Here is a 130,016-nt window from a genome sequence, read left to right as displayed (position 1 = left end):
TGGCGGTGTTGGAGCCCAGGGATTACAGGAGAAACAGAGTGTAGCCAGAGGCTTAATTGGAGAAAGCTTAATATTTGTAGTAGTGTGGGTATGGTCGGAGCAGGAGAAATTGCCGGACACACAGCAGGGGATCAGCTGACGTTACTGAACCCCAATAACACAGGAGCAAGTGCTGACTGTGCAGACGGCACTTCTGAGCAGCAACTGGCGGTGTTGGACCCCAGGGATTACAGTTCAGGTGGTAGAAACATGAACACAACAGGAGACCTGGATACTGTTGCCAACCAATTATTTAATCTGGAAGAGGACTGGCAAATTCCTGCGAGATCCAGGCCTTGTTCATTTTCAGAAAAGTAAGTCGGTCAACGTTATCGGAGGATAGTCGCATGCGACGGTCTGTTAGTACACCACCTGCGGCACTAAAGACGCGTTCCGATAATACACTAGCAGCAGGGCAAGCCAGCACCTCCAATGCATACTGGCTAAGCTATGGCCATGTATCCAGTTTAGAGACCCAAAATTTGAAGGGGGAAGAGCCGTGTGGGAGAACACTGAGAGAGCAAGACATGTAGTCTGTCACCATCTGACGGAAACGTTGCCTCCTGCTGACTGGAGCCATCTGTGATGGTGTAGACATTTGTGGCGGGGACACAAAACTTTGCCACATTTGGGCCATACTGGTCTTGCCTTGTGCTGAGGCGCTGCTTCTGCTCCCTCTTTGTGCAGAACTTCCTCCACTGCCTCGACGCACTGAGCTGCTTTGTAAAGCACTAGCAGCACTGCTCTCGGGTGGAATGGAGAACATGATGGAATGCACCAGTGTGTCTTGGTACTCCCGCATTTTACGCTTCTGGTTCAACGGTGTTATGAGGCTTTGTAAGTTGTTCCGGTAGCGAGGATCTAGGAGGGTGTACACCCAATAATCAGCCGTGTTGAGAATGTGGGCGATGCGGTGGTCGTTTCTCAGGCACTGCAGCATGAAATCAACCATTTGCTGCAGACTGCCAACTGGCCAAGAAACGCTGTCCCCTGCTTGAGGCGTCATCTCTGCCTGCTCTGCATCATCCCACCCTCGCTCTACATACTGACTACTAGAGCATTGTGTACCTCCCTCCTCTGGAGAGATGTCTTCCATCTCCATTGACTCCTCCTCATCCTCCTCACAAAGTGTCCCCTGCCTAGGCCTTTGTGAGGAACCACGTTGCGCAGACTGTCCAGAAGCAGATGGCATTTGTGACTCCTCATCCTCCACCTCTTCCACAACCTCCTCCCTTAGTGTTTGCAGTGTTTTTTCAAGCAGGCAGATAAGGGGGATAGTCATGCTGACTAGTACATCATCTGCACTCGCCATCCACGTGGAATCATCGAAGGCACACCAAACGTGGCAGATGTCCTTCATAGAGGCCCACTCAGTGGTGGTGAAGTGTGAACGGCGCGCAGTGTGACTTGTTTGCGCCTGATGCAGCTGGTACTCCATTACTGCTGCCTGCTGCTCACACAACCTCTCCAACATATGTAACGTTGAATTCCACCTGGTGGGTAGGTCACATATGATGTGATGTTCCGGAAAGCAGAATCGGCGCTGCAGAGCTGCAATGCGCAATCTTGCCATGCTGGAACGCCGCAAGTGAGCGCACTTTATGCAGACCTTGTGCAGCAGTGCATCAAGATCCGGATAGTCCCTCAAAAATTCTGCACGACTAAGTTGAGCACATGTGGAGCGCCCTCACACGCCAGGGCAGTGGGGTACTCGGTACCGGGCCGGTTGATCTTCTCAACGGGAGCTTCACGGCAGTGGTGACCCGGTCCGTGGCCCTGGGGCTCCATTGTAAAAGGGGTTGTTTCAGTGTGCTTATGGTAATGAAAGTTTATAAGTGATTCGTGACGCCACCTGTTATGATGAGTCACCGAAGGAGGAAAAAACAAAACACCAGCTAAGTCCAGAAAAACCAGAGAGGTTGGCAGCTATCGGACCCCTGAACCTGTCCACAACAACTAGCAGTAGCCGTGGGGGGTTCCTACGGTGCCCTAGACCCCTCGATCACAGCCGGAGAACTATATAGCCTAAAGACAGAAAGAGGAAAAACTAAACTGCCCCAGAGCAGACCCCAAAGCAATAGGCAGCCCCCAACATATAATGACGGTGAAGCAAGATGAAAACACTAACACAGATAGAAAGATAGGTTGAGCAAATGATGGGGCCCAAGCTAACTACATAGGACAGGACAGGAAAGCTGCTGTCTGCCATCCGCAAAAATCCTATCAAAATGAGCCAACCGACTGATAGGAAAAACTGGCCCTGAAGTCGCTAGGCTTCAAAAGACTATATCAGCACTCAGGTATATTCTGAAGACAGAGCAAATTATCAACAGATCAGAGACAAAAATGGAGTTCAGCTCACCCCCGGCCGGGGAAGGCAGAACTCCCAAAAAACAAGGCAAAACAAAAACAAAACTGAAGAGTACAAAGCAGAGCAGAAAAACTTAGCTTTGAGATGCAGGAATCAGACTGGTCTCCAAGAATCCATCAGGAAAATCACCAGCCAGGAAGAAGGGCGTCGGCAGCCTTATATCCAGTCCTCAATTCCAGCCACCCAGTTATCATCTAGCTGCCCATGTGTTTGGTAATCAGCCTCACTACCTTCCTTCACCAGAGGAGGGAGTCCATCAGACCTCAATGCTGAAGGGAAAAATGAACTCACAACGGCCACCTGTGGTGTTCGGCAATGAAGATGTTAAGCCGACGCTGCAGACAGATCCTCTGGGACAGATGGTGGGGTGCAGCAGTGATGTTATAGCCCTCCACAAGCAGGGCTGTAGTCCCAGGGCAGTCTAGGTGAAGTGACACGTAGATGGTGCAGTGTCAGGCGCACTGGATGTAGTAGTGCTGAGTAGGTTGACGCAGGAACAAGTGGAGGACACCAGGGCATGTAGTTCCAAAGCTTTACTCACAGTCTGTTGTGGTATAGGTGCCCGCATCCGTGCCATGTCCTCCAAGTCAGGAGCTCAGTCAACCTCCAGGCAAGATGAAGTACTCCCTTCCAACACTCCGCCAACATGTGCCTTTTCTGAACGTCTCCTCTTATAGCGCCTTTAAAATGAAGTACTCCAGCACTGAGTTACACTGGGGTTCCTCCTGTCCGATGTTCTTATGAACTCTACTTGTATGGCAGACAGCTGTAGCCTGCTTCGGGGACTCCTTCCTACTAAGTCCCGGCTCACTATCGTTGTTGTTGTGCCCCCAAGTCTTGTGTGGGAATATAGTGGTGACTACTTCTATTCCTCCGGTGTCTGCTGCAGGACCATTAGTATCCATACAACCTTGGGGACCAGACCCCGGCCTTGCACTGTGAACTTGGGAAGGGTTCTCCTCTAACCCTAATCCTTAGTCCTCCTTTTCTCCTTACGTCTGGTACAATCCTTTCTTTCATATGGAGAATCAGGCTTTCGTTCTAATGTCTCTTCCCTGTGCCAGCAGACCCAGATCACTGAGTTCGGCTGCAGCACTTCCTTCATCCATCGCTCTCAGGGGATCTCCTCTCACAGACTGACCTAGTCAGACTGACTAAACCCTAAACTCTTCCCGCTCTTTTGAGTGCAAACTAAACTCCACCCGCCTCCCAGCACGCTTCGTGTTCCAAGCAGGGAGCCACCAAAGGGTGCTTTGCTACACTACTATGTTGTATGGTATACAGGTGTTGGAGCGTGGTCAGGTGTCTCCACCTTACCTGGATGGTGGGATACCACACCTCAGGAGGAGGTGCAGTACCTCTGTGGCGACTGAACCCTCAGGGGTGCCACACATGTGCCAGACATGGGATGTGAGTGAGGTTGCCTAGGCCCAGAGCTGCCACCAGATTTTGGCCATTGTCACACACTACCATGCCTGGCTGGAGATTCGCTGGCACAAACCACACGTCGCTCTCCTGAATGATGGCATTCCAGAGCTCCTGCACTGTGTGGCTTCGTTTCCCCAAAGAAATTAATTTCAATATGGCCTGTTGACATTTGGCGACGGCTGTGCTCATATCGGTCGTAACAGGTAAGCGTTCACGGGTCCATGTGGAGGTAGACTGTGACAGCTCCTGCAGCGCTGATTCAGAGGAACTGGAGTATGAGGAGGAGTCAATGTGTACAGACTGGATTCCTGCAATCCTTGGAGTTGGCAGAACAAGTACAGCGCCACTCTCAAGATCTGTACCCGGCTCCACAACATTTACCCAATGGGTAGTGAGGGAAAGATATCATCCCTGTCCATGGTTACTGGTCCACACAACGGTGGTCAGGTGGACCTTGCTACTGATGGCGTTTAGTAGCGCATGTTTAATTTTTCCCTCCACATTCTTTTGCAGGGCAGGGACGGCTTGCCTGCTGAAATAAAAGCGGCTGGGCACATTGTATTGTAGGACTGCCAATGCCATGAAGTTACGGAAGGTGTCAGTCTCCACCAGCCTGAATGAGAGCATTTCAAGGGACAGTAGTTTCGCAATGCCAGCATTCAGAGCCTGTGCTCGGGGGTGGTTTGCCGAGTATGGGTGCCTTTTCTCCCATGCCTGTGCTACCGATGGCTGTAGACTGGCCTGGGAGTGTGAGGATGACAGGGAACGTGGTGCTGTGGGTGGAATGACACTGTGTCTCTGTACAACAGTGCCAGAGGTTCTTCCATGGCGATCCTGTGAGGAAGCCGAACCAGCTGTGTGTGAGCTGGAGGAAGAGGCTACAACACGAGCTGAAGAAGTGGTAGGTGGCGCTGTAGGTTGGCTAAGGTCTTCAGTGTGTCTTTATAACTCCACCACGTGCTTGGTCCGCACATGTTTCCACATATTTGTGGTATTGAGGTTGCTGACACTTTTCCCTCTTTTCACTTTCTGAATACACAGCTTGAATTTGACAAAGCAAATATCATCTGCAACTGTGTGAAAAAAGGACCAGGCACTGCAAGTCTTGGGAGCGCTCGTTTTGGGTTTTGGAAGAGGCATGCTCCTAATGGGTGCCGAAGTGGAGGCTACAGGCAACCGAGTCTGCCCCCTCCCTCTCCCTCCTTTTTTGGCCGTTCGGGGAATCCCTTCCTCAGAGCTGCTCCCACCACCTTCCTGTACCTCACACCATGATGGGTCAAGAACCTCATCATCTACACTACCCTCTTCAAACGACTGCTTCTCCTGGGTAGTCTCGACAGCACAGTACACACCAGAAAGTGGCACCTGAGTCTCATCATCAGATACGTACTGAGGTGTGCTGACTATAGGCACTGGCCCACCCGCCTCTTCAGATTCAGAGAGACAAAGCTGTTGCGTATCACTGCATACTACCTCTTCTTCAAATCCTCGAATGCTGCTTGGCTGGTCCCCTCTTTCAAAGACAACAGATTCAGAGAACAGAAGTAGAGATGGCTCCTGTCCAGGGCTCTCTGACTGCCTGGGCAATTTGGCAGGTGGTGAAGAGACAGATGGGTGCTCTTCAGTGCTCTGGACAAGAGAGGATCTGGAACTAATTGAAGTCGATGCATTAGCTGCCATCCATCCGACAACGGCTTCAATTTGTTCGTCCCGCAGCAGTGGGGTACGGTGAACTCCTACAAAGCTGCGCATAAAGGACTGTTCCCTGGTAAAACTGGGGGATGCTGAGTCACTGGTGCCCGCAGCAGGCATAGAATCCCCACGTCCTTTCCCTGCAGAAACTCACGTGCCTTACTCCCTGCCTTCTTCATCTTGGTAGACTGATAAAGATCGGCAGAAAAGTACTAGGGGCTTAGTGTGCTTATTCCTGAACAGCTGCTAACAGGTATAAGAAACACTAATTTATAGTGTGGACTAGACTTTAATATGAGCTAATGTGGCCTACACAACTGTAAAGTGGAGTATTTGGTGAACTTTATTAACTTTTTTTTTTCACAAAAAGACACTGGATGTGCCCAAAGATGTAAAACCGATAGTATCACCAACTTTTTGTAGCTATTACAATGCAGGAAGGTAACCTACAATGCAATAGATGAGGCTCCAAAAAATAGGCTAATACTGATCTGGCTGGGGCTGCAGGGCACAAGCCAGCAGAAAGGCTCTTCTATCTACTCCTATATAGTGTTTGCAAATATTCTAGCTGGATACGGATGGAACCACACTAATAGGAGAAATCGAGAAATCTGGAAAAATGAGCAGCACTAATGCAAAAAAGGACAATGTATGAGGCAGTGACGCACGCTGAGCGGACTACAACCGGAGGTGGCTGCAGAACACACTACAGCGTGAGCTGCACTCACACACAGAGACCTCGCAGACAGCCATGAACAGCTTTGCAAGGCTGCAGAAAAGCTCCTCTATCTACTCCTATATAGTGTTTTCAAGCAATCTAGGTAGATACGGATGGAACCACACTAATAGGAGAAATCTGGAAAAATGAGCAGCACTAATGCAAAAAAGGACAATATATGAGGCAGTGACGCATACTGAGTGGACTACAACCAGAGGTGGCTGCAGAACAGACTACAGCGTGAGCTGCACTCACACACACAGACCTTGCAGACAGCGCTGCAATGCAAAAGAAAGCTTCTCTCATAGCGGTTGATAAAGTAGCCTGGGTAAAGCACAATAAAGCAAATCGCTAGCTCAAACTGTCCCTCAGAGTCAGAACAGCAGTGTCCTGTCCCTAAGTAAATTCACAGCAGAGTGAACCCAAAATGGCGGCGGCGGCGGCTTTTATAGTGCATCATGACATCATTTCAGCAGCCAATCACAGCCAGGCCATTAGTTAACATGCCTACATGCCTAACAGGATGTGCCCACACTTCTTAGGATTCCTCATTGGCTGAATAAAATCAAACTGGCTCATTGCATTATGGGAACTTCCGATTCCGGTATTCAATATTCTAAATGTATAGGAACTCAGTATCGGAACTCTGATACTGCGAATATCGGCCGATACCCGATATTGCAGTATCGGAATGCTCAATACTAGGCACCACTAATCAAAAGGGTTTTCTCTTCATAGGTTTTCATGGTATATATTCTCCTCAACATTGCAATTACAACACCAACAAAAAAAAGTCATGAAATTATGTAAATCGTCTAATTGATAAACATGGTAATTATCAGGATCCTGACAGCGTCGGCGTACAGCCTCCGCTGAGCAGGGACTCACCCGCACTGTAGGGACCCCTGGGGACCAGAATAGCCAAAAAGTATAGGTGCACAGGACCTTAGTGATGCAGTTTAGCAAGCCGGCACGGGACCTACGGTCATGTGACTGTAAGGGGGCGGGGCTTAGCGTCCTGCTTTCAAAGAAGACAGCAAACACAGACTCAGGCAAAACGGAGGTCGTTCACAGTACGGACAGTGAGGTACAGATGGGGTAAACAGACGGGAGGTCAGACAAAGCCAAAGGTCATACACAAGAGGGCGACGCAGTACCAAGGGGATGAGCAGACAGAAGTCGGGTCACAAGCAGAGAGTCGTACACAAGAGGTAGCGCAGTACAAGAGGGACAGGCAGAACTCATAACAGGGACAAAACCGAATCAAAACCGAACAAGCAAGCAAGATATCAGGCACAAGGCTCACGTACGCACAAGGTCAACTAACTCAGCCGAGGGCAGGAGTATAACTGACACCGGACCTAGGTCCAGTGAGCATTAAATAGCCGCCCTCTGCCAGGGAGAGGCGGAATAATTAACCCCCAATCAGACCAGGACGGGCCAAAGCGAAACCCCATCCTGGATCATGACAGTAATGATCTGCAAATGATGAGAAAATGAAATTTTTGATAATTTTAATTCATGTAGTATCTCTAGACTTGTCTTTGACTTTACTCATGTTACTAATCATTGAAAAGGATAAACCCCAGTTCCAGGCTTCATTGCTGCTTTGCTCTGCACCATGATAGTCTTTGAGATCGGTGGCATGAGGTCAATGGACACCTGTAGCCAGACGTATGGCTTATGTTCCAATGTTGTGCAAACACCTTATTATGGTTTGTGTAGTCACAGTTTGACACATCCGGCTTAGTTGTGATGTCCAATTTCACTTGTAGTACAGAATAATTTGGTTATGGAACCAGTGGTGCAGCCTGCCGACGCCAGCAGAAACTTCATCTGGATGTACATTCTTGGATGCACATCTAGTTGAAGTGTATTGCGGAGCACAGAGCCATTGGGTCTGTGCGTGGCAATACACCCTGCTGGCCAATCAGAGTTACACAGTATTTACGTGCCCAGGTCTCAGTGCTAATGAACTGTCAGCATATTATATCTCAATTTCTGCCACAAATTTGTGCAGACATAACAAAGGCAAATAGGCAAAAATTAGATGAATCAATAAAACCAATCATTTATTAATACATTTCATAAAATTCTTTTTTACAAGGAAATTTCTAAAAAAAGGGAGTACAAATGTAATGATAGATGCTCACAGAATTAAGCTTTATGCAACATAATCACAGAATGTTTTTTTTTCTTTTTTAATTTTTTTACATACAAATTATCTCCAAATAGTGTTTATTTCTTAAGCATAAATTCATAAGCTATATTTATATAAACTTCTGTCTAAATATTTTTAGGAAAAAGCCCAATAGTTCTAAAAGCAGAAGAAACACATCTCTGATTAAATAGTGTGAAATACACACTGCTGAAGGTAAATAACAATTGGGTTTAACTCCCTATACTATGTGTCTACCACGATAATCGAAGACAAGGCTAACTAATCCTTAATGGAGTAATCACAATGCATAAATGCTCAGATAGTAGCGACTTTTGTTCTCAATGTTTCTCTGATTAATTACAAATACTTATAAACAAAAATGCATAAGCTTACTTGATTGTGTAAATATGTATCTAATTGATACGCCCCCTATTGAGGAAGCCAGTATGGCGTAACGGCGCTGTCGGGGTAACCAGACACGTGTATGAGAGAGCCGCAGAAGTTTTATACATGTAAGTTGTTGTATAATTGCAAACAGGATTGCCTTGTTACATCATGCAGGAATAGCTTACTTCAAATTGAATCAGTATAGCTGGCATATTAAGCAGGACACATGATTAACCTGTAGTTCTCTGCACTAGGCATTGGATATATTCACATTAAGGAGAAATTTTCTTGGCTGCACACACAGTTATGTTGTTCCTTTGTTACAACAATTGGATACATATTTACACAATCAAGTAAGCTTATGCATTTTTGTTTATAAGTATTTGTAATTAATCAGAGAAACATTGAGAACAAAAGTCCCTACTATCTGAGCATTTATGCATTGTGATTACTCCATTAAGGATTAGTTAGCCTTGTCTTTGATTATCATGGTAGACACATAGTATAGGGAGCTAAACCCAATTGTTATTTACCTTCAGCAGTGTGTATTTCACACTATTTAATCAGAGATGTGTTTCTTCTGCTTTTAGAACTATCGGGCTTTTTCCTAAAAATATTTAGACAGAAGTTTATATAAATATAGCTTATGAATTTATGCTTAAGAAATAAACACTATTTGGAGATAATTTGTATGTAAAAAAATTAAAAAAGAAAAGAGGAAAAAAAAAACCAATCTGTGATTATGTTGCATAAAGCTTAATTCTGTGAGCATCTATCATTACATTTGTACTCCCTTTTTTTAGAAATTTCCTTGTAACAAAGAATTTTATGAAATTTATTAATAAATGATTGGTTTTATTGATTCATCTATTTTTGCCTATTTGCCTTTGTTATGTCTGCACAAATTTGTGGCAGAAATTGAGATATAATATGCTGAATTGAGGAGGCTATTAGTTTTGGACTATTTTGTTATGTAATGAACTGTCAGGATGTAGCAAATCCATATAATAAAGATGGAGAAAACACAGGTGCAAAGTACTGATGAGACAACCACTCACAACCTACCAATACATAGAGTGGGTGATTGCTTGGTATTAAAATTGCACACAAAAAAGCCTTGTATAGGTCACACACAGGTAGTGCACAGGGTGTGGCTTACAGCCTATTATTGACGCCCATACTATTAGATTAGATGGGCTGCCAAGCACTATCTAATTGCGCCCCATGAGGACAGACACCACAGATTATAATGCCAACACTAAATATAAACTAAGTGCAAAATATATATAATATATGAGGTATCGGTCGATATCTTGGCCAAAATACACAAGGTCACAACCCGCATCAAGGGTCCTTATACTTACAAGTCCTAATACTAAATTAAAAGCAAAGCCACAATAAGAGGAACAATCATTCCCCCAAAATTCAAGAATAAATACAGCACGCTATACAAATCTTTTTTGTGAGTGCAATTTTCATACTAAGCAATTTCCCCCTCCATGAATTGGTAGGTTGTGAGTGGTTGTCTCGTCAGTGTTTTGCACCTGTGTCTCCTCCATGTTTATTATATGGGTTTGCTCCATACTGGTTTTTCATTAGTTCTGAGATCTGGGCAGGTAAATAATGTTGGCCTTTTTTGCTAGGTTCATTCTTGAGTACTGGGGGAATTTTAATTCCTCTTATTATGGCTTTGCTTTAATTAGGTCAATCAGAGGTTAGGTGTACACATGACTGGGGGTGCATGGAAGTGACATCATGCGCTCCCGTCACTTGCATGCTGAAGTCGACTGCTGGCTTCAGAAGAGGATGCCACTGTTTGGAGGAGTGGAGTGATGGTGAGTCCATCTCTGCTTTACTGCGCCTTCTTAGGGTCAGATTCTGCAGCTCCTGGTCAGGCATGGAGTAGCACCTGGGATCCATCTGGGGCTCAAGTCTAATCACACCATCCGTGGCTCTAGTGAAGAACCAGGTGGTCGCTTAGTTATGCCCCTACAGGCTCTTCCTGGTCCACGGCACAGTGGTTCCACAACCACAAGTCATGTTAACATGTCTATCCATCCCGTGATTTTGATAATTCCATGACTTTTCTTACTTGTCGTTGCAGGTTCCATATTGAGGACTGTATATTTACAATCATTATCTGAATAATCTTACCACTTGGAACCCCTAATATTTTATATTAAAGTGGGCACCAACCTAATTACACCACTCAAATGTTCACAGAAAGTGGAAATCTCCACTCGATAAGTGTCATTCATAGTGGAATATATCCTAGTGATAACATCACTTACTCTTCATAGGAAAACCTTTTTGACTAATCTGTCAGGTAATGAATAAAAATGGACGCTACAATAGATAACCCCAACAGATGCAGGTAGTTCTGGATTCTGGATTAGATGTGGATTAGATGCAATGTAATGTTTCTCATTATAAATGTCTCCCAACCAACAACATGGTGGACCACAAACATCTGGTTGTGGACTCCAGAAGGAATAAAGCCTGATCCATAGTTTTTCACTCTACCTATTGAAAACTAATTTTTACTCAGCCAAACTGTGCATGGGCAAAGGGGAATCTGTTGAAATGCTGTTAACGGAAAAAACTACACAGAGAATATAGATAGCTTTGGACTTTTTTTCAAACTTTATGGGTGACTGCTACATTGAAACTTTGTTCACTACCTAGGTCCGACCTTTATTTTTTCCAACAGTAAGATGATCTCTTGAGTTCTTGTCAGGTCTAAACAGTATGATATAACATTTTGGTAGAATCATACAGATGACAAGAGACCAACTGGAGGTCTAGATGGCAAAGATCTCCATAGCTACTTTATACTTCCCACGAGCACTTAGAGAAGCTGGGATGAAGGATATCCAAACACTGAGAAAGGCCAACATGCTGAATGTAATGAATTTAGCTTCATTGAAACTATCAGGAAGACGCCGAGCAATAAATGCTACAATGAAGCTGATGGTGGCCAAGAAACCAAGATATCCCAGGATACACCAGAAGGCCATTGGAGAGTTCTCATTGCATTCAATTATAATAACTCCAGGTTGAGTATTTATATTATTTTCTGGAAATGAAGGAGCAAAACATATCCAAAAAACACATAAGATAAACTGAACGAGAGAGCAAGTGAGTACGATGATGTAGGACACTTGAGGTTTTGTCCATCTCTTCAGGCTGCTGCCAGGCTTGGTGGCCATAAAAGCAAAGACGACCATAATGGTTTTAGCCAACATGCAAGAAACACAAAGGGCAAAAGCCATACCAAAGACAGCCTGTCTCATTAGACATGTCCCAGGCTTTGGGTAACCTATAAACACTAGAGAGCAAAGAAAGCATAATGAAAGAGACCCAAGAAGGAAACAACTTAAGGTATAGTTGTTGGCTCTATGGGAGTACTCTTTTTATGTACAAAGAGAGCCAAAATGGAGGATGGAATGATGCCAGAGATTGCACTGACGGCAGCCAAGGTAGATCCCAAGACATCTTCATATGCCAGGTATTCGGTGGTCTTCGGTACACATTGGTCTTTCCCAGGATTTGGCCACAAATTCCAAGGACACTTCAGACAATCAATCGAATCTAAGCAGAAAGTAACAAAACTTTACTCCAAGGCCATTTTCTGTCCCCTAACTCCCTCTATAAGTTTTTCATAGATAAGCTTTTTGGCTGTTCCAATAATGATGAAAAGAATAGTGAGTGCAGCTCTGGAGTATAACACAGGCGAATACTTTTGGAACACTACAGGATAAGTTACATTTATATTTATAATATAAATCACGCTTAAAGGTAGACAAACCCATTAAATCACATTCTAATTAATCAAGTGATCTGCTTACCAAAGTTATCGACTTTTTTAAAGTTTTTATTATATTTTAATTGTAGGTATCAATATCAGATATGATGATGAATTGTTCTAATGATTTGCCAAATCGGAGCCTTAACTAGGACATCATCTTTACGTGGTCCTTGTAAATGATCACAACACATGGCCATAATGTTGGCTCCATTTTATGGGTTTTCCTGCATAGTAGTTTTGGTCCTTTTTGACTCTTCTATTTGACTTCTATACTGTAAACTTGATCACCGTAGCTAAACCCTGATTTCCTGACTATGCTACAGCCCTCAGTTTATACTGCATTTGTCACTGCTTTAATTCCTTTTTCTTGCAATGAGTATCAGACCTTTACACTATGAATGAACTGGACTTATATTAATTATATTGTGCTCCCCTTCAAACATGCCACCATCACACCCATCCTCAAAAAGTCAAACCTTTACCCAACTGCTATGCCCAGCTATCGCCCCATATCACTGCTCCTGTTTGCTTCCAAACTCCTTGAACAGCATGTCCATGGCTCAACTTTCCTCCCATCTCTCTTCTATCTCCCTCCTTGACATCCTGCAATCTGGCTTCCGCCCCCACCTCTCCACTGAAACTGCCCTGACCAAAATTACTATTGACTTACTCACAGCCAAAGCTAACAGACAGTTCTCCATCCTCCTCTTTCTCGACCTGTCCTCTGCCTGCCTTTGACACAAACGACCACTGCCTACTGTTACAGATTCTTTCTTCCCTTGGCATCAAAGACCTTGCCCTGTCCTGGATTAATATATACTTTTGTGACCACACATTCAGCGTTTCCCACTCCCACACTACCTCCTCATCCCGCCCTCTCTCTGTTGGAGTCCCCTAAGGCTCTGTCCTGGGCCCCTACTTATTTCCATCTATACTCTTGGCCTAGGACAGCTCATAAAGTCCCATGGCTTCCAGTACCACCTGTATGTGGACGACATTCAGATCTACCACTCTGGCCAAGATGTCACCTCTCTGCTGTCCAGAATCCCGGAGTGTCTATCAGCCATATCCTCCTTTTTCACCTCTCGCTTCCTAAAACTCAATGTAGACAAAACTGAACTCATTATCTTTCCTCCATTTCACGTATCTTCCCTACCCGATCTATCTATTATGGTAAATGGCATCACGCTCTCTCCCGCACCTGAAATCCGCTCCCTCGGAGTAACTCTCGACTCTGCCCTGTCCTTCAAACCACACGTCCAAACTCTTGCCACCTCTTGTTTTCCCCAACTCAAAAATATTTCCAGAATCCATCCCTTCCTCAGCCCTCAATCTACTAAAACTCTTGTACATGCCCTCATCATCTCCCGCCTTGACTACTGCAGCATTCTCCTCTGTGGCCTCCCTGCTAACTCTCTTTCATCACTCCAGTCTGTCCTCATTTCTGCTGCCCGACTAATCCACCTCTCTCCTCGCTACTCCCCTGTCTCTCCCCTCTGCAAATCCCTCCACTGGCTCCCAATTCACCAACGAATCCAGTTCAAACTACTAACACTGACCTACAAAGCCATCCACAACCTGTCCCCTCCTTATATCTCTGAACTAATCTCCCAATATCTTCCCTCACATAATCTTCGATCCTCCCAAGACCTCCTACTCTCCTCTACACTTATTCGTTCCTCACACAACCGCCTCCAAGATTTCTCCCGAATATCCCCTATCCTCTGGAATTTCATGCCTCAACACGTCTGATTATCGACCACCCTCGGATCCTTCAAATGGAACCTGAAAACCCATCTTTTCAGGAAAGCTTACTGCCTGCAATAACCATTCTGCCACCACACCACAGCCCGAGCTGCCACATCAAGACCACCAGAGCTGCTGCACCCCCGACCTTCTGTCTCTTCCCCACCATCCCGTAGAATGTAAGTCCGCAAGGACAGGGTCCTCTCCCCTCTATACCAGTCTGTCATTGAAAATTTGTTTACTGTTAACGATATCTATAACTTTGTATGCAACCCCCCTTCTCATGTACAGCACCATGGAATTAATGGCACTATATAAATAATACTACTACTACTAATAATAATAATAATAGCATGGTCTGGCAAGAATATACTGGTCATAGATAATTACAGGATTATATTTGCATGTTTATTGCTGCCTTGACTTTTTATGAGCTATTTTTTCATACTTCCAATTTTCCCATATTGTTGATCTGATTCTTGATACTTGGTTGATCTTGATCCATGATACTCAGTACGTAAAGTTTTGATAGACTTACTTGTTTGGTTTGAGATTTCTCCTTGAGGACATGGGACGCACTGGAAACAACAGGATGGTTTTCCTTCTATGATCACTTTTCTGGAACCTGAAGGACAACTCTGACTGCAGACAGATGTCGGGACCTTTGTATGAAGGATTAATATAACCAGTGAGAGCCTGACATTCTGAAAAATCTTAAGCCTACATATATTTTACGTACTGTAATTTACTTGGTGATTTCCTGAAGGCCAGACAATTCCACTAGCATCAATATTGAAGACTTTCCCATCAGAGGCTGCAGTATCGTAGCTTCCTACTCTGACATGTTTCATGACCCCATCACTTCCAAGCTGCCAGTTAACAATATCATACATAGCTGGGACATCTCCATTTCTATCGAAGAAGACCTCTCTTCCATTGCTTAATTTCACATGGACATTTTGTATGTAACGTGTCAGCTGTGAAAATAAACATGGAAGCTTTATTGGACTTGTGTTTAGAAGAATTATGACAGAATATCATTGTCTTTGTACAATAAAATAATTTGGCATGGAACAAATAATCTGTGCACATATTCTCCAATCCTATGGGGCAGTATCACGATCCTGTGACTGCTGCCCCATTCTAGAGGGAGATACGGGACTCCCATTCTCAAAACCGGCTTGGTCCAACGGGTGAACATTTGAACAGTGCCTATAAGTCCTACCTAACCTCGTTTACTTATTTCAAGGCATTATAATTATAATGGCTATCAATTTTTGTATATCATATCCATGCAAGCTCTTCTCCAGGTAAAATGGTCATGTTCCATCACTTGTTCGCCAAGGAATGTGTGTTAACATTGTAATCTTCCCTCTACTTGTCATCACTATGGACCTTGCACTTTCAAGTTACATGAGGTCATAATTCAGCATGAATGAAGTGCCCATTACTGTACCTGCAGTTCCTGCACCCTGCTTCTCCTTTTCATTGCTATTAAGTCCATTGCATCATTGCCACAGAGAGAGATTAAATATTCTCATATCCTAACTTTACAGAGAAGAAGTAGAGGGAGAATATGTCAGTGAGGGGAGTCTGAGCATGATGAATTTCAGATTTAGGCACCAGCAGATAAAAAAATGACTTCCCGCTAGGATCTCCCAGTAGGAAGAGTCATAGAAAGCTGCTGATCAAGCAAAGACATTTTTTAATTCTCCTCACACCCTACTTGAAGTCTCCACCCTCGTCTTTTTTCACATATGTAGCATCAGATAACCCAAATTCAGCGTAATTGAATTGTATATTAGCACATCTTCAGATGTTGTATCCTGCATTCTGTTGTTGTCTCTTTATTTGCCTATAAAAGGTTAATAATCCTCCTTTTTAATGCTGCTCAACAGAGGAAGAAACTGACAGTTTGTGAGGATGAAGAGACTTTATATTAGGGGAGTCTTAAATTACAGCTTGTACAAGGTTTCATTCATCACCCGTCCTTCCCGTTAGCATCCTCATCTCATAAAAAAGAGTAAAACTTTAGACAAATGCTGAGCGGGAAAATAAACATGGAAATATATTCATTATTTGAACCATATGATAACTGCACACGTGGTCAAAATTGTTGGTACCCCTCGTTAAAGACAGAAAAACCCACAATGGTCACAGAAATAACTTGAATCTGACAAAAATAATAATAAATAAAAAAAATCTTTGAAAATGAACAAATGAAAGTCAGACGTTGCCTTTCAGCCATGCTTCCACAGAATTTAAAAAAATAAAACTCATGAAATAGGCCTGGACAGAAATGATGGTTCCCCTGAAAATAATGTGACAAAAGGGACATGATAAATCGCGGTGTGTCCACTAACTAGCATCACAGGTGTCTACAATCTTGGAATCAGTGAGTGGCCTGTATAGAGGTTGCAGATGCTCACTGTGCTGTGTGGTGACATGGTGTGTATCACACTCAACATGGACCAGAGGAAGCGAAGGAAAGAGTTGTCTCAGAAGATTAGAAAGACAATTATAGACAAACATGTTAAAAGTAAAAGTTATAAGACCATCTCCAAGCAGCTCGATGTTCCAGAGGTTATAGTTGCACTGGATGTGGCCGCAGGAGGAAAATTGATGACAAATCAAAGAGACTGATAATACCAATGGTAACAAAAGATCCCAGAAAAACTTCAGATTACAGATTAAAGGTGAATTTCAAGCTCAAGGAACATCAGTGTCAGATCGCACCATCCGTCATTTTATGAGCCAAAGTGGACTTCATGTGAGAAGACAAAGGAGGACACCATTGTTGAAAAAAAATCATAAAAAAGCCAGACTCGAATTTGCCAAACTACATGTTGACAAGCCACAAAGCTTCTGGGAGAATGTCCTATGGACAAATGAGACAAAAATGGAACATTTTGGCAAGGCACATCAGCTTTATGTTCACAGATGGAAAAATGAAGCATATCAAGAAAAGAACACTGTCCCTACTGTGAAACATGGAGGAGGTTCTGTTATGTTCTGGGGCTGCTTTGCTGCATCTGGCACAGGGTGTCTAGAATCTGTGCAGGCTATAATGAAATCTCAAGACTATCAAGGGATTCTAGAGAGAAATGTGCTGCCCAGTGTCAGAAAGCTTGGTCTCAGTCGCAAGTCATGGGTCCTGCAACAGAATAATGACCCAAAAGACAAAGCTAAAAACACCCAGGAAAGGCTAAGAGGAAAACATTGGACTATTCTGAAGTGGCCTTCTATGAGCTCTGACCTAAATCCTATTGAGCATCTTTGGAAAGAGCTGAAACATGCCGTCTGGAAAAGGCAACCTTCAAAGATGAGACAAATGGAGCAGTTTGTTCTTGAGGAGTGGCCAAAATACCTGTTGAGAGGTGCAGAAGTCTCATTGACAGTTACAGGAATTGTTTGATTGCAGTGATTGCCTCAAAAGGTTGTGCAAAAAAATATTATGTTAATGGTACCATCATTTCTGTCCAGTCCAATTTCATGAGTTTTATTGTTTTTTTACATTCTGTGGAAGCATGGCTAAAAAGCAATGTCTGACTGTCATTTGTTCATTTTCATAGATTTTTCATTTATTATTACTTTTGTCAGATTCAAGTTATTTCTGTGACCATTGTGGGGTTTTCTGTCATTAAATGAGGGGCAGCAACAATCTTGACCACGTGTGTATATCTGGACGAACCTATTAGGGTTTAAATTTGAAAATTTGCACCAAAAGGGGAGAGAACCGAATTTATATTGGTATGGGGCCCTTCTTCCTCAATGTACATCACTATCACACACAGTGACTAATTTGGAGTTTATAGTGCACAATTTGTCTTCATGGTCTTTAAGATTCCTACCTGCCAAGGTTTGAAATTGAGGATATCAGCACATTGGCCACTCTGAAATGGACCTTTCCCATGCTGACACATCTGAAGTTCATGTAAAGACTGAGCTATCACATAAATTGAAGTATAAATATTAAAGGAACTTCTTAAATTCGAGGCATCTGTGTAGGCATTGTCAACAGCAAGCAGGCTTTCATTTCCGGTACATAATTTGGTGTCCATGGTATAGTCCGAACTTGCAATAAACTTGCATCCAAATACGTTTTCCCAAAATATTTTGGCTACAATTCCAGTGGGACTATTCAGTGGATCAACTTTTCCGAGGTAATCATTAAATCCAGGAATTGTTGAACTGTGGAAGGCAAATCCAATGGAACCTGAAAGTAGAGTGGAATATTTGTTGTCCAGCAGAATTGTTGAGATACACCATGCTTCGCTGGCCACAAACACCTTGCCGGTGACTTTTTGCTTGACCATCTCATCCATGAGTGGATTGAGGTAGATATCTGTAGAGAAGAGTACCACGGCTGTAGCAGTTGACTCTTTGATAACCCTAGTGATGTATGGTGCGTAGTGTTGAGCATTCCGATACCGCAAGTATTGGGTATCGGCCGATACTTGCTGTATCGGAATTCCGATACCGACTTCCGATATTTTTTCAATATCGGAAGTCGGCATCGGAATCGGAAGTTCAAAGTTGATTGACAGCCTGACGTCATCATGATGCGTGGTGTGTGCGCATCATGATGCGCCGTCATTTCGGGCCTTCCGGGGGTCTCTGCCGGCCTGCCGGGGGGCTGTGCTGGCCTGCCGGGGGGCTGTGTGGACTGCCCGGGGTCTGTACCGGCCTGCCGGGGGGCTGTGCCGGCCTGCCGGTGGTCTGTGCACCCTGTGGGGGTCTGTACCGGCCTGCCGGGGGGCTGTGCCGGCCTGCCGGTGGTCTGTGCACCCTGTGGGGGTCTGTACCGGCCTGCCGGGGGGCTGTGCCGGCCTGCCGGGGGGCTGTGCTGATGTCCGGGGGTCTGTGCAAGCATCGTCCGATGGGACTACAAGTCCCATCTGGCGATGCCTGCTACCATGACAGTGATTGACACATTAGCCAATGATGGGACAGTAGTAGTCCCATCATCCGGCTAATGTGTTAAATGTTAAAAAAAAAAAAAAAAAAATACTACATACATACTACATGCATGCTACATACATACTACATGCTACATACATACTACATACATACTACATACATACTACATACATACCACATATATACTACATACATACTACATACATAACACATATATACTACATACATACTACATACATACTACATACATACTACATATATACTACATGCATGCTACATGCATACTACATGCTACATACATACTACATACATACTACATGCATGCTACATACATACTACATGCTACATACATACTACATATATACTACATGCATGCTACATACATACTACATGCTACATACATACTACATATATACTACATACATACTACATGCATGCTACATACATACTACATGCTACATACATACTACATATATACTACATGCATGCTACATACATACTACATGCTACATACATACTACATATATACTACATACATGCTACATACATACTACATGCATGCTACATACATACTACATATATACTACATGCATGCTACATACATACTACATGCTACATACATACTACATATATACTACATACATACTACATACATACTACATGCATGCTACATACATACTACATATATACTACATGCATGCTACATACATACTACATGCTACATACATACTACATATATACTACATGCATGCTACATACATACTGCATGCTACATGCATGCTACATACATACTACATACATACTACATGCTACATACATACCACATATATACTACATACATACTACATACAATACATTCATACAATACATACATAGACATACAGTACATATAACATAGAGTAACATACTTACCAATACTTGTCACATTGTTCCCCGAAGCCATTGTCTTTTACGGAATAAATATTAACATAACAAACCACAAAAATACTCACCCACGATCCGAAGCAGTCCACGAGTGTGTCCCACGACGATCTTGGGTAGAGAACTGCAGCATCAGCTGTTGCTGCCGTTCTCTACGGGCTGCAGGAATCCAATGACGGAAGGTAGGTATCCTTCCGCACTGTATTCCTCCGCCACTTAAAAAAAAAAAAAGTCCCTAGTCTCACTTTATGCCATTGCTGCGTGGGAATTTCCCACACAGCAATGGCATAAAGTGAGACTAGGGACTTTTTTTTTTTTAAGTGGCGGAGGAATACAGTGCGGAAGGATACCTACCTTCCGTCATTGGATTCCTGCAGCCCGTAGAGAACGGCAGCAACAGCTGATGCTGCAGTTCTCTACCCAAGATCGTCGTGGGACACACTCGTGGACTGCTTCGGATCGTGGGTGAGTATTTTTGTGGTTTGTTATGTTAATATTTATTCCGTAAAAGACAATGGCTTCGGGGAACAATGTGACAAGTATTGGTAAGTATGTTACTCTATGTTATATGTACTGTATGTCTATGTATGTATTGTATGAATGTATTGTATGTAGTATGTACACTCACTGGCCACTTTATTAGGTACACCTGTCCAACTGTGTGTTAAGACTTAATTTCTAATCAGCCAATCACATGGCGGCAACTCAGTGTATTTAGGCATGTAGACATGGTCAAGACAATCTCCTGCAGTTCAAACCGAGCATCAGTATGGTGAAGAAAGGTGATTTGAGTGCCTTTGAACGTGGCATGATTGTTGGTGCCAGAAGGGCTGGTCTGAGTATTTCAGAAACTGCTGATCTACTGGGATTTTCACGCACAACCATCTCTAGGGTTTACAGAGAATGGTCCGAAAAAGAAAAAAAATCCAGTGAGCGGCAGTTCTGTGGCCGGAAATGCCTTGTTGATGCCAGAGGTCAGAGGAGAATGGGCATACTGGTTCGAGCTGATAGAAAGGCAACAGTGACTCAAATTGCCACCCGTTACAACCAAGGTAGGCAGAAGAGCATCTCTGAACGCACAGTGCGTCGAACTTTGAGGCAGATGGGCTACAGCAGCAGAAGACCACACTGGGTACCACTCCTCTCAGTTAAGAACAGGCATCTGATGGCTACTTTCAGCAGGATAATGCGCCATGTCATAAAGCTCGAATCATCTCAGATTGGTTTCTTGAACATGACAATGAGTTCACTGTACTCAAATGGCCTCCTCAGTCACCAGATCTCAATCCAATAGAGCATCTTTGGGATGTGGTGGAACGGGAGATTCGCATCAGGGATGTGCAGCCGACAAATCTGCGCCAACTGTGTGATGCCATCATGTCAATATGGTCCAAAATCTCTGAGGAATGCTTCCAGCACCTTGTTGAATCTCTGCCACGAAGAATTGAGGCAGTTCTGAAGGCAAAAGGGGGTCCAACCCGTTACTAGCATGGTGTACCTAATAAAGTGGCCAGTGAGTGTATGTAGTATATATGTGGTATGTATGTAGTATGTATGTAGCATGCATGTAGCATGCAGTATGTATGTAGCATGCATGTAGTATATATGTAGTATGTATGTAGCATGTAGTATGTATGTAGCATGCATGTAGTATGTATGTAGCATGCATGTAGTATATATGTAGTATGTATGTAGCATGCATGTAGTATGTATGTAGTATATATGTAGTATGTATGTAGCATGTAGTATGTATGTAGCATGCATGTAGTATATATGTAGTATGTATGTAGCATGTAGTATGTATGTAGTATGTATGTGGTATGTATGTAGTATATATGTAGTATGTATGTAGCATGTAGTATGTATGTAGCATGCATGTAGTATATATGTAGTATGTATGTAGCATGTAGTATGTATGTAGCATATATGTAGTATGTATGTAGCATGCATGTAGTATATATGTAGCATGCATGTAGTATATATGTAGTATGAATGTAGCATATATGTAGTATGTATGTAGCATGTAGTATATATGTAGTATGCATGTTGCATGCATGTAGTATATATGTAGTATGTATGTTGCATGTAGTATGTATGTAGTATATATGTAGTATGAATGTAGCATGTATGTAGTATGCATGTTGTATGTATGTAGCATGTAATTTTTTTTTTTTTTTTTTTACATTCAACACATTAGCCGGATGATGGGACTACTACTGTCCCATCATTGGCTAATGTGTCAATCACTGTCATGGTAGCAGGCATCGCCCGATGGGACTTGTAGTCCCATCGGACGATGCCTGCACAGACCCCCGAAGCCTGCACAGCCCCCCGGCAGGCCGGCACAGCCCCCCGGCAGGCCGGCACAGCCCACCGGAGCCTGCACAGCCCCCCTGGCAGGCCGGCACAGCCCCCCGGCAGGCCGGCACAGACCACCGGAGCCTGCACAGACCCCCTGGCAGGCCGACACAGCCCCCCGAAAGGCCCGTACAGACCCCAGAGAGGCTGTACAAGGGAAAAACAGGATTTTTCTTATTCCGATACCGGAAGTCCCATAGACTTGAATGGGACTTCCGGTATCGGAATCGGCGATACCGATACTTTTTTTTAAGATCGGCCGATCCATTCCGATCCGATACTTTGAAGTATCGGACGGTATCGCTCAACTCTAATGGTGCGTAATCATCATCTTGATCAAAAGGGAGGAATTCTGTGAAGGCAACACAAGCTCCAGATCTGACGATTTCTTGCTTGATGACCTGAATTCCTTGCTGGCCATAGTCATTCCCCACCCCTACCAAGCCCACCCAAGACCAACCAAAATGTATTAACATTTGAGCCAGACCCTTTGACTGGAAGTCATCACTTGGAACAGTTCTGAAAAAAGATGGAAACATGGCCCGATTACTTAGAAGAGCACTGGTGGAGAAATGACTGATCTGTAAATTATAAAAAAAAGGTTATAAATTAAATGTAGGACTGCAATAACTGCTCATGAGTCTAAGACTGCACAACCCCACTGCTGACCTGATGTAATGAGGCCTACAAAGCCTTTCCCCATGATCTTGTCTTCCTACCCTTGAAGACATGATAAGCTTGTAAAGAAATGTAGCTTTTTTTAGTTGAAAATCTAATGTGAGCCTCGCTTTATAGTGCGACTGTTGAATACTCTGAGTTGTTGGGGAATCTTCTATTTCCATTATATGGTTGTCAGTCTAGGACCTCCTGCTTGCATCTGTCCTTTTCTCACATCAGTGCCCTGCCACATATAGCCAAGTTGCCACTAATATTATCACATGAGTATACAGGGTATGACTCTCACATCTGACTATCACGGTTCAAAGCCGAACAAAGATAGATAATATACGGCAAGATTTGGCATCTTGACTGTCAAACTCCTACATACCTGAGGATATCGATAAATTCCTAGCACATGGGCCATAAGAATGGAGTAAGTGGACATGGAGTGACCGAGAACTGAGGCAAGTGTTGGCTTTTCTTGACAATGATAATTGGGTACTGCTTGGTTATTTCCAGAGATCATCCACAATGTTCCTTCTAACTCCCTAGGCAGGATGGAACAGGAGTCCAATGCATGGTAGCCCAGTGTGATATTACGGAGGAGACCAAGACTTCCATTAATTTCCTCCAAGGCAAATCTGATGGCCTGATATTGCTTGAAATTTTCTGAGAAAAACCTGTGTGGAAAAGAGAATCAGAGTAAAAAGAGGTTCCTGAAAATAACAAACCTAATTACATACCATGTTAAGGAATGTCACAGAGTCTTACATGGTGCAGGTGTCCGGAGAAAGAGCTTCTATAAATGTTAGTTTCGGGAGTATTCTATCTGTATGGAAGGGGATCACAGCTCCTATAACAATATCCCCCTTCTGAAATATTCCAGAAAGACTGGAAATTCTCAGGCGGCAGCTTGAACTGGAGGAATAGACAACTTGGGCAGAGAGAATAAGGTACCAGACAGTACTGTAGATGTGAATCCTCAGTCTGTGGTCACAAAGAAGAGAAAGATTATAAAAACGACACTTGACAGTATATAGAGTGGCAATTACAGTCACACACCCTGATTCATCATTGCTGTTTCTCCAGCTGTCAGGAGTATTTTGCGACTTTTTTGTGGCTTTAATATTTGTACCTTATTTTCTATAAATTTGAGCCACTTTTTAATTTGTCTCTTTTTTGTATTCTTTTTTTATTTTTCCTTAACAACAATGATTAACCAAACATTTTACCAAATGCCATTTTTTGGCACATCAGACTCATGTCCCTGCCTGAAGTAAGGTTTTCAATTTGACGCATTTTTAATTAAAACCTTTGACCTTTTAACTAGAGTTGAGCGACTTTTGTTTTTTTAGGGTCGAGTTTCGTTTCGTGAAACCCGACTTTTCCAAAAGTCGGGTCGAGCAAGATCGTCCGATTATAGGGAAAAGTCGGGGTCGTCCCGAAACACGAAACCCAATGTAAGTCAATGGGGAATAAAAGTCGGCAGTGAGAGGAGGACAGGAAACACACCTACAGTGCCCATTTGAATGCCAAAAGCATCAATTCTTCTTACTTAAGCTTGTCAACCTTAATTAACTTCTTAATACAAGTTACGCACTGAAAAATGGGGGTTATTTGGCTAAAGTTGTGGGGGGGGGAGGGCTGGCTCCAGGTTTTCATGTGCCCTGGGCGAAAGAGCGCCCCTTTAACACATACCACAACTCATCATGCTCCGATACGGCAGAGAAATAGCGGTATAGTACAATGAAAAATACTTCACTTTTTACATCTCATGACAAGGCCCATCTATTTCTCCATACAGAATCATTGGTCCCATATAATGTTTGAAACAGTATATGATGAGCTCCACATAATGCTACAGTATATGTTGGTCCCCATGGATGAAGCTCCACTGTCTTATGGGCCCAAATAATGCTCCAAACATAATGGGCCCCATTTCTAATGCTCTAGTGTATAATGGGCCCTGTAAATGCTGCTCCAGTGTCTGATGTCCACCTTTGGAATGTTCCAGTGTATAGTGGGCCCCATCTATCATTCTCCAGAGTATAGTGCTCCCCAAAAATTGCTGTCCCAACATTGAAAACAATGAAATAAGTCTCCTCGCTAGGGAATCCCTGTACTAGTCTGGACTCCTCGTCGTCCCCATCTTCCATCTCACTGCACAGTATTTCAACCTTGCAAGTGCTGTGATCCTGAGCAAGCAGGGGGGGCCCACTCGTTGGCGACGGCACTGGCACAGGGCCCCTGATAGTACGGTGGTGTGTCTGATGGCGGGTGGGCCGAACCTGCACTTTCATCTGCAGCTTCCTCTTTGTCACCGTGTAAGATGGAACTGTATATGGGAAGGGTAACCTGAGTTTCCTCAGGGTCAGATTCAGGCCGTGTAGCGTGCGAGGGGAATGTAGTGGTCTGGGTCAATGTACCAGCAGATTCATCGAGCAGTGGCTGGGCATCAGTGCACTTGTGTCGCCCCCAGGAGTACGGTCGCCACAGTGGCATTACCTTCCTCCTAGGGAGTGTGATGTCATGCTTGCGAGCAACGAAGGATCTCTCTAGCAGGTTAACTGATTGGGCGGCGTTATTCCCACGAGTCATGACCCTCCAAACAGCGTTCATGAAGGCAAAGTGTTTGTTTTACGTGGGCAGTATGGTTGCAAAGCTGAACCTTAAAGGAATGTCCAGAAGGGCACCACCAGGAGTGGAGCCTACTGTTTAATTCGACTCCACCTGGGAAACCTCAACCATGCCAGCTACAGAACAGATGCACACATTGCAAGCTTAATTCCGTTAACGAACGAGACTCCGTCATGCCCCGCAGTCCGAGTCCGGCTTACTAGAGGGACACGTGAGGCTCTGGCACATGAGATTGGCCAATAACTGGTGGGTCATGCCCTTACATGTCCGTGGCTGCATGTGCGCTACACTGAAAAGGCCAACGTTTGTCGCTTACAGGTGCAGATAACCCGCTGAACAACGTTAGTGATGGGGATCTGTGATTACAATTATTACCCGCGAACGATGATTTCCCAGTAAGTGCAGGTCAACCGCAGTTCCGGAATTAGGCCTAACCGTCATTTCTGAAAAAATGAAAAACTTACGTGTGCAAACCACAGGTGCTGTAGCTTGCTTAACAGCTCGCCAGCCGTTCTCAGGCCCAGTATGGATTACACGTGATTGCACAAAGGTGAGAAAGGGTAACGTATCCCAGGATAACATGTATGGATAGCGTACACATTCAAAATATATGTCTATACATCAGGAGGCAGGCTCAGACGGTGTTAGGCCCAGTATGGCTTGCACGTGATTGCACAAAGGTGAGAAAGGTTACCGTATCCCCGGATAACATGTATGGATAGCGTACACATTCAAAATATATGTCTATACATCAGGAGGCAGGCTTAGACGGTGTTAGGCCCAGTATGGCTTGCACGTGATTGCACGAAGGTGAGAAAGGGTACCGTATCCCCAGATAACATGTATGGATAGCGTACACATTCAAAATATATGTCTATACATCAGGAGGCAGGCTCAGACGGTGTTAGGCCCAGTATGGATTACACGTGATTGCACAAAGGTGAGAAAGGGTACCGTATCCCCAGATAACATGTATGGATAGCGTACACATTCAAAATATATGTCTATACATCAGGAGGCAGGCTGAGATGGTGTTAGGCCCAGTATGGCTTGCACGTGATTGCACAAAGGTGAGAAAGGGTACCGTATCCCCGGATAACATGTATGGATAGCGTACACATTCAAAATATATGTCTATACATCAGGAGGCAGGCTCAGACGGTATAGGCCCAGTATGGCTTGCACGTGATTGCACAAAGGTGAGAAAGGTTACCGTATCCCCGGATAACATGTATGGATAGCGTACACATTCAAAATATATGTCTATACATCAGGAGGCAGGCTCAGACGGTGTTAGCCCCAGTATGGCTTGCACGTGATTGCACAAAGGTGAGAAAGGGTACCGTATCCCCGGATAACATGTATGGATAGCGTACACATTCAAAATATATGTCTATACATCAGGAGGCAGGCTCAGATGGTGTCAGGCACAGTATGGATTTGACGGCCCAGACTACACAGCGGAGGAGCAGGGAGAGGTAAAGATTGCAAATGCTGGGGCCCTGCCCAAGCAAGGGGGGCCCACTCGTGGGCGTGGGTACTGGCACTGGGCCCCTCATAGTACGGCGGTGTGTCTGACGGCGGGTGTGCACCACCACCGTCAGAGACACTTGATTGCACTATGAGGGACCCTGTGCCAGTGCCCGCGCCCAAGAGTCGGCCTACCCACCTGTCCAGGGTAACGGCACTCGCACGGTGTCGTGCGCTAGGTGGTGACCCCGGCCATGGGGGGGAGGCAGCACAGTTAGGGAGTTTTAGAAAGTGGCATATGTTGATGTTGGACATTCAGCTGATGCAAAAGGCGAAATAGGTCAAGTCCCAGGAAGAGGTGGACCAAAGCAAGCCATTTTTCTGTCACCCTATGTGTCATCAGGGGAAGGTGGGACAAAATCCTTGGAAACCCATGCGTGGTTCATTTTAATGAAGGTTAGATCATCCACATTTTGGGTTGACAGACGGGTCCTTTTTTCTGTCAGGATTGATCCAGCTGCACTGAAGACTCTTTCCGATAGCACACTTGCAGCTGGGCAAGCGAGCTCCTGTAAGGAATATTGTGCCAATTCAGGCCAGGTGTCCAGTTTAGCGGCCCAATAGTCAAAGGGGAATGACCTGTGTGGGAGACCATCGATATGGGAGGAAAAGTAGTTTGTAACCATAGTTGACAACTGCTGTCTCCTGTCACTTTCCATCGATGCAGTATTACCAGTTGTGTGAGCGGTACTTGAAAAATCAGTCCACAACATTGTCATGAAACCCCTGTCTCCAACGCCACTTCTGCTGTGTGCACCACGAACACCTCTGCCAAGCTGCCCCCGGCCCGTACGGCTCGTGTGAGAACCATCACCGCTGCTGTGTGCTGGGAATGCCTCAAGCAACCGATTTACCAGAGTTGCTTGTTTATTAGCCAATATTAGGTCAAGGTTCTCCTGTGGCATGATGTTTTGTAATTTGCCTTTATAGCATGGATCCAGGATGCTGGCCAACCAGTAGTCGTCATCGTTCATCATTTTGGCAATGCGGGGGTCCCTTTATACGATCTGCAAGGCATAATCTGACATGTGGGCCAATGTTCCCGGAGTCAATGATGCACTGCGAGTGCTGGTTGGAGGAGCACTTTCTGGCAAATCCACATCCCTCCAGTCACGCACAAACCCTGTACCAGACCTTGCCATGCCAACATTTTCACTTGCCCCACGAGATGCATCCTCCTCCCCTAAGTAATCCTCCTCCTCCTCCTCCTCTTCTTCCTCCACCTCGTACAGGAGAGGTCCCTGAGCAGACAATGGCTGAATGTCATCAAGGATTCCCTCCTCGTCAACATTGGCTGCAGACGCCTGCTCCTTAAGGTGCGTCAAAGTTTGCATGAGCAGACGCATAAGTGGGATGCTCATGCTTAGGATGGCGTCGTCTGCGCTTACCAGCCGTGTGCATTCCTCAAAACACTGAAGGACTTTACAGAGGTCTTTCAGCTTCGACCACTGCACACCTGTCAACTCCATGTCTGCTCTCAAAGTGCCTGGCCGTGTATCCTCCCACAAATGCATTATGGCCTGCCTCTGCTCGCACAGCCGCTCCACCATGTGCAGGGTGGAGTTCCACCTTGTTGCAATGTCGATAATGAGGCGGTGGTTGGGAAGGTGGAGCAATTGCTGCAGCTTCTGCATACGAACGGAGTGTACAGGCGACAGGCGGATGTGCGCGCACAGTCTTCGCACCTTCTGGAGCAGGGCTGTTAACTCCGGATAATTTTTGAGGAAGCACTGCACCACCAGGTTCAAGGTGTGAGCCAAGCAAGGTATGTGGCTGAGTTTTGAAAGGGCTATGGCTGCCACAAAATTACGGCCGTTATCACTAACTACCTTGCCTGCCTCAAGATGTACACTGCCCAGCCATGACTCAGTTTGTCGCTGAAAGTACTCGGCCAGCACCTCGGCGGTGTGTCTGTCGCCCAAACACATCATCTGCAACACAGCCTGCTGACGCTTTCCACTAGCTGCTCGATAGGGGGACACATCGTGTGCAACAGTGGCAGCTGCAGATGGAGTGCTCGTACGACTGCGCTCTGTGGACGAGCTTTCGCTTCTGGAGGAGGAGGAGGAGGGTCGAATGCCTACAGCCAACTGTTTCCTATACCATGGGCTAGGCAGCACTGTCCCACCACCGCTGTCCCCTGTGGACCCTGCATCCACCACATTAACCCAGTGCGCAGTGATTGACACGTAACGAACCTGGCCATGCCGACTGGACCATGCATCAGTTGTGAGGTGCACCTTTCCGCTCACTGACTGCTTGAGTGCTTGGACAATGCGGTCTTTCACATGATGGTGGAGGGCTGGGATGGCTTTGCGAGAGAAGAAGTGGCGACTGGGTAGGTCATAGCGTGGTACCTCATAGGCCATGAGTTCGCGGAAAGCTGTGCTTTCCACCAACCGAAAGGGCATCATCTCAAACGAGATTAGTTTGGCAATGTGGGCGTTCAAACCCAGTGTACGCGGATGAGAGACTGAATACTTTCTTGACCTACTCATAGTGTCTGGGAGGGTGAGCTGGACTTGAGAGCTGCATATGGTGGAAGTAGCGGTGGACAGGGCGGACTGAGAGAGGGTTGATGATGGTGATGGAGTTGGTGTTCTTTCTGATGGCCTAGAATCAGTCTTTCGTTGATATAACAGTGGGATTCCCTGACTGCTGTGGCCTTGCAACGACACCTCAACATTTGCTGCTGTGCTAACCAGTGGGCTTACAGTGGGGGAAACAATGTAGCGTTGCTGACTACCTTCGTTGTGATCAGTTGCACATGTGGCACTTGAGGTTTGGTGTTGTGTCCACGCTTGCAAGTGCATGCTGGTTAAATGTCTAAGCATGCAACTGGTATTCAAATTTTTCAGATTTTTCCCTCGGCTAAAGGTCTTTGCGCACTTCTTACAGATAACCTTGGCCTGATCATGAGGATTTTGTTCAAAAAAGTGCCACACTGCACTCTTCCTACTTTGGAAGACATTTTGCGGCCTAGCACGCTGTGATCTTTTGACCCTCTGGACAAGCTGTCCAGCAACTCTTTTGATGTTTGGAACCTGTCTTTGGAGTGCTCCGGGCCTGCCAGATAACAGCTGTTGCGATGTCGATGTCTGCTGTGGATGCTCCTCATCTGAGCTATTGGAAGCAGCACCCTCTTCCCCCATTGGATGCCAATCTGGGTCAACAACTGGGTCATCCATCACCTCCTCTTCTATGTCATGTGCACCTTCCTCTGTGTCACCGTGTATGGTGGTATAGTGTGCGGGAAGGGGCACCTGAGTCTCATCAGGGTCAGAATCTGGCTCTGTACACTGCGAGGACAATGTAGTGCTCTGAGTGAATGTACCAGCAGAATCATCCATCAGCGGCTGTGCATCAGTGCACTCCATGTCAGATTCATCTTGGCCTGGGTAATTCACCATTTGACTTGATAATCCAGGCATGGTATGTGAAAACAGCTCCATGGAGTAATCAGTAGTATGGCCTGCATCATCCTTCAATCTTGGTTGTGGTGAAGGACACAAGGAAAGGGGTGGTTCATGAACATGAGCCTCCAATGACGACTCAGTGCTTTTACTTTTTACAACTGAAGAAGAGGAGGCGATAGAGCTGGAGGCTGAGTCAGCAATGTAAGACAAAACTTTTTCCTGATGCTCTGGCTTTAAAAGCGGTTTGCCAACTCCTAGAAAACTAAGCCTTCGAAGCCTTATGGAGCCAGACGATGACGCAGGCTCAACACCTCCTGCATTCGGTCCTATTTTGCTCTTGCCACTACCATCAGATCCACCACCAACACCATCATTACCAGCTGCCAACCCCCCGCCCAATTCCACGGCCTCTTCCACCAGCCTTCTTCATTTTTGGTAGAAATGTAGACAAAATCCAACAAACTATATAGTAATGTAAAACAAGGTACAAGGTGTCTATAGGACAGGGGAGATTTTGAATTTCTGCAGACACTTGTGGACACTGGACACTTTTGGATTGTGTGAGGCCCACTGAATATCTGAGCGCTATGTGACAGGCTCGATGGCACAGCTGTGACCAAAGTGACAAGAGGATAAGGGAGATTTTGAATTTCTGCAGACACTTGTGGACACTGGACACTTTTGGATTGTGTGAGGCCCACTGAATATCTGAGCGCTGTCACAGGCTCGATGGCACAGCTGTGACCAAAGTGACTAGAGGATAAGGGAGATTTTGAATTTCTGCAGACACTTGTGGACACTGGACACTTTTGGATTGTGTGAGGCCCACTGAATATCTGAGCGATGTCACAGGCTCGATGGCACAGCTGTGACCAAAGTGACTAGAAGATAAGGGAGATTTTGAATTTCTGCACACACTAGTGGACACTGGACACTTTTGGATTGTGTGAGGCCCACTGAATATCTGAGCGCTGTCACAGGCTCGATGGCACAGCTGTGACCAAAGTGACTAGAGGATAAGGGAGATTTTGAATTTCTGCAGACACTTGTGGACACTGGACACTTTTGGATTGTGTGAGGCCCACTGAATATCTGAGTGCTGTAACAGGCTCGATGGCACAGCTGTGACCAAAGTGACTAGAGGATAAGGGAGATTTTGAATTTCTGCAGACACTTGTGGACACTGGACACTTTTGGATTGTGTGAGGCCCACTGAATATCTGAGCGCTGTCACAGGCTCGATGGCACAGCTGTGACCAAAGTGACTAGAGGATAAGGGAGATTTTGAATTTCTGCAGACACTTGTGGACACTGGACACTTGGATTGGGTGAGGCCCACTGAATATCTGAGCGCTGTCACAGGCTCGATGGCACAGCTGTGACCAAAGTGACTAGAGGATAAGGGAGATTTTGAATTTCTGCAGGCACTTGTGGAAACTGGACACTTTTGGATTGTGTGAGGCCCAATGAATATCTAAGCTCTGTCACAGGCTCGATGGCACAGCTGTGACCAAAGTGACTAGAGGATAAGGGAGATTTTGAATTTCTGCAGACACTTGTGGACACTGGACACTTTTGGATTGTGTGAGGCCCACTGAATATCTGAGCGCTGTCACAGGCTCGATGGCACAGCTGTGACCAAAGTGACTAGAGGATAAGGGAGATTTTGAATTTCTGCAGACACTTGTGGACACTGGACACTTTTGGATTGTGTGAGGCCCACTGAATATCTGAGCGCTGTCACAGGCTCGATGGCACAGCTGTGACCAAAGTGACTAGAGGATAAGGGAGATTTTGAATTTCTGCAGACACTAGTGGACACTGGACACTTTTGGATTGTGTGAGGCCCACTGAATATCTGAGCGCTGTCACAGGCTCGATGGCACAGCTGTGACCAAAGTGACTAGAGGATAAGGGAGATTTTGAATTTCTGCAGACACTTGTGGACACTGGACACTTTTGGATTGTGTGAGGCCCACTGAATATCTGAGCGCTGTCACAGGCTCGATGGCACAGCTGTGACCAAAGTGACTAGAGGATAAGGGAGATTTTGAATTTCTGCAGACACTTGTGGACACTGGACACTTTTGGATTGTGTGAGGCCCACTGAATATCTGAGCGCTGTCACAGGCTCGATGGCACAGCTGTGACCAAAGTGACTAGAGGATAAGGGAGATTTTGAATTTCTGCAGACACTTGTGGACACTGGACACTTTTGGATTGTGTGAGGCCCACTGAATATCTGAGTGCTGTCACAGGCTCGATGGCACAGCTGTGACCAAAGTGACTAGAGGATAAGGGAGATTTTGAATTTCTGCAGACACTTGTGGACACTGGACACTTGGATTGGGTGAGGCCCACTGAATATCTGAGCGCTGTCACAGGCTCGATGGCACAGCTGTGACCAAAGTGACTAGAGGATAAGGGAGATTTTGAATTTCTGCAGACACTTGTGGAAACTGGACACTTTTGGATTGTGTGAGGCCCAATGAATATCTAAGCTCTGTCACAGGTTCGATGGCACAGCTGTGACCAAAGTGACTAGAGGATAAGGGAGATTTTGAATTTCTGCAGACACTTGTGGACACTGGACACTTTTGGATTGTGTGAGGCCCACTGAATATCTGAGCGCTGTCACAGGCTCGATGGCACAGCTGTGACCAAAGTGACTAGAGGATAAGGGAGATTTTGAATTTCTGCAGACACTAGTGGACACTGGACACTTTTGGATTGTGTGAGGCCCACTGAATATCTGAGCGCTGTCACAGGCTCGATGGCACAGCTGTGACCAAAGTGACTAGAGGATAAGGGAGATTTTGAATTTCTGCAGACACTTGTGGACACTGGACACTTTTGGATTGTGTGAGGCCCACTGAATATCTGAGCGCTGTCACAGGCTCGATGGCACAGCTGTGACCAAAGTGACTAGAGGATAATGGAGATTTTGAATTTCTGCAGACACTTGTGGACACTGGACACTTTTGGATTGTGTGAGGCTCACTGAATATCTGAGCGCTATCACAGGCAGAAATTGGCTAGTGTATCACAAACTACAAGGTGTATGTAGAATTGGGCAGAATAGGAATCTCCCTAGAGTGCAGGTCTGTAAGAACGGAACATGTCCTCGACTTATTCTCACAGAGTGACACACTGATAGCTTCACTGTGGCTATGATAACAGCCGTTACACGGTACTGTGTGAGGAGCGTACACCGCTGTATGGTGTGAAAAAATGCACGCTCAGTACCTCAGCAGGGCAAAAAAAAAAAATTGGGATTGCTTTTAAAAAAGCAGTTTGCGGAGCAGTGGGTAAACAGCAATGCAGGAATGTCAGGAAGCCTTAGAAGGCAGCCCAACAACCAACACCACTGATACACCACTATATAGCCTCCCCTTGCACTGCACACAGTGACTGGTGTGTTGTACAGGCAAAATCGCTAGCAGCAGAAGCAGTTTTTTTTCCTTCTTCCCTGCCTAACGCTCTCCCTACAGAATCAGCAGCAACCTCTCCCTATGCTAAGATCGGCAGAAGTAAGATGGCGTGCACGCCCTTTTATACCCCCTGTGACGCCCACCAAAGCAAGCCAATCACTTGCATGCCCTTCTGAAAGATGGTGGTGACCCGTGCCTATGTCATCACGTTGCCCACAGTGTCCGTGGATCCTGATTGGCTGAAAAAGAGCGCAAAACAAACTTTTGAAACGCGACTTTGGCGCGTAAGTCGCCGACCTCGTGGCCGACCTCATCCTAGGGTCGGGTTTCGTTTCATGAAACCCGACTTTGCCAAACGTCGGCGACTTTTGAAATTTTTCGACCCGTTTCGCTCAACTCTACTTTTAACCAATTTGTGAATTTTAGGTCTAAAATGAAAATTAAAACTGGCTCAAAACAAAATTAAAGAGAATTTGGAATTTTGCTCAAAAAACCATGGACCGTATGCGCCATTTTGTAGAATTTGGCTCAAAAAATGTCCGCGAATACCAAGAGACAAAAAAATAGAAATCGTAAATGATGAAATTAGGCCATAGCATCTTTATGCCCTTCATGACTTGCGGCGTACATGTAAGGCACAAGTTGGAAGCAGGTATATGGAGCGGCTCACAGGTGATGATTGTTAACCTGTTATATGCCTGTGGTTGGGTTTCAAAGGAGACCGTGATTTTTGCGATGTAAAGCGATGATGCGGTATTACTGTATATAGTACAAGCGATCAAATGGTTGGAGTCCTCTTAAATACAGGGAAAAGTTTAAAAAAAAAGTTTTACAAGATATGAAAAAGATCCAAATAGTTAAAATCACCCAAGTATTCCCCAAAAATAAAGATAATATTTTTTTTTAAGATACACATGTGGTATCGCCGCATTCAGAAAAGCCTAATATATCTAAATATAAGAATAATTCATAGAATCATAGAATAATAGAATCGTAGAGGTGGAAGGGACCTCCTGGGCCATCTGGTCCAACCCCCTGCTCAAAACAGGATTCGCTAAATCATCCCAGACAGATGTCTGTCCAGCCTCTGTTTGAAGACTTCCATTGAAGGAGAACTCACCACCTCTCGTGGCAGCCTGTTCTACTCATTGATCACTCTAACTGTCAAAAAGATTTTTCTAATATCTAATCTGTGTCTCCTCCCTTTCAGTTTCATCCAATTGCTTCTAGTCTTTCCTTGTGCAAATGAGAATAAAGTTGATCCTTCTACAATGTGACAGCCCGTGAGATATTTGTAGACAGCTATTAAGTCTCCTCTCAGTCTTCTCTTTTGCAAACTAAACATTCCCAAATCCTGCAACCTTTCCTCATAAGACAGGGTTTTCAGACCGGTCACCATTCTGGTCGCTCTTTTATGAACTTGCTCCAGTTTGTTGATGTCTTTTTTAAAATGTGGTGCACAAAACTGGACACAATATTCCAGATGAGGTCTGACCAAAGAGGAGTAGAGGGAAATAATGACGTCATGTGATCTAGACTGTATGCTTCTGTTAATACATCCTAGAATTGCATTTGCCTTTTTTGCTGCTGCATCACACTGTTGACTCTAATTCAGTCTGTGATCTATTAGTATACCCAAGTCTTTTTCACATGTGCTGTTGCTTAGCCCTATTCCTCCCATTCTGTATATGCTTTTTTTCATTTTTATTGCCCAGATGTAGTACTTTGCATTTTTCCCTGTTAAAAACCATTCTGTTAGTTGCTCCCCACTGCTCCAGTTTATTTATATCTTTTTGAATCCTCTCTCTCTCCTCTCTAGTATTAGCTATCCCTTCTAGCTTTGTGTCATCAGCAAATTTAATCAGTTTACCCTCAATTCCTTCATCTAAATTAACCTTATCCATAAGCTCTGCAAACTTAAAAAAATTCAAGAATGCCAAAATTATGTTTTTTTGCACAAAAAATGCAGCAACAAGCAATCAAAACGTTACATCTATCCCAAAATGGTATCGATAAAAATATAGCACCTCCCCGGAAAAAAAATAATTAAGCCGTAACGCAGCTCCATCGATCGAAAAGTGAAAATGTTACAGGTCTCAAAAAATGGTGACACAACCCCCCAACATTTTCTTTTATTTTGCAAATGTCTGATTTTTTTTTTCCATCACTAAAATAATAAGTATGCTTGATATCAATCATACTGAAAGGTCATTTTTACATCAAAATGTACACAATAAAAACCATTCCCAGAAAAGCAATGTCAGAATTGCGTTTTTTTCACAATTTCTCCCCACTTGGACATTTTTTTTGTCCCGTTTTCAAGTACAGTATTTGGAAAAATGAATGATGTTATTAAAAAGTACAAGTTGTCCTGCAAAAATCAAGTGCTCGTATGTCTATGTGGATAGAAAAATAAAAGAGTTGTGTCTCTGGGAAGAAGGGGAGGAAAAAATGGAAACGCTAAAACGGAAATTGAGGATTAACACTGCCCAGTAATGCCTAAACTAAATCCACCTCTGTGTGCAAGTAATGTTGGTTGTTGCCTTTGTCTACTTTGTTTTATTTATTTAGACTGTTTTATATTTGAGACAAATTCTTCTTGAAATTTGTTCCTTTTTTTAAGTCTCTTTCATTATCTGTTTTATGCGTTTGCTTATTGCTTTTTTCCCGGATAAGTAAAAAGACCCAATTTTTTGTCCCAACTTACTCGTCATCCCTCCCTTTCCGGAGTGATTTTATGTATTACTGAATATTATTTTTTTTAATGAAATTTTGATATACTTTAGCAGAACATGTGGCTTTTTGCTCTGAAAAAAAGTAAAATAAAGGATAAAAGCCAAACATAAGGAGCATTTTTTTTTAATTTGAACAAATTGCATGAACCATTTTGAAGAATGTGGCGCAAAAAAAAATCAACGAATATCACAAGGCAAAAAAAAAGAAAAGTGGCTTAAAAACCCCGTCAAATGATGAATTTGACCTCAAGTCCCAGAATTCTTTGAAAAAGAAAAAAAAAATCACAATTTTTTTTGCGAAATGCAAAGTTGTTTTAAAGTAGGTGAAACCGAGGAGGAGTCACGATGGGGCGTGACAACATGTCCACTTTAAATTGATCAAAAGTTGCGACGTATGTTGCCAAGGTGCATGGAAGTGCATACGAAATATCAGTCTTAAGAAATCGAACCATAGTGCCCACATAATATCACCGTAGAGTGATCAAAAAATAAAGACTAACAGTATCTAAACAATATCAATAAACAGTGCTCAAATAATCACATCACAAAAATCAACAGCAGCTTTCCTTGAAATTTGAAAGTTATGCATACAGTTGTGGCCAAAAGTATTGACACCCCTGCAATTCTGTCAGATAATTCTCAGTTTCTTCCTGAAAATGATTGCAAACACAAATTCTTTGATATTATTATCTTCATTTAATTTGTCTTAAATGAAAAAACACAAAAGAGAATGAAGCAAAAAGCAAAACATTGATCATTTCACACAAAACTCCAAAAATGGGCCAGACAAAAGTATTGGCACCCTCAGCATAATACTTGGTTGCACAACCTTTAGCCAAAATAACTGCGACCAACCGCTTCCCGTAACCATCAATGAGTTTCTTACAATGCTCTGCTGGAATTTTAGACCATTCTTCTTTGGCAAACTGCTCCAGGTCCCTGATATTTGAAGGGTGCCTTCTCCAAACTGCCATTTTTAGATCTCTCCACAGGTGTTCTATGGGATTCCGGTCAGGACTCATTGCTGGCCACCTTAGAAGTCTCCAGTGTTTTCTCTCAAACCATTTTCTAGTGCTTTTTGAAGTGTGTTTTGGGTCATTGTCCTGCTGGAATACCCATGACCTCTGAGGGAGACCCAGCTTTCTCACACTGGGCCCTACATTATGCTGCAAAATTTGTTGGTAGTCTTCTGACTTCATAATGCTATGCACACGGTCAAGCAGTCCAGTGCCAGAGGCAGCAAAGCAACCCCAAAACATCAGGGAACCTCCGCCATGTTTGACTGTAGGAACCGTGTTCTTTTCTTTGAATGCCTCTTTTTTTCTGACCAGAGAACATTCTTCCAAAACGTTTTAGGCTTTTTCAGGTAAGTTTTGGCAAACTCCAGCCTGGCTTTTTTACGTCTCGGGGTAAGAAGTGGGGTCTTCCTGGGTCTCCTACCATAGAGTCCCTTTTCATTCAGACGCCGACGGATAGTACGGGTTGACACTGTTGTACCCTCGGACTGCAGGGCAGCTTGAACTTGTTTGGATGTTAGTCGAGGTTCTTTATCCAACATCCGCACAATCTTGCATTGAAATCTCTTGTCAATTTTTCTTTTCCGTCACCATCTAGGGAGGTTAGCCACAGTGCCATGGGCTTTAAACTTCTTGATGACACTGCGCACGGTAGACACAGGAACATTCAGGTCTTTGGAGATGGACTTGTAGCCTTGAGATTGCTCATGCTTCCTCACAATTTGGTTTCTCAAGTCCTCAGACAGTTCTTTGGTCTTCTTTCTTTTCTCCATGCTCAATGTGGTACACACAAGGACACAGGACAGAGGTTGAGTCAACTTTAATCCATGTCAACTGGCTGCAAGTGTGATTTAGTTATTGCCAACACCTGTTAGGTGCCACAGGTAAGTTACAGGTGCTGTTAATTACACAAATTAGAGAAGCATCACACGATTTTTCGAACAGTGCCAATACTTTTGTCCACCCTCTTTTTTATGTTTTGTGTGGAATTATATCCAATTTGGCTTTAGGACAATTCTTTTTGTGTTTTTTCATTTAAGACAAATTAAATGAAGATATACCAAAGAATTTGTGCTTGCAATCATTTTCAGGAAGAAACTGAGTATTATCTGACAGAATTGCAGGGGTGTCAATACTTTTGGCCACAACTGTACCTGTAAGATCCTTCCAAGGACATTATAACTATTAAACTACCAGAAGCAGTTTGAGACCGTGAAGAAGGTGGCAGTTGTTACCGCCGAAACGCGTAGTCTGTTCAGCATTATGTCTGCATCTTGTTACTGAACTCTGGATTTTTTAAATTATCTGCAATAAAAATTCTTGGATTTTATTATACCACCTGAAGTTTCCTCTTGCTGGACTTTTCTGCCTTGATTTCTACATTGTTGGACTTGTTCCCAGTCTTGGTCCGTGCAAATGAAATTATACACTATTACAGGAGACCAAGAGGACTCCACTGCTGACACAGAGACTTAAAAAAAAGCTAGGCTGCAGTTTGCCAAAATGTAAGTGAGTAAGCCAAAATCTTTCTGAAAAAGCATCTTGTGGACAGATGAGACCAAGATAGAACTTTTTGGTAAAGCACATCATTCTACTGTTTACCAAACAAAAAATGAGGCCTAAAAAGAAAAAAAAACACATTACCTACAGTCAAATATGATGGAAGATGTTTTGGGGTTGTCTTGAGACCTCTGGTTGTGTGTGTGATTGTTTGCAAGACATGATAAAGTTTGAAAATTACCAAAGTATTTTGGGTAGCAATGTAGTACCCAGTGTCATAAATGTGGATTTGGTTCCTAGGTCATGGGTCTTCCAGCAGGAAAATGACCGTGAACATGATTCAAGAAGCCCCACAGAAATGGATGGAAACAAAGTGCTGGAGAATTGTTAAGTGGCCCGAAATAAGTCCATTGAACACCTGGGGAGAAATCTTAAAATTGAGGTTGGGAGAAGGCGCCTTCAAATATTAGATACCTGGAGTAGTTTACAAAAGTGGAGTGCTCCAAAATCCAGCTGAGAGCTGTAAGAAGCTTGTTGCACAACCAAATAATAAGTGGAGAGTGCCAACAATTTTGTCAGGACCATATTAGGGGATTTTGTCTGAAATTATGTCTAATTTGCCTTTTTTTATCAGTTTTTTTTGTGTTGTTCCAATACACACAAAGTAATTAAATACGTGTATAACGAAACATGCGTAATTGCAATACTTTTCTGGGGGAAATGCTTCATTTTCTGAAACAATTTCAAGGGTGCCAACACTTTTGGCCATGACGGTATATACACTGTTCTATTGTAAAACACTCTCCACATCCCACCAAACATGTTCATGATAGTGATGAGCTGCTGGTATGTGCAGTATTGAAAGTGTCAAATAATTCTTATCTCATTTATTCTATATTTTTCCTACATTGCACATCACATTACATATAGTGTTAGATTACACTATACAACAATATATTCTAATACTTTCTTCCCTGGGTGATCTGTTCTCACCTCATCGTGCTCGCTCTTCTTTTTCTTCCTACATGGTAGAATAATTCCCCTTTATAAACCTCATCTATTGTCCCTACAGAATACACTCTACATGGACTTCTTCAGGAGCCAGACCATCAAACCGAGGGGATGAAGAAGAGTCCGCAGAGACCAGAGCCGATCACCAGAACAATTTTCTCGGCTGAGGCATAATTACCTCTGTAATTAGGCAGATAGAATAGAAGCCTGTATTGTTAGCTCTTAACATGTCTTATCCCTCCACTGAGCTATGACCGTTCATACTCTGTACTGTTACTGTATATGAGCATTGAAAAATATGGTTCACTATTGTACAATAAGCAGTACTGGGCAAAAGATTTAAGAAGGTGTGAAAGGAAGTCCGCAAAGTAATAAGCTCTCAAAACTAGAATTATTAATAGTTTATATTTATCATTTAAAAATATGAAGAAAATAGAAATCTAATTTACATCAGTTTTCGGTGACCACCCATCGCCTTCATCATTTCTTCTCTGTCATTTGTTTCTGAAGGTACCCGGAAGGACGTTGTTCCAAACATCTTGGACAAGTAACCACAGATCCTCTGGGTATGAGGCTTGTGCAAATTCTTCTGTCTCTTCATGGGATCCCAGACAGACAAAATGATGTGAGATCTGGGATCTGTGGGGGCCGGTTTGTATTTTGATAGATCGGGCATTTCTGAATGCAGTGATTCCAAATATGTGTTTTTTTTTATTTTGTTTTAATTGTTTTATTTTAATGGGGTAAAAACGGTATATGTGTGATGACATAGCATTTAATCTTAATTATCCAGACATCTATTTTTAGTAGGATACATAGGCTATTATCTTTATTATGACAATTGAATTTACTGTATTTTTCCGACCATAAGACGCACTTTTTTCCCCAAAAATTTTGGGGGAAAGTGGGGGGTGCGTTTTATGGTCGCAATATACTAACCTCCGGGGCTCTGCGGTGCGGTGGCGGCAGCGAACAGGGCTCTGAGGAGTGGTGGTGGCGGCGGTCTGTGCTCCGGTGCAGGGGCGGTGGCTCCGCCGGCATTTCCTCGCAGCCCGGAGGCCCCAGCACATCCCTTGCTGACCACCGCCATGTTGCGGGAACATGGACGCCGGGAAGATGGCCGCCTGTCCGGGGATGGCGCATGCGCAGGTTCAGATCTCGTCCCGAGATCTCGGGGGATGAGATTCAAATCTCGGCAACGAGATCTCGTCCCCTGAAATCTTGGGACGAGATCTGAACCTGCGCATTCGCCGTCCCCGGACTGGCGGCCATCTTCCCGGTGTCCATGTTTCCGGAGCCCACCTGCCCCAGCCCCAGCGCAGCTGCCCCAGCACAAACAACCTGCCCCAGCACAGAGCCACCACCGCACGAGCCTGGACCACTGAATGACCCCTGTGACTACTCCTCCACCTGTGCCGGATCCCTTCCCAGGTAAGCTGAATTCGGACTGTAAGACGGACCCCCATTTGACACATTATTATTTTTTTCCCTATTTTCCTTCTGAAAATTGGGGTGCGTCTTATGGTCCGGTGTGTCTTATAGTCCGAAAAATATGGTATATGTTTTTCTTTTGTTGGTCCAGAAACACAGACTATTGTTAGCACAAGTATGAATGTAACTCTGGAGTTGCTGTTTGCCACTACTCTGTCTGCTACCTTGAGGGAGAGTGACATAGGGTAAAATTGGACAAAGAATGTTTGCTAACATGATAAGTATAACCTAAGTATAAGTAAAAGATTGTATAAGTCAAGCTAGTTTCTTGACCTGCAAAACTGAGAAGGATGAACTATGCAGATTGATTAAATACTCAAACAATAAGAGTTAAACTTATCCCACCTTCCCCCTGACCTGTGAATGATGACTTGAATCACAAAAGTGGGTATAAAAAGGGATTTTCTATCCTTCTGCAAGAATCAGAGACTCTTTACAAAACCACAGCCAGGAACACTCTACAGGACAGCAGGCAGGACATCATGACTCCATCACGAGGGACACAGATTTGACATTCTACAGGATGCCAAATTAAGTGACCATGCCCTGGCTGGAAGAACACAGATCTGCTCCATTGGTCATCACAGAATCCATAAAGAGGTTCAGAGAAGCCAGGCTGGGAACATCTGATCACCTGGCTCCATGAAGACGTTTGAAGAAGCCAGGTTGGGACCATCCGGTTGTAGGGAAGTGGACTGACCTATGAACCTGTCTGCAGCAGGAAGGTAAATGTAAACTGTGCCGTAAAAGTGCTTGATGTGGACTGCTGTATATGTGTGTGGGGAGACAGCTGGAGACAGTAGAAGATGGTAAGATACTGGGTTCGTGTCACGGGGGCTTAGTTCAACTAAGGCTGAAATACCCGGGGCCCCTGTGGTGTCCCTTTACTAGGGGAAACCCTGTCTGACCCTCAACCCAGGGTTTTTGCTGACGGTGCAAATGCCTGAGCCTCCGACCTTTCCTTATCTCCTGCTCAGCCCTGCACTTAACCCTCCACCCAGTGAGAAGTCACCACCAAAGCTCCCACACAAATAATGACAGACAGGGAGAACTTAAACTGCACTGCGCCGCACACACACAGGAATAAACAGTAATGTGAACAGGGCACAACTAAACACAAATATGGGAAGGAGAAAGGATAACGACGGATCATACGACACCAGATATGAATCTCTCTCTCTTGAACACCTCCACTCCAGACCGGAACCACTTGGTATGAAACACAAGCTATAATCGGCGACGCCCATAGGCCAGCATGACTATTTAAAGACCGTGGGCGTGACTAACCATCCAACCTGGTCTCCAGCAGGATTAACCCCCGAGAGCCTGAAGATCAGGCCGGCGCCACTGAGGCTATAGTGGCTGGAGGTGGAACTACCTCTGCCTGCCGGATGCTGTGGTGTGAACAGCGTCCGACATGACAGTACCCCGTCTTCTACGAGGGACCCCAGGGCCCTCAAGACTCATAGGACCCGGCTTGTCCGGATGACGACGGTGAAAAGAACTGACCAGCCGATCCGCATGTATGTCTGAGGCTGGAACCCAAGACCTCTCCTCTGGACCATACCCCCGCCAGTGCACCAAATACTGAAGAGTACGGCGTACTACTCGAGAGTCCACTACCTTGGCGACCTCGAACTCTAACTCGCCATCCACCATGACTGGAGGTGGCATCGGCGTCGTGTCCACCAAGCCTACCACCTTTTTCAATAAAGCCCTGTGAAACACGTTGTGTATCTTGTACACCGCGGGAAGTTCCAAGCGATAAGCCACTGGGTTAATGATGGCAGAAATCCTAAAAGGCCCAATAAACCTTGGACCCAGTTTTAAAGATGGGATTTTGAGTTTTATGTTCTTCGTAGCTAACCACACCCATTCACCCACACACAGGTCCGGACCTGGCACGCGTCTACTGTCAGCCACCCGTTTGTACCTGGCACTCATGCTCAACAAACGCTGTTTCACCCGCCTCCAGACTGATGACAATTGGGCTCCTAGCTGATCCTCCTCCGGGACACCCCCGGAGTCACCCTGACGTAAGGTACAAAACTGAGGATGTTGACCGTACACACAAAAGAATGGAGACTCTCCTGATGACTCTTGGCGGTGATTATTTAATGCGAATTCGGCCAGAGGAAGGAAAGTAGACCACTCCTCCTGGTTGTCGGACACAAAGCATCGTAAATACTGTTCTAGATTTTGGTTCATGCGCTCAGTTTGTCCATTAGACTGTGGATGAAACGCCGATGAATGTGACAACTTGATCCCCAACCTTGAGCAAAAAGCTTTCCAAAACCTCGCCACAAATTGCGTACCCCTATCAGATACTATGTCAGACGGTACTCCGTGGAGTCTGACCACCTCCTTCACAAATACCTGAGCCAACGTCTTAGCATTGGGCAAAGAGGACAACGCCACAAAATGCGCCATCTTTGAAAAACGGTCAACCACCACCAGGATGACCGTGTTCCCTGCTGAGGCTGGCAAGTCAGTGATAAAATCCATGGAGATTTCTGTCCATGGCCTATTGGGTACCCCCAGAGGCTGTAGCGTGCCAGCAGGACGGGTTCGGGGTGACTTAGCCCTAGCGCACGTGATGCAAGCTGCCACGTACGAGACCACGTCCTGCCGGATTTTGGGCCACCAGAAACGACGCGATACCAGCTCTAAGGTGCCCTTCACCCCTGGGTGACCAGCCAGTACCGAATCGTGGTGTTCCTTCAACACCTTAGGCCGAAGATGCAGGGGTACAAATGATTTGTTGGCGGGAAGTCCTGGTGGTACCTCCTCTTGGGCCTCGGCAATCTCCGCCTCTACCTCAGTCGAGACCACTACCCCTTTCTGGAGGATGGGTACCGGCTCTTCCCGAGGTTCTCCCCCCGGAAAACACCTAGACAAAGCATCCGCCTTGGTGTTTTTAGCCCCGGGACGGTACGTCACAAGAAAATTGAAACGAGTAAAAAACAATGCCCAGCGAGCCTGCCTAGGAGACAGACGCTTGGCCGACTCCAGGTAGAGCAGATTCTTATGGTCGGTGATAACTGTGACCTGGTGAGCCGCCCCCTCCAAGAAGTGTCGCCATTCCTCAAAAGCCAGCTTGATGGCCAACAACTCCCTGTTGCCGATATCATAATTCCGTTCGGCCGGCGACAACTTCTTGGAGAAGTAGGCGCATGGATGCATCTCGCTCAAGGACGAGCCTTGAGACAGTACTGCCCCCACTCCCACCTCCGACGCATCAACCTCTACCACAAAAGGTTTAGACACGTCTGGTTGCACCAGAATGGGGGCTGAAGCAAAACTATTCTTCAGACGCTCAAATGCACGTATAGCCACCTCAGGCCAGTTCGCCAGATCGGCACCCTTTTTTGTCATGTCCGTGAGCGGTTTGGCGACAGTCGAAAAGTGTTTTATAAATTTCCTATAATAATTCGCAAACCCAAGGAACCGCTGGAGTGCTTTCAGACTCTCCGGCCTCTCCCATTGCAACACCGCTTGCACCTTAGCGGTGTCCATTTTAAAACCAGCTGCGGACACAATATATCCCAAAAAGGGCAACTCCTGGACAAAAAATAAACATTTTTCCAGCTTAGCATAGAGCTGGTTCTCCCGGAGCAACTGTAACACCTGCCTAACATGCTGCAAATGAGTGTCCCGATCGCTAGAATAAATGAGGATATCATCCAGGTATACAATCACAAATCTCCCCAGGACATGAGCAAAGACATCATTAATAAAATGTTGGAAAACGGCAGGCGCGGTGGTCAACCCAAACGGCATAACCAGACTCTCAAAATGACCCTCAGGAGTGTTAAACGCCGTCTTCCACTCATCCCCCTGACGGACCCTTATGAGGTTATACGCCCCCCTGAGGTCCAGCTTGGAAAACCATTTTGCCCCCGCTACCTGGTTGAACAAATCCGGGATCAACGGCATTGGGTAGGGATCACGGATAGTAATCTGGTTTAACTCTCGGAAATCCAGACACGGGCGTAACCCCCCATCTTTCTTCTTAATGAAGAAAAACCCCGCGGCTACAGGCGAGGACGAAGACCGGATGTGACCTTTGCTCAGACTCTCCGCGATGTAGTCTTTCAGAGCTTGTCTCTCAGGACCAGAAATATTAAACATCCTGGCCTTAGGTAATTTGGCCCCGGGTTTTAACCTAATAGCACAGTCATAGGCTCTATGTGGAGGCAGTTCTGAGCAACCCTTCTCAGAGAAAACATCCGCGAAATCCTGCAAAGCCTCCGGCAGGCTGGGCGTCACGGCGGACACACATGTGGCCAAGCAATTGTCTTGGCAGAAACCACTCCATTGTACTATGTCCTGAGTTTTCCAATCAATTACCGGGTTGTGCCTGGACAGCCATGGAAAACCCAGGAACATTTGAGCTGGGAGATTACGGAGGACCCTACATGTAACCGACTCAGAATGTAGGACCCCAATGTGGAGTTTCACCTCTGCCACAAACTCAGTAATCTCCCCTTGAGGGAGGGGAACAGCATTAATGGTCACCACCTGTATGGGGTGAGGAAGTTTTTCAATCTTAAACCCGGCGGTGTGTGCAAACTCCTCGTCTATGAGATTAGTGGCGGAACTGCTATCCACAAACACTGATATAGGTAGCTCTCTGCCGGCGACAATAACCTTGGCAGGGAGCATACATTGAGATACCATCATGGAGGATATGCAGACGCTCAGTTGGGTCTCCTCCATACCCTCTGAGCTTAACAGTTTTCCGCCGGTTTGACCCTCTTAGGTAGTACCGGGCAAACGTTAACATAATGACCTCCTTTACCACAGTAGAAACATGCTCCGGACTTCCGGACTCCCGGAGCGCGAGGCTGAACCTGTGCCACGCCAGCAATCTGCATAGGTTCAGGGGACTCATCTACTTCAACCACACCTGCACCTCTGTTTTCCCCCAGAGGTAGCGTCTCCTGTGCCCCCTGACGAAAACGGCGATCAATACGTATCACCAAACTCATGGCAGACTCCAATGATGCCGGAGTCTCATACATCAGGAGGGCTTGTTTCACCCTCCCTGATACCCCACGAATAAACTGGCTCCGCAGTGCTGGGTCATTCCACTGTGTGTCTACAGCCCAGCGGCGAAATTCCGAACAATAGTCTTCTGCCAAGCGCTCCCCCTGGCGGAGGGCGCGGATTTTAGATTCCGCTAGAGCCAGTCGGTCAGGGTCATCGTAAATGAGCCCGAGGGCAGAAAAAACATTATCGACCGAATGAAATGTAGCAGAGTCAGGTGGTAAGGAAAATGCCCCTGCTTGGGGGTCACCACTCAGTAATGACAACACCAGCCCTACTCGCTGGGCCTCATTACCTGAGGATATTGGCCGCATGCGGAAGTATAATTTGCAGGCCTCCCGAAATACGACAAATTTGCTGCAATCGCCTGAAAATCGTTCTGGCAGCGGAAACTTCGGCTCTGTACCGATACCTGCAGATGCCGTTTGCACCTTTGCTACTACCAGGCCCTGCTGCTGAACTGCCCCATTCAACTCGGAGACCTGTATGGACAGCGCCGCCAACTGGCGGGTTATGGAATCTAATGGATCCATGGACTCCTGAAAAAATGTGGGCCGATTATAATGTCACGGGGGCTTAGTTCAACTAAGGCTGAAATACCCGGGGCCCCTGTGGTGTCCCTTTACTAGGGGAAACCCTGTCTGACCCTCAACCCAGGGTTTTTGCTGACGGCGCAAATGCCTGAGCCTCCGACCTTTCCTTATCTCCTGCTCAGCCCTGCACTTAACCCTCCACCCTCCACCCAGTGAGAAGTCACCACCAAAGCTCCCACACAAATAATGACAGACAGGGAGAACTTAAACTGCACTGCGCCGCACACACACAGGAATAAACAGTAATGTGAACAGGGCACAACTAAACACAAATATGGGAAGGAGAAAGGATAACGACGGATCATACGACACCAGATATGAATCTCTCTCTCTTGAACACCTCCACTCCAGACCGGAACCACTTGGTATGAAACACAAGCTATAATCGGCGACGCCCATAGGCCAGCATGACTATTTAAAGACCGTGGGTGTGACTAACCATCCAACCTGGTCTCCAGCAGGATTAACCCCCGAGAGCCTGAAGATCAGGCCGGCGCCACTGAGGCTATAGTGGCTGGAGGTGGAACTACCTCTGCCTGCCGGATGCTGTGGTGTGAACAGCGTCCGACATGACAGTTCGGCCACTAGGGGGAGACCAAGGACAGCAGGAAAAGAAGATGGTGTAGTACTGTAGTTTGGCCACAAGATGGAAGCAGGAAGCTGTGAGAAAAGGGCTTATTAATAGCTTAAGGCTATGAAACCGCAGAGTCATGGGGGCGGAGTTACAGGAGCTCTAGAGGGAAATTCCCGGGGAGAGGAATAAATAGTTGCAGAGAGTTCCAGAAGAGGTCAGTTCAGGGAGAGGAACTCAAGAGAAGAGAAGACAGGAGGAAGAGATGGATAGAGAAGAAGCTCAAGTAGGGACTGAGGTGAGAGACGATCAGGGGGGGGTGGTCCTGACAGGAGAACTGCAGGGTACCAGACGGACGGACTTGGACAGGGGAAGTGCTGTGGCCGTGGGCCTAATGGCAGCCTCAGTGAAAGAACCGCGGGGGACGTCATTGTAGAAGAAAAGGAAAAGTGAAGGGTACCCGGGCCTGTGGGTAGAAGTTGTTGAGCAGCTGCTGTGAGGTGCTGCGGTTGTCGAGAGGACGGCCATTAAAGAAGATGGCCAATAAAGAGGACCTGTTGAATGCACATCGGTTTCTGTCTCCAGTCTGTTTTGCGGTGAAAAAGAGACCTCCCCCCAGACGGCACGCATGCCTACATTGTCACCTGCCTCCATGGAGACGTCAAGTGTTTGGCGCCAGGACTCTCCCACTGCACGGGATACCAAGCCTTGTCTGGTGCAGCAGTCTCCCATTCAGGCTCAGCCGCTTGGATGACTGCTCAGCACAGACTCTGGTCCCAGTGCCATACCCAGGCTGTATGTGTAGTTACTGCTGGCTCTCCAGTTAAGCCTATGGTGACTACTGGTATACATGTGCAGCGTTGTACTCTGGAGCCTAAGTCCAGATTTCACTCTACTGAGCATGTCCTTGATGTGGCGCCTTGTCATTGGTGCACGTCAGCTGCTCTGGTGATGTGGCAGCTTCAGATTGGTCCACAGGCAAGGTCCTGTCTGTTTAGACTTGAGCTTAAGGTATAAAAGGCTCTCAATGGCGCACGCCTGTGCTCTAGCATCATTTGTGAATGTGTGTAGATACGCTACCACTCTGTGAGCACATGTGTGTGGGCCACTCTTAAAGCAGTGAATGTGTGTCTAGGCAGGCAGTGTAGGATGGGAACTCCCACTTGGCTCAGCATCTGACTCCAGGCGTCCTAAGTCGCGGGTGCAATTTGCACACCGAGAGTCAGAGCGAGCACAACCACCAGCCTAGCCTACCCTACCTTGGGGGGGAAGCGATAGGGACCCGACCTAGCATCATGTTGGCTGTATCCCTGTGATGGTTAACAGGGTGTAGCACTCCATGCTCTGCTGTACGTTTCTGCTCTGTGGAGTGACAGAGCTTGGAACTTTGTTTTCTGTTCACACAGTATGACAGTTAATATTGTGTATTTTGATTGCTGCTTCCCTGCCTTTAGTTCGCCATTGTTCACATTAGCTGCAGTTTTACAAGTCTGCACGGTGGACCCCGGGTTGTGAACGCACTTTATTATTATATTTTATTCGGTGCATTCCGCCAACTCTAACAGCCAGAGGTGTATCCAGGGGGGGGGGGCAGCCGGGGCAGCCAGCAGGGGGGCGCAGTCGGGCCGCCTAATACAGCGGTCCGCAGTGTCTCCCCCCCCGGTGGCTGCTTTCTGCCGCTCCCTGTCCTTTGAGTCGGCTGTTCTCTCTGACGGCAGAGGAGGCCGCGCCGGCTCCCAGGCAGCAATTGTACTGGCGTCTACACAGGCGCCAGTACAATTGAAGCTGTGATTGCTGGGTCAGAGCGACGTCAGCAGCGTGATCAGGTCATGTGATCATGCTGCTGATGTCACTCCCCGACGCCCAGAGCAAACTCTGGTGGAGGTGGTAAGTGTGCTCCACTGTGGAGCTGAAGAACCACCGAAGATGGGAGATGGGGGGACTTAATGAGTGGAGATGGGGGTTATTGTGGGGATGGGGGTTAATGTGTGGGGGTTAATGAGTGGAGGGGTTAATGAGTGGGGATGGGGGTTAATGTGTGGGGGGTTAATGAGTGGGGATGGGGGTTAATGAGTGGAGATGGGGGTTAATGTGTTGGGGGTTAATGAGTGGGGATGGGGGTTAATGAGTGGAGATGGCGGTTAATGATTAGAGGGGTTAATGTGTGGGGGTTAATGAGTGGAGATGGGGGTTAATGTGTGGGGGGTTAATGAGTGGGGATGGGGGTTAATGTGTGGGGGTTAATGAGTGGAGATGGGGGTTAATGTGTGTGGGGGGTTAATGAGTGGGGATGGGGGTTAATGTGTGGGGGTTAATGAATGGAGATGGGGGTTAATGTGTGGGGGGTTAATGAGTGGGGATGGGGGTTAATGTGTGGGGGTTAATGAATGGAGATGGGGTTAATGTGTGGGGGGTAAATGAGTGGGGATGGGGGTTAATTAGTAGAGATGGGGGTTAATGTGTGGGGTTTAATGTGTGGGGGGTTAATGAGTGGGGATGGGGGTTAATGTGTGGGGGTTAATGAGTGGAGATGGGGGTTAATGTGTGGGGGGTTAATGAGTGGGGATGGGGGGTTAATGTGTGGGGGTTAATGAGTGGGAATGTGGGTTAATGAATGGGGATGGGTTTAATGTTGGGGGGTTAATGAGTGGAGATGGGGGTTATTGAGTGGGGATGGGGGGTTAATGAGTGAAGATGGGGGTTAATGATTGGAGATGGGGGTTAATGAGTGGACACGGGGGTTAATGTGTGGGGTTAATGAGTGGAGATGGGGGTTAATGTGTGGGGGTTAATGTGTGGGGGTTAATGTGGGGATGGGGGTTAATGTGTGGGGGTTAATGAGTGGAGATGAGGGTTAATGAGTGGGGATGGGGGTTAATGAGTGGGGGGTTAATGAGTGGGGATGGGGGTTAATCTGGAGATGGGGTTAATAAGTGAGGAGGTTAATGAGTGGAGATGGGGGTTAATGAGTGGGGATGGGGGTTAATGAGTGGAGATGGGGTTAATGAGTGGAGGGGTTAATGAGTGGAGATGGGGGTTAATGTGTGGTGGGTTAATGAGTGGGAATGGGGGTTAATGTGTGGGGGTTAATGAGTGGAGATGGGGATTAATGTGTGGGGGGTTAATGAGTGGGGATGGGGGTTAATGTGTGGGGGTTAATGAGTGGAGATGGGTGTTAATGTGTGGGGGTTAATGAATGGAGATGGGGTTAATGAGTGGGGATGGGGGTTAATGTGTGGGGGGTTAATGAGTGGAGATGGGGGTTAATGTGTGGGGGTTAATGAGTGGGGATTGGGGTTAATGTGTGGGGGTTAATGAGTGGAGATGGGGGTTAATGTGTGGGGGGTTAATGAGTGGGGATGGGGGGTTAATGAATGTAGGGATTAATGAGTGGAGATGGGGGTAAATGAGTGGGGATGGGGGTTAATGAGTGGAGGGATTAATGAGTGGAGATGGGGGTTAATGAGTGGAGATGGGGTTTAATATGTGGGGGATAATGAGTGGAGATGGGGGTTAATGTGTGTGTGTTAATGAGTGGAGATGGGGGTTAATGTGTAGGGGTTAATGAGTGGAGATGGGGATTAATGTGAGGCGGGTTAATGAGTGGGGATGGGGGTTAATGTGTGGGGGGTTAATGAGTGGGGATGGGGGTTAATGTGTGGGGGTTAATGAATGGGGATGGGGTTAATGTGTGGGGGTACATAATGAGTGGGGGCTACATAATGAGTGGGGGGGTACATAATGTGTGTGGGGATTTGGGTGTAGGGACGGGGGTTATTGAGTGGGGATGGGGGATACTTAATGTGGGGGGATTTGGAGTGGGAATGGGGGGTACTTAATGTGTGTGGGGGATTGGGGATGGGGGGATTTGGAGTGGGGATGGGATTTAAAGTGTGTGGGGAGATTTGAGGACACAAAATGAAGAGTATGTATGAGGGCATGTATGAGGAATACTGTAGAGAATGGGGTGCTCACTGCCAATTTAGGTGCTCAGAGTTAAAAGACATATATTGTACAGTAGAAAAACCTCGGTACTAGTTGAGCGACTTTTGTTTTTTTAGGGTCGAGTTTCGTTTCATGAAACCCGACTTTTCCAAAAGTCGGGTCGAGCAAAATCGGCTGACTATAGGGAAAAGTCGGGGGTCCGACCGAAACACGAAACTCAATGTAAGTCAATGGGGAATTAAAGTCGGCAGTGAGAGGAGGACAGGAAACACACCTACAGTGCCTATTTGAATGCCAAAAGCATCAATTTTTATTAAGTTTGTCAACCTTAATTTATTTCATAATACTAGTTACGCACTGAAAAATGGGGGTTATTTGGCTACAGTTGTGGGGGGGTAGGGCTGGCTCCAGGTTTTCGTGGGCCCAGGGCCAAAGAGCACCCCTTTAACACATACCACAACTCATGATGCTCCGATACGGCAGAGAAATAGCAGTATAGTACAATGAAAAATACTTCACTTCTTACATCTCATGACTGATATCCATTTTAAATTCTCCAATACCTCCAAAAACGGACAGTATGTAACTCCATACAGTATTATGGCCAGCGCTTTGTGCGCTATACAGAGTAATGAGGCCCATATATTTCTCCATATGGAATCATTGATCCCATATAATGTTTCAAACCGTATATGATGAGCTCCACATAATGCTATAGTATATGTTGGTCCCAATGGATGAAGCTCCACTGTCTTATGGGCCCAAATAATGCTCCATATATAATGAGTCCCATTTCTACTGCTCTAGTGTTTAATGGGCCCTGTAAATGCTGCTCCAGTGTCTGATGTCCACCTTTGGAATGCTCCAGTGTATGGTGGGCCCCATATATCATTCACCAGAGTATAGTGCTCCCCAAAAATTGCTGTCCCAACATGGAAAACAATTACATAAGTCTCCTTGCTAGGGAATCCCAGCACTACTCTGAACTCCTTGTGGTCCCCATCTTCCATTTCACTGCACTTGGCTGTTTAGGCCCTCCCACCGGCAGAGACACTTTTGCGTACTATGCAGTGCCCTGTGCCAGTGCCATCGCCCATGAGTATGCCACCCCCACCTGCTCAAGGAACCTGAACTTTCATCTGCACCTTCCTCTTTGTCACCGTGTAAGGTGGTATAGTATGTGGGAAGGGGAACCTGAGTTTCCTCTGGGTCAGATTCTGGCAGTGTAGAGTGCGAGGGGAATGTAGTAGTCTGGGTCAATGTACCAGCAGCATCATCCAGCAGTGGCTGGGCCTCAGTGCACTTGTGGTGTCCCCAAGAGTACGGTCGCCACTGTGGCATTACCTTCCTCCTAGGGAGTGTGTTGTCAAGCTTGGGAGCAACGAAGGATCTCTCTAGCAGTGAAACCAACACACAACACATTTCCCACTCCAGGCTAGCAGGGAGACCTCTGAACCTGACTGCTGAGGAGCTGCTCTCTGTGGTCGGGAGGAGGTAAGTTAGGGCACTCTGTGCAGGGAAGGGGAAGTGTGTGGACGTGAGAAGGGGAGCTGGAGGATGAGCAGAGTTAAGGCTCACTCCTAGCTGGAGCGCATGGTCCCGATTCTGGTCTCCGAGTTTGTAGGGACACTGACGTTCCTGCAACAGAAACCGGGGGAAGTAGCAGCTATAAATGCTCTGTACCCAACTAAGGCTCGGCGTGTGGGAGCCAGAAGGAAAAGGCTACAGCTGTCTGCCATACAAGTAAAGTCTGAGGAACATCTGTTAGACAGGAGGCGCTTCAGTGAACCACGGTCCTGTGAGTGCTTCCCCCACAAGCGCTAGAAAGGAGACGTTCAGGAAGGTACATGTTGGCGGAGTGTTGGAAGGGAGCTTTCCATTCTGGTCCCGGAGGTTGGCAGAGGTCCTGACCCGGAGGACACAGCACGGAGGCAGGCATCTGTGTAACCTGCAGACTGTGAGTAAAGCTTTGGAACTGCACGCTCTGGTGTCCTACAGTTATTCCAGCACCGCTACATCTGGGTACCAGCACCTACACCGCCTGTGCCTTTCCTCCATCACTACATCTACACTTCCCTGGGACTCCACCTGTGGGGAGCTTCACCATCTTTGCTGCACAACACCATCAGTCCCAGAGGATCTGCATGCAGCGTCGGCCTAACATCTATGTTGCCGAACACCACAGGTGGCGTCAAACTATCTATATAAACTCTTTACCATTATACCACGCCATTTACATGGGCGCCCAGGGCCACCATCCGGGTCACCGCTGCTGTGACACATCCCACTGACACCGGCCCGGTACCGAGTACCCCACAGCCCTGGGAGGGCGACCCATATGCCGACTGCTGATCGGGCGGCGTTATTCCCACGAACCTCCAAATAGCGTCCATGAAGGCAAAGTTTTTGGTTTCCGGGGGCAGTATGATTGCAAAGCTGAACTTTAAAGGAATGTCCAAAAGGGCACCACCAGGAGTGGAGCCTGTGGCTTAATTGGACTACACCCGGGAAGCCACAACCATGCCACCTAAAGAAAAGATGCACACTTTGAAAGCTTTGTTGATTCTGTGTGTGGTGTGGTATGTGTGTTTGTAGTTGTGCTAGCGATTTCTCAGCTATATTCCGTTAACAACCGAGACTCCGGCATGCCCCCGCAGTACGCGTCAAGCTTACTAGAGGGATAAGCGAGGCTCTGGCACGTGAGATCGAGCAATAACAGGTCTAGCATTCCCGTACATGTCCAGGGCTGCATGCACGCTACACTGAAAGGACCAGCTTTTGTCGCTTACAGGTGCAGATAACCTGCTGAACTCCATTAGTGATGGGGATCTGGGATTCAGATTATTCCCCGCGAACGAACGATGATTTCCCAGTAAGTTCAGGTCAACCGCAATTCCGGAGTTAGGCCTAACCGTCATTCCTGAAAAAATTACGTGTCCAAACCACAGGTGCTGTAGCTTGCTTAACAGCTCGGCAGCCGTTCTCAGGCCCAGTATGGATTCAACAACATTGTAGAAAGTTGATAAAGGGTACAGTTTCACCGGATAACACGTATATATGTAGCCTAGTTTACACATTAAAAATATATGTCTATAGATCAGGAGGCAGACTCAGATGTTCTCAGGCCCAGTATGGATTTGACCAGATTGTACAAAGTTGAGAAAGTGTACTTTATCACTGGATAGCAGGTATATATAGCATAGTTTAAACATGTGAAATCTCCGTGTTCTCAGTATGGATTACACAGCAATCTAAAAAGTGGAAAAAAGGAAATGCATTGGAGGCGTACACAACTATATGCTTTTGGTGTTATTTTTAAATCTTCAGATATATTTCTGTCTCGGTAATACAGTCCAGCCTCTCCGCAATAGGAAATGAGATGTATACAATTACTGACATAAAGGCATAAAATCTAGGAATTACTATTCACGGGAAAAACTTCCATCACAATTCTCATAGGCGATGCTGACCCTCAATTAATTTGTGTGTTGAGACAGTGAAAACATTTTTTTGGAAATAAAGTCTTGCTGTATCGCACTTCCGTTGATTCCATCACTGTTACTCATCTCAATCAAATTTTTATCACAGGGAACGATGTAAACATGGTGCTCACTGGCTATCATGATCTGTCACGTAACTTTGGAGTGCAAAAGACAGAAGCCACAGGCCGTAGGCGATTCTATTTGATTGGCATGAGAGGGCACATTTTAAAATGTGCGCCGGAATGTCACACGTTTGTGAGTAGGAAAACTGTGAAAGCTGATGATAAACCACCACTGCATGTCATTGTGAGTCGACGTCCATAAGAAATGGAAGCCATTGATCATCTGGAGCTAGAGCCCGGCCAGCAGGACAGGGCATAGCTACATCTTAACCATCATCTTTCAGTTCAATCAATTTGTAGTGGCAGTCCTAGTGAAGGATTTGACAGCCCAGACTACACAGCGGAGGAGCAGGGAGAGGTAATCATTGCAAATGCTGGGGCCCTGCCCAAGCAAGGGGGGCACACTCGTGGGCGTCGGTACTGGCACTGAGCCCCTCATAGTACGGCGGTGTGTCTGACGGCGGGTGTGCACCACCACCGTCAGAAACACTTGATTGCACTATGAGGGACCCTGTGCTAGTGCCCGCGCCCAAGAGTCGGCCTACCCACCTGTCCAGGGCAACGGCACTCACACGGTTCAGTGCTCTAGGTGGTGACCCCGGACATGGGGGGGGGGGCAGCCCAGTTAGGGCGGTTTACAAAGTGGCATATGTTGATGTGGGACATTCAGCTGCTGCAAAAGGCGAAATAGGTCAAGTTCGCGGAATAGGAGGAGGACCAAAGCAAGCCATTTTTCTGGCAACCTATGTGTCATCAAGGGAATGTGGAACAAAATCCTTGGAAACCCATGCATTGTTCATTTTAATGAAGGTTAGATCATCCACATTTTGGGTTGACAGACGGGTCCTTTTTTCTGTCAGGATTGATCCTGCTGCACTGAAGACTCTTTCCAATAGCACACTTGCAGCTGGGAAAGCGAGCTCCTGTAAGGCATATTGTGCCAATTCAGGCCAGGTGTCCAGTTTAGCGGCCCAATAGTCAAAGGGGAATGACCTGTGTGGGAGAACATCGATATGGGAGGAAAAGTAGTTTGTAACCATAGTTGACAACTGCTGTCTCATGTCACTTTCCATCGACCAGTTGTGTGAGCGGTACTTGAAAAATCAGTCCACAACATTGTCATGAAACCCCTGTCTCCAACGCCACTTCTGCTGTGTGCACCACGAACACCTCTGCCAAGCTGCCCCCGGCCCGTACGGCTCGTGTGAGAACCATCACCGCTGCTGTGTGCTGGGAATGCCTCAACCAACCGGTTTACCAGAGTTGCTTGTTTATTAGCCAATATTAGGTCAAGGTTCTCCTGTGGCATGATGTTTTGTAATTTGTCTTTATAGCATGGATCCAGGATGCTGGCCAACCAGTAGTCATCATTGTTCATCATTTTGGCAATGCGGGGGTCCCTTTTTAGGATCTGCAAGGCATAATCTGACATGTGGGCCAATGTTCCCGGTGTCAATGATGCACTGCGAGTGCTGGTTGGAGGAGCACTTTCTGGCAAATCCACATCCCTCCAGTCACGCACAAACCCTGCACCAGACCTTGCCACGCCAACATTTTCACTTGCCCCACGAGATGCATCCTCCTCCCCTAAGTAATCATCCCCATCATCATCCTCCTCCTCTTCTTCCTCCACCTCGTCCAGGAGAGGTACCTGAGCAGACAATGGCTGAATGTCATCAAGGATTCTCTCCTCCTCTTCCTCCTCGTCAACATTGGCTGCAGACGCCTGCTCCTTAAGGTGCGTCAAAGTTTGCATGAGCAGACGCATAAGTGGGATGCTCATGCTTAGGATGGCGTCGCCTGCGCTTACCAGCCATGTGCATTCCTCAAAACACTGAAGGACTTTACAAAGGTCTTTCAGCTTCGACCACTGCACACCTGTCAACTCCATGTCTGCTCTCAAAGTGCCTGGCCGTGTATCCTCCCACAAATGCATTATGGCCTGCCTCTGTTCGCACAGCCGCTCAACCATGTGCATGGTGGAGTTCCACCTTGTTGCAATGTCGATAATGAGGCGGTGGTTGGGAAGGTGGAGCAATCGCTGCAGCTTCTGCATACGAATGGAGTGTACAGGAGACCGGCAGATGTGCACGCACAGTTTCGCACCTTCTGGAGCAGGGCTGTTAACTCTGGATAATTGTTGAGGAAGCACTGCACCACCAGGTTCAAGGTGTGAGCCAAGCAAGGTATGTGGCTGAGTTTTGAAAGGGCTATGGCTGCCACAAAATTACGGCCGTTATCACTAACTACCTTGCCTGCCTCAAAATGTATACTGCCCAGCCATGACTCAGTTTGTCACTGAAAGTACTCGGCCAGCACCTCCGCGGTGTGTCTGTCGCCCAAACACATCATCAGCAACACAGCCTGCTGACGCTTTCCACTAGCTGATCGAAAGGGGGACACCTCGTGTGCAACAGTGGCAGCTGCAGATAGAGTGCTCGTACGACTGCGCTCTGTGGACGAGCTTTCGCTTCTGGAGGAGGAGGAGGAGAAGGGTCGAACGCCTACAGCCAACTGTTTCCTATACCGTGGGCTAGGCAGCACTGTTCCACCACCGCTGTCCCCTGTGGACCCTGCATCCACCACATTAACCCAGTGCGCAGTGATGGACACGTAACGGCCCTGGCCATGCCGACTGGACCATGCATCTGTTGTGAGGTGCACCTTTCCACTCACTGACTGCTTGAGTGCATGGACAATGCGGTCTTTCACATGATGGTGGAGGGCTGGGATGGCTTTGTGAGAGAAGAAGTGGCGACTGGGTAGGTCATAGCGTGGTACTGCATAGGCCATGAGTTCGCGGAAAGCTGCGCTTTCCACCAACCGATAGGGCATCATCTCTAACAAGATTAGTTTGGCAATGTGGCGTTCAAACCCAGTGTACGCGGATGAGAGACTGAGTACTTTCTTGACCTGCTCATAGTCTCTGGGAGGGTGAGCTGGACTTGAGAGCTGCATATGGTGGAACTAGCGGTGGACAGGGCTGACTGAGAGAGGGTTGATGATGGTGATGGAGTTGGTGTTCTTTCTGATGGCCTAGATTCAGTCTTTCGTTGATATAACAGTGGGATTCCCTGACTGCTTTGGCCTTGCAATGACACCTCAACATTTGCTGCTGTGCTAACCGGTGGGCTTACAGTGGGGGAAACAATGTAGCATTGCTGACTACCTTCTTTGTGATCAGTTGCACATGTGGTACTTGAGGTTTGGTCTTGAGTCCACGCTTGCAAGTGCATGCTGGTTAAATGTCTAAGTATGCAACTGGTATTCAAATTTTTCAGATTTTTCCCTCGGCTAAACGTCTTTGCACACTTCTTACAGATAACCTTGGCCTCATCATGAGGATTTTGTTCAAAAAAGTGCCTCACTTCCTACTTTGGAAGACATTTTGCGGCCTAGCACGCTGTACTATTTTGACTGTCTGGACAAGCTGTCCAGCAACTCTTTTGATTTTTGGAACCTGTCTTTGGAGTGCTCCGGGCCTGCCAGATAACAGCTGTTGTGATGTCGATGTCTGCTGTGGATGATACTCCTCCTCATCTGAGCTATTGGAAGCAGCACCCTCTTCCCCCAATGGATGCCAATCTGGGTCAACAACTGGGTCATCCATCACCTCCTCTTCAATGTCATGTGCACCTTCCTCTGTGTCACCGTGTATGGTGGTATAGTGTGCGGGAAGGGGCACCTGAGTCTCATCAGGGTCAGAATCTGGCTCATTACACTGCGAGGACAATGTAGTGCTCTGAGTGAATGTACCAGCAGAATCATCTATCAGTGGCTGTGCATCAGTGCACTCCATGTCAGATTCATCTTGGCCTGGGTAATTCACCATTTCACTTGATAACCCAGGCATGGTATGTGAAAACAGCTCCATGGAGTAATCAGTTGTATGGCCTGCGTCATCCTTCAATCTTGGTTGGGGTGAAGGACACAAGGAAAGGTGTGATTCATGAACATGAGCCTCCAATGATGACTCAGTGCTTTTATTTTTTACAACTTCAGAAGAGGAGGCGATAGAGCTGGAGGATGAGTCAGCAATGTAAGCCAAAACTTTTTCCTGAAGCTCTAGCTTTAAAAGCGGTTTGCCAACTCCTAGAAAACTATGCCTTTGAGGCCTTGTGGAGCCAGACAATGACGCACCTCCTGCATTCGGTCCTATTTTGCTTTTGCCACTACCATCAGATCCACCACCAACACCATCATTACCAGCTGGCAACCCCCGCCCAATTCCACGGCCTCTTCCACCAGCCTTCCTCATTTTTGGTAAAAATGTACACAAAATCCCACAAACTATATAGTAATGTAAAACAAGGTACAAGGTGTATATAGGACAGGGGAGATGTAGAATTTCTGAACGCACTTGTGGACACTGTTGGATTGTGTGAGGCCCAGTGAATATCACACCGCTATGTCACAGGCTCAATGTCGCAGGTGTGAAAAATGTCACTATAGGACAGGGGAGAAGTAGAATTTCTGAACACACTTGTGGACACTGTTGGATTGTGTGAGGCCCAGTGAATATCACACCGCTATGTCACAGGCTCAATGTCGCAGGTGTGAAAAATGTCACTATAGGACAGGGGAGATGTAGAATTTCTGAACACACTTGTGGACACTGTTGGATTGTGTGAGGCCCAGTGAATATCACACCGCTATGTCACAGGCTCACTGTCGCAGGTGTGAAAAATGTCACTATAGGACAGGGGAGATGTAGAATTTCTGAACACACTTGTGGACACTGTTGGATTGTGTGAGGCCCAGTGAATATCACACTGCTATGTCACAGGCTCAATGTCGCAGGTGTGAAAAATGTCACTATAGGACAGGGGAGATGTAGAATTTCTGAACACACTTGTGGACACTGTTGGATTGTGTGAGGCCCAGTGAATATCACACCGCTATGTCACAGGCTCAATGTCGCAGGTGTGAAAAATGTCACTATAGGAGAGGGGAGATGTAGAATTTCTGAACACACTTGTGGACACTGTTGGATTGTGTGAGGCCCAGTGAATATCATACCGCTATGTCACAGGCTCAATGTCGCAGGTGTGAAAAATGTCACTATAGGACAGGGGAGATGTAGAATTTCTGAACACACTTGTGGACACTGTTGGATTGTGTGAGGCCCAGTGAATATCACACCGTTATGTCACAGGCTCAATGTCGCAGGTGTGAAAAATGTCACTATAGGACAGGGGAGATGTAGAATTTCTGAACACACTTGTGGACACTGTTGGATTGTGTGAGGCCCAGTGAATATCACACCGCTATGTCACAGGCTCAATATCGTAGGTGTGAAAAATGTCACTATAGGACAGGGGAGATGTAGAATTTCTGAACACACTTGTGGACACTGTTGGATTGTGTGAGGCCCAGTGAATATCATACCGCTATGTCACAGGCTCAATGTCGCAGGTGTGAAAAATGTAACTATAGGACAGGGGAGATGTAGAATTTCTGAACACACTTGTGGACACTGTTGGATTGTGTGAGGCCCAGTGAATATCACACCGCTATGTCACAGGCTCAATGTCGTAGGTGTGAAAAATGTCACTATAGGAGAGGGGAGATGTAGAATTTCTGAACACACTTGTGGACACTGTTGGATTGTGTGAGGCCCAGTGAATATCACACCGTTATGTCACAGGCTCAATGTCGCAGGTGTGAAAAATGTCACTATAGGACAGGGGAGATGTAGAATTTCTGAACACACTTGTGGACACTGTTGGATTGTGTGAGGCCCAGTGAATATCACACCGCTATGTCACAGGCTCAATGTCGTAGGTGTGAAAAATGTCACTATAGGACAGGGGAGATGTAGAATTTCTGAACACACTTGTGGACACTGTTGGATTGTGTGAGGCTCAGTGAATATCACACCGCTATGTCACAGGCAGAAATTGGCTAGTGTATGACAAACTACAAGGTGTATATAGAATTGGGCAGAATAGGAATCTCCCTAGAGTGTAGGTCTGTAAGAACGGAACATGTCCTTGTCGTATTCTTACAGAATCACACACAGATAGCTTCACTGTGGCCGTGATAACAGCCGTTACACGGTACTGAGAGAGGAGCGTGCACGTACATCGCTGTCCGGTGTCCGTAAAATTGTCAAGCTCCGTGTTTTTTAAGTATACGGACTGACACACGCTGTATCTCTATAGTTTTGAATGTGATCAAACAGCAAATATACTTAACTGTTTGAAAAACAGACAAAACTAGAACATGCAGGTCTGTAAGAATGGAACATGTCCTCGACTTATTCTTACAGAGTCACACACAGATAGCTTCACTGTGGCCGTGATAACAGCCGTTACACGGTACTGTGTGAGGAGCGTACAACGCTGTATGGTGTGAAAAAATGTACGCTCAGTACCTCACCAGGACAAAAAAAAAAATTTGGATTGCTTTTAAAAAAGCAGTTTGCAGAGCAGTGGGAAAACAGCAATGCAGCTATCAGGAAGCCTTATAAGGCAGCCTAACAACCAACACAGCTGATCCAGCAAAATATAGCCTCCACTTGCACTGCACACACAGTGACTGGTGTGTTGTACAGGCAAAATCGCTAGCAGCAGAAGCAGTTTTTGGTGTCTTCTTCCCTGCCTAACGCTCTCCCTACAGAATCAGCAGCAGCAGCAGCTTTCCCTATTCTGAGATTAGCATGAGTAACATGGTGGTCGGCGTGCACGCCCTTTTATACCCCCTGTGACGCCCCCCAAAGCAAGCCAATCACTTGCATGCCCTTCTCAAAGATGGTGGTGACCCCTGCCTATGTCATCACATTGCCCACAGTGTCCGTGGATCCTGATTGGCTGAAAAAGGGCGGAAAACAAACTTTTGAAACGCGACTTTGGCGCTAAAGTCGCCGAGCTCGTGGCTGACCTCACCCTAGGGTCGGGTTTCGTTTCATGAAACCCGACTTTACCCAAATTTTTCGACCCGTTTCACTCAACTCTACTCGGCACACAAAATTTATGAAATATAATGCTCAACTTTATAAGACTAAAGCAATTCTGATAAAGTTATTTCAATACATATATGCTGATACAAAGAAAGTACCTCAGATAACCACCACAGAGATAAACAGTATTGTTTACCTCTGTGGTGGTAATCTGAAGTACTTTCTTTGTATCAGCATACTGTATATGTATTGAAATAACTTTATCAGAATTGCTTTTATCTTATAAAGTTGAGCATTATATTTCATAAATTTTTTGTGCCGAGGCATGTATGAGGAAATAGTTTGCGAGATGGGTGCAGACAGTAAGGGGTGCGAACGGGTAAATGTATGTGGACACAGTATGGGGAGTGAGGGTGATGGGATGTGTGCAGACACAGTATGAGGAGTCAAGGGTATGTGTGAGCAGACATTATAGAGAGTGAGGGGGTAAATATATGAGGAGACAGTATGGTGAACAGAGGGATGTTAGAGGAGACAGTATATTGTAGATATTTTTATTTAGGAGCATTATAATGACATTTCTGTCTTTAAGGCATCGTGTGGAGAATTGGTGCAGAAGACCGGAGAAGATGGAAGTCTACAGAGACGAGATGTGGATGAGAAAACTCATCATGGGGTCTGGACAAGAAGAAGTAAAGAAGGAGAACGAATCCAGAGACGACGTCATCTATAAGGTACCTGGATATAAATAATATTTGTGATACTGACTTATTCTCATGTTTTTATTTGTTAGGAACATTAAAGGGGTTGTCCAGGTTTGTGCTGAGTCTGCAGTCATTCTATGTGACTGCAGACTTCTGAATTCTCACAGTGCTCACTGCACACTGTCAGGATTCTCTCGTGCCGGTAATTTACATACATGCGGTCACATGCTGACTAGACATGCGTGGCCTCACTCAATGAAAATTAACTGAGCGAGGCCGGGCACGTCTAGTCGGAATGTGGCCAGAAGTATATAAATCATATACTTGTGCTGTGCTGACTGTACATCGGCAAGGGAGAATCCTAAAAGTGTGCAGTGCATTCGCTGTGAGAATTCAGTCATCACATGGACACTTCACTCATATGCGATTTTCATAGTTATGGTCTTGTGACAACAAGCCTCTCATCCTGCTTTCAGTTTTTTACTGAACATTGAGAGGATTAGGGAGAGCAGCTTGTGGGTACTTGCAAGTCGCATATATACTAGGGGGGGGGGGGCGCCAAACCAAATTCTTGCCCCGGGTGCCAGAAAGCCTAGATACACCTCTGCTAACAGCATACTAGTGCAAGGGTCTGTCTAGCAATGGCAGACGATCAGTGTCTTCAGCGGTACGTCCGGCAGCTTGAGAGCAGGTTGACCACTCTTGAACGGGTTTCTTCAGCTGTGGACCTCGCCATAATGGTAGCGCAAGCAGCCACCGAGCCCACTACTAAGGTTACTTCTGCTGTTCCTGTTTCCTTCGTGCTGCATTTTTCGCTGCCCGAAAAGTTTTCCGGGGACAGCAAGGCTTGTAGAGGGTTTGTGAATCAGTGCTCAATCCACCTCGAGTTTCTGGCTTCACGATTCTCAGCAGAGCGTACTAAGGTGGGATTTATAATTTCCCTTTTGTCAGGCAGGGCGTTGGAGTAGGCTACGCCATTATGGGAATGAGATGATCACTTGATCATTAGCTCCTCTCATTTTCTGGGTGCCTTGAAAGATTTTTTTGGGGCCACAGGTGACCCATGATACCACACTGTGCGTTTTGATTGCTGCTTCGCTGCCTTTAGTTTGCCATTGTTCACATTAGCTGCAGTTTTACATATCTGCATTATTATATTTTATTTAGTGTGTTCCGTCAACCCTAACACCAAGTTGCGACCATCCAGTCACCTGGCCACGTCCCTCAATGGCCTTTTAGCTTCCTAAGCATGTAATTACCTCCTCTCCGTTGGTGCCACAGGTGGTGACAGTTGACCCTGGAAGCCCTGAATTTGCAGATGCTCTAATCCTGGCGAGTCAGCAGAAGGGTGAGACTTTGTAATTGTGCACCATAGTGGGTAATTTTCTGGGACTGTTCTATATGTTATTGTCTGTGGATTCAATAAAGCATTGCCCCCCTGTTTTTCCCTCACTCTTTGTTTTCACAGGAAAGGGAGCGCGGGTTTTCAGTGAGAGGAGCCCAGGTCCATGCGGTCTCAGGCCAGCGGACTTCGGCATCTACTCACTCCTCCGTGTCTCCACAGGGTCATTTCAACTTTTGTGTTTTTTTCATTTTTTTCAATATCTTTTAAAACTTTTCCTTTACGTTTTACTTTATTTAATACCCACTTGGGGCACGGATGGGTGGGATTAAGGATGCACTTCCGGCAGCACATGTTAAACGCCGCTGTCAGTGATCAACAGCAATTTTTAACTGGTTAACAGCCGTGGGTGGATCTCGGATGTGCATCCACAGCTGTTAGAGGCACTTGATGTCTAACTAAATCAGCCATTAATTGTGTGAAAAGATACGGCTCAGCATCGGAGCGCACATCAAAGGCAGGGACACGGCTGATGATGTAAATATATGTCATAGTCGTGAAGGGGTTAAACACTTTGGCTCCATATTTACTCCGCAGCAGGACAATGTTCATGAATGTACAGCTAGTAGTCATGAGTTCATTCCCCCACATCCGATCACTAGCTCACTCTTGTTATCTGCACCTCAAAAACATTTCTAGAATTCGACCTTTTCTTACTTTCGACTCTGCAAAACTCTTACTGTTTCTCTTATTCATTCTCGTCTGGACTATTGTAACTCTCTACTAATCGGTCTCCCTTTTACCAAAATCTCCCCTCTCCAGTCTGTCTTGATTGCTGCAGCCAGGATCATATTCCTCACCAATCGTTATACTGATGCCTCTCTACCTTGTGCCAGTCATTACACTGGTTACCCATCCACTCCAGAATCCAGTACAAACTTATTACCCTCACCCACAAAGCCCTCCATGGCTCAGCACCACCCTACATCTCCTCCCTTGTCTCAGCCTACCACCCTACCTGTGCCCTCCGTTCTGCTAATTACCTGAGGTTAACATAAACAGAACCTCCCACTCCCGTCTCCAAGACTTCTCACGTGCTGCGCCAATTCTTTTGAATGCACTACCCAGGTTGATATGATTAATCCCCAATCCCCACAGTTTTAAGCGTGCCCTAAAAATGCATTTGTTCAGACTTGCCTACTGCCTCAACTCATTAACCTAATTATCCCTGTGTGGCCCATTCAAAAATATTTTTTACCATATTCAGGTTCCCTGCATCATGTTCTCATATGCGTTATGCATTTAATAGCCCTCTATGTCTGTACTAATATGTACTTAGGCTGTGAACTGGTTCATGTGTGGTGCTAGCAGGTACGCAGGATGCAGTTTACGAGTCGCGAGACTGTTTGGTGCTTTTTATAATAACATTTATAGGACTAGAGGGGACTTTCCTCACTCACGGCCTGATCAAACAAAAGGGGTAACAAGGGTTGCCCTCGCAGGGGCTCTCTACAAGCAAACACAAACGGGGTAGAACACGACTACTTCCGGCAACAGCCGGTCACTATAGGGCCGCAGTATGGCCGACTACGGGTCCTTATTTAAATAGTCAACTTAGCCATCCAGACGTCCCTCGCCGTTCGGGATGGTGGTCTTTCGACGTAGCAGTCGCTGGGCCCAGTTGCTGAAGCGTTGACGAAGTCTTTGCGTGCTCCGGCGCTCTGATGACACTGGAGCCCCACAGGCCCCTGTGGAGTCCTTGGACGGATGGGCCGCAGCCCCCAGACTGGGGCAAGCAGCAGCGATGTGAGGTGGCGAAGGGCAGGCCACCTGCGCAGCTAACGGCTGCGACGGGGAATCCACGGCAAGCAGAGGCTCGGCCCCTGCCGCAGACCAGAGCGGGACAGAGGTGGCCGCCGATGGCACTGCACTTGCCGCGGCCACTGGTGAGAGCAGGGCGGCTGCGGGTGGTGGGGAACAGGCCACAGCCACGGGCTGGAGCGTGGCAGCAGCGGCCACGGGTGACCGCGGGTAGGCCGCAGCCGTGGGCTGAGGTGAGGCGGCAGCGGCCGCGGATTGAACTGGGGCCGCAGTGGCCGTGGGCTGGAGCGGGGCAGAAAGTCTCAGAGGATCGTCTTGGCGCCGTCCCTCTGGAGTCCTCAGTGGGCGTCTTCTCTGGCACTGGTAAGTCGCTCTGGCTTTCAGTCGCTCCCACGGTCTCCTGCTGCCTCTGTCCCGGTCTGCTGACTCATCGTCCTGGGAATTCCCCGCCCTGTTATACTCGTCCCTCCCCCAGCCATCTGTCTGTCACAACGGTCCGTCCCCGAACTCTGTACCCCGGGACTAGTTTCCCCCGGAACCTAGATGACGGCTCCCTTGGTTCCGGCCCGGACACTCGACGGGGGCCGTTCCTCCCACACATGCAGCATTACAGGAACACCTGATTCGTACTCTATGGCTTGTCCAAACAGGAAAAGCAATTGTTACCATCCACCTTTCGTGTCTCCCCTTTTCCTCATAGATTGTAAGCTTGCGAGCAGGGCCCTCATTCCTCTTGGTATCTGTTTTGATCTATATGTTATTGGTATGCTGTAATGTCTATTGTTTGTAGAAGTCCCCTCTATAATATAAAGTGCTGCGGAATATGTTGGCTCTATAGAAATAATATGATTATTATTATTATGAGCGAGTATACTCGTTACTCGGGATTTCCCGAGCATGCTCGGGTGTCATTCGAGTATTTTGCAGTGCTTGGAGATTTAGTTTTCCTTGCCTCAGCTGCATGATTTGTGGCTGCTGGACAGCCTGAACACATGTGAGGAATGCCTGTTTGTTGGGGAATCCCCACATGTATTCAGCCTGTCTAGCAGTAGCAAATCATGCAGCTGCAGCTACGAAAACTAAATCTCCGTGCATGCCAAAATACTCGGAGATCACCCAAGCATGTTCGGGAAAACCCGAGTAACGAGAAAATTCGCTCATCACTAACTTCTTCCTGATGTTGTTATATGATGGAAAAGTATCTGCCTGTATTTCCTCCGAGTATTTTGTAGTGCTCGGAGATTTAGTTTTCGTCGTCTCATTTGCATGATTTATGGCTGCTAGACAGCCTGAATACAGTGAGTTTACTATCAAACAGGCTTGGACAGGACCACCGGAGAATTCTCCGGTGGACCCAGGCACTGACACCTGCTGGCATACTGGCCAGAAGCTGCCTAGGGCCCCTCTGCTCCAAAGGCCCCCACTGCTCCAGGGGCCCCCAGCCAGTGGCTATGGGGCCCCTGAGTCAAGGGGGTGTTATGCATTGGCTTCCTGTCGCTGCACAGCAGGAATCCCGAGCCTTACCTTCGGCGGTCTCCCATTCATCTCCAGCCGCAGAGGAGGCTGGTCAGCAGACTCGTCGATCCCGGCGCTCTGCTCAGGCTAGCACTATGGGTTTGGTTGCTGCTGCCACCTCTGGTCCAGCTATAGTAAGGCATGCTGGTCAGCAGCAAGCTACTTCAGGGACTAAGTCCTCCTTTCGGTCCATTGAGCATGCCCGTGGGACGATCTCTCATTGGAGATCAGAGGTCACATGCTCAGGTCCTTCTCCAGCTCAGATTGGACCATCAGGAAGGTCCCGGAAGGACGCTGCTATAAAAGTAGTATAGACTCTTATGGTTAGTTGTGTGTTGGATATGCATGTTTTCGGGATTTAGAGTTGGAGTCAGCGCCTGCTAGTGGCATAGTCTGGCATAGTCTGGAGCCACTGTGCTATCACGTCACAGCACCACACTTAGAGCATAGTGCCATCCAGCACAAGGGACAATTGTACTGCGTCCACAGCAACGTCCATCAGAGCGGTGCCATGTGCAAAATAGTGCGCCTTCCTACCCCAAGCTTAGGGTGGTTGGTGGCATCCGCCTGGACCGCGCTGTATGCACACCTAGTGCTTATCTTTAGTTGGGTCTCTTAGGCATTACTGTTGCAGTGCCGAACGCTAGGGGGTCTAGACGGACTCTAACCCCGTGTCTTTGGGGTAGGCTCCTGTGACCGAACCCTAGCGTTCATTTTGCGGTAATGCGGCCCTGTGAAGTAACAGGATTCGCCTTCTAGCTCACCGGGTGAAGTTAGCCCGTGTGGATCTGCTATACCACCAGTCTGTGTCCACCATTACTGAGCTGCAGTTTAACATCTTTGCACGGTGGACCCCAGGCTGTGAACGCACCTCATTATCATTTTAGTATTTGGTGAGTTCCACCAGCATAACATTATACTAGCGCCAGGGTCTGGCTAGTAATGGCGGACGAACAGCGACTCCTCCGGAACATCCAGCAGCTGGAGGGCAGGTTGGCAGCTCTTGAGCGCTCAACCTCAGCTGTGGATCTTTCCACGATCGCTGTTCAGGCAGCCACGGAGGCTGTCTCCCGTGTGTCCACTGCCCTCCCTGCCTCGACTTTTTCCCACCTCCCGCTGCCCAAGAAGTTCTCGGGCGATAGTGCTTCTTGTAGGGGATTTATCAGTCAATGTTCCATACAGCTAGAGCTGCTGGCTGCACGATTCACCTCCGAGCGGGCTAAAGTGGGATTTTTTATTTCCCTCCTGTTGGGCAGGGCTCTGGAGTGGGCTACACCACTGTGGGAGCGTGGTGATCTTGTGGTGCAGAGTGCCTCGCAGTTCTTGGGCACTCTGAAGCAGGTCTTCTTGGGACCTCGAGTCACCCATGATACCACACTCCAGCTGCTGGCATTATCGCAGGGCTCGTCTCTGGTCAGCCATTATGCCATCCAGTTCCGGACACTGGCTTCAGAACTGGAGTGGTCAGATAAGACCCTCATTCCGGTGTTCTGGAGATGTCTGGCTGGCCATGTAAAAGACGCTCTGGCCAGCAGGGAGATTCCCGCCACACTGGAGGAGCTTATCACCATCTCCACCCTCATAGACCTTCATTTTTCCGAGCGAAGGTTGGAGCGGCCACAGTGTAGTCAGAGGTTTAGGTTGGCACCCAGTTTTGTTAAACCTCCTGATCGGGCGTCCGAGCTCCAATAGGCCATGGGGGATTCTGGTGTGGGATCCAGGTCCCGGTCCGCGCGAGTACCCATGGTCTGTCACAGTTGCCAGCAGTCTAGTCACCCAGCCAACAGGTGCCCACAGTGGCCGGGAAAACGCTCGCGTCTAGTGGCCATAGGAGGCGGCTCACTAGAATCTGTGGCATTTTCCTCCAAGCTGTCCTTTAAGGGAACACTTATGTTTGGTTCTTCCACTCTGGCAGTGGAGGTTTGCATGGATTCTGGAGCGGAGGGCAATTTTATGTCATCTGCCTTCGCTCAATGGCACGCAATACCACTGGTTAAGATATGTAAGCCAGTCACCAGTAGTGAACAGCGCGACTCTGCCCTCACAGATTACTCACCAGAACACTCCATTGATACTCTCAGTGTCTCCATCTCATCAGGAGACGATATACCTCCTCGTCATGCCCGAGGGTATCGACCAGGTCCTTCTAGGGGTCCCCTGGTTGCTGTATCATTCTCCTCATATAGAGTGGTCCTCGGGGAAAATTCTTGGTTGGAGTAAATCATGTGAAGGTAGATGTCTGAGGGAGTGCATCCAGGTTGCCTCCACCGAGGTCCCGCAGATCTTTCCTCACTCCCCAAACACTATCGACAGTATGCGGAGGTGTTCTCCAAAAAGGCGGCGCAAACCCTTCCATCGCATCGCCCCTAAGACTGTCCTATTGACCTCTTGCTGGCTGCTGAGTCTCCCCGGAGTTGAGTCTACCCCTTATCTCTCCTGGAGACAAAGGCCATGTCTCAATACATCAGTGAGAATCTGGCAAGGGGATTCATTAGGAAGTCAGTGTCGCCAGCGGGGCGGGATTCTTCTTCGTCCAGAAGAAGAATGGAGAACTGCATCCCTGTATCGATTACAGGTGCATTACCCCGTGTCTTTGGGGTAGGCTCCTGTGACCGAACTCTAGCATTCATTTTGCAGTAGTTCTAGTTCACCGGGTGAAGTTAACCCGTGTGGATCTGCTATACCGCCAGTCTGTGTCCACCATTACCGAGCTGCAGTTTATCATCTCTGCACGGTGGACCCCAGGCTGCGAACACAACTCATTATCACTTTATTATTTGGGGCTCTCCACCAGCGTAACAGGGGGCCTGTCCTGTGTCAGCGTAGCAGCAGCTGGAGACAGGGCCCTATGGGCATGGAGAGCCGTGAATACCATTTCTCTTTAATAGCGGGCAGCATTATTCTCAGACTGCAGCTAGCACTGCCCACATGTAAAGCCTCACCACTGCACCAAACACACACAAAGCACCGCACCACATACACGCACGGAGGCACTCAGACACACAGTGCAGCACATCCCAGCGTCCTGCTTCCTGCCCAACGCTTCCTGTCTGAGACAGCCCAGCTGGATGACGTCATCATCCAGCATGCTGTCTCAGACAGAAAGCTGCCGGCGAGGAAGAGGTTGCTGGGATGTGCTGCTGCTGCGGGGAGGTGTACTGTGCTGTGTGTCTGTGTGCCTGCGTGTGTTTATGTGGTGCAGTGCTTTGTGTGTGTGAGAGAGAGGGGTGGTGGGGAAGGACATTGATATTGGTAGGGAGAGGCAATGATGGAGGTGATGGGCAATGATGGTGGTGGGGGAGGCAATGATGGAGGTGATGGGCTAAGATGGTGGGGGAGGCAATGATGGAGGTGATGGGCAATGATGGTGGGGGGAGGCATTGACGGAGGTGATGGGCAATGATGGTGGGGGGAGGCAATGATGGAGGTGGTAGGCAATGATGGTGGGGGAGGCAATGATGGAGGTGATGGGCAATGATGGTGGTGGGGGGGCAATGATGGAGGTGATGAAATGGACAATGATAGTGGTGGGGGAGGAGGCAATGATTGATGTGGTGGAATGGACAGTGATGGGGTGGTGGGGGAGAATGATAGGGGTGGTGAGGGAGAAGGCAATGATGAGGTGGTGATGAGGACTGCATTATACTTTATGAGGGGGCTACATTATATTCTGTGGGGGGACTGCATTATTCTCTCAGAGAACTACATCATGTTCTGGGGGCTACAAATTACTATATTAGGGGGGCTACAGTATACTCTATGGGGGCTGCATTATATTTTGTGGTGGGGCTGCATTATTCTCTCAGGGGACTACATTATATTCTGGGGGGCTACATCATACTATATGAGGGGGGCAGCATTATGCCCTTTGAGGGGGCTAGAGTATTCTCTATGAGGGGCTGCATTATACCTTATGAGGGGGTTGCATTATATTTTGTGGGGTGCTGTATTATATTATATGAGCGGGGGTTGCATTATATTTTATGAGGAGGGCTACATTATATTCTATGAGGGGGCTACATTATATTCTATGAAGGGGCTACCCCTCTATGATTCTATGATTCTACCCCAACCCCTGCTACATAATTAAGATGTGTATTACCTCATATTATACTCTGATATTAGAGTGTTTTACCACACAATTGGTGGTCTTGTATTTTTGTATTTATTTCTATGTAGCTACATAGTGGGCCCCAAGAATGATATTCTCTGGTGGGCCCAAATTGCTTCAGTCTGACGCTGCAAATATAGAAGGTGTAGGAAACCTGAGTTGACTAGGGTTAAATCCTACCACTACAGGTCCTGATTAGGTACACCTAGATAGCTATGGCTAGAATCAGGTCATGTGTTCAATGGACAGTCGGTTAGAGAAACTGAGCAAAGTGGGTTGTGTTTGAGCTGGAGAGAGACAAGCCGGAATCTCTATGAGAAGAGACTGCACAGGCCGTGTGCACCAAACTGCAAGTATCACTTGTTTCTATGGACGATAGCTGTTTTGTGTGACTAGTGTTGAGCATTCCGATACTGCAAATATCGGGTATCGGCCGATATTCGCGGTATCGGAATTCCGATACTGAGTTCCGATACTTTTAGCATATCGAATACCGGATTCGGAAGTTCCCATAATGCTATGAGCCAGTTTGATTTGATTTAGACAATGAGGAATCCTAAGAAGTGTGGGCACATCCTCTTAGGCAAGTAGGCATGTTAACTAATGGCATGGCTGTGATTGGCTGCTGAAATGATGTCATGATGCACTATAAAAGCCGCCGCCATTTTGGGTTCACTCTGCTGTGAATTCAGTTAGGGACAGGACGCTGCTCTTCTGACTCTGAGGGACAGTTAGAGATAGCGATTTGCTATATAGTGCTTTACCCAGGCTACTTTATCAACCGCTGTGTGAAGCTTTCTTTTGCCTTGCAGCGCTGTTCACAGCTGTCTGCAAGGTCTGTGTGTGTGAGTGCAGCTCACGGTGTAGTGTGTTCTGCAGCCACCTCTGGTTGTAGGCCGCTCAGCGTGCGTCACTGCCTCATACATATATTTTTTTTTATAGCTGCTCATTTTTACTGATTTCTCCTATTAGTGTGCATCCATCCGTATCCATCTACATTGGCTGCAAACACTATATAGGAGTAATAATAATAATAATAATAATAAATTTTATTTTATAGCGCCGACATATTCCGCAGCACTTTACATTTCAGAGGGGATTTGTACAGACAATAGACATTACAGCATAACAATAATCACATACAGTAGATTATAACAAATACCAAGAGGAGTGAGGGCCCTGCTCGCAAGCTTACAGTCTATGAGGAAAGAGGTAGACACGAAAGGTGGGTGGTAACAGTTGCCCTGATTGTATGGACCAGCCATAATGTTAAGTGTGTAACAGTACAGACACAGAGGGCTAATGGATGCATAAAGCATGTGGGAACATGATGTTGGGAACCTGGTTATGGTAAAACTTTTGGCTCTGCCACACAGGGATAGGTTAGGTTAATGTGTTGAGGCGATAGGCCAGTCTGAATAAATGCGTTTTCAGGACACGCTTAAAATTGTGGGGATTGGGGACTAATCGTATTGACCTGGGAAGTGCATTCCAAAGAATTGGCGCCGCACGTGTAAAGTCTTGGAGACGGGAGTGGGAGGATCTGACAATTGAGGATACTAACCTCAGGTCATCAGCAGAACGGAGGGCGCGGGTAGGGTGGTATACTGAAACAAGGGAGGAGATGTAGGGTGGTGCTGAGCCATGGAGGGCTTTGTGGGTGAGGGTAATAAGTTTATACTGAATTCTGGAGTGGATGGGTAGCCAGTGTAATGACTGGCACAAGGTAGAGACATCGGTGTAACGATTGGTGAGGAATATGATCCTGGCTGCAGCATTCAAGACAGATTGGAGAGGGGAGAGTTTGGTAAGAGGGAGACCGATTAGAAGAGAGTTACAATAGTCGAGACGAGAATGAATAAGAGAAACAGTAAGAGCTTTTGCGGAGTCAAAAGTAAGAAAAGGTCGAATTCTAGAAATGTTTTTGAGGTGCAGATGACAAGAGCGAGTAGATAGCGGAGCCTTTCTGCAGCCTTTCAGTGCTAGTGCACAGTTCTCTGCACTGTTCATGGCTGTCTGCGAGGTTTCTGTGTGTGAGTGCAGCTCACGCTGTAGTGTGTTCTGCACCACCTCTGGTTGTAGTCCGCTCAGCATGCGTCACTGCCTCATACATTGTCCTTTTTTGCTGTAGTGCTGCTTATTTTTCCTGAATTTCTCCTATTAGTGTGCTTCCATCCTTATCCATCTACATTGGTTGGTTGCAAACACTATATAGGAGTAGATAGAGGAGCCTTTTTGCTGGCTTGTGCCCTGCAGCCCCAGCCAGATTAGTATTAGCCTATTTTTTGTAGTCTCATCGATGCATTGTAGGTTACCTTCCTGCATTGTAATAGCTCCAAAAAGTTTGTGATACTATCGCTTTTACATCTTTGGTCACATCCTTTTTGTTTTTTTGAAAAAAAAACACATAAATAAAGTTCACCAAACACTCCACTTTACAGTTGTGCAGGCCACATTAGCTCATATTAAAGTGTTGTCCACACACTTTACAAAATTAGTGTTTCTTATACCTGTTAGCAGCTGTTCAGGAATAAACACACTAAGCCCTTAGTACTTTTCTGCCTATCTTTATCAGTCTATCAAGATGAAGAAGGCAGGGAGTAAGGCACGTGGTCGTGGGCCTGGAGTCTCAGCAGGGAGAGGACGTGGGGATTCTGTGCCTGCTGCAGGCACCAGTGACTCAGCATCCCCCAGTTTTAACAGGGAACAGTCCTTTATACGCTGCTTTGTAGGAGCTCGCCGTACCCCACTGCTGCGGGAGGAACAAATTGAAGCAGTTGTCGGATGGATGGCAGCTAACGCATCAACTTCAATTACTTCCACATCCTCTCAGGTCCAGAGCACTGAAGAGCAACCATCTGTCTCTTCACCACCTGCCAAATTGCCCAGGCAGTCAGAGAGCCCTGGACAGGAGCCATCTCATTCTCTACTTCTGTTCTCTGAATCTCTTGGCTTGGAAAGAGGGGGCCAGCCAAGCGGAATTCTAGAATGTGAAGAAGAGGTAGTATGCAGTGATGCGCAACAGCTTTGTCTCTCTGAATCTGAAGAGGCGGGTGGGCCAGTGCCTATGGTCAGCACACCTCAGTACGCATCTGATGATGAGACTCAGGTGCCACTTTCTGGTGTGTACTGTGCTGTCGAGACTACCCAGGAGAAGCAGTCGTTTGAAGAGGGTAGTGTAGATGATGAGGTTCTTGACCCATCATGGTGTGAGGTACAGGAAGGTGGTGGGAGCAGCTCTGAGGAAGAGATTCCCCAAACGGCCAAAAAAGGAGGGAGCGGGAGGGGGCAGACTCGGTTGCCTGTAGCCTCCACTTCGGCACCCATTAGGAGCATGCCTCTTCCAAAACCCAAAACGGGCGCTCCCAAGACTTGCAGTGCCTGGTCCTTTTTTGACACAGTTGCAGATGACATTTGCTTTGTCAAATGCAAGCTGTGTCATCAGAAAGTGAAAAGAGGGAAAAGTGTCAGCAACCTCAATACCACAAATATGTGGAAACATGTGCGGACCAAGCACGTGGTGGAGTTACAAAGAAACACTGAAGACGTATGCCAACCTACAGCACCACCTACCACCTCTTCAGCTCCTGTTGTAGCCTCTTCCTCCAGCTCACACACAGCTGGTTCGGCTTCCTCACAGGATCGCCATGGAAGAACCTCTGCCACTGTTGTACAGAGACAAAGTGTCATTACACCCACAGCACCACATTCCCTGTCATCCTTACACTCCCAGGCCAATCTACAGCCATCGGTAGCACAGGCATGGGAGAAAAGGCAGTCATACTTGGCAAACCATCCCCGAGCACAGACTCTGAATGCTGACATTGCAAAACTATTGGCCCTTGAAATGCTCTCATTCAGGCTGGTGGAGACTGACACCTTCCGTAACTTCATGGCATTGGCAGTCCCACAATACAATGTGCCCAGCCGCTTTTATTTCAGCAGGCAAGCTGTCCCTGCCCTGCAAAAGCATGTGGAGGGAAAAATTAAACATGCACTACTAAACGCCATCAGTAGCAAGGTCCACCTGACCACCGATGCGTGGACCGGTAACCATGGACAGGGACGATACCTTTCCCTCACTGCCCATTGGGTAAATGTTGTGGAGCCGGGTACAGATCTTGAGAGTGGCGCTGTACATGTTCTGCCAACTCCAAGGATTGCAGGAATCCAGTCTGTACACATTGATTCCTCCTCATACTCCAGTTCCTCAGAATCAGCGCTGCAGGAGCCGTCACGGTCTACCTCCACATGGACCCGTGAACGCTTCCCTGTTACAACCGATATGAGCACAGCCATGGCCAAACGTCAACAGGCCGTACTGAAATTAATTTCTTTGGGGAATCGAAGCCACACAGCGCAGGAGCTCTGGAATGCCATCAAGCAGGAGAAAGACGTGTGGTTTGTGCCAGCGTATCTCCAGCCAGGCTTGGTAGTGTGTGACAATGGCCTAAATCTGGTGGCAGCTCTGGACCTAGGCAACCTCACTCACATCCCATGTCTGGCACATGTGCTCAACTTGGTCGTGCAGAGTTTTTTGAGGGACTATCCAGATCTTGATGCACTGCTGCACAAGGTCCGCATAGAGTGCGCTCACTTGCTGCGTTCCAGCATGGCAACATCGCGCATTGCAGCTCTGCAGCGCCGATTCCGCCTTCCGGAACATCGCATTATATGTGACCTACCCACCAGGTGGAATTCAACGTTACATATGTTGGAGCGGTTGTGTGACCAGCAGGCAGCAGTAATGGAGTACCAGCTGCATTAGGCGCAAACAAGTCGCACTGCGCGCCATTCACACTTCACCACCACTGAGTGGGCCTCTAGGAAGGACATCTGCCACGTTTTGGGTGCCTTCGATGATTCCATGTGGATGGCGAGTGCAGATGATGCACTAGTCAGCATGACTGTCCCCCTTATCTGCCTGCTTCAAAAAACACTGCAAGCACTAAGGGAGGAGGTTTTGGAAGAGGTGGAGGATGAGGAGTCACAAATGCCATCTGCTTCTGGACAGTCTGCGCAACGTGGTTCCTCACAAAGGCCTAGGCAGGGGACACTTTGTGAGGAGGGTGAGGAGGAGTCAATGGAGGAGGAAGACATCTCTCCAGAGGAGGGAGGTACACAATGCTCTAGTAGTCAGTATGTAGAGCAAGGGTGGGGTGATGCAGAGCAGGCAGAGATGACGCCTCAAGCAGGGAACAGCGTTTCTTGGCCAGTTGGGAGTCTGCAGCACATGGTTGATTTCATGCTGCAGTGCCTGAGAAACGACCGCCGCATCGCCCACATTCCCAACACGGCTGATTATTGGGTGTACACCCTCCTAAATCCTCGCTACCGGGACAACTTACAAAACCTCATAACACCGTTGAACCGGGAGCGTAAAATGCGGGAGTACCAATACACACTGGTGCATTCTATCATGTTTTCCATTCCACCCGAGAGCACTGCTGCTAGTGCTATACAAAGCAGCTCTGTGCGTCGAGGTAGTGGAGGAAGCTCTGTACAAAGAGGGAGCAGATGCAGCGCCTCAGCACAAGGCAAGACCAGTATGGCCCAAATGTGGCAAAGTTTTGTGTCCCCGCCACAAATGTCTACACCATCACAGACGGTTCCAGTCAGCAGGAGGCAACGTTCCGTCAAATGGTGACAGACTACATGTCTTGCCCTCTCAGTGTACACCCAGACGGCTCTTCCCCCTTCAAGTTTTGGGTCTTTAAACTGGATACATGGCCAGAGCTTAGCCAGTATGCATTGGAGGTGCTGGTTTGCCCTGCTGCTAGTGTATTATCGGAACGCATCTTTAGTGCCGCAGGTGGTGCACTAAGAGACCGTCGCATGCGACTATCCTCTGATAACATTGAACGGCTTACTTTTCTGAAAATGAACAAGGCCTGGATCTCGCCGGAATTTGCCAGTCCTCTTCCAGATTAAATAATTGGCTGGCAGCAGTATCCATTTCTCCTGTTGTGTTCATGTTTCTACCACCTGAACTGTAATCCCTGGGCTCCAACACCGCCAGTTGCTGCTCAGAAGTGCCGTCTGCACAGAGAAAAACTCTAGCTCCTGTGTTAGTGGGGTTCAGTAACGCCAGCTGCTCCTGTTATGAGCTCATTTTCTGCTCCACCAGCTGGGAGTTCCCCGTCCGTTCTCCCTCTGGTAGTGACAGGAGGTAGTGAGGTTAGTTTAATTGGTAATTGTCTGCCACCTGACGAGGAGGATAGTGATTGGATCTCTGGAGTATCAGACTGGATATAAGACAGCCAACGCCCTATCCTGTTGCTGGTGATTCAGTCTGTTTCTCAGGTCTTGGACATCAGCTCTGCTCCAGTCATCTCAAGTTAAGTTTGTTTTTTGCTAATGTTCACACTTGCTCTTGTTGGTCAACTCAGTTTTTGTGTGGTCAGTCAGCCCAGCTGGGCTGTGCTGAATTTCCACTCTTATTTATCTGCATTTGCCAATTTGCCTTTTTGTCCTTTATTAGATTGGCCTCTTTTTGCTCTGTCTCAGAATATTCCAGAGTGCTGATATAGTGGGAGAAGTCTAGTGACTTCAAGGTTAATTTTGTTATCAGAAGCGTTGGACATTATTTTTGGTAGGGTTTTTTGGCAGATTGCAGACAGTATCTTTCCTTTACTGTCCTTTCAAGTTAGTTTGGCCCCATCGTTTGCTCAGCCTATTTTTCTGCCTTTGTTTGTGTTTTCATCTTGCTTCACCGTCAATACATGTGGGGGGCTGTCTTTCCTTTGGGGTCTGCTCTGGGCAGTTAGTTTTCCTCTTTTCTTACTTTGGGCTTATTTAGCTCTCCGGTTGTGACGAGGCGTCCAGGACCACCGTAGGCACGCTCCATGACTGCTTCTAGTTGTGTGTTAAGATCAGGGCTCTGCAGTCTGCATAGTTACCAACCTCTCTGGTTTTCTGAGACTTAGCGTGTTTTGCTTTTTTCCTCCTTGGTGACCCATTCATAACAGAATCACCAGCCATACTGCAGATTCTAGGATACTCAAAAGCAGGAAGGAATTGTTTAAGGAAAAAAAAAAAAAGGGAAAGAAAAAAAAAGTGTCAGAATTTTTTTTTTTATATATTTTTTCCTCTTTTTCTCTGGGGCCGTAGGAGGATTTTTTTTTCTCTCCTAATGGAGATTAAGCAACTGTCTGATCGTGTGGAGCAACTTGCTGCTGAAGTGCAGGGAATTTCTACCTACCTCATTCAGTCACATGTTGCTGAACCCAAGATCCTTACTCCTGATGTGTTTTCTGGGGATCGGTCTAAATTTCTGAATTTTAAGAATAATTGTAAATTATTTTTTGCCTTGAAGCCTAACTCATCGGGGAACTCTGCGCAGCAGGTTAAAATTGTCATCTCCTTGCTGCGCGGCGATCCCCAGGATTGGGCGTTTTTGCTGACACCTGAAAATCCTATTCTGACTAATGTGGATGCATTTTTTCAGGCTTTGGGGTTGTTGTATGATGAACCTAATGCCGTTGATCAAGCTGAGAGAACCCTGTTGGCATTAAGTCAGGGTCAGGATCCTGCAGAGTTATACTGTCAAAGATTCCGAAAGTGGGCGGTCCTTACTACATGGAATGATAGTGCACTGGCAGCTCTCTTTCGGAAGGGTTTATCAGAGACCATAAAGGATGTTATGGTGGGATTTCCTGTTCCCTCTGGTCTGGATGGCTCTATGTCATTAGCCATTCAAGTTGATCGGCGTTTACGTGAACGTAAGACTACAAGGGAGGCGCTGCCACTTTCTGAACAAATGTCTGAACCTATGCAATGTGATGGGGTGTTGTCTAGGGCGCACCGTCAGGAGTTTAGAAGGCGTAATAAGCTGTGTTTTTTCTGTGGAGACGCCTCTCATACTATTTCTGTCTGCCCTAAATGAGAGAAACGTTTTGCACACACATTTGCTGTGGGCAGTATACAACCTAAGTTCCTTTTGGCAATTACTTTGATCTGCTCCTTGTCCACATTTTCCACAAAGGCTTTTGTGGATTCAGGAGCAGCTCTGAATCTGATGGATTTGGACTTTGCTAAACATTGTGGCTTGTCCATGACACCTCTGCAGACGCCTATTCCTTTGAGGGGTATTGATGCCATTCCTTTGGCAGAGAATAAACCTCAGTTTTGGACCCAGGTGATAATGCGAGTTGTCCCAGACCACCAAGAAAATTGTAAATTTTTGCATAATTTACATGATACTATTGTTCTGGGTTTCCCCTGGTTGCAAACTCATAACCCAGTTTTGGATTGGAAATCTGTGTCTGTCGTGAGTTGGGGTTGTCAGTGTGTTCTTAGGGACGCTCCTGTTTTCTCCACCTCTCCTCAGTCTCATGATATTCCTGATTATCTGGATTATTTCTCTGATGTATTTAGTGAGAGTAAGTCTGTGTCTTTGCCTCCTCATAGAAGTTATGACTGTGCAATTGAGTTGATGCCTGGGTGTAAATTTCCCAAGGGTCAGCTTTTCAACTTATCTGTACCCGAACATGATGCTATGCAATCCTATATTAAGGAGTCGTTGGAGAAGGGTCATATTAGACCATCCTCGTCGCCTTTGGGCGCTGGGTTTTTTTTTGCGGCCAAGAAAGATGGCTCTTGTAGCTTCTGCTACCCATCCGGTTTCCAGCACTGTCAGCTGGTTCTCGGCAGTGTCTTTGGCACGTGTCCTCCCTCCTGCCCAGCTTGGTTCCAGCACGCCAGCTGTTTCCGGGAAGTGTCAACGTCACTTTGGCACCAATACGTTGTCCTGTCGTGTTGCGGTCGGGTTAGCCGACTCTATGGTGCCTGCAGTTTAGGTGCTTCCTATGTGGGCTGCGGGATCAGGCAATAAAGGCTGGTTCCGTAGTGCCAATAGGACAAGCACCTCCTGTAGGACTGTGGGTTTCGGTAACTGCGGCCGGCTCGCGGCCTTGCAACGTTGTTTTTCAGGGGTACCTTCTGCTGCCCCTCCGGGTTCCAGCACCGTCAGCTGGTTCTCAGCAGTGCCTTTGGCTTAGGTGCCTCTATCTCGGTATCCGAGTTCCAGCAACGTCTGCTGGTCCTTGGTAGTGCTTTCTAGCACAGGTACCTCCTGCTTAGTAACCGGGTTCCAGTGCCATCAGCTGGTCCACGGTAGTGCAGTTGGCTCTTGTTCCTTCTGCTACCCATCCGGGTTCCAGTAACGTCAGCTGGTTCTCGTCAGTTCCTCAGCCTTCTTGTACCTTCTGCTACATTTCCAAGTTCAAGCTTTTTGAAATGGTTTTTGGTAATCACTCTGTATCTCCCTGACGACGACCCTGAAGACCACCCCAAAGAAGACCAAAAAGATGACCCTGAAGATGACCAAGAGGACAAAGAACATGAAGACAACCACCAAGATACAGAACAACAAGAGACAGAAGACCAAGAAGCAGAAGAACAAAAAGCAGAAGAACAAAAAGCAGAAGAACATTAAGCATAAGACTAAAAATCAGAGCAAAAGATATTATCTAAGTTATAAGCAGAAGAAGACTAAGCAGTGTATGGGGGTGAGTCCGTTCCTTCTCGTGGTGCCCCTGGAAAATGCCTGCTGCTGCAGGCGAAACTGAACGCGGACAAATCCTGTTGTAAATCTTTTGTGACAGGCAGAATAGAAGGTGTAATCTTCAAACTTTTATAGATAACAACTACAGGAATGACTGTCACAAATAAGAATATGATGAAGAAGAAGAATAGAAAGAAGTAGAAAATGAAGAAGAATAATCGTTGAATAAGAAGAATATGAAGAATGTAAAAAAAAGAATTGGAAGAAGGTGAAGAAGAAGAAGATGAATAGGGTGAAGAAGAAGTTGATGAAAACGATGCTGCTGCTGCTGAGGATCATGAAGGAGATAGTGTGTGAGAGTAAAAAAGAAGGTGAAGAGCATGGAAGTAGTGAAACATACATATCTGACAAAATATAACAAAGGTTAACATAGTCAATATCTTTGTAACTCCTAACGTCTTAAAATTTTTTTATTCCTGCTATTCCATTTGATTGGGCTAAACCTCTATGCCTTTAATGTCTCCTCCACCTCCCACAATACATTCTACATTATTCTTAGTTGTTTTTCTTCAAGTAGAATTAACCTACAAGGAAAGAAAGGGTTTATTTTAATTCCGATATTTCTGTCCCATTGACTTGCATTGGTTTCCGGTATCGGAATCGGCGATATCGATACTTTTTGGGTATAAGTCCGATCCAATCCTATCCGATATTTCACAATATCGGAAGGTATCGCTCAACACTATATGTGACCGAATTGAGACTAGCTCAGCCATGTCTGAGTAGCCATGGTCTATATTGTTTAGTTCATTTTATGTTTAGTAATTTTATGTTTGTTTTTTTTTTCCAGAACTTTGCAACCAGTGGAAATAAACACTATGCCATGTGTGACCGGATTGAGAGTAACTCAGCTGTTTCTGAGTAGCCAGAGTCTATATTGTTTAGTTAATTTTATATTTAGTTATTTTATGTTTATGGTTTTTTTTTCGGTACTGTGCAACCAGTGGAAATAAACACTATTCCGTGTGTGATATATAAACCCTGTGGCTTTGTGTTCCTATTGGCTACCTGAGAAATCGAATCCCTACAATGGGTAATCGATTATGACTAGAGATGAGCGAATATTTCAATGTTCGGTTCAGATTACGATTGCCAAATTTGCAATATTCGCCGATTTATTAGTCGAATATTCGCCGAGCACAGCCGAATGCCATTCAATTCAATGGTAGGCAAAAACAAAACGCATGCTGTTCTGGGAACCCAGATACCACATACAACACCTCTACCTGCTTTTTTATCTGAGCCACACTCAGGTGGCACAAATATCAGTTTCGTAGACTACCATTGCCAGAAAAATCTAAGGATAGTAGTGTGAAGAGACTGCAGGCACGTAGGATGCAGTAATGGACTGTACATAGACCAAGGGTGAAAGGGGTTTATCATTCAGTTGAAACTCCATGCAGGGAGAAAATGGAGGGATAATATTCTCTAATACAGCAGAAGGCTAATGGGGATCACTTAAGGAACAGGGACAAGTAAAGCCAGCAATACAATAAAGTATAACTTATCACTCAGGTGCCAGTCACGGTTGAACTTCTGTCTGTGACTGGTGCTGCCTAGATTGTGTCGCAGTGGGGGTCTGTCACAATCCTGAGGTAAATGATGTAGTATCTTTTGATGTTGGCGGTGTCCTCCTGTGGTCCTGACGATGGCGGCGAATCTTCGGGATCCTGATGTGGGTCTTGGGTCCAGCAGATGAGATGATGAAGAGGGATACGTCCTTATCCTCAGCGGTGAGTGTCCTAACACTACGGAGATTTGCAGCACTGCCCAAACACAGTTTGCAATGGGCAGCCCGGCTCGCTGTGCCAAATTGACACATGCCTAAGTTCTATTCACAGACCTTGTCTCTCATGGTCAGTGCTGTCAGCGGGGGCGGCTGTGGCAGCATTGTCGGCTGTGTCAGCAGTCTCAGCGAGGGCAGTGATGTCGGCTGGGACAGCGGTGTCTGAGCGGAACTCTGTTGATGGTCTCCTGTCAAAGCACTCTGCCGTCCCAGACTCTGCTCTGCCCAGACATCTTTCAGCTGATTTTACCTCACAGGCGTCTTGTGCACCCGAAGTTCCTGCCCAAACTGTCTGGTCATTCGCGCACTGCAAGACTGTCCGCTTAGCCATGCCCCCTTTTCTCAAACACAGAGTACGGTCTGGAGTCTCAAGCTTCCTACCCCGCAATATAGGTGACAGCCCCGACAGTTCTGGACCCTTCACGGAGGAGACATGCCTGGATAGTTCCTTCCCCTTACACATGTACAAAGGGAGAGGCACCACACTGGCACTCTTAGTATCAGAATAGAACTCTCTTTATTACATCATGAGTCAGGGATTATATGTTCTAAGACACAGAAATTCTTGAGACTCCATTTTGCAAGCAAGGAGATTCATGTACAATAACCAAAACGGAGTAAGGATTGATAAATAATGCTACTTTCACATATAGTAATCAATGTAGCAAATAGAAAAGTTTTCTCGTGAATTCAAAAAAATCGCAAAATGGAGCTGTACTGTTCACTTTTTGTTAACAACACTTATGATCAGGCCACCATTGTAACTGCTAACAGATCAGTGGAGGTATCGGGGGTCAGATACTCACCCATCTGATAATAATGACATACTGTATCATAGGATAAGTTATCACTATCGTAACAGCTGGAAAAGTGCTTTTAATCTTTTTTACCCCCACAGGACAACTGATACTTTTCGCTATATGAAGCCCAGAAATGTATGGTTGTACTTTTTGGCCCATAAATTATAATGCGTGTATTCGAAAGACTGCGATCCACTAAGGTGATATCCCACAAAGTGAAAGAGACCTGTGTTGTGGATATGAGGACCACTAGGCATGAGGTGATACCCTACAGGACGGATGACAATAAAGGCACAGGCATGAGGCCCACTATGGTGGTAGCTTACAGAGCAGATTGAAAGCCAACTAAGGTGACATCCTATGGTGTGTACGAAAGCTGAGTGAGAGACATGAAGCCCACCAAGGTGAAGCGCTACGGTATAGATGAATGTAGAGCAACAAACATGAGCCCCACTGAGGTGACACCCTATGGTGTGAATGAAAGCAGAGTCAGAGACATGAAGCCCACCAAGGTGATGCGCTACGGTATGGATGAATGTGACTATTAGTGATGAGCGAATGTGCTCGGATAAAGTTATCCAAGCACATTCACTCATCACTAATAGTCGCATCTTATACTGTTTCTGTGTTACTCATCATTCATTGTATAGAAGATATATGTTTCATTTTGTGTTACATATACAGTATTTGGTCAATTCTTAGCTGTTCTTTCCGTGTGGGCTCACAGATGCTCTTACTTTGCCGCTGTGTAATAGGGCAGTAGCACTGGTGGTATTTATATTTATACTAGAACATTTACAGACAATTTTGTAAAACATAGACTCCCATTCAGAACCTCTAGGATATATATTTTTTAATAATTTGTAATAACGGAAAATGAGAAATTTGTATAAAACTGTGAACAGTGCCCATATACAGTCATGGCCAAAAGTATTGACACCCCTGCAATTCTGTCAGATAATACTCAGTTTCTTCCTGAAAATGAATGCAAACACAAATTCTTTGTTATTATTATCTTCATTTAATTTGTCTTAAATGAAAAAACACAAAAAGAATTGTCCTAAAGCCAAATTGGATATAATTCCACACCAAACATAACAAAGAGGGTGGACAAAAGTATTGGCACTGTTCAAAAAATCATGTGATGCTTCTCTAATTTGTGTAATTAACAGCACCTGTAACTTACCTGTGGCACCTAACAGGTGTTGGCAATAACTAAATCACACTTGCAGCCAGTTGACATGGATTAAAGTTGACTCAACCTCTGTCCTGTGTCCTTGTGTGTACCACATTGAGCATGGAGAAAAGAAAGAAGACCAAAGAACTGTCTGAGGACTTGAAAAAACAAATTGTGAGGAAGCATGAGCAATCTCAAGGCTGCAAGTCCATCTCCAAAGACCTGAATGTTCCTGTGTCTAACGTGCGCAGTGTCATCAAGAAGTTTAAAGCCCATGGCACAGTGGCTAACCTCCCTAGATGTGGACGGAAAAGAAAAATTGACAAGAGATTTCAATGCAAGATTGTGCGGATGTTGGATAAAGAACCTCCACTAACATCCAAACAAGTTCAAGCTGCCCTGCAGTCCGAGGGTACAACGGTGTCAACCCGTACTATCCGTCGGCATCTGAATGAAAAGGGACTGTATGGTAGGAGACCCAGGAAGACTCCACTTCTTACCCCGAGACATAAAAAAGCCAGGCTGGAGTTTGCCAAAACTTACCTGAAAAAGCCTAAAACATTTTGGAAGAATGTTTTCTGGTCAGATGAGACAAAAGTAGAGCTTTTAGGGCAAAAGCATCAACATAGAGTTTACAGGAGAAAAAAGAGGCATTCAACGAAAAGTACACGGTCCCTACAGTCAAACATGGCGGAGGTTCCCTGATGTTTTGGGGTTGCTTTGCTGCCTCTGGCACTGGACTGCTTGACTGTGTGCTTGGCATTATGAAGTCAGAAGGCTACCAACAAATTTTGCAGCATAATATAGGGCCCAGTGTGAGAAAGCTGGGTCTACCTCAGAGGTCATGGGTCTTCCAGCAGGACAATAACCCAAAACACACTTCAAAAAGCACTAGAAAATGGTTTGAGAGAAAGCACTGGAGACTTGTAAGGTGGTCAGCAATGAGTCCAGACCTGAATCCCATAGAACACCTGTGGAGAGATCTAAAAATGGCAGTTTGGAGAAGGCACCCTTCAAATATCAGGGACCTGGAGCAGTTTGCCAAAGAAGAATGGTCTAAAATTCCAGTAGAGCATTGTAAGAAACTCATTGATGGTTACCGGAAGCAGTTGGTCGCAGTTATTTTGGCTAAAGGTTGTGCAACCAAGTATTAGGCTGAGGGTGCCAATACTTTTGTCAGGCCCATTTTTGGAGTTTTGTGTGAAATGATCAATGTTTTGCTTTTTGCTTCATTCTCTTTTGTGTTTTTTCATTTAAGACAAATTAAATGAAGATAATAATACCAAAGAATTTGTGTTTGCAATCATTTTCAGGAAGAAACTGAATATTATCTGACAGAATTGCAGGGGTGTCAATACTTTTGGCCATGACTGTATTAGCCAACTATCTGTAGAGATGTCCTGACTCCTGACTCTTTCTCAATGCCAATCGCCAGGGAAAAGAAGCTTGATTTTTTTCTCTTTATCAATGGAAACCAATTTTACATGATTATGGGGAATCGAGAGTAGAAAATGTCAGGTGAAAAAAAAGAAGAGCTAAAAAGAACAATTCAAGACTTTTGTGAACTCAATTTCACATCCTATGTTCGATTTTTGATTTTTCCAACAGTAAGATGATCTCTTGAGTTCATATCAGGTCTAAACAATATAATATAACATTTAGGTAGAAACATACAGATGACAAGAGCCCAACTGGAGGTCAAGATGGCAAAGATCTCCATAGCTACTGTATACTTCCCATGAGTACTTAGAGAAGCTGGGATGAAGGATATCCAAACACTGAGAAAGGCCAACATGCTGAATGTAATGAATTTAGCTTCGTTGAAACTATCAGGAAGACGCCGAGCGATGAAAGCCACCATGAAGCTGATGGTGGCCAAGACACCAAGATATCCCAGCATACACCAGAAGGCAATTGGAGAGTTCTCATTACATTCAATAATAATTATACCAGGATATGTATTTATATCCATTTTTGGAAATGGAGGAGCCAAACATATCCAAGATGCACATAAAATAAACTGCATGAGCGAGCAAATGAATACGATGATGTAGGACACCTGAGGTTTTGTCCATTTCCTTAGGCTGCTGCCAGGCTTGGTGGCCATGAAAGCAAAGACGACCATAATGGTTTTAGCCAACATGCAAGAAACACAAAGGGCAAAAGCCATACCAAAGAAAACTTGTCTAAGTAGACATGTCTCAAGCTTTGGGTAACCAATAAATACTATTGAGCATAGGAAACACAAAGAAAGAGATCCAAGAAGAAGACAACTTAAGGTATAGTTGTTGGCTCTGACTATAGGAGTGCTTTTCTTATGCACAAAGAGCCCCAAAATGGAGGGCGGAATGATACCGGAGATTGCACTGACGCCAGCCAAGGTGGATCCCAACACATCTTCATAAGCCAGGTATTCTGTGGTTTTCGGTACACATTGGTCTTTTCCCGGATTTGGCCACAAGTTCCAAGGACACGTTAGACAATCAACTGGGTCTAAGCAGAAAGTAACAAAAACTTACTCCAAAGGCAAATTATATTCTCCTATATTAATTGAGTTTTCATAACTATTTCTTGTATTGGTGTAGGTTCACATTGCATTTTAGGAGTTTTTATTTTAAGTACAAATTGGTTTGCAACGCTTCAAAATCTCCCACAAAAACTCAAAATTCTTCAAAGTTTTTCTTGGAGTTTTTGGGGCAGAGAATGGCTACGTGTGCACAGATTCTTTTTGGAGCAGAAACTAAGTGAAAACTTTCCAAATTGCAAAATTTCTCAGTTTCTGCTCTCAGAACTCAGCAGATTGACTAAGTGTGAAAATATCATTGGGGTTTGTTTACAATTAATTTTTTAGAGTTTAAATGCCACTTTTCAAGCAGAATCCGCTTCAGGAACTCTCCTTTTTTAGGGAGGTTTTAGAGAAGTTTTTTTTTCCTGAGGTGTTTCCTAAAACTGTTTTGAAGAGATTTTTTAAAGAAGTTTTTTACACCCTTTTGAGTGAACAGTGACTAATTTGGCGAAAGCTCCTTCTGGTTCTGCTTTAGACTATGGGCAGCGAGCGCCTGTAATTCACCTGAAAAAATGGAGCAAAAGAGCCCCATAAAATAAAGAAATTGCATATCAATATAAAAATGGGTGTAATAGGAGTAAGACCACTATACCATGAGCATACCTCAGTTACTTAAAATTTTATTTGGTTTTTCACATTTTGAATTGAAAGTAATGACAAAATAAATGTACTGGCCATAGGTAATCACAGGATCAAGTCATTATATATCTGGCCACCTTGACTTCTCATACAGTAAGCCATGCAAAGTTATTCGATGCTACAAATTCTCTTGGCTTCTTTATCTGTGTTTATTCCAGTGAATAAAGTTTCGGTGGACTTACTTGTTTGGTCTGAAATTTCTCCTTGAGGACATGGGATGCACTGGAAACAACAGGCTGGCTTGCCTTCAATTTCAACTTTTCTGAATCCTAGAGGACAACTCTGACTGCAGATAGATGTTGGGACCTTTATATTAAAAATTAGCAAAATCGGTGAGAGGTTGACATTTTGAAAGGTCTTAAGGTCGTTTCCAGTATGTACTTTACCTGGTGATTTCCTGAAGGCCAGATTACTCCATTAGCATCAATATTGAAGACTTTTCCATCAGTGGCCGCAGTATCGTACCCTCCGACTTTTACATTTTTCATAACTCCATCACTTCCAAGCTGCCAGTTAACAATGTCATACAAAGCTGGGATATCTCCATTTCTGTCAAAGAAGACTTCTCTTCCGTTGCTCAGCTTCACGTGGACATTTTGTATATAATGTGTCAGCTGTGGAAAATAAATTGACTTGGACAGTTTATTGGGCTTGCTTCGAGCTGATTCTTGCTCGCTTATTTTTTATCTCCATAAAGTTCACCATGATTTTCTATGTAACAAATAATTTGATCTCTAACCCAATGCTTTGAACCCGGGGTTGTGTGTGGCTCCTGGACGCTCTTGGTTTCACAGACGGCTTCATTATCAATGTTCTTTATAGTGTGTTCTTTAAACAATATAGAAGATAAGCTCTCAAATCTGTACTCTACCATATAGTACCAAAGCATGGAAGATAATTTTCTATGACTAAAGGGTTGCCCCACTATGAACAGAGTTCAGATAAAAGATTCTTGTTGGTCCAGCATCTAGCCGGGTTCTTTGTAGAAGCTGGACTATGATAATCTCTTTTGTTTTCTGCAACCTAAACACGTATGACATCTACTAGGTTGTCGCAATCATCCTAGTCATTGGGCCCCAGGCAACGTCATAGAAAAGCATATTGGGACTGTGTCCACCTAACCTTCTTTCCTGTACTCTACAGGATTCTAAGAATCATAGTGGTTATTGACTTCTGTGTGTCATGTCCTTAACATGCTAACAGCCTCTTCACAGAGGAAGGTGACTTCAACTCTAGTGCCACTTACATCATCAGGGTTCTCCCTTGTGACATGCACAGTCATCTTGGCGACAGATGTGATGCCACATCCGGTCTCCAACCCGGAAATATGCACCGCCAAGTAGCGGTATACCCGCACCTGTGCTTGCCTTATATGAGGAGGACACTGAGACAGTAAACACCGCAACAGCCTCAGGAAGAAGCTCATGCGAAACACGCGTCGAGGCGAAGCGTGCGGTCTCCTGACAGCTATGGGTAAGCAGTAACCCTGGAGTTATGACCTAAAGATGAATTGGCAAGGGATTATTAAGAAGTATACACCTCACTGGGGGACTACTATGAGTTCGCTAATCTGTACATGTGGGGCCTCTTGAATATAATTGCACTGGCAAAATATATGCTAAAATTTCCTGCTGTCACTGGCGCCGCACTCATGTTGCACCTTAGTCTCTCTTTTTGACACTCTATCATATTTATGGTTGTATCTATTTGTTTACTTCTAAATATATGTTTTTTGGTTATCAATAAAATAATGAAGTGATTTTATCTGAGGATATAGACTCCGCTTTTCATGCATGTTTACAATGCACCTTGTTAGTTGTAGCAATCCTAAAAGTCAATATCAGCTCCTTTAACAAGTCTTAACATATGACTTAGGAGAAGAGGCCAAACAAGACAGTCTATTTACAGACACATGTTTTGGGGATGTTTGCTTCTCATCAGTGCAAAGCCGGAGATCTGATTTGGCTGGGTGACAGGTCTCTGACGGAGGATCTAAGGGATAGCATGTCTTTTTATGGAGAGTAACAAGTCAGTGTAAGGAGACTTGCAGGTCTTGCAATGTCCTTTCAGGAATTTAAACATATAAGAGAAGTCCAATGAACATAATTGGTGGAAAAAGTCAACCAAAATTGTACAGAGTAGAAACACAATCTCAGAAAAAACCACCCAATTAGGACAGTATGTGACCAACTGCAATGATATAATCACAGTCAAAAGGCAATACAGACATCAGGTCAACAATAAAATTAATTTTATTAGAATACAAGTATAAAAATGTATACAGACGGACAGATAAAAGATCGGGCTATAAGGTGGAATAAGTCATTCCAACCACACTACCGAGGCCCAGGACAAAACTGCAGGGAAACAGGCATACAGAAAATATCATGCTAGTGCATATATATCTCACACATAGCTCCTCTACGAATAAATATAACCACAGGTATAAGGTAACTATATCAAGCATCCATAACAGAGAGTCTGGCATAAAGCCATATAAAGTATCAAGCTAATAGCGCAACATTATGGTTCACAAAATCAGGATGCAATTACCTTATGATAAAGGCACGCCGAAACGCGCGTCGGGGCGGATAAGGCTGTCGGGGAAGGTGTTCCATTCTGCTCCTCATAAGGTAATTGCATCCTGATTTTGTGAACCATTATGTTGCACTATTAGCTTGATACTTTATATGGCTTTATGCCAGACTCTCTGTTATGGATGCTTGATATAGTTACCTTATACCTGTGGTTATATTTATTCGTAGAGGAGCTATGTGTGAGATATATATGCACTAGCATTATATTTTCTGTATGCCTGTTTCCCTGCAGTTTTGTCCTGTGCCTCGGTAGTGTGGTTGGAATGACTTATTCCACCTTATAGCCCGATCTTTTATCTGTCCTTCTGTATACATTTTTATACTTGTATTCTAAGAAAATTAATCTTATTGTTGACCTGATGACTGTATTGCCTTTCGACTGTGAGGAATTTAAACATGTAAATAGCCTTTTAGGAGATGAAAAGTACTTGCTGTCATATAGCAACCCTAAAAGTCAATATCAACTCTTACTTTATGACTTAAGATCAGCAGCCATTTGCTGACATGTGTTTGCCCCCTCATTAGGGCAAAGAAAAAGGTCTACTTTACCTGGATGAGATGCCTTTGACAGGGAGCCGAAGCTGATTAAAGGGTCAATATTGACTTTTTGAATTTCTGCTTCCAATAGGAGGGACCAGAGTTCAAGTCCTCTTTCTCTTTGAAGTGGCTATTTGTATATTTAGGTTTAAGTCAAATACCTGTCCCTCCAATAAGATAAGAAAAGCAGCCAGATCTCTAGGTAGGAAAACAGGATTTAAGGGCCTCAAATACATTAAAATAATGCCAGCCTTTATCGGTGAGCTCAGCCAACTGTTGCCTGTGTACGGGAAGCTCCAGATTTCCTTCATCAGATTATTAAGGGAAAAATCCAGCACAACATATTTCCGATTTCCAATTCTTTTGATCTTTTGGAAACAAGCTTTTCATTAGGCGGATACAGGAGAGATGGCTGTTGCTCAATGATAGACGAGTGATCCTTTGGATGAAAGTGATCTATTGTGCTTTGAGGGCAGCGTTAGCAAATGGCTGAGCAAGTAAATTAATTCAATATTATACAGGTGTTTCTCACAAAACTAGAATATAATCAAAAAGTTAATTTATTTCAGTTCTTCAATACAAAAAATTAAACTCCTATATTCTATAGAGTCATTACACACATTTCACGTGTTTATTTCTGGTAATGTTGATGATTATGGCTTACAGCCAATGAAAACCCAAAAGTCATTATCTCAGTAAGTTAGGATAATTAACAAAAAACACCTGTAAAGGCTTGCTAAACTTTTACAAAGGTCCCTTAGTCTGTTACAGTAGCTCCACAATCATGGGGAAGACTACTGACCTGACAGATGTCCAGAAGGCAGTCATTGACACACTAAACAAGGAGGGTAAGCCACAAAAGGTCATTGCTAAAGAAGCCGGCTGATCACACAGTGCTGTATATAAGTGTATTAATAGAAAGTTGAATGGAAGGAAAATGTGTGGTAGAAAAAGGTGCACAAGTAACCAGGATAACCGAACCCTGGAAAGGATTGTTAAGAAAAGGCCATTCAAAAATTTGGGGGAGATTCACAAGGAGTGGACTGCTGCTGGAGTCATTGCTTCAAGAGCCACCACACACAGACGTATCCAGGACATGGGCTACAAGTGCCACATTCCTTGTGTCAAGCAACTCATGACCAATAGACAACGCCAGAAGCATCTTACCTGGGCCAAGGAGAAGAAGAACTGGACCATTGCTCAGTGGTCCAAGGTGTTTTTTCAGATGAAAGTAAATTTTTCATTTCCCTTGGAAATCGCAGTCCCAGAGTCAGGAGGAAGAGTGGAGAGGCCACAATCCAAGCTGCTGGAGGTCTTGTGTGAAGTGTCCACAATCAGTGATGGTTTGGGGAGCCATGTCATCTGCTGGTGTAGGTCCACTGTGTTTTATCAAGACCAAAGTCAGCGCAGCCGTCTACCAGGACATTTTAGAACACTTCATGCTTCCCTCTGCCGAGAAGCTTTTTGGAGATGGAAATTTCATTCTCTAGCAGGACTTGACACCTGTCCACACTGCCAAAAGTGCCAACACCTGGTGTACAAACTACAGTATCACTGTGCTTGATTGGCAGCAAACTCTCCTGACCTTAACCTCATAGAGAATCTATGGAGTATTGTCAAGAGGAAGATGAGAGACACCAGACCCAACAATGCAGACGAGCTGAAGGCTGCTATCAAAGCAACCTGGGCTTCCATAACCTCTCAGCAGTGTCACAGGCTGATCGCCTCCATGCCACGCCGCATTGATGCAGTAATTGATGCAAAAGAAGCCACAACCAAGTATTGAGTGCATTTACAGAACATACATTTCAGTAGGCCAACATTTCGGATTTTATAATCATTTTTTCATTGGCTGTAAGCCATAATCATCAACATTAACAGAAATAAACACATGAAATAGATCACTCTGTTTGTAATGACTATATAATATAGGAGTTTAACTTGTATTGAAGAACTGAAATAAATAAAATTTGTGATGATATTCTCATTTTGTGAGAAGCACCTGTACATATTATTGGGAACAGCATTCATAAGTGTTTAGAATTGACATTTAAAGGAATGACATAGATAGATTTAAAAGGTTTTCTGGACTTGAAATATAGAGTACCTATAGAAATGAATAGACGCTTACCTCCAGTACTCAGAAATGTCCATAACATAGTGAACATTTGCCCACAAATCTAAGGATAAGTCATCAATAAATTAAGACCAAACTCTTTTGCAAAACTTTGAAACTCTTTTTGCTCGAAAAAATCCTAAACAGAAGGGTAGCAGGACTATTTCTGATTTTGTTATAAAACACTTCTACCCTTTTATCCCTCACACACACCATAGTGGCTTTTATATTATACAGCTCTGGCAAAAATTAAGAGACGACTTTCAAGTGTTCAGTTTGTCTGATTTTCCTCTTTATAGGTATATTTTTTCAGTAAAATGTAAATTGTTCTTTTATTCTATAAACTTCTGACAACATGTCTCTGAATTTCCAAGCACTAAATTTTGTATTTTTTTCTGACAAAGAAAAATGGTTACAAAGAAAAAAAAACACCCAGTGCTTTCGGTCCTCAAATAATGCTAAGAAAACAAGTTCATAATCATTTAGAAACAACAATACTAATGTTTTTACTCAGGAAGAGTTCAGAAATCAATATTTTGTGGAATAACCATGATTATTAATCCCAGCTTTCATGCGTCTTGGCATGCTTTCCACCAGTCTGTCACACTGCTTCTGGCACAAAAATTTCAGCAGTTCTTCGTTTGATGGCTTGTGACTATCCATCATCCTCTTGATTACATTCCAGAGGTTTCAATGGGGTTCAGGTCTGGAGATTGGGCTGCCCATGACAAGGTTTTGATGTGGTTTTCTCTTAATTTTTGGTAGAGCTGTATATATGTCCTTTACTTTTTTTATACTTAGTCTTCAAGATTCCTACCTGCCATGGTTTGAAAGTGAGGATATCGGCACACTGCCCACCATAAAATGGACCTTTCCCTTGCTTACACATCTGAAGTTCATGTAAAGACTGAGCTATCATATGAATTGAAGTATAAATATTGAGTGGAACTCGTAAATTAGCGGCATCAGTGTAGGCGTTGTTAACAGCTTGTAGGCTTTCATTTCCGATGCACAATTTGGTGTTTGTGCCATTGTCCGGACTGTCAATAAACTTGCACCCAAATATATTTTCCCAAAGTACTTTGGCCACAGTTCCATCGGGATTATTCAGTGGGTCAACATTTCTGAGATAATCATTAAATCCAGGCATTGTTGAGCTGTGGAAGGCAAATCCAATGGACCCCGAGAGTAGAGTAGAATATGTTTCAGTCATCATAAGTGTTGCTGAAGAAGACCAGCCATCACTGGCCACAAACACCTTGCCGGTGACTTTTTGTCTGACCATTTCATTAATGAGTGGAATGAAGCAGCTGCCTGTAGAGAAGACAACCACGGCTGTAGCAGTTGACGCTTTGATAACTCTAGTGATGTGAGGTGTGTTCCTATCATCTCGATAAAGAAGCATGAATTCTGTGAAGGCAATGCAAGCTCCAGCGCTGAGAATTTCCTGCTTGATGATCTGAATTCCTTGGTGGCCGTAGTCATTTCCCACACCTACCAAGCCCACCCAAGTCCACCCAAAATGTAATAGCATTTGAGCAAGACCCTTTGACTGGAAATCATCACTTGGTACAGTTCTGAAAAAAGATGGGAACATGGCACGATTACTTAGAAGAGCACTGGTGGAGAAATGACTGATCTGTAAAATAGCAAGAAATAAAATTTCCTAATAAGCATATCAACCAGATTACAACTAAATACAGCATGCAGAACATCCAATGACAAGGACAAGGAAAGATAATCACTTCTGATGACTGTTGCCTATAGACCACATGTTCATGGCAGTGTTGTGAGCATTGAGCCTGCATGGTCGCACACTCAGTCCATTGTGTCTGCTGGTGATCCTTTGGCTGTAAGCTTAGGAATCCAATCAAATCCAGTGAAATCATGGGCATACAGGCAGATACTTATCCATTATGCAATCCCATAATCCCATCAGGGGTCATCTGATTTTCTCCAAATTTATTCTCCAGCAGGACAACAACCCCAAACAAACAGCCTAGGTCACTAAGCACTATCTTCTTTGTAAGAAGATTGTGTAGTCCTGGACTTAAGATATGACCTAAGAGTTCTCTGATCTTCACATCATCCAGTCTGTCTGGGATCATGTGAAGAGACAGAAGGATTTCCACAAGCCTCGTATACAGAAGATCTAGGGTCAGTCCTGCAAGATGTTGGAACAACCTCGTAACCAAGTAACTTCAGAAGCTGTGTGCAACTATGAATCTATGTAGGTAGCAAATGAAGGCAAAGAGCGGCCACCAAATAGTATTGGCTTAGACTTCTCTTTTCTTCATTTACTTGGCATTTTGTTAACTGATAAAAATAAAATATTGGATGTTCTTTACTGGTCATGGTCCATGTGGCATCACGGCTTTATCAGGATCTCCTATTTAGTGATATAGTCTTACATACCTGTGGATATCGATATAATCCCAGCACATGGGCCATCAGAATAGAATAAGTAGAAACGGAGTGACCAAGAACTCCTGCAAATATTGGATTTTCTTGGCAGCGATAATTAGGTACAGCATGATTCTTGCCTGAGATCATCCAAAAGGTTCCTTCAGCCTCTCTGGAAAAGATAGCGCAGGAGTCTAATACATGATAGCCCAGTGTTATATTGGGGAGGAGATCAGGATTTCCATTAATTTCTTGCAAAGTGAACTTCACAGCTTGGTATAACTGAAAGTTTTGTATGTAAAATCTGTAGAAGGAGAACCAAATAAATAGACAATGTGCAAAATAATTAGAAGAAATCTGAATTTGCCAGCTTTGACAAATTGCTAAAAAATGATTTACCGCAAATTGTAAATACTGCAAAGCTTTCAATTGCCCTGAAAAGATGTCTGTAACGCGCTGAGATCTAGATGGGCTGTATTGAACCACTTTCAAGATCTTTAGCACAATCACAGTCTTTTAGTAATTGTGAAGAAACCTGATTATATCTTAATTATTCAGACAACCATGCTTAGCAAACCAAGAAGAATTGACTTTTTATCTGTATGTTGGCTTTTGGATTTAAGTGGTGATTTCTGGTTGGTCAAGAAAACAGACTTTTGTGGTATGAGCCTGGAATATTGACTTTTATGGTCGCTATAAGATGTGGCCACTGCCTTTCAGGGCTTATCTACAGCATTCTATAATACTGTAGATAAGCCCCTTGGTCAGATCTGAAAGATAAGAAAAGTAAGTTTTATTATACTTACCCGGGTGGGAAGGTTCCCAGTCCGATGGGTATCGCAGGTCTGGGTCCGGCGCCTCCCATCTTCTTGTGACGACGCACTCCTGCTTTCTTCATCGCTCCCTGGCATCGCGCTCCTACTCAGGCGTACTTCTCTGCCCTGTTGAGGGCAGAGCAAAGTACTGCAGTGTGTCTTGGCTTTCATACATATTAGGATAACTTTTACTAATTGACTGTGGAATAGAGATGTGCAAACGCGTTCGGTTTCACAAGTATTTTCACTCAAAGTTCGCAACAGTTGGTCACAGTTGGGTAAATCATCGTATTTCTGTTAATGCTTTTGTTATTACGTTGGCTACCATAGTCCTGCTATGAGACAAGTGGGACGTGTTTCATGAGGGGAGGGGTGCGGAGAGGTTGGAGGAGAATCTGAAGAGATTGGAGGCGTGGCGTATGCTTTTTTTCCTCCTTAACTTTATGTGTTTTATTCCGGCAACCATTCAGGGTGCAGAAACCATCCACAACATCAAGACACAAGGTCTTTTGTGATTGGCTGCCGAAGTCACATGTCCTGGCAATATAAAAAGCGGACATCTTGTTTTGCTGGAGCCATTTGCTCAATGTCACAGTGCAGAGAGGTCGCTCTTGCGCTAGTGCTGGTGCAGAAAGTGAACTTGCCCTGAGTAAAATCGATCTTCCAGCATTGAAGTAGATTGTGCAAATACTGTGTGGCAGTCTCCTGAACTACTCCAAATCGTTTGTGCTAAAACTGTGTTTCAGTGGCAAATCAGAAGGTCACATTTCCACTTAAAAATTGTTAGGTCTAATATAGTGGTTTAAACAGCAGACAAAAAGGCAGCAACACCTGCCCAGATCTTGGAACAAATGCACTACAGCGTGCAGCCAGCCCATAAAGCAAGATATTAGCAACACAGGTGCAAAATACCAGATCAAGGCAGGTAAGTGTTGCTGCCCTTTTGTCTATGGTTTAAATCAAATTTTTGGAGACTTTGAGTCTTTTTTAGTGGCTTTGCTAATTAGTTTAGTGTAGGGACTCGTAGGCATGGGGACCCTTGGCACGGGTTACGAGCTTGCGAATTTTGGCCAAAATATCAACTAGTACCTCACTATTCTTATATTTTTTTGCACTATATTTTTCGGGGTGCAACCGGGCCCAAACACTTCTGGTCTTGCATAAGGGGTGTTCACACTGGGATGCATTGAGAACATGCTGGCCAGCCCGCCTAATCGAAAAGTAGGGGCGTGACTAATAGGCTGTGAACCAAACACTATGCAGTACCCTTGTGTGAACAACGCCCTATGCCGGCCTTTATTGTGCATTTGTTTACTGGGCAGTCACCCCCTCCAGGAATGGGTAGGTAGAGAGTGGCTGTTGACCTGGTATTTTGCTCCTGTGTTGCAAACATCTTTCTTTGTGGGCTGGCTGCACCCTGTAGTGCATTTGTTCCAAGATCTGGACAGGTAAGTGTTGCTGCCTTTTTGTCTGCTGTTTAAATCAAATTTTTGGAGACTTTGAGTCTTCTTTAGTGGCTTTGCTAATTAGTCTAATATAGTGGTGCAGCCATGAGGCCCAATTAGTTGTATCAGGCTGTCCTCTCAAAGTGTTGACCGCCTAACTTTCATTAAAATCAACAAGTCATGGATTTCCAATGACATTTGCACCGCAGTCTCAGATTGGGGAGTCTAGGAGATGGTGCCATTTTTACTGTCATGCATTGATCTCGCCTTATGGTGGTCTGTGCCATCTTTGTGGTGTTTCTGTGCCTGCTGTTGCTACTGTTGCTGATGTTACAATAATTTTTTTGAAATGTGGAGATTCTAAGTTGGGAATGCATCTGGTGGGTTGCCTGTAGTAGAAGGTGTGTCAGAGGCCTATTATACTGTTTCTACTCTGTGGAAATGTATACCACTTTAGTGATGTGTGACAATTATTTTTATTGGAGACTCCATGTTTGGTCTCCATCTGGTGGGTTGCCTGTGTAATTAGGAATCACAGCCAGGCAGGCCTACACTTTCTTTCAGTCAAGTACCTGTGTTATTTTCCTTACATTTCTCTATCAATAGTAGTCTATAAAACTGATGCTTGTGCCATCTGAGTGTGGCTGGAATAAAAAAATAATTGGAGGTGTTGCATGAGGTATCAGGTCTCCCAGCTAAGAAGACTCACATTGATCCCTTAACCACCAGGTCCTCATTAAAACTTAAATTCCAAGCTGTAAATGCTGGGTCAGAGCCTGATACCTCATGCATGGCCCATGGCTGACTGCTGTTGTGCCATTTGTAAATTTCTACTGTGCCGCTTTTCATGCTGTCTGCCTCAAATTTTAGGTGTTTGGAAGGCTTTTTGTCACCCCTTAAGGTGTTGTCTATGCGTTAGGTTTTGCCTTCCATTGAATCTAATGATGTTCAGGTACGTTTGGCGAATCCAAACCGAACCGAACCTTGAAAGGTTCGCTTTTCTCTACTGTGGATTACCATATGGTATGACATGTGATGTGAGAGCTGCAAGGCAGAAGAGGGATGTCCAAGCTGCTGTGCCTGACTTTGTGTCCTCTATAGCTGATGAAATCTTCTGCTTTATGTAAAATTGCAAAGGGCATTTATTTTGCAATTAGCTCAATTGTTTGAACTTGCTGCATCCAGCAATTTTTTTTTATGATTCATCATAAATGTGATTTGTATTGAGTTGGTTTATTATTATTATGCGTTGTTTATATAGTGCCATTATATTGATTTCCTCATCTCTAGAAATAAACTCCAAACAAGAGCAAGGAAAGTTAAAGAATCTTACGTGGTACAGATGTCTGCAGAAGGGTCTTCTGTAAATGTTAGTTTTGGAGATACTCTGTTTGTATTGAAGGGGATCATAGCACCTATCACAATATCTCCCTTCCGAAATATTCCAGAAAAATTGGAACTTCTCAAGCGACAACTTGAACTGGAACAATATGCAAATGGCGCAGAGAAAATCAGGTACCAGAACGTTCTGTAGAAGTGGATTCTCAACCTATGGTCACAAAGAAGAGAAATGGTGAAAAACTGTGCACTGCAGCATGGTTGATAAATGTTCATTGTTAATTACTATTAGGATAATTAAAATGGTTATGGACAGAAAGAAACAACACCAACATGCAAAGTGACTGCGATGACTTATCGTTTATTCTTAATTATGCCAGTATTGTTCAGTAGGTCAAGGGACATGAGACATTGTCCATATGAGCCTGCACGTTGACTCTTATTGTTTGTTAACCTATGGAATGCCTGCTGATTACATATTGTATTAGCCCCATGCAGTTTACTAGTCTATAGACCTTGAAGGACAAAAATGCAGGTTAATTAAACAACTAAACAACGAGGGACTTCCTCCCACCACCTTCCCCCACTACTGTGGGAAAATGCCCTGAGCAGTGCAATATAAAAAGGAGGCCTCCTCTATTTACAGAAACACTCTAAAAGATCAGCCCAATGGACCATGTCTCCAGCTGGTGGAATACAAATCTGCCCCACTGCCCATCACTGAACTCACAAAGATGTTTGGAGAATCCCGGTTGGGACTGTACTATATGTTGTTGACGGCTGGAGCTGGATACACGTGCTATGGTCATGGTATCCATCATCTGAAGGGGCATAGGCTGTGACTGCAGAGTTTACTGGCAGGAGATATAAAAATTGAGGGCCAACCAAAAGTTGGAAGACGGTGGGTATCGCCTGGCATGGGGGAGTAAGAATACAGTCCTCAGGATGGGATCTTGTGGACTGGGGTCATTGCATTGTGGCCATCTACCCGGAGTTGCTGAATGACCATAGACTTAAGGAATTAAAATAGTTACAGTTACCAGGAAAGAGGGTTGGAGGAAATGTTAAGTAAGAGGTAAAAGGGGAGAATGCAGGAAGAGTATGTACCTACCTGTATGTGCTGCAACAGAACGTCGGGATTTAATTTTCCATGCTGCTGGGGAGATGCGTAGTCCGCAAATGAGCTTCTATTTATGGCCGTGAGGGTGGAGTATGAGAATGTGTCATGTGATGGACCCTGCAACCGGGGTAAAGAGCAGTGGCCGTATACTAGAGTGCACCTGCACTCTTTGTGCTGAAAAATAGAAGCTCACCAACAGACTCTTTATCTCCCCAGCAGTATGGGAAATTAAATCCAGACGTTCTGTTGCATCACCTACAGATGCACACTCTTCCTGCATTCTCCCCTATTATCTCTTACTTAACAATTCCTCCAACCCTCTTCCCAGCCATTCCATGGTCCTGTTCCCTTATATAGCTCAATATTTCTTCCTATATATTATGTAGTTCTTTTTTGGTGTACATTAATTGTTTTTATTATTTCGTCTTTTATCCTCTTACTAATTTACTTCATCTTAATTTACATATTGATGATTTTTATCTCTTTCTAATATGTAGAAAACCCTATGTGCGAATCCTCCATTGTGGAGCCAACTGCATAAGTTATCCATCTCTGAGCCACCATATGACCGTATTACCATCGTTGTTGTATCATATATGTATTCGCTTATTACCTACACATGCTTGTCTTTTGCTATGATTCGAACAGTTTTCACATTTGTAAACTGCTTCATATATTTCAATCATGTGTCTCCAGCATCCATACTACCCGGTTGCACACAGTATGTTACCTGCCTCACTAGAGACAACAAAATATTGGACTTGTTCTTTGCCAATGTGAGAAGGGCATATGCCTCGTCAGCCCTACTGCCCCTTGGAAGATCGGATCACAACCTAGTGCACCTCCAACCCATGTACAAGCCACTTGTACAGAGAGAACCTGCTGTCACTCGCACAGTGAGGATATGGACTGAGGAGAGTGATGATGCTCTGAGAGACTGCTTTGAAACAACCACTTGGGATGTGCTGCAAGATTCCTATGGTGATGACATGGATGGTCTCACACACTGTATAACGGACTGCATTAATTTATGTGTAGACAACACGGTACCCACAAAAGTAGTGAGGTGCTTCTCTAACAATAAACCATGGATCAGCCCCGGAATAAAGGCTCTTCTCAAAGAGAAGAAGTTGGCCTTCAGATCAGATGACAAGGACAGGCTGAGAGAGGTGCAGAAAGATCTGAAGAATCTAATCAGGCAGGGAAAGGCTAATTATAAGAGAAAGATTGAACTGAAATTGTCACAGAAAAGAATTCATGAAGTCTGGGAGGGTCTAAAGTCTATATCTGGGCATAGACAGACTGTCTCCAGGATGTTTGTAGATAAAGAGGGGCTTAATGAACTTAATCTATTCTTTAACAGATTTAATCACACACTGGCTGCTCCTGCCCCTGCATACCATTCACACCTCTCTGCTACAATAACCTCACCCCCTGCTGCAACTTGTCAACTGAGCCAGGGTCTGTTCTTCACAAGTACCCAGGTTGCAAAAGAACTGGATAAGATCAAAGTTTTGAAGGCTGCAGGTCCTGACGGCATCAGTGCAAGACTAATCAAAACCTGTGGGCACCAGCTGAGTGAGATCATTACATATCTGTTCAATATGAGCCTGAGAATAGGTATAGTACCACAACTGTGGAAATTATCGCGTGTGGTACTAGTTCCGAAGAAACCTTATCCGAAAGACCTTAATGACTATAGACCTGTAGCATTGACATCACACCTGATGAAGGTACTAGAGAGATTGGTTCTCACACGTCTCCGTCCTCTAGTGAGCTCGGATATGGACCCTCTCCAGTTTGCCTACAGGCCGGGCATTGGTGTGGATGATGCCATTATCCACCTATCCACCTTCTAGATAGGACTCTCTCTCACCTGGAGAAACCTGGGAACACTGTGAGAATAATGTTCTTTGATTTCTCTAGTGCTTTTAATACCATACAGCCAGGTCTACTCAGAGACAAGCTTGGCCTCGTTGGCATGGACCTCCAACTCTCCACCTGGATCCTTAACTACCTCACAAACCGACCTCAATTTGTAAAGGTTCGGGACAGTGTGTCAGACACGGTGATCTGCAATACAGGGGCACCTCAAGGTACAGTTCTTGCCCCTTTTATCTTCACACTGTACACTGCGGATTTTAAGTGCAACTCATCTAGCTGCTACTTGCAGAAGTATTCTGATGACTCTGCAATAGTAGGCCTCATCACAGGAGGAGATGAAAGAGAGTACAGAGATACTAACCAAGCTTTTGTGGAGTGGTGTCAGAGGAACCACCTTAGGATTAATTCCAGGAAGACCAAGGAATTGGTGGTGGACTTTCGCAAGGGAAAAAATCCACCAGTAGTGGTGAACATTCAGGGAAATGACACTGAGATAGTCGACACCTATAAGTACCTTGGTGTGATCCTCAATAATAAGCTTGACTGGGCCCATCACTTGGATGCAGTGTACAGGAAGGGCCACAGTAGGCTTTATCTGCTCAGAAGGCTGAGAGCTTTCGGAGTTAGGGGGGCACTCCTTGCATCCTTCTTCAACTCTGTTGTGGAATCAGTCATTTTCTTTGGTGTGGCGTGCTGGGGTAGTGGCATATCAACCAGGGACAGGAATAGGCTGGACAAGCTGATTAGAAGGGCCAGCTCTGTCCTGGAATGCCCCCTTGATCCAGTTCAGGAAGTAGGCGACAGGAGGATACTGGCCAAGGTGAGCTACATGGTGCAGAATCATTCCCATCCCATGCATGAGACCGTGACAAAGATGTGCAGTACTGTCAGTGACTGGCTACTTCATCCTAAATGTGAGAGGGTGCGCTATCGAAAGTCCTTCCTTCCTGCTGCAGTTAGGATGTATAACCAGCACTGTCCAAAACGGAGAACGACCCAAACAGTGAACTGATAGATCCAAAGTTGTGATAGTCCGGTTATAACTTTTTTTTTCGTATATGTACCTACCTACTGTCAATGTAATGCTTTTATGCATCCGTATCTGTACTTGTTCCTGCCTTGCTGCTGTAATGCTCTGAATTTCCCATGGTGGGACGATTAAAGGATTATCTTATCTTATCTTATATTTCCATTATATTTGATGTATTTTTCTGTTTTTGTTTATTTTTTTCATTGTATAATTTATGTTTCCTGGACTTACCTTGACAAAGGCCACACATGGGCCGAAACGTTGGCTTAATGTCTGTAATTAAAGTATTCACCTAAATTTTAATTCACTGCAACTTGGAGTGCTGAACTTCTTTATATAATTTATGTGACTACTTGTCATACTTCAGAGCACCCACCAACACAGTTGAGTGATACCTATCATCTACTATGTTACCCTCCTTATAACTTTACTGGCTATTTTACTGTCAAAGCATGGTTGAAATGCAACATCTGACTTTCACTTGTTCATTTTCTAAGATTTTTTATTTATTATTACTTTTGTCAAATTCAAGTTATTTCTGTGACCATTGTGGGTTTTTCTGTCACTAATCGAGGGGCACCAACAATTTTGACCACGTGTGTATAAAGGTTATAGTGGATAATTCCCAAGTCCTCGGTCATTTTGAGAAAGCTTATTATGGGATTTAATGTCACAGGAACATTTTAGAATATCAAGATTCTTGTCTCATAACAAATTTTACCAACCTTGGTCAACAAAAATTTCCTGAAAAACTTTGCTCTACTTCCTATTGATATTAGTGTGCAAATGCTTTAGGCAGGTGTGGAAATGATTTTGGAGTCAGAATGCTTTAAAAAATAAAAGTGATAATAGTTTATTTTTATCAATTAACAAAATGCAAGGTGAATGAACAAAAGAGAAATTGAAATGCCTTCAATATTTGATAACTTCCTTTTACCTCCATCATTTCATCTAGGTGCTTGTATTTGCACACAATTTTTGAAGAAATTCCGCAGGAGTTCTTTCCAAACATCTTGGAGGACCAGAGATCTTCTGTGGAAGAGGCTTGTGCAAATGGTTCTGTCTGTTCATGTGATCCCACATTGACAGGGCTCTGTGGGGGCCGGATCATCACTTCTAAGACTACTCATTTGTTATTACATAGGCTGGATGTTTGTGGTTGTTGTCTGGCTGCTGAATAAATCTGGAGCCAATCAGATTCCTCCCATGATGATAATACATGATGGATAAGCACAGAGAAGAAAATAGTTATTTGATCCCTTTCTGATTTTGTAAGTTTGCCCACTGACAAAGACATGAACAGTCTACAATTTAAAGGTGAGGTTAATTTAACATTGAGAGATAGAATATCAAAAATAAAATCCAAAGTATCACATTGTATAAGTTATATAAAATTATTCGCATTTTGCAGTGAGAAATAAGTATATGATCCCTCTGGCAAACAAGACTTAATACTTGGTGGTAAAACCCTTGTTGGCAAGCACAGCAGTCAGATGTGTTTTGTAGTTGATGATGAGGTTTGCGCACATGTCAGGAGGAATTTTGGTCCACTCCTCTTTGCAGATCATCTCTAAATCATTAAGATTTTGAGGCTGTCGCTTGGCAACTTGGAGTTTCAACTCCCTCCATAAGTTTTCTATGGGATTAAGGTCTGGAGACTGGCTAGGCCACTCCATGAACTTGATGTGCTTCTTTTTGAGCCACTTCTTTGTTGCCCTGGCTGTATGTTTTGGGTCATTGTCTTGCTGGAAGACAGAGCCACGACCCATTTTTAATGTCCTGGCAGAAGGAAGGAGGTTGAAACACCCCAAAACATAATGTTTCCACGTCAATGCTTGACAGTGGGGATGGTGTTCTTTGGGTCACAGGTAGCATTTCTCTTTCTCCAAACACGGCAAGTTGAGTTAATGCTAAAGAGCTAAATTTTTGTCTCGTCTGACCGCTGCACCTTCTCCCAATCACTCACAGAATTATCCAGGTGTTCATTGGCAAACTTCAGATGGACCTGCACATGTGCCTTCTTGAGCAGGGGGACATTGCGGGCACTGCAGGATTTTAAACCTTTATGGCATAAATGTGTTACCAATGGTTTTCTTGGTGACTGTTGTCCCAGCTGGCTTGTGATCATTAACAAGTTCCCCCATGTAGTTTTAGACTGATCTCTCACTTTCCTCATGATCAAGGATACCCCACGAGGTGAGATTTTGCATGGTGCTCCAGATCGATGTTGATTGACAGTCATTTTGTATTTCTTCCATTTTCTTACTATTCCACCAACACTTGTCTCCTTCTCACCCAGCATCTTACTTATGTGTTATGAATGAGTCACCAGAGGAGGAGAAAACAAAAATACAAGCTAAGTCCAGAAAACCGGAGAGGTTGGTAGCTATCGGATTGCAGACCCCTGATCCTATACACCACAACTAACAGTAGCCGTGGGGGGTTCCTACGGTGCCCTAGACCCCTCGTCACAGCTGGAGAACTACATAAGCCTAAAGAAGGAAAGGGGAAATCTAAACTGCCCCAGAGCAGACCCCAAAGCAATAGACAGCCCCCAACATGTATTGTCGGTGAAAAACACATGAAAACACAAACACAGACAGAAAGACAGGCTGAGCAAACGATGGGGCCCAACTAACTAGATAGGACAGGACAGAAAAGATGCTGGCTGCAATCCGCAAAAAACCCTACCAAAAATGTCCCAACCGTCTGATAGGGAAAAAGGCCCTGAAGTCGCTAGACTTCAAAATCACTATATCAGCACTCAAGTATATTCTGAAGACAGAGCAAAGAGATCAACTGATCAGAGACAAAAATGGAATTCAGCCAGTCCAAACCAGGACTGGCTGAATACAAACACTAAGGAAACCAGACAAAATATCATGGAATAATAGCAGGGCAAAAAACTTAGCTTTTAGTAGACAGGAACTAAACTGGATGCAAGAGCTCAGAGCAGAAATGATCACCAGCAGCCCTGCAGGGCGTCGGCTGCCCTATATCTACTCAGAAATTCCAGATGTCCAATCACCCTCCGCCTGTTCAGATGACAGGTTCTTCCCATCCCAATCAATTTCACTACCTCTCTTCACCAGCAGAGGGAGTTCATCAGACATCAAAGGTGAAGGGGAGAATGAACTCACAACACTTATAGTTTGAAGCCCATTCCAGCTTTGTACAGGTGTATTATCTTGTCCATGACATACTGTACTTATAAAGCTCTTTGGTCTTGCCCATGTTGTAGCGGTTAGAGTCTGACTGATTAATTGAGTCTGAGAACAGGAGTCTTTTATAAAGGTGACTATGTAAGACAGCTGTCTTTAATGCCAGTAACGAGTTGATTAGGAACGTCTAACTGGTCTGTAGGAGCCAGAACTTTTAATGGCTGGTAGGGGGATCAAATGCTTATTTCTAACTGCAAAATGCAAGTAAATTTTTATAATTTTTATAATTTATACAATGTGATTTTCTGGATTTTATTTTTGATATTCTATCTCTCAATGTTAAAATTAGTACACCCTTAAAATTCTAGACTGTTCATGTCTTTGTCAAAGGTCAAACTTACAAAATCAGCAAGGGAAGAAATCCCTGTATATATCGGTATTTCTTAGCCATTAGGACACCAAAAAATGGTCCCACCGATAACCATAAATCCTGTTTTGGCCATGGAAACAATGCAATATATGACTGATACATCATGCTTATTTCCCTTTGAAATCAAAAGATGTCCAGCAGTACCATCATCTCAGAATTGGCAGCATCTGCTGGGATCCAGATACCCTTATCTACTGTTTGAAGTCTGGCAAAAAGTTCAATGAAGAATCTCTGCCAAAAAACCATACCTTGTACATGGAAAGAAGGCAACTCAACTATGTACGAAAACACAGGAACTGGGGTGAAGAAAAATGGCAAAAGGGGCTTGAGATTGGAGTCACAATATGAAAGATTTGAATTCAACGGAGTCACAATATGAAAGATTTGAATTCAACGGGACGCAGATTATTGCTGGAGGACTGGAAAGCGGCACGATAATGAGAGTCTACAGGAACAGTGAAGAGCGGCGCAGGGTTCTGCAAATTTGAAGTCGCATTTTGGCAAATGGAGTTTTGGATATGGTCAGGATTAATGGTGTCCTCAATGTTGTGCAATACTTTCTGTGAATACGCCCAGAAGAATTGCTGCTGTTTCGATGGTAAAGGGCTGTCACCAAATACTGATGGGATCTACATTTTTTCTTTTGCTCATTCATTTTGCATTTTGTTAATTGATAAAAATAAACTACTAACACTTCTATTTTTCAAAGCTTCTAACTTTTAAGCATTTTTTTCACATTTGCCTAAGAGGTTATCACAGTATTGTATATTAAATCGACCCTAGTTTATCTATTGCTGAATTTATGATAGATTGGAATACTCCATAATTAATATTAGAAACTAATTTTTATCTAACCCATCCACCTATCTCTACCTAACCATCCACCCTTCCTTCCTTCCTTCCTTCCTTCCTTCCTTCCTGACATTACATTAAATACCCATAAATTACACTATAATTCATTATTACTTCCCTAGTGGCCGCTCCTTCCTGCCCGCCTCTACATGATCTGCTCTCACCTCATCATGCCCAGTCCTTCTGTATCCTCTATATTACAGAGCCATCTCCCTTTATATACCTTCTCTAGTGTCCCTACAGATTGTCCTGACATTACCTCTATGTGGACACAGATCGAACAGAGAAGAGTCTGGAGGGACTGGAATTACACAGAGCCGATCACCAGAACAATCTTCTCCGATGAGACGTAATTATACCTGCAATTAGGCAGGAAAGAGAAGTGACTCAGGTTCAGTGTCGCGTCACGTCAAGTCTTATCTTGGCAAGTTCTGAGTGGCTACACCTGACCTACACTTACCTCTTTTACAAAAATAAATCAATGTGATTTATTTATGATTTTGAATGCTATAAGTGATTATGTCACTGCGTGTTCTCCATGTAGTCCAGGCCCTTACAGACATGAACATTACAAGTTTTTTTGCCCCAAAAATCCATGTAAAAACTGCCGCAAATACTCTTTGAAGGAGCTTTCCTGGTGTCGCTTTTTCTCCTATGTATACTGTATATTCCAATGTGGATGAAGAAGTATCATGCCAATAATTGAGACATTTCTACTTTGAAAAAGAAGCATCAATTTTGACTGCTGGCTGAAATTTCTAGGGAAAGGCCAGCAAACCAATGACAGGATCTGATCTTTCGACACTTTGACTTTCTTTCATCTCTATCTGACCTCATTGATTTTAACCCAGCTATTCCCTGGCTACATTATATGCTTATGATTCTGTGATTATTCCTATTCCTCTGCGTCTGGCCTGGCTTGTCCTGTTCTTCTTTCAACTTATTAAGGTACTGTCACACTTAGCGATGTACCAGCGATCCCGACCAGCGATATGACGCGGTCAGGATCGCTGGTACATCGCTAAGTGGTCGCTAGTGAGCTGCCACACAGGCAGATCTCACCAGCGACATCGCTGGGGACGGGGGTCGCTACTTACCTGTCACACCAGGCGATCCTGCATCCTCCCGCCCGGCTCCACGCTCATCGCTCATCTTTCCACAGGAAGCGCCGCAGGAAGCTGACGACGAGAAACAGTCCTGAACGTTCTCGCGCGATCAGCGATAACCAGCGGGGGAGCGGGTTGTAGGTAAGTATCACACACAGCGATATCGCTAGCAATATCGCTATAACGTCACTAGTTATAGAGATATTGCTAGCGATATCTCTTAGTGTGACAGGCCCTTAAACTATCCAGAAGCTTCTTGGTAGATGCAACCCAGGGATCCCTACAGAGAAGGATAAATTCTTCCATAGTAGTAAAAATGTGTAAAAATTTGTCTAAAGATGACCTATTGAAATCTGGTAAGTGAAGCTGCTATACCCAGGACTGTACATGTGTAGAGTCGTGGGCCGGGCTGGGGGGTGGTCCCTCTGTATACCGCACAAAGACGTCACAGACAAAAGATGGAGGCAGGTTTCGGGTACAACAGGTCCAAGTTTATTCCTCACCGTCCGACTGACGGCCTCCTCAGCAGTACATCGTAATACCTTCACGGCCTTCCGTTTCCAGGCCTCGCTACACACACTGTACTTTTTCACCAGGGACATAAACACACGTACCGTCCCTTTTTCCCTTAGTGATGATCCTGTCAGCGCAGTGACTGTGGCCGCCTTAGGCCCGTACACCATCAGCACTTTTACTGGTCAGTTATCGTCTTCAATACGGTATGCTTTTCCCCGGGGCCTCGTCTGTACTGCGGTACCTCATGTCAGGACCACCCCACCTCCTCAGTCCCCTGGTTTGGTTCTCCTCACAGCACACAAACTGTCACAGACTTCTGGTCTCTTGAGCACCTCCCGGGGACTGGAACTTTCTGGAACACTCCTGTCAAATTTATAACTTTCCCGGTTCACTGTAACTCCCCCCCCCATGACCAACGGTTTCTAAAGCCCTAAGCTGCTGTCAAGTCCTGAACTCACACTCCTCCCTGCCATCTTGTGGTCAACCCCAGGTACTGCACGTCACCTACACTTTCCAAGCTGTTTCCCCACTGTCATAACTGCTATCTGCCTAAAATGTGCAAACCCTCCTTCCTGCTTGCTGACAAGTCCATCTGTCAGGTCACCTTCCCTACACATGGATGTATTTTTCAGATGAATGATTCCTGAGACTGCGCAGTTCTTGTAACTCTTAAGAGAATTTCCACAAACAGCTTTTGCACTAGTCACTCCACCTAACAGGGCTCTAGCTAGGTTTTGTTGTTCACCCTTGTTGCTATAACATTTCTAAAAGGTTCTAAAAGAGATGATGAATCAATCTGATGCAAGTCATATTCAAGTTGAATTTCATGAAATTCGCAGTTGCTGGTGATTTCAAACACTTTGCTTTTTCACTTGCTCAAATCGCCCAAAAAAAACAGCACTATTTCACACATTGCCAAAAATTGCAGCAACCAGATAGGGGCCAACATGACACCAGTGACGGCTGCACAATCCTTCCCCATGATGCTTTGCAAATATCATATGAAAAGTTCTTCTTCAGCTAATCAGGAGGGACTATCATAGTGTGATGACATAGAATTTAATCTTAATTATCCAGATGTCTATTTTCAGTAAGCCAGAAGGCATAGACTGTTATCTATATGTTGACTATTGAGTTTATGTGTTTCTTTCTTCAGTTAGTCAAGAGTCTGAATGGTAACTCTTCTTGTAGGTTGAATTGATATTTACAAATTAATGAATGGTTGTTATTTACCTCTTATATCAGTTCCTACTGTTTATTGTAATGTTATCTTTGCAAGACAGGGATGCAGGGTCACTGAACAATTATGTTTGCTAATATTTTGATTGCACATTGTACCAGGCCATGAAGTTTGCTGACTTGCAAACATTGAAGGATAAACAATAAATACTCAAACAATGTGAGTTAACCTGATTTCCCTTTGACCTGTGAATCATGGCTTGAAGTACAGTTATGAACTATATAAGGAGAATCTGCTTCTCTTCCAAGTGACTCTATGGGATGTCCACTAGCTGGAAGGACACAGATCTGCTCCTTTGAAAATTGCAGAATCCTCAGAGATGTCTTGGAGAGAATAGGTTGGGACAATCAGGTCACCTGACCACGTATCTCACTGCTCTCAGTTAGCTTCCTAAGCTTGTCAGTACTTCCTCTCTGTGAGTGACCACAAAAGTGGGGTGCCACTGGTGGGGTGGTCAGTCCTGGAAGCCCCAAAGTCACAGTGGCTCTAATCCTGGTGAATCAGCGGAAAGGTGACACTCTGTAATTTGCACCATCTTGGGTATTTGCTTGGACTATAATATATGTTTTTGTTTGTCGGTGGTTTAATAAATTATTGCCACACTGTTTTACCCTCACCCTGCATTGCCTGAGTAGTATTATGCCCACGGGAAAAGGAAAGCAGGCATTCAGTGGAATGAGCCCTGGTCCATGCGGTCTCAAGCCAAGTGGATGAGGTCACCCACTGACCCCCCTTGTCTCCACACATAGCAATATAAGAGACATGGAAAGCAGTAGCCTTCTTAGGGTGTATAACCTAATATGAAGAGATCAGAGCCCTCAACTTATTATCAGAGATAGGTAGAAAAAGGCCAGTGGAGGACTACTCAAAACAGAGTGAGTTGTACTGAAGAACATAGAAAATGAGACTTGCGATCTGTGAATAATAATACATAAATTCTGTGATGCTAGTCACTACTCACAGACAAGCCATGAGACAGGGTAGTCAAAAGTTCCGGGATCAGATTCCAACAGAGCAAATCATAAACTGAAGGTGAAAGACAAAGGCAAAGTCAGGTCACAGTCCGAGGTCAGATAGAAGTTCAGAACAAAGGAACTAGGCAAATGGATGGTCAGAATGAGGTCCAAAGTCAGGCAGAAATAGATCAATAAACAGAGCACAGAAATACAAGACAACACACTGAGCAAATGCTAATTCTAGCAGAGATCTGAGACCAACAGCTCGGCTAAGTAGCTTGGTAATCACCAGGGAACTTTATTAAGAAGTTCAGCACCTCCCAGACTCAGATTGGATGGCTGAACTGTCCATCGTAACGCCAACAGCACTGCATGCCCCTGCACCAGACTGTCTGATTGAACTGTCAGTCACCGCGTCCAAGGCACACTGAGTGGAGAAATCGTGACAGATTCAAATCGTAGGGTGATACGAGAGAGTAGAAGTGCAGAAGCTGTGGGATCAGTGTTATTATGAATTGAATGATGCATGCCATACTCCAGCATCAGGGTTGCTAACTTGATGTTTTATTTTTTCTGCTAGTTTCTGCCATATTCTGATATTTTAATCATCTGGACAGATCTGAGCAACAGCTAAAGACGTTCCACGAACAGTTTAATCAATTTCATTCCACCATCAACTTAACACTCAACTACTCCAGCACTGGAATTAAATTTTTAGACACCATCATTTAAGCTAAAGAACAATGAAATAGAGACATCCCTGTATCAGAAGCCAATCGACCGTCCAACATACCTTAAATGGGACAGTTTCCATCCAAACCACATAAAAAACTCTATTGTCTACAGCCAAGCCATCAGATACAATCGTATATGTTCCAACCCCATGGATAGAGACAAACACCTTGGTCACCTCAGAAAAACCTTTTTGAATCAGGACAATTCAAGAACAATTGAAAACCAAATTACAAGAGCCACCAGAATGTCAAGGAATCACCTGCTACATTACAAAGCTAAAGAAGAAAATTACCGGGTGCCTCTAGTGGTCACCTACAATCCAAATCTGGAGGTGCTAAGGGGAGCTGCACAGAAATTACAAACTTTACTACAAAAAGATGCCCGATTACAATTCATATTTCCAGACCCCCCATTGCTGTGTTTTACACAGCCCCCAAATCTAAGAAGCATCATTGTCAGAAGCTCCCTGTCCTCCCCAACAGCTGGAGGAACCTTTCCTTGCAACCAGAAAAAATGTAAAACCTGTCCATTTATAATGACCACGGACAAGATAAAGATCCCCAACTCACATCAGGACTACAAGATCCCAGGTACTTTCAGCTGCATTACATCTAATGTGGTGTACTTAATTATTTGTACTAAATGTCCAGCTGGGGGTCTGTACGTGGGTGAAACTGAGAACAAGGTTGAATTCTCATCGTCACTAGTGTTGAGCATTCCGATACCGCAAGTATCGGGTATCGGCCGATACTTGCTGTATCGGAATTCCGATACCGACTTCCGATATTTTTTCAATATCGGAATTCGGCATCGGAATCGGAAGTTCAGTTGATTGACGGCCTGACGTCATCATGATGCGCGGTGTGTGCGCATCATGATGCGCCGTCATTTCGGGCATTCCGGGGGTCTCTGCCGGCCTGCCGGGGGGCTGTGCCGGCCTGCCGGGGGGCTGTGTGGACTGCCCGGGGTCTCTGCCGGCCTGCCGGGGGGCTGTGCCGGCCTGCCGGGGGGCTGTGCACCCTGTGGGGGTCTGTACCGGCCTGCCGGGGGGCTGTGCCGGCCTGCCGGGGGGCTGTGCTGATGTCCGGGGGTCTGTGCAAGCATCGTCCGATGGGACTACAAGTCCCATCGGGCGATGCCTGCTACCATGACAGTGATTGACACATTAGCCAATGATGGGACAGTAGTAGTCCCATCATCCGGCTAATGTGTTAAATGTTAAAAAAAAAAAAAAAAAAAAAAAAATACTACATACATACTACATGCTACATACATACTACATATATACTACATACATACTACATACATACTACATACATACTACATGCATGCTACATACATACTACATATATACTACATACATACTACATACATACTGCATGCTACATACATACTACATACATACTACATACATACTACATGCATGCTACATATATACTACATGCTACATACATACCACATACATACTACATGCATGCTACATATATACTACATGCATGCTACATACATACTACATATATACTACATGCATGCTACATACATACTACATGCTACATGCATGCTACATACATACTACATACATACTACATGCTACATACATACCACATATATACTACATACATACAATACATTCATACAATACATACATAGACATACAGTACATATAACATAGAGTAACATACTTACCAATACTTGTCACATTGTTCCCCGAAGCCATTGTCTTTCCGGAATAAATATTAACATAACAAACCACAAAAATACTCACCCACGATCCGAAGCAGTCCACGAGTGTGTCCCACGACGATCTTGGGTAGAGAACTGCAGCATCAGATGATGCTGCCGTTCTCTACGGGCTGCAGGAATCCAATGACGGAAGGTAGGTATCCTTCCGCACTGTATTCCTCCGCCACTTAAAAAAAAAAAGTCCCTAGTCTCACTTTATGCCATTGCTGTGTGGGAATTTCCCACACAGCAATGGCATAAAGTGAGACTAGGGACTTTTTTTTTTTTTAAGTGGCGGAGGAATACAGTGCGGAAGGATACCTACCTTCCGTCATTGGATTCCTGCAGCCCGTAGAGAACGGCAGCATCAGCTGATGCTGCAGTTCTCTACCCAAGATCGTCGTGGGACACACTCGTGGACTGCTTCGGATCGTGGGTGAGTATTTTTGTGGTTTGTTATGTTAATATTTATTCCGTAGACGACAATGGCTTCGGGGAACAATGTGACAAGTATTGGTAAGTATGTTACTCTATGTTATATGTACTGTATGTCTATGTATGTATTGTATGAATGTATTGTATGTATGTAGTATATATGTGGTATGTATGTAGCATGTAGTATGTATGTAGCATGCATGTAGCATGTAGTATGTATGTAGCATGCATGTAGTATATATGTAGTATGTATGTAGCATGCATGTAGTATATATGTAGCATGCATGTAGTATGTATGTGGTATGTATGTAGTATATATGTAGTATGTATGTAGTATATATGTAGCATGTATGTAGTATGTATGTAGCATGCATGTAGCATGTATGTAGCATGCATGTAGTATATATGTAGTATGTATGTAGCATGCATGTAGTATATATGTAGTATGTATGTAGTATATATGTAGCATGTATGTAGTATATATGTAGCATGCATGTAGCATGTAGTATGTATGTAGCATGCATGTAGTATATATGTAGCATGCATGTAGTATATATGTAGCATGCATGTAGTATATATGTAGTATGTATGTAGTATATATGTAGCATGTATGTAGTATGTATGTAGCATGCATGTAGCATGTAGTATGTATGTAGCATGTATGTAGCATGTAGTATGTATGTAGCATGCAGTATATATGTAGTATGTATGTAGCATGCATGTAGTATATATGTAGTATGTATCATGTAGTATGTATGTAGCATGCATGTAGTATATATGTAGCATGCATGTAGTATATATGTAGTATGTATGTTGCATGTAGTATGAATGTAGCATGTATGTAGTATGTAGTATGAATGTAGCATGTATGTAGTATGTAGTATGAATGTAGCATGTAATTTTTTTTTTTTTTTTTTTTTTTTTTACATTTAACACATTAGCCGGATGATGGGACTACTACTGTCCCATCATTGGCTAATGTGTCAATCACTGTCATGGTAGCAGGCATCGCCAGATGGGACTTGTAGTCCCATCGGACGATGCCTGCACAGACCCCCGGAGCCTGCACAGACCACCGGCAGGCCGGCACAGCCCCCCGGCAGGCCGGCACAGCCCCCCGGCAGGCCGGCACAGCCCCCCGGAGCCTGCGCAGACCACCGGCAGGCCGGCACAGACCACCGGAGCCTGCACAGACCCCCTGGCAGGCCGGCACAGCCCACCGGAGCCTGCACAGACCCCCTGGCAGGCCGGCACAGCCCCCCGGCAGGCCGGCACAGCCCCCCGGAGCCTGCACAGACCACCGGCAGGCCGGCACAGACCACCGGAGCCTGCACAGACCCCCTGGCAGGCCGGCACAGCCCCCCGAAAGGCCCGTACAGACCCCAGAGAGGCTGTACAAGGGCAGGAAAGGGTTTTTCTTATTCCGATACCGGAAGTCCCATAGACTTGAATGGGACTTCCGGTATCGGAATCGGCGATACCGATACTTTTTTTAAAGATCGGCCGATACCATCCGATACGATACTTTGAAGTATCGGATGGTATCGCTCAACTCTAAATTCGTCACACAATAAGAGAAAAAAGAATGGATCTACTTGTGGCAAAACATTTTTGTATCCCTGATCACAGCATGATGGACATTAAATTACTTGTATTAAAAGGTAACTTCAAGTCTCAGAGAGAGAGAAGAATCTCGGAGTACAAATTTATGAAAACTTTCGACACATTCAGTGCAGGAAAGAATGTGTTGCATGGATTTATGTCTTTTTACATCAATTAAGGAATTTTCTCTTCAGACCTTCTGAGGTCATCACAACACAGAACTTGACCCCATCAGAGGGCAATAAAACCTTCACACTGCTTATCTATGAACTGGTCCAATATTTATGTTATCCCTCTCCCATAATGACAATTCTGCTTCACGTCACTTGTCTCATCTATTGCGTTATTTCTCTGCTGTCTTGTGTATAAATATGTGATTCTTCAGATGTTGTATTAGTCTTTGCCTGATGAAGAGACCTGAGTAGTCTCGAAAGCTTGCAATGTGTTACCATCTTTTCAGTTAGCCATTAAAAGGTATCAACCACTGAGGACTCTCAATTCTGAATATTCTTTTGTTTTTTCTGGACGGTTTATCAAAAAATTCTAAATAATTCACAGACAGTCAATACTCTTTTACAGACATATTCAAAAACATATAATAAATTATTTTAACTGTTAAGATATGAAGACATCAGCTGTATTCACTGTACAATGTAAAATAATGATAATTACAGTCATAATAATTTGTATTTTTTTTCTTAAAAAAAAAAATAAAATTACAGACCTCTTAAAAAAAAATTTGCAGACTGGGCAAAACCGTGACCTATTTTTATGTCCTGGGTACAAGATAGACAGTGTTCAATCAATAAAAAAGAGTATGTATTCTGCCATCATGAAAAATACAATGTTTAGACCTATTACAGGTCTTTATCAAGTATGTTACAACGAGATATAGGGGATTTATATAGTCTAGTCTGACATAAAAGCACCAATCACCATATTGAACAGCCCTCTAGTAAAAACAAAATGTAATTACAGTTCAAAATACAATCTTACATTTTTATGATCATTAAGTATTAATTGCACATGTAATCCATATAAATAATCATAGAAACATCAAGTTTTATCAATCAGAATATGGTCATTACCAATTATTAGGAAGCAATGGTATCATCATAGTTACATATCAACCAATCAGAAGTGTATACATATACATACCCTAATGCAGAATGTCCCCTCAACCAATTAAACGGCCCCGGAAGGAACACGACAAGGTCCTCAAACCACTAGTGACACTATGCGATCTGAAGTGTATCCACATTAATCCACTCTAATATGTGCATCCAGGTTGTCCCAGCAACCCACATCGTCATATGACACAAGCATTATGCCACCATAGGCGTGCACTAACATCACCAGCTCAGCGGTTAAATGACTGTAGCAAAGGTGAAACACGAACGAACCGCACTTGCGCGAGCAGCTTAGCACAAAAGAGTATCCTTAGTAACCGGAGAGCAGTCAAATGACCGCTACTCCAGTGACGTAGGGTATATTCCTCCAAGATCAGCCAATCCAGGCTCAGACTTCATCACCATGGGTTCTAAATACAATGATGAATGAAAGTTATAAAAGTCTGACTAAGGAGAAAAGGGGGAGAGAAGGAAAAAAAGGGGGTCAAAAACAGCTTGAGGAAAAAAGTAGGAGAGGGAAAAGAAGGAAGACAAGCATCATACTCAAGAATGTAAAGTCATTTTCATGCATAATTTTACAATAAATCATCCTTATTACTAGAGTTGAGCGAAACGGGTCGGTCAAATTCAAAAATCGCCGATTTTCGCCAAAGTCGGGTTTCATGAAACAAAATCCGACCATAGTGTGAGGTCGGCCATGAGGTCGTCGACCCGAGCGCCAAAGTCGAGTTTCAAATAGTGCTTCCAGCGCCTTTTCTCAGCTAATGATGGAGGACGCACACTGTGGGCAACGCGATGACATTGGCAGCGGCCACCACCATCTTAGAGAAGGGCATTGAACTGATTGGCTGGCTTTGTGTGGTGTCACTGTGGCTATAAAAGCCTTGAACGCCGACCACCATCTTACTTTTGCCGATCTTAGGTAGGGAGAGGTTGCTGCTGATGATTCTGAATAGAGAGAGCGTTAGGAAGGGAAGAAGAAAAAAAAATTGCTTCTGCTGATAGCGCTTTTCACTGTACAGTTAGTGTGCAGTGAAAGGGGAGGATTTCTGTTGTGTGCAGCAGCGCTGGTGGTGATTAGGCTGCCTTTTCAGGCTACCTGCATGTACACTGCTGTTCAAACTGCTTTTTACAAAGCACTCTAGCTTTTATTATTTTGTTCTGCTCAGTTACCGAGCGTTCATTTTTTCACACACCGTATAGCGGTGTACGCTCCTCACACACTACCGTGTATCGGCTGGTATAATGGACAAATACAAGCTGTGTGTGACTCTGGAAAAAAAAAAGAGGAGATATCTGTGTGTGACTCTGGAAAAAAAAGAATAGATTTTCCATTTTTCCAGACCTACACCGTAGAGATGTCCGCTTTTCAAACAGTATCGTATATCTGCTGTTTGATGACGGTCAAATCTATACAGAGACAGCGTGTGTGTGACTCTGGAAAAAAAAAATGGAGGAGATTTTCCATTTTTCCAGACCTACACCATATAGAGCTGCCCGCTTGTCAAACAGATCCTACATCTGCTGTTTGATAACGGTCAAATCTATGCAAACACAGCGCCTGTGTGTGAGTCCGGAAAAAAAAGACGCACATTTAAAATTTTCCATACATACACTGTATAGAGGTGTACGCTCCTCACACACTACCGTGTACCGGCTGGTATCACGGACAAATATATGCTATCTGTGAGTCCGTAAAAAGATAGACGGATGTTTTTATTTGTCCAAACATACCCAGGCTATAGCTGCCCGCTTGTCAAACAGTATCCTACATCTGCTGTTTGATTACGGTCAAATACATACTGGTAGAGCATCTCTGACTAAGGAAATATATATACGGAGACCTAATTTTTACCTACACCTTATACAGCTGCACGCTCCTCATACAGTACCATATATCTGCTTGTATTTTTGTTACATTTTCACAAATATGAGGAAGTATGCTGGAAGAGGCCGTGAACGTGCGTGGGGGGGGCAGCCGGTACTGATGGTGGTGGTGCATCTGCTGGTTCTAGCAAAAGCACAATAGCAGCTAAGGCAGGAGGTGATGAGCCTGCGTCATCGTCTGGCACAAGAAGGCCTGTAAGGTTCCCTTTTCTTGGAGTAGGAAAACCACATTTAAAGCCGGAGCATCAGGAACAGGTTTTGGCGTACATTGCCGAAACAGCCACCAGCTCTATTGCCTCCTCTTGTGAACGTTCCAAACCTGCAAGCACGGAGTCTTCAGTGCAGGGTTCTGGTCTGGAGCAACCCCTTTCCTTGTGTCCTTCACCCACACCAAAAGTGAAGAATGCGGCAGCACACACTTCAGATTACTCCATGGAGCTCTTTTCACATACCATGCCTGGGTTCATTAAAAATGGGGCCCATCATATACTGGAGCATTCGAAATGGGGGACATCAGACACTGGAGCAGCATTTACGGGGCCCATTATACACTGGAGCATTAGAAATGGAACCCATTATCTATGGAGCATTATTAGTGCCCATAAGACACTGGAGCATCATCTATGGGGCCCATCATATACTGGAGCATTCTAAATGGGGCAGATCAGACACTGGAGCAGCATCTATGGGGCACATTATACACTGGAGCATTAGAAATGGGTCCCATTTAGAGTTGAGCGACTTTTGGTTTTTTAGGGTCGCGTTTCGTTTCGTGAAACCCGACTTTTCCAAAAGTCGGGTCGAGCAAGATCGTCCGATTATAGGGAAAAGTCGGGGTTGTCCCGAAACACGAAACCCAATGTAAGTCAATGGGGAATAAAAGTCAGCAGTGAGAGGAGGACAGGAAACACACCTACAGTGGCCATTTGAATGCCAAAAGCATCAATTCTTCTTACTTAAGCTTGTCAACCTTAATTAACTTCATAATACAAGTTACGCACTGAAAAATGGGGGTTATTTGGCTAAATTTGTGGGGGGGAAGGCTGGCTGCAGGTTTTCATGTGCCCTGGGCGAAAGAGCGCCCCTTTAACACATACCACAACTCATCATGCTCCGATACGGCAGAGAAATAGCGGTATAGTACAATGAAAAATACCTCACTTTTTACATCTCATGACGAGGCCCATCTATTTTTCCATACAAAATCATTGGTCCCATATAATGTTTGAAACAGTATATGATGAGCTCCACATAATGCTACAGTATATGTTGGTCCCCATGGATGAAGCTCCACTGTCTTATGGGCCCAAATAATGCTCCAAACATAATGGGCCCCATTTCTAATGCTCTAGTGTATAATGGGCCCTGTAAATGCTGCTCCAGTGTCTGATGTCCACCTTTGGAATGTTCCAGTGTATGGTGGGCCCCATCTATCATTCTCCAGAGTATAGTGCTCCCCAAAAATTGCTGTCCCAACATTGAAAACAATCAAATAAGTCTCCTCGCTAGGGAATCCCTGTACTTGTCTGGACTGGTGCTGTAGCTTGCTTAACAGCTCGCCAGCCGTTCTCACGCCCAGTATGGATTGCACGTGATTGCACAAAGGTTAGAAAGGGTACCGTATCCCTGGATAACATGTATGGATAGCGTACACATTCAAAATATATGTCTATACAGCATGAGGCAGGCTCAGACGGTGTTAGGCCCAGTATGGATTGCACGTCATTGCACAAAGGTTAGAAAGGGTACCGTATCCCCGGATAACATGTATGGATAGCGTACACATTCAAAATATATGTCTATACAGCATGAGGCAGGCTCAGACGGTGTTAGGCCCAGTATGGATTGCACGTCATTGCACAAAGGTTAGAAAGGGTACCGTATCCCCGGATAACATGTATGGATAGCGTACACATTCAAAATATATGTCTATACAGCATGAGGCAGGCTCAGACGGTGTTAGGCCCAGTATGGATTGCACGTCATTGCACAAAGGTTAGAAAGGGTACCGTATCCCCGGATAACATGTATGGATAGCGTCCACATTCAAAATATATGTCTATACAGCATGAGGCAGGCTCAGACGGTGTTAGGCTCAGTATGGATTGCACGTCATTGCACAAAGGTTAGAAAGGGTACCGTATCCCCGGATAACATGTATGGATAGCGTACACATTCAAAATATATGTCTATACAGCATGAGGCAGGCTCAGACGGTGTTAGGCCCAGTATGGATTGCACGTCATTGCACAAAGGTTAGAATGGGTACCGTATCCCCGGATAACATGTATGGATAGCGTACACATTCAAAATATATGTCTATACAGCATGAGGCAGGCTCAGACGGTGTTAGGCCCAGTATAGATTGCACGTCATTGCACAAAGGTTAGAAGGGGTACCGTATCCCCGGATAACATGTATGGATAGCGTACACATTCAAAATATATGTCTATACAGCATGAGGCAGGCTCAGACGGTGTTAGGCCCAGTATGGATTGCACGTCATTGCACAAAGGTTAGAAAGGGTACCGTATCCCCGGATAACATGTATGGATAGCGTACACATTCAAAATATATGTCTATACAGCATGAGGCAGGCTCAGACGGTGTTAGGCCCAGTATGGATTGCATGTCATTGCACAAAGGTTAGAAAGGGTACCGTATCCCCGGATAACATGTATGGATAGCGTACACATTCAAAATATATGTCTATACAGCATGAGGCAGGCTCAGACGGTGTTAGGCCCAGTATGGATTGCACGTCATTGCACAAAGGTTAGAAGGGGTACCGTATCCCCGGATAACATGTATGGATAGCGTACACATTCAAAATATATGTCTATACAGCATGAGGCAGGCTCAGACGGTGTTAGGCCCAGTATGGATTGCACGTCATTGCACAAAGGTTAGAAAGGGTACCGTATCCCCGGATAACATGTATGGATAGCGTACACATTCAAAATATATGTCTATACAGCATGAGGCAGGCTCAGACGGTGTTAGGCCCAGTATGGATTGCACGTCATTGCACAAAGGTTAGAAGGGGTACCGTATCCCCGGATAACATGTATGGATAGCGTACACATTCAAAATATATGTCTATACAGCATGAGGCAGGCTCAGACGGTGTTAGGCCCAGTATGGATTGCACGTCATTGCACAAAGGTTAGAAAGGGTACCGTATCCCCGGATAACATGTATGGATAGCGTACACATTCAAAATATATGTCTATACAGCATGAGGCAGGCTCAGACGGTGTTAGGCCCAGTATGGATTGCACGTCATTGCACAAAGGTTAGAAAGGGTACCGTATCCCCGGATAACATGTATGGATAGCGTACACATTCAAAATATATGTCTATACAGCATGAGGCAGGCTCAGACGGTGTTAGGCCCAGTATGGATTGCACGTCATTGCACAAAGGTTAGAAGGGGTACCGTATCCCCGGATAACATGTATGGATAGCGTACACATTCAAAATATATGTCTATACAGCATGAGGCAGGCTCAGACGGTGTTAGGCCCAGTATGGATTGCACGTCATTGCACAAAGGTTAGAAAGGGTACCATATCCGTGGATAACATGTATGGATAGCGTACACATTCAAAATATATGTCTCAGGAGGCAGGCTCAGACGGTGTCAGGCACAGTATGGATTTAACGGCCCAGATTACACAGCGGAGGAGCAGGGAGAGGTAAAGATTACAAATGCTGGGGCCCTGGCCAAGCAAGGGGGGCCCACTCGTGGGCGTCGGTACTGGCACTGGGCCCCTCATAGTACAGCGGTGTGTCTGACGGCGGGTGTGCACCACCACCGTCAGAGACACTTGATTGCACTATGAGGGACCCTGTGCCAGTGCCCGCGCCCAAGAGTCGGCCTACCCACCTGTCCAGGGCAACGGCACTCGCACGGTGTCGTGCGGTAGGTGGTTACCCCGGCCATGGGGGGGAGGCAGCACAGTTATGGAGTTTTAGAAAGTGGCATATGTTGATGTTGGACATTCAGCTGATGCAAAAGGCGAAATAGGTGAAGTACCAGGAAGAGGTGGACCAAAGCAAGCCATTTTTCTGTCACCCTATGTGTCATCAGGGGAAGGTGGGACAAAATCCTTGGAAACCCATGCGTGGTTCATTTTAATGAAGGTTAGATCATCCACATTTTGGGTTGACAGACGGGTCCTTTTTTCTGTCAGGATTGATCCAGCTGCACTGAAGACTCTTTCCGATAGCACACTTGCAGCTGGGCAAGCGAGCTCCTGTAAGGCATATTGGGCCAATTCAGGCCAGGTGTCCAGTTTAGCGGCCCAATAGTTAAAGGGGAATGACCTGTGTGGGAGAACATCGATATGGGAGGAAAAGTAGTTTGTAACCATAGTTGACAACTGCTGTCTCCTGTCACTTTCCATCGATGCAGTATTACCAGTTGTGTGAGCGGTATTTGAAAAATCAGTCCACAACATTGTCATGAAACCCCTGTCTCCAACGCCACTTCTGCTGTGTGCACCACGAACACCTCTGCCAAGCTGCCCCCGGCCCGTACGGCTCTTGTGAGAACCATCACCGCTGCTGTGTGCTGGGAATGCCTCAAGCAACCGATTTACCAGAGTTGCTTGTTTATTAGCCAATATTAGGTCAAGGTTCTCCTGTGGCATGATGTTTTGTAATTTGCCTTTATAGCGTGGATCCAGGATGCTGGCCAACCAGTAGTCGTCATCGTTCATCATTTTGGCAATGCGGGGGTCCCTTTTTAGGATCCGCAAGGCATAATCTGACATGTGGGCCAATGTTCCCGGTGTCAATGATGCACTGCTAGTGCTGGGTGGAGGAGCACTTTCTGGCAAATCCACATCCCTCCAGTCACGCACAAACCCTGTACCAGACCTTGCCACGCCAACATTTTCACTTGCCCCACGAGATGCATCCTCCTCCCCTAAGTAATCATCCCCATCATCCTCCTCCTCCTCCTCCTCTTCTTCCTCCACCTCGTCCAGGAGAGGTCCCTGAGCAGACAATGGCTGAATGTCATCAAGGATTCCCTCCTCCTCTTCCTCCTCATCAACATTGGCTGCAGACGCCTGCTCCTTAAGGTGCGTCAAAGTTTGCATGAGCAGACGCATAAGTGGGATGCTCATGCTTAGGATGGCGTCGTCTGCGCTTACCAGCCGTGTGCATTCCTCAAAACACTGAAGGACTTTACAAAGGTCTTTCAGCTTCGACCACTGCACGCCTGTCAACTCCATGTCTGCTCTCAAAGTGCCTGGCCGTGTATCCTCCCACAAATGCATTATGGCCTGCCTCTGCTCGCACAGCCGCTCCACCATGTGCAGGGTGGAGTTCCACCTTGTTGCAATGTCGATAATGAGGCGGTGGTTGGGAAGGTGGAGCAATCGCTGCAGCTTCTGCATACGAACGGAGTGTACAGGCGACCGGCGGATGTGCGCGCACAGTCTTCGCACCTTCTGGAGCAGGGCTGTTAACTCCGGATAATTTTTGAGGAAGCACTGCACCACCAGGTTCAAGGTGTGAGCCAAGCAAGGTATGTGGCTGAGTTTTGAAAGGGCTATGGCTGCCACAAAATTACGGCCGTTATCACTAACTACCTTGCCTGCCTCAAGATGTACACTGCCCAGCCATGACTCAGTTTGTCGCTTCAAGTACTCGGCCAGCACCTCGGCGGTGTGTCTGTCGCCCAAACACATCATCTGCAACACAGCCTGCTGACGCTTTCCACTAGCTGCTCGATAGGGGGACACATCGTGTGCAACAGTGGCAGCTGCAGATGGAGTGCTCGTACCACTGCGCTCTGTGGACGAGCTTTCGCTTCTGGAGGAGGAGGAGGAGGAGGAGGGTCGAACGCCTACAGCCAACTGTTTCCTATACCGTGGGCTAGGCAGCACTGTGTCACCACCGATGTCCCCTGTGGACCCTGCATCCACCACATTAACCCAGTGCGCAGTGATGGACACGTAACGGCCCTGGCCATGCCGACTGGACCATGCATCAGTTGTGAGGTGCACCTTTCCGCTCACTGACTGCTTGAGTGCATGGACAATGCGGTCTTTCACATGATGGTGGAGGGCTGGGATGGCTTTGCGAGAGAAGAAGTGGCGACTGGGTAGGTCATAGCGTGGTACTGCATAGGCCATGAGTTCGCGGAAAGCTGTGCTTTCCACCAACCGAAAGGGCATCATCTCAAACGAGATTAGTTTGGCAATGTGGGCGTTCAAACCCAGTGTACGCGGATGAGAGACTGAGTACTTTCTTGACCTACTCATAGTGTCTGGGAGGGTGAGCTGGACTTGAGAGCTGCATATGGTGGAAGTAGCGGTGGACAGGGCGGACTGAGAGAGGGTTGATGATGGTGATGGAGTTGGTGTTCTTTCTGATGGCCTAGAATCAGTCTTTCGTTGATATAACAGTGGGATTCCCTGACTGCTGTGGCCTTGCAACGACACCTCAACATTTGCTGCTGTGCTAACCGGTGGGCTTACAGTGGGGGAAACAATGTAGCGTTGCTGACTACCTTCATTGTGATCAGTTGCACATGTGGCACTTGAGGTTTGGTGTTGTGTCCACGCTTGCAAGTGCATGCTGGTTAAATGTCTAAGCATGCAACTGGTATTCAAATTTTTCAGATTTTTCCCTCGGCTAAAGGTCTTTGCGCACTTCTTACAGATAACCTTGGCCTGATCATGAGGATTTTGTTCAAAAAAGTGCCACACTGCACTCTTCCTACTTTGGCAGACATTTTGCGGCCTAGCACGCTGTGATCTTTTGACCCTCTGGACAAGCTGTCCAGCAACTCTTTTGATGTTTGGAACCTGTCTTTGGAGTGCTCCGGGCCTGCCAGATAACAGCTGTTGCGATGTCGATGTCTGCTGTGGATGCTCCTCATCTGAGCTATTGGAAGCAGCACCCTCTTCCCCCAATGGATGCCAATCTGGGTCAACAACTGGGTCATCCATCACCTCCTCTTCTATGTCATGTGCACCTTCCTCTGTGTCACCGTGTATGGTGGTATAGTGTGCGGGAAGGGGCACCTGAGTCTCATCAGGGTCAGAATCTGGCTCTGTACACTGCGAGGACAATGTAGTGCTCTGAGTGAATGTACCAGCAGAATCATCCATCAGCGGCTGTGCATCAGTGCACTCCATGTCAGATTCATCTTGGCCTGGGTAATTCACCATTTCACTTGATAATCCAGGCATGGTATGTGAAAACAGCTCCATGGAGTAATCAGTAGTATGGCCTGCGTCATCCTTCAATCTTGGTTGGGGTGAAGGACACAAGGAAAGGTGTGGTTCATGAACATGAGCCTCCAATGACGACTCAGTGCTTTTACTTTTTACAACTGAAGAAGAGGAGGCGATAGAGCTGGAGGCTGAGTCAGCAATGTAAGACAAAACTTTTTCCTGATGCTCTGCCTTTAAAAGCGGTTTGCCAACTCCTAGAAAACTAAGCGTTCGAGGCCTTATGTAGCCAGACGATGACGCAGGGTCAGCACCTCCTGCATTCGGTCCTATTTTGCTCTTGCCACTACCATCAGATCCACCACTAACACCATCATTACCAGCTGCCAACCCCCGCCCAATTCCACGGCCTCTTCCACCAGCCTTCCTCATTTTTGGTAGAAATGTAGACAAAATCCAACAAACTATATAGTAATGTAAAACAAGGTACAAGGTGTCTATAGGACAGGGGAGTTTTAGAATTTCTGCACACACTTGTGGACAGTGGACACTTGTGGATTGTGTGAGGCCCACTGATATCTGAGCGCTATGTGACACGCTCGATGGCACAGCTGCCTGTGACCAAAGTGACGAGAGGATAATGGAGATTTTGAATCTGTGCGTACACTTTTGGACACTGGACACTTGTGGATTGTGTGAGGCCCACTGATATGTGAGCGCTATGTGACACGCTCGATGGCACAGCTGCCTGTGACCAAAGTGACGAGAGGATAATGGAGATTTTGAATCTCTGCGTACACTTTTGGACACTGGACACTTGTGGATGGTGTGAGGCCCACTGATATCTGAGCGCTATGTGACACGCTCGATGGCACAGCTGCCTGTGACCAAAGTGACGAGAGGATAATGGAGATTTTGAATCTCTGCGTACACTTTTGGACACTGGACACTTGTGGATGGTGTGAGGCCCACTGATATCTGAGCGCTATGTGACACGCTCGATGGCACAGCTGCCTGTGACCAAAGTGACGAGAGGATAATGGAGATTTTGAATCTCTGCGTACACTTTTGGACACTGGACACTTGTGGATGGTGTGAGGCCCACTGATATCTGAGCGCTATGTGACACGCTCGATGGCACAGCTGCCTGTGACCAAAGTGACGAGAGGATAATGGAGATTTTGAATCTCTGCGTACACTTTTGGACACTGGACACTTGTGGATTGTGTGAGGCCCACTGATATCTGAGCGCTATGTGACACGCTCGATGGCACAGCTGCCTGTGACCAAAGTGACGAGAGGATAATGGAGATTTTGAATCTCTGCGTACACTTTTGGACACTGGACACTTGTGGATGGTGTGAGGCCCACTGATATCTGAGCGCTATGTGACACGCTCGATGGCACAGCTGCCTGTGACCAAAGTGACGAGAGGATAATGGAGATTTTGAATCTCTGCGTACACTTTTGGACACTGGACACTTGTGGATGGTGTGAGGCCCACTGATATCTGAGCGCTATATGACACGCTCGATGGCACAGCTGCCTGTGACCAAAGTGACGAGAGGATAATGGAGATTTTGAATCTCTGCGTACACTTTTGGACACTGGACACTTGTGGATGGTGTGAGGCCCACTGATATCTGAGCGCTATGTGACACGCTCGATGGCACAGCTGCCTGTGACCAAAGTGACGAGAGGATAATGGAGATTTTGAATCTCTGCGTACACTTTTGGACACTGGACACTTGTGGATGGTGTGAGGCCCACTGATATCTGAGCGCTATGTGACACGCTCGATGGCACAGCTGCCTGTGACCAAAGTGACGAGAGGATAATGGAGATTTTGAATCTCTGCGTACACTTTTGTACACTGGACACTTGTGGATGGTGTGAGGCCCACTGATATCTGAGCGCTATGTGACACGCTCGATGGCACAGCTGCCTGTGACCAAAGTGACGAGAGGATAATGGAGATTTTGAATCTCTGCGTACACTTTTGGACACTGGACACTTGTGGATTGTGTGAGGCCCACTGATATCTGAGCGCTATGTGACACGCTCGATGGCACAGCTGCCTGTGACCAAAGTGACGAGAGGATAATGGAGATTTTGAATCTCTGCGTACACTTTTGGACACTGGACACTTGTGGATGGTGTGAGGCCCACTGATATCTGAGCGCTATGTGACACGCTCGATGGCACAGCTGCCTGTGACCAAAGTGACGAGAGGATAATGGAGATTTTGAATCTCTGCGTACACTTTTGGACACTGGACACTTGTGGATGGTGTGAGGCCCACTGATATCTGAGCGCTATATGACACGCTCGATGGCACAGCTGCCTGTGACCAAAGTGACGAGGATAATGGAGATTTTGAATCTCTGCGTACACTTTTGGACACTGGACACTTGTGGATTGTGTGAGGCCCACTGATATCTGAGCGCTATGTGACACGCTCGATGGCACAGCTGCCTGTGACCAAAGTGACGAGAGGATAATGGAGATTTTGAATCTCTGTGTACACTTTTGGACACTGGACACTTGTGGATTGTGTGAGGCCCACTGATATCTGAGCGCTATGTGACACGCTCGATGGCACAGCTGCCTGTGACCAAAGTGACGAGAGGATAATGGAGATTTTGAATCTCTGCGTACACTTTTGGACACTGGACACTTGTGGATGGTGTGAGGCCCACTGATATCTGAGCGCTATGTGACACGCTCGATGGCACAGCTGCCTGTGACCAAAGTGACGAGAGGATAATGGAGATTTTGAATCTCTGCGTACACTTTTGGACACTGGACACTTGTGGATGGTGTGAGGCCCACTGATATCTGAGCGCTATGTGACACGCTCGATGGCACAGCTGCCTGTGACCAAAGTGACGAGAGGATAAGGGAGATTGGATTGCTTTTAAAAAAGCAGTTTGCGGAGCAGTGGGTAAACAGCAATGCCAGCGTGTCAGGAAGCCTTAAAAGGCAGCCCAACAACCAACACCACTGATACACCACAATATAGCCTCCCCTTGCACTGCACACACCGTGACTTGTGTGTTGTGCAGGCCAAATCGCTAGCAGCAGAAGCAGTTTTTTTGTCT

General features: G+C 45.4%; 1 protein-coding gene and 1 pseudogene across 1 annotated transcript; both read right to left on the bottom strand.

The window, feature by feature from the left end:
* Nucleotides 1–11,452: 11,452 nt before the first annotated feature.
* Nucleotides 11,453–83,783, bottom strand: LOC141049895 (vomeronasal type-2 receptor 26-like; annotated as a pseudogene).
* A 3,256-nt stretch (nt 83,784–87,039) lies between these two features.
* On the bottom strand, nt 87,040–97,216 carry LOC141049894 (extracellular calcium-sensing receptor-like). The gene is made up of 6 exons (XM_073546734.1): nt 97,125–97,216; nt 96,331–96,622; nt 94,733–95,554; nt 89,052–89,279; nt 88,848–88,971; nt 87,040–87,953 (listed from the first exon to the last, which is right to left on the bottom strand). The coding sequence occupies exons 1-6, from the start codon at nt 97,214–97,216 to the stop codon at nt 87,040–87,042; spliced, it is 2,472 nt and encodes an 823-aa protein (XP_073402835.1).
* Nucleotides 97,217–130,016: the final 32,800 nt, after the last annotated feature.

Source organism: Dendrobates tinctorius, unplaced genomic scaffold (assembly GCF_039654945.1).
Source record: "Dendrobates tinctorius isolate UK_male_01 unplaced genomic scaffold, ASM3965494v1 ptg000151l, whole genome shotgun sequence".
Taxonomy (NCBI): Eukaryota; Metazoa; Chordata; class Amphibia; order Anura; family Dendrobatidae; genus Dendrobates; species Dendrobates tinctorius.
This window is presented reverse-complemented; position numbering and strand designations above follow the sequence as displayed.

Bases quoted from the DNA above. Each gene is read 5' to 3' on its own strand.
- LOC141049894 (XM_073546734.1), bottom strand. From the start codon at position 97,216: ATGAAGAAAGCAGGAGTGCGTCGTCACAAGAAGATGGGAGGCGCCGGA. The intron at 95,555-96,330 runs GTATGTAAGACT...GCTATTTTACAG, and splicing joins GATTATATCGATATCCACAG to ATCAGTCATTTCTCCACCAG. The intron at 87,954-88,847 runs GTAAGTCCACCG...CTTTCTGCTTAG, and splicing joins AGAAATTTCAGACCAAACAA to ACCCAGTTGATTGTCTAACG.